This window comes from Protopterus annectens, chromosome 1.part0 (genome assembly GCF_019279795.1).
Source record: "Protopterus annectens isolate FY-2018-M chromosome 1.part0, PAN1.0, whole genome shotgun sequence".
NCBI classification, from domain to species: domain Eukaryota; kingdom Metazoa; phylum Chordata; order Ceratodontiformes; family Protopteridae; genus Protopterus; species Protopterus annectens.
Window position 1 is genome coordinate 393,334,563 of NC_056725.1, and position 144,179 is coordinate 393,478,741.

Here is a 144,179-nt window from a genome sequence, read left to right on the forward strand (position 1 = left end):
GTTAAAAATCCTTCTCAGAAAACAGGGGGGGTTGAAGATCTTGTCTCACATCAGCCTTTTTGTGGATTTATCCTTGTGTCTTACCTTATATATTGCTCATGAGTATAGGACACATAACTGAATAAAGTCTGCATTAAAATTTATTTGTATCAAAACATGTATTCTGCTTTGATAATAAGCAACCAAACTTAATATTCAAATTAATTTATGATAACATGTTTTAAGTCCATCACACTTGGATATACCTAGTACTGTACAATCAGCAGAAAGCCCATGCACCTTAAAATGATCTAAGGACTTTAATAATAAACAATAGTCATAGTAAATAATACCACTGACTCAGTAGCCTAGGAATTTCCTGTTGGCACAAGGCAGAAGTAGTTGCTCAGAACTGGCTAGAACTGGACAAAAATCAAATGAGCAGCACTAAAGAATATTTACTCAGTGATGATAACAAGCTATAATAACCATTTTATAGTGGGGTACTAAACATAGCTTATGTCTTAGAAGTGTTCACCTCCTTTGCATGGCACAACTAAAGCTTGAGCTAGGTTTTTGCTCTGAGACTCATTACTTTCAGTTATTCTCTTATTTTTAAGAGACAGCATCTCTGTTGTCACACATTAGATGAAGAAAGATAGACTGTGAATATTGCAGAAACACAGACCCATATATGATCACAAGCAACTGACCTAGCTCCAGTTACCTTAGCTCTAGTTTGTTTGTTGTCTTTTGGCTTTTTCCTGGTAAGGGGTCGCCACAGCAGAACTCCGGTCTGCTAATGATTGGCAGTAGATTTTTACGAAACGCCGAGGTACCAGCTCGATGCCCAACCATCAACGAAGGTACGCCCATTTACGCACCCATCTCTTTCGAACGCTACCCAACCGTGGGGAGGACATGTAGACTCCACACAGAAGACACTCCCAAGCCAAGCCGAGAATCGAACGGGAGAACCTCTTGCTGTGAGGTAACAACGCTACCGCCATACACTAGTCTATAGTGAAATTACTTAGTCACAGTGTTAAATAGCCAGCAGAATGTAGCCATTTGAGTTAATGATCTTGGTGTCAGCTTACATGTAGTATTTTGTCACTGTTTTCATGAACATTATGTCCCTTAAGAAACACATCTTATGAATGAATGCAACAGCAACATAAGCCACCAACTCTGCCAGTACACTGGGAATGAACTTCCTTGACATATCTTACAGAAATGTCTAACAAATTACACGAGTTATTATATAGACATCCACATGTTGCACTTTTTTGGAAATTCGCATTTTGGGGGGTATAATTATTGATCACAGAAGCCAGTTGATTTCATGAAAAAAATAAAAATGATTAATAAATATAAAGTTAAACCCGAATCATAGCTAAATATTAAAGCCATGATTTTATTTAAATGATAGTGTTTACAAAGATGTAAGGCTTTCTAGACAGCAGACCTTTATCCCATGGATGATTAACGACTGAGTTTAGATATATGGCAAATTAATGAACTGTATGAAGAAGGGATATGCATCAGAGTGCACAGTTTTTGTATTGTGAGGGACTTGCTTTAAACAGCTACGAGAAGTACTCATGACTATTTACTTTCTTGATGGTGGATTATTGCATGTAGCGCTGAAATATTACTGGGTTTACTGGATTTAGTAACTAATAGGATTAGACACTTTTTCCTGCATGATTTACTTTAAAACTTTGTTATACTGTTGTTAATCAGGAACTAGATTCAAAAGAGCTGGATGGCATTGCAGAGGGCCTGTGCTAACACATTCATCCTGTCTTTATTGCAGCAGCATTCCAAAATACCATAGGCACAGGGCATGTTTTGCTACACAAGTAATGGGTAATGTGATTCATAAGCATTCTATGCTACTGTATCATATTACCCATTCCTGACACAGTCTGACATATTCTGAGCCCACAATTTACTACATGCTGTATGTCTGTCAAACAGCACAGTAGTAGTAGTACAGGAGTATCACCTCTATGTTGGTAGTACAAATACAGGAATTATTGTTAAAATGCTAACATGCCTGTAGTATTAAGGCTGCCATTCCACAGGCTTAATGACACGTTAACAGCACTGGATAAAAATAAGATATTTAATAATTTATTTCCAATGTAGATTAATTTCAGCTTTTTCAAAGAAGAAGAAATGACACGAATTGCTTAATGGTTGGGATTAATATTAATGTATCAACAGTGACAAGTGCTCTCACAGTATGTCTCACATAGTACAAAGTTTGCGAAATTTGCATCTTGCCATTTCTTGCCAAAAAGCTACATCCCCTATGTAATATAAGGACATATCTTTAATTGTCTCCATAGCCACACATCCTTTTAACAAGCCAAATCAAGAAGAATCCATTTCAAATCCCATATATAATGAGTGTAGGCCTCCATCCTAGTCTACTCCCACCATCTAGATGCTTGTTTCCCTTATTTTCGCATGCATTATATTATACTTCAGTCTTTTCATCCATCCTTTCAGAACATTGTATATGGCTATAGCTACACTGTAATAAGTGCAGTGGAAAGAATTTAATTTACCTGGGGGGTCTGGGGTTCTAAGTTATAGGATTCTAGATGATGTGAGGTGAAATTTAAAGATATTTTCAACCTTCTAATGTAACTATGGCCTGAACAAAATCAAGTTTAAGAAAAAAAAAGTCCATTTGTTTGAGGAAATGTATGTCCAAGGCTTAATGTTTAAAACTGACAAAATAGTTACCGATAAGATGAGAAATAATCATAAATGAAGAAGTCAAATACTTGTTACGATACATAAGACATATCAGGGAAAAGTGTCTGCGTCTCTACCCAGTGAGGTGGAGTGGTCACCTTCTTTGTACCTCTCAGGTTTTAGACTGGGATGAAAGTCAAAGAATAAATGGCAAAAGATAAATATTTTAAGTTGCTGTTGTCATACATCTACACAGCATGCCTTCTCATCCATACCCCCAAAAGGCAGACATCTAATGTGTACTCCACAGACTGAGAAGAAAATCAAAGAAATAGAACACAGTAGCATAGCTGAACTTGTTACTGTTATTTGTATTTATCTATCTATCTATATATATATATATATATATATATATATATATATATATATATATATATATATATATATATATACACATACATATATCTATGTGTGTATGTATATATATATATATATATATATATATATATATATATATATATATACACACACACACACACACACACACACACACACACACACACACACACACACACACACACACACACATATATATATATATATATATATATATATATATATATATATACACACACACACACATATATATATATATATATATATATATATATATATATATATATATATATATATATATATATATATATATATATATATATATATATATATATATATATATATATATGGTTTACTATCAAAATGACGAACAGAGATGTTCTGCAGATAGAACATTGAAAGATGGATGTTCAATTCACCATGTTGCTGCACATCTCCGTGTTTGAAAGTTCATATCAGCGAATGCACAGTGCATTCGGTGATATGAACTCAAAGTACTGTACAGAGATTGCTGTATAGTGCGGTTTGGGAAATTCATCCCTTTCCTTAGTGTATGCAATCTTGGAGTTGGAATATATAATTAGCAGGGGGTGTGGGGGGCAGGGGGGCTTGCCCCTGCAAAAACATGATGTGAGGTATAGGAGTTTCATTTACCAGAGCTCCTATATGAACATCATATGATGTGTTCGGAGACAATGTCGAAGCTGCTGAATTCTTTCAGCAGATTCGACATTGTGCCGTGTTACATATTTTTACTCTCATTTTTTCCCCAGTGTAAACGGGAGTAATTTTTCCATTTGCCATTTTGATAGTAAATATATATATATATATATATATATATATATATATATGTATATATTTTTTTTAATTTAGTTCATAAGCATGAAAGTACAGAAGAAAGAACTTCAAAACTTTGAAATTAGAGTGACGAAATTTCATAATAATGAAAGTCGGAAACAATGAACTACAGAACATCGAATATCTACACAGCATACAGAGTGAACAAAAGTTCCTCCTGCATCCTTGATTTGGGAGGCAGTGCCCCCCCCACATACCTTGTACATTACATATACCAACACGGAGATTACACTACAGTTCGAATGGGCAAAACACCAAACCCAGCTGTACCACCGTCTTGTGCAATAACTCGGTTTTTGCTATTATGGCTTTTCAGCTTCCAGTCTCGATCTTTTGACATTCATTCTTCTGTACTCTTCTTGGTTATGAGGGTAAACTGTATGTATATATTGACATATATGTGTGTGCATATACATATATACATATGTACATTGCTACAGACACACAGACACATACACAGACACACAGACACACATACACATACACAGACACACAGACACACACAGACACACACACACACACACACACACACACACACACACACACACACACACACACACACACACACACACACACACCTAGCAAATTGGAGGAATGCCAAGTCACCTACTTTGTGGTATTGAAGGAAATTAGAGCACCTCTATAAAACCAATACAGAGAGAGAAGAATGCTATACAGACTCCATAAAGAAGATACAGCCAAGAACTCATCCAGAGAGACACCATCACGCAGTGTGAATGTGAGCACACTACACCACAATGTCAGTGATTGGAATGCGGTGCATCATTTCTTCTGACACACATCCTGCCAAGACCACTAAAGATAGATACTTATTGTTTACAATGCTGATGTCAGACTGTGAAGGAAAGTAAGACAAATTATGACCAAATTGTTGCTTTTAAATAGACTGCAACATCCGCCGCACACACATACAAGCACAAGCCAGAAGAATAATCATTTTACATTGATTTCAGCAAATACAATGTGCTATGTGATGCTGTTCTTACCATGCCAGCTAAGTGACTGTTTAGTAGTAATCAAATAGCAAAGATAATACAATTCTATCCACAGACAAGCTCTATACCCATCAGTTGCTTCCACTTCATTGACTGTGTACATCTCAGATGTCTGTGGTAGAAATCAAATGTATACTAGTCTTGCAAACTTCGATTAATAACTATTTAACTTGAGCATGGCAGTAAGCTCAGTTAATTTCTTATACAGACAGCCCCCATACTCATCAGTCACTGTGTATCTCTCAAATGTTCAAGTATAATAAAACAGATGGCATGTCCCATCTTGCTTGCAAAACCATCTAATGCCCACTGCCCATACATACATATGTAGCTTTGAACCTCTTAGGTCAGACGTAAAAAACAAATCCAAACAACAATGGGAAACTAATGCCCAAAATCAGGGATAGAGTTTAGAAATTACTCCTATATAATTACAAAATTGCTAAAATAAGCTTTGCATTCACATGCATTTTCAGAAGCATACAAAGTTTAAAACTCAAATTGCAATCAGTATTTAGTGACTATAGTCTTCAACAATTTGCCATCATGGACTTTACAAGGAACAGATCAAAAATATAAGGCAAAATCATTTGAACAACTCTAAGTGCTTCTCTGTTTCCTCAGGGTCAGCAGTGTTTGTATATGATGTCAGTGTTACAATGTGCCTTGGAGGAGTGCTGACATTTAATAAACATTGGTGACCTGACTGCACTTGTCTCATTGACAGTTTAGAGTTATGTGGTAAGACAGAGGTAACTGAGATGCAGGAGATCAAAATAGGGCAATTCTTAAATAATATTCAAATTCACTTAAAAAATCTAATAGAATGACAAGTTGTGCATCAACATGCATTTTCTGAACAATAAGAGCTATGAACCTCTAGTGCCTGACATTATTGACTGCTTATACTCTTCAGTGATTTACCAGAAAATAAAAAATATAAAATAAAATATATGTATCTATCATATACAAATCGAAAAAATAGGTAGAAGTGAGAAGTATGGTACCCATAGCTGGTTTACCTCCCTGCCATCAACAACAACATCAAAAAAACCTTACCTCATGCTAATGCTGATTACTCATCTGAAGAGAAATATACATCTTCCCCATCAATGAACTCTCCTTATCAAACATCATCTTCAACAAGCCACTGATCCCTTAATGAAAACATTTAAGGGCATGTTAAGATCCCTTGCATTTGTCTTTAAATTCTGCAGGTTTCTCCTCATTTTTCCTTCCTAATTGGTTACTTCATCTGTCTGATGTCTATCCTCCTAGATACTCAGCATCAGGGCGAGACAAGTGCAGTCAGGTCACCAATGTTTATTAAATGTCAGCACTCCTCCAAGGCACATTGTAACATTGACATCATATACAAACACTGTTGACCCTGAGGAAACAGAGAAGCACTTAGAGTTGTTCAAATGCTTAAAAATAGACCACACACCTGGACTACCTGAGAAGCAGATGAGGAGACTTAATTTCCAAATCATCTGAAAAAAATGGAAAGATGGAAACTCTGTATAGTACTGGAGTCAAAACAACATGCTGCACGTAATGCCTGTAGTTTTTTGGCTGACATACTAGTGGAGTTCTTAGCTATGCAAATGTTTCTATGGGGCTATCCCTTAGAGTACAGTGGGTGAACCCACTGAGGACAATGCATACATTGGAGTGTAACTCCAAATTATACTTACCCAAACTTTAGGATAGTGAGAAGAAAACCTATTCTGGAATGCGGTGCATCATTTCTTCTGGCCATGAGGACTTCTTTGCTTCTTCATTTGCAAAGTCTTACAGAACCACCTAGGTTTAGGCAAGCAACCAAAGCCTGGGATAATGTGCTACCCCATGCACAAAAGTTTTTACAAATCTGGACCCATAGTTCTCTCAGGAGCTAAAAATCTGAATATCAGCCCTTGTTATGTTTGTCCTAAGTCCAGTTCAGTATGAATAATTTAGCTACATATTTTATGAGACATTACTTCATATTATGAGTCTGCATTAACTACTTTTGTGTAAAAGTTAACTGAAACAGTTAACATAGACGATACATCGGCTTGGATTATTATACATTTCATTGATATGAATGTATTTCAGACATTACTGAGTTAAAAGTTAAGAAATGCTACAGAATGCTAGGAGGACCAAATAATTTCTATCTGCATGAAGTTTTTTCTAAAAACTTCTTTTATCACTGAGTACACTTTATGTTTCCATGGTCTTCTGATGTCACCGTGAAACAGCTCTCCAGGCTTCAAGTCTGTATTATCATTAAAGAATGAAGTCAGAGACAATGTTTCTTTATTGAAGTTTGACACTGCAGATTGTTACAAAAGTATTTTAGTTATTTAAATATCAAAGTTATCTTAATATCAAAGTTTCTCAAATTCTGTGCTACCTGCTAATTTGTGGTTCTCACTGAAGGGGCCTAATTTCTGTCTCTGCAGGTTTGCACCACAGGGCTCTCAACACAGGAATGAAATTTTATGGAGGAAGTAAGCTTCTGTCTGCACTTATCTCAGAAGCCACCTGACTAGTTTTTGATTTTATTTTTAAGGACTGTTTCTCTTTGATGTTCATTGTCCCCACCAGGGGACTGGTATAGAAATGTACTGGCCCTTTCCAATTTATTGAACAGCATGTACTATAAGACTATTATTAGTGCTGGGCATCCTCAAATATCAAGTGTTCTTGTGATAAATCTGACAGACTTGTACAATTTCTCATTACTATTTGCATAATCTGTGTTGCCAACTCTTAACTTCTTCTGTAATGTTTTATTTTCTCATTAAATGGCTTTAATAAGTTCCAAAAGAAGTTCCAAAAAAGTGATAAATTTTAATTGCCAAGCATTTTAACAAGCAATAATGCTGTTGTAAGTGCTACCAATCAGTGTCAGTATGACACAAGCTGTACGCTAATTTGTTTTCCCTGAGCAGCTTAAAATCACCAAATAGGTGATCAACATTAGAAGAGAGAGTTACTGAACATTAAAAGGAAGTAAAGTAAAGCAGGGAGAAGGATGTCAGTTGAGTCTGTAGTCAGTGACCATCATGGTCAACTTATTAAAAAAAAAGAAGCTTGTATTGTAAAGAGAAATGTTTTTTCCTTTTAACTTAATATTGTGATTAGGCTGTGGGTAGTTAGTGAAGGGTGCAGGTAAAAAAAAATATATATATATATATATATATTTATATATATATATATATATATATATATGTGTGTGTGTGTGTGTGTGTGTGTGTGTGTGTGTGTGTGTGTGTGTGTGTGTGTGTATAGATAGAGATAGAGAGCAAGAGAGAGATAAATGAGTAATAATAAATAAATATGAATGTGGGAATTTTCTTCTTGTCCAGTCATCTCTGCTAAAAGTGAAGCTGTAAAATGGTTTATCTATTAAGCAGTAGCGGCATGATTTTGTTATGCATTGTGCAGGAGTTACAGGAATAGCAGTAGGCAGGAAATAGCAAATGAGCATGTATGTGGTGGTCATATGCTTTCAGTGGCTGAGTCATAAACAAGGATGATATGTATGCATGTATATGGGTCCCTATCAGATTACTGAAGTTTCAAAACATTGAATATCATACAGCCGGGACACATATGATTGAAGTTTTGAAACTTCGAAACTAAAATATATATATATATATATATATTTTTTTTTTACGATTTTGCAGAGGTGCAAGCCCCTCTGCACCCCCCCATATCCCCTGCTAATTAAATCTACCAACTATGAGTTTGCATTACAGTGAGGAAAATGGTAAATTTCCCATTCCATGCTGTATGGCGAGCGCCATTCAAAATGTTCGAAGTTTCAAAAGTTTGATCATACGATCTCGGCCATATGATGTTCGAAGTTTTGAAACTTCTGTGATCCGAAAGGAACCCATATCTGTAACAATAATTAGTAGGGAGTTTATTAATACTGTCTTTTGGGGGGAGCTGTAGTGAGGAGGGCTAACTTTGACAATCTAAGGGGTTAAAAAAATAGTCCAAGGATGCAAAGCTATCCATAATTTAGTAGCTGTGTGGATTTAGTTGTTCACATCTGTGTGAAGCTAAGGTTCAGCATGTGACTGACTCAGGAATGGTTTTATACACTAATGCTGAGGTAGCAGGCACCAAAACACACAAGCAACCTGAGAAGGATAACAACATTGTCTGTTTTGTTGAATTAACCATGGCTGTAAACCCTTAACTAATAAAATAAACAGTAAATAAATAAAATAAGGGTAATATCTTTTTGGCAGCCACTACTGTTATTAGACACAGCAAGGCCTTACCATGACTAGGCAATTCCGATTCTGTATCACATCTCAGAAAAATCATCGGAAATGAAAATCTAAACCAACAATACTTGAGGCAGTGAATATAGCAAAAGAGATAAACAACTGGAATTGAGATTTTAGAAAAGGGTAGGAGCAAACTACATAGGAAAAAAATGAGAATTGCAGGAACAATACATTACAAGTGAGGAAAGAGGTTTAAAAGGTCGCAGGACTTAAATGAGCTCTGTAATGTTTGACTGAAAAAAGACTGGGTGGATTATAAGTGATGTATAATGTTTACAACTGGGAGTGTTTCAGTATAGTTTGCGATGTAAATGCTTGCAACTAGGATTGTGTCAGTGTGGTTTGTTTTCATTTGTATAAATGTATGATTTCCTATGTAGTAAGTCATGGTTTAATTAAGACATTTCTTGTTTAAAAAAGGCAGGAACTGAATACTTTATGTAATGTTGCTTAGACTATATGATACTTAGCAATATATGTGAAGGAAAATGTTTGTTATCTTACTTTTGCATGAATATAAATTTGACTATGTCACAAGTGATAATTCAGTAAATGTGTTTGGAAAAAATAAGAGTAATATTTTAATAAAGACTCAAAAATCATAAGAAGAGAGAACTTACTTTAATCACTGCATAACTCACAACCACACCATTTCAACAAACCTTCAAGTAGTGGCAAGTTGAACAGTCTAAACAGTTTAATGCAGGGCTGAAAGGCTTTAGTCATTATTTGCTTATCCATATCCTCTTCTGCAAGCGTTTTTGTCTAGTAGGCAGAAGAATAGTATGCAGAGCAAGTGCAACTTACACAAAATTGAAGAACATTATTTTCCACCCAGTAATAAGGAAGGCAAACATAAACCTAATGGCCAGGCAAAAGAAGTCATCGGTTCAGTTAAGGAGGAGAAATTAAGATAAAAGCATAAGGGTTGATTCAACAAACCCTACATGGTCCACTAAGACCGTGGGTCTGATACTGTTTTGCATTCAGTAAGCTGCTCTACATGTGTGTAGAGCTGTGCAAACATAGTAACGGATGTGGCATGCTAATTTCAGCATAGGCAGCTGAACTGTATGCTAATCAACCAATCCAAGATGGAAGAGCTATTCAACAAGCTATAGGTTCATAGGTAGGTACTAGGCTATCCGCCTTGGGGCCTATACAAGCCCAGCCAAAAGGTACCCTGGTTTTTGTTTTGCCACCCAAGAAAATTATTTTCCTGTGCCACTGTCTAGCAGAGCCACAGAGGTGATCCCCAGGGTGAATTTCCTATTTCCCATCCAATCATCAAGATTTTTCTTGAAGAGTGCTAATGAGGAGCTTTGTTTGATATAGATAGGTAGTTTATTCCAGAGTATGGGAAGTCTCTGGGACAGGAATCTATCCCTCCGGCATGTTCTGTTTATTGTGGTGACAAGGTATAAGTCCCTAGAGAGTGTAGCTCGGAGGGATTGGGATTTCTTTAAGTGGAGCATGTCCAGCAGCTCTGGGTTTGACATAGCTTTGTATGTTGGGCAGAGATCACCTCTGAGTAGGCGATATGCGACGGAGTAAAGCTGGAGTTTTTTGAGACGGTCTGCATAGGGCATCTGTTTGAGGCTGGTAATCCTCTTTGTGAGGTATTTCTGCGGACTTTCCAGTTGCTGTAGATGTCTTGTGAGGTACATACCAAAAAGGGTGTTGTACTCTATAATGGGTCTAATGAGTGATGAGTAGAGGGGAACAATGACCCCTTTTTTCTGGATGAGAAACCTTTTGTCATGAGGTGTGCCATGTAGAAGGATTTCCTGACTACTGTGGTGATGTGATTATCAAAGGAGAGACTACTGTCCACCTGTGTCTCAAGGTCTCTTATCACACTTTCGGTGTTAAGTATACTACCGCCTATGCTGTAGTTCATGGTTACAGAGTTTTTACCAAAGGGGATGACAATGCACTTTTTGGTACTGAGCTTGAGGCCATGGCTTTGACACCAAGCATCTGTCTCAGTGAGTCCCTTTTGTAGGATGTCCACATCGTTAGGAGTTTCGATTATGGCTCCTAGTTTGCAGTCATCTGTGAACTTTGTTAGCCAAAGTCCTTCTGTGTTAGTCTGCACTTTAGAGAAGTAGATACCAAACAGGAGAGGACCCAGGACTAAACCCTGTGATAATCCACTTGTCACTGGTCTGAAGTTGGATTTGGTATCTGCTACTTTCACAGTGTGGGTTCTGTCAGTGAGCCAGTTGACAACCCATCTTGTGATACAGGAATTTATACCTAGTTTAGTGAATTTATCTATAATTCCAGAGTGAGGGATGGTGTTGAAAGCCTTGTCTAGATCGCAATAGGCTGTGTGAACCACCTTACCCTTGTCTACGGCTTTGGTGACTGCTTCAAAGAAGTCTATCAAGTTTAGGAGACATGATCTGCCTTTTACAAACTCAAACTGGGTGGGGTCCAGAGTTTGGATATTACTAATGTCGTTGTTTATAAGTTCCATGATGATGCGTTCCATGGCCTTGCAGACCAGGCTCGTCAGGCTAATGGGTGGTAGTTCCTGGGGTCCATGGTGGCTCCCCCTTGTGGAATGGGATAACCGTCGCTGTGCACCATTCAGCAGGTACAAAGCCTGAGGTGAGGCTATGATTGAACATGGTACTTAGGTGGGGTGCCAGTTCATTCTGCAGTTTGTGTAGAATACAGCCTGGGATGTTGTCTGGTCCCATGGATGCTGTGTTCTTGGCTTTAGAGAGTGTGGTTTTTACCTGTGCAGCTGTGATTACAGGAACTTTGCATTCTTCTGGTTTAGAGATGGGCACTTTAGTGGGTGAGAGGGGGGTAAAGTTAGCACTGAACCTATTTGCCAGGATGTTGGCAATATCAGTTGGGCCTGTATATTTAGTGCCATTGTGCTGTAACTCAGAGCAGATCTGAGTGTTGCCATTGAGATTCTTGACATAGCTACAGAATGCTTTGTGGATGTCTTTAGAATCAGTGGTGATTTTGTTTTCATAACTAGCTTTGGAGGATTTTATCAGGGATCGCAGCTTCTTACTGAGGCTGACCAGGAAGGTCCTCCACTCATGGGATTTTACTCTCTTTTGCAACAGTTTCTTCCTTCTGTTGTACAGTTTGTTTATGGCAGGGGACCACCAGATTGGCTTCCTGTTTTTGGAGGATAGCGTCTTGGTTCTGTTTGGGATAGCACGATCCATGCACTCATGTAAGTGCTTATAAAGTGCAATTATGTAGGATTCAGTAGTCTTAACTGTATTGTCCATCTGCATGTGTGTCATGAAGTTCAGCACTTCTGCCTTAAGAAGCATGAAGTTGGCTTTGTAGAAATGTTTTACCATGGATTTCCTTAATGGGGGTTGGGGGCAGGATGTGGATATCTAGGATAATTAGCTTATGGTCAGATCGGACCAATGAGGCATTGACTTCAGGTGTGGAACACTGGTCACTCATGTTGGTAATGACTAGATCTAGGATATTGTTGCCCCTGGTGGGGGTGTGGATAAGTTGATCCAGGGCATTGGAGTTTATGAATTCCAGAAAGCATTGAGTGAAGGAGTTGGTACATGAGTAGTTTTCCCAGTTAATGGTGGGGCAGTTCAAATCACCCATTATTAGGGTGTTTGGTTGAACCCTAATATTTTCCAGTACATCAAGAAAAGAGGAGTGGGAATCCTGGGGCATGGTGGGTGATCTGTAGCAAGCTACAATTTGGATTGCATTTTTGTCCAGAGTTAGTTGCACTTGGATAACCTCGGCTGCATTATGCTGAGCAGCTAGCATGGAGGTGTGTATATCCTTAATGAATATGGACACACCTCCGCCTTTGGTGTTCCAGTCCAGGTTACATGGCCGAAAAGTGTGGTATGAGTTATAGCCTGGTAGTGCAGGGGTGCTCTCTGGAGCCTTGAACCAGGTCTCAGTCACTGCACAGATATCGATGTTCTCCATTTTAAGGAGTGCCTCCAGAGAGTGCATTTTGAGATTTAGACATCTAGCATTGAGTAGCATCACCCTCAGTTTTTGCTTGCCTATTCCTGTTACGGTGGTGAATTTGTCATTTGAACCTTGCCTAAAAAGGCACTATAGTAAATAGTGTGGGAATAAATAGACATGGAATTGTTATGGCTAGGCTTGTATAGGCCCTAAAGCTGATAGCCTAATACCAACCTATGAACCTATGAACCTTAGCCAGTATCCGGAATCCCAGGGTGACAGGTGCAGGCCATCTCTGGCAAAGCATCGTGGTCTGTTGACCATGTCATCCCAGGCAGACAAATACTGGATTCCTTTAGAATGGCATCAGAAGCTTAGCCAATTGTTGAAGTCAATCATTTTGTCCTTGTACTGCGGCATCATTCTGGGTGATGGCAGAATGCTACTCAGGGCTAGGGTCATACCTGCCTGGGCTACAAGATCGGAAAGCTCTTCCATGTCTCTTCTTGTAGTCCACGGAGGTACATCTCAGGTCGTTCACACCAACATGGACAATGACAGAGTCATATTTGTACTTGTTGTGGAGTGACCTGAGTACGTGGGTTATGTGGTGGATCCTGGCACCTGACAGGCAGCTGAAAGTAACCTTCTCCTTATTTAGCCTGGTGAGTGGGTATAGAGCAACATTGTAGATTTAGTTCTCTTTCTGCCTACAAATTCCAAAACCTATTGGAATACAGCCATTGAAAACAGTCTACCAAGAAAGAATGTTAGGAGCTGCTGTTGCTTTAATTCATGTGTATGTGCAACAGGCTGGCATCTATGCCACTGCTGCTAATAGACCACTGCTAAGAAAGAGAAGAGTTTTCAGACACTGTTTAACTTATCACAATCTGCATGAGGTAGAAATTGTAGAGCACTACAGGATGGATAGGAGACACACTACATGAACTCTGCATCCTCTGTCATCCTGAACTCAGACCTAGGGCAAATCTAGGGGAACCAATACCAGTGGAGATAAAGGTATGTGTAGCACTCAGAACGTTAGCTACAGGAATCTTATCATAGACAACATGGGACATGCTGGGGGGGGGGTGTCACAGGCATCAGCATCCATTTCCTGAATGCTATGCTCCAACATGCCAATGACCACATGTATTTTCTCCCTACTCCTGAGGAACAGGTCACAAATATGCATGAGTTCTACCCTGTAGCACACTACCCTGAAGTGCTGGATGCCATAGATTGTACGCCTATGGAAATGAATGCAGCTCACAGGGAACAGGGAAGGTTTGACATAAATAGAAAGGGGTTCCACTCCATTAACAGCCAAGTCATGTATGATGCTAAGGGACTCATCTTGAATGTGTGTGCTGGCAACCCAGTCAGGTACCATGACTCACTTGTCTGGCATACTTCCCAACTGTATCAGATGTTCACTAGGGGTGATATTTCTTAGGTCATTTACTGGGAGATGCAGGTATGACTGGAATCATGGCTGATGACACCCATCAGAAAAGTACATACACCTGCTATGCTATGAGACACACTCAAACCAGAAATATCATACAGTCTGTGTTTGGGCTGCTGAAGTTGTTGACCCAGTGCTTAGATTCATCTGGGGGAGCCTTGTTGTACAATCCATGTACATGTACTTGAATCTTCAATATCTATGCCATGCTTCACAACATTATCCTGATAAAACAGCTTCTGCAGGATCAGCAAGGCTAAGGGGCACACATCCCACCACCAATGGCAAGGTCACTACAGCCACATGTAGGTGAGGAGTCAGAGGGGGAATCAGCAGTTGCTGTGGGTATAGGTAGATATATGCATGCTCTATATGCCCTTGCATTGACTAAGAGTCAATGCATAGCACACTCACTCACCACCTAAAGTGCTAAAAAATCCATCCTACTCACATACATGTAGTAACACTGATGCCAGGCAATGTTCACAACTTTTACCTACCCATGTAATGGATGTGTACACCTAGCATCAGACAGACTCAGCCCTGAAATAAAACTGTAGCAACTGCTGGATTTACAAGGTAAGTGTTGAACTTGGAGTATTAAAACAAAATTGTAATAATACAAATGAATGGCATATTCTTGCATGTTGTTTCTTGGTAACATAAGTAAGCAGACGGTGAGTGATTTATACAGCAATGACTTCAACATGTGACAGCAGACTTATGTGAATACATGTGGCCTCTATAAGTAATAGGCCTCAGGCATCAAAGATTCACACACTCATACCTCTCAAAATTATTGATGGTCACCAAATGTCCTCAGTTTGGCCTCATACTTTTGTACTGGCAAATCATTAAAGAAAGAAGTTAGAAATGAATGAGACACATTTCAGTTTCAGACTTCATAACCCTTAGAAGATTCTTAAAAATACTGATGCAAAAACTGTTTTGATTCTATCAACTCTCTAAATTTGTAATTTGTAAGACCAACATATGTAAAAAGTCTCCCTATTGTTTGTTTATTGAAAACAGTACAATTAGCAAAACAACATCACAAAGACAGATATACTAAACACCAAGTCAGCTATGCACCATGAGCATCAGACATAAAGCTTATGCATCCCTGACTCCAAAAGACAGAAAACGTATATATGGCACAGTTATCATCACGTGCACATGGTGTTGTGGGGGAGGGGTAGGGAACCTAGGCTGGCACAAAAGGTAAATCAGTATGTGTGAGTAAGAAAGAGGAACAGGCAGACATTTGGATAAAGTAACGCATAGCTACTGAGACAGAATGAGTTGTAAGCTGCATAGCTGAACCATGCAACTGTTGTATGTGTGTCTCCATGCACCGTCCAGGTAAAACTGATGTGCGAGTATATGCAAGAACACAGCCAAGCTCTGTGCTAGCTCTATATCTTGGTATATCAAACAGGTGTGAGCCATGCATGGTAAAGGTCAAAGTTCATAGTTGTCATACATGACCATGAGAACTGCCCTGCCAAGAGTTACACTGGCACATCCATGCCCACAGTCAGATGCTCTGCTGCTACCTGAATGTGACTGGTGCCTGCTGTACGAGCTCTCCTCATGAAAATGTCCAGGACCATGACCCCATGGAGTGTCATATCTGGGTATGAACACCTCAAACACCGATGGAACAGTGGAAGTAGTGCCATTACGGCAGTGTGATCAGGCATGGCCATGTCAGCTAACATCAGATGATGTGGCTGACCTACATTCAAGTGAATACTGTCCCCCTCCCAGCAGATGTTCTATCACAGACACTGCCAGTTCCAACATGTCATTCATCCAATCCATTGAATTGGCAGCACAGTGGAGGCAGTCATGCATGTCTGCTTGTGCCACATCTACAACCTTAAGCATTTCTCTGGAGGACCTATTAGAATGAGACTGGACCTCCATGATGGCCCTCAACATATGCTGAGTTTAACAGGAAGAGACACCTGGCTCATGTGGAGTATGGACAGCAGGCCTCCTCCAAGCACCCTAAAGAACCATACTGCATAACACTTTGCCCACACTTTGACTATGGCCAGAGTCAACAAGCACTGAAGCCACAGTAACCAGACTATTCTGATCAAGTGCCTCACCCTGAACCTCTCTAATATTGAGGGGTCACTGGAATGGGTTGGTGTAGGCCTACTGGCTGAGTCCACTGAAATTGCAGGGGATGGCTGGATGCCAACCTCAGATTCAGATTCATGTTCTGCACCACCTGACTGTGCCTGTGTTTGGCCACCGTCATCATTAGAGTCTGCCAGTACACTGATATCAGGTGGTAATAGTCCTACACTTTCACTGCCAGGATCACCTGTGATAATAAGCAACAAACCCAGGAAAAAAAGTAATACCTACACTACTTTAGTCGAATATATGCTGACAAATTAACAGTGGTACCACTATTACAGACAGTACACCAATACACATAACAGTCCTGACACCCACATCACACATATGGATAAATTAAATATTATTTGAACTGTACATTAGTACTGACATAAACATGTTTGGCTTACCATGTGCAAATGACTCCAGAGTTCCTATTGAGGATGGCCTTGGAAGAAGTTAAGCAAAAGGTGAGGATTCCATCACCACAATTAACAGCAACACAGGGGGTTAAAACATTTTGCCCTTTATATGACCATTAATAATACTTTTAACAAAACCTTGGTTGCCACGTCCACCCCAAGCCCATGTGTGATCAACCAGAATGTGTTGTTAACTATATCAATCTACAACTATCAATTGAGATAGGTAAGTCTACCTGGAAGCTCCTCCTAGGACATACTTGTTCTCCTTGAAACAGCAACAACAACATCAATCACATGCTGTTATGCACTTTCCACTGAACTTTCTGGATCCCTGACAGTAAACAAGAACTCTTCATTTAGTGTCACTGGTATCTCTGTAGCAGGCCCCCTATAGCCTTTCATCCACAGGCCCCTGCAGCTGTTTTCTCTTGGCCAATGAAATAATGTCAGTGACCCTATGATGCACCTTATCATATGTTCTGCTAAGGTCACCCACAGGATTTATAATATCCACTATCTGTTGTCAAATCTGTATTCTTCCAGACATATCACCACATCCTCTCTCAAGCAGAAAGGCACCTTTTTGCCTGAATGCTTAGATAATTACTTCATTCTTAGGGTCAGTGAAGGGGGGTTGTGCAGATTGGGATGGCTGGGTGCATTTATACTAGGTGACATAAAACAAAAAAGGTTAATACACATAAGTATCACATAAATAAAAGTTCTGCTTAGATATAACACATAAAAGGAAGTTTTTCAATATTACCCACTGGAGAAACAAATGTCAAGATACTCAAATATAAAACAAAGGATTTATGGGGCTGCAACTTATTACAGTCACACACAAAGAAAGTCTGCATCCGAAACAAGGAGAGTAACAATAGCAAAGCAAACCTCTGTACAAGAAATTTTGTTTGTGGCAATGCAGAATTGGAACTTGGCTCTCCATTCCCAAAACAACAGACCGATGACACATTTTGCTGACAAATCAAAATGAATAAAATATCATTGAATGGCTAAAAGTGCTATCAAATAAACTGTCACAAAGACGTATACACATTTACCACAGAACATTCAGTTTTATGCAAATGCCAGTCACCTCTACCTGTGGTCAGCACTCCCTAGAAGGCTTAAACCCCTGTGTCATTGACAATATAGGACATTTACATTTCACTGAAATTACAATAGAAAAGTGGAAAGAGAAACAGCTGTAACATTAGCACTTGTGCTGAAAGTTAATAAGGCTGTATCTGTGAAGGTAAATTGCCCTGACAAAAATGCCTATGCCATCAGTAAACTTCTAAGAAGTGCATACAGAGAAAAAATAGCAAAGTAGCATTTGCTAATATATATATATATATATATATATATATATATATATATATGTGTGTGTATATAATATTTGTCTTACTAATATGAGCATATCCAGTATATAACTGAAAAATGCAATCATACCTTATCCAGATTATTAGAATTCTGAAAAGATAAATCCAAAGTAATTGCAATCTTCAATGTTATCCACATAAACACGTCTCCTCACCTTCAGGTTCTCTAGCTACACGGTTCCTTTTTATTAATGTAGTTTAGGGATGTGAGCATGGTGAAGATGCAAATGAGGTGTGAACTCATTAGAATTGCTGAATCCCAATTTATGGTCTCTTTGTAGTTGATGTAAACCTAGTGCAGGCAGACCCTTAATGTTTGCTGCAAATTCATTGCAACTGTAAATGATTACTGGTAGGGAGAAAGAAAACACAACAGCAACTCAGACTCCCTTAGCTCCAATTGGTGTGTCAACTTGATTAGACTTACAAAGTGTAGAAGTAATTGAATTAAGGTTTGAAATGTAAGCAAGCAGCACACATTTCACCATTTCTGTTCAGTAACATCCAACTTCCCCTACATTTGTTGGCAACTGTATATCATTGTCATTTACTATCCTCATACATTTTAAGCACATTGATACAAAATGCCTTACAAACTGCATGTCTCAGATTACTGCTCAGATAAGAAAAGAAGAATGAGCAACAAGCACAAAGAGATAAGACAGAAGCTGCATTTCTATAATCAATGGTCTTAAATGGTTGTGAGACTACTGATTGCACTACTGAAATTAATACATGCACAAACAACTCAAAAGTGTACTGTCATATGCTGTGTTAATACTATGGATGATGTTGCAGTTTCTTGCATGCTCAATGATTTTCATTCTCTGCTGCAAAGCTGTTTCTGTGGCAGTGAGAGATAAGACACACTTACTGTGCTTTGAAGGATAATTGGAATGAGAGTTCAAATTCAAACCTGTGCAAAAATATTTCATGTGTATGAACATATATTTTGCACTGTTGTTTACTTAATAGATTTCTTTTCTTCCTTCCTCTAAATTTCAATTTGTTTGTATGGCCAGTATTTGCAAGGTGTGTGGCTTAGCACAAACAGGGGAAAGGGAGAAACACTACAAATGCCATGTAATCACTGATCACAAGACTGAAAAAAGTTTAGCTTTGCTTATATCATTTGTGCAATGCTTGCCATCACACAAACCTTGACTACTGGCCTATACAGGAAACCTACAGAACACATGCAGGCAGGGATTAGACATTCTAAATGTCAAAAAAGATACATTGCTGCATTTCTGCTTTCCACAATGCAACACCACTTAGCGGCATTGTGCAGCAGTTAGCAAGTTTCCCCAACATCTGTAGCCATAGCACACCTGCAGAGAGGAAGAAGACAGGCAACATTTCAAAATGGATACATTGTATCACTTCTGTTGGTCACCACACAAACACTGTAAGTGGTGTTGGGTAGTGGTTAACACACAGAAGTTAATAATGAATAGGGAAATATACAATTGTTATTTAACTATTCTTGTGGCAGCTGGTGTAAGTGTAGGGCTGTAATGCAGATGATTCTGGATTATAATATAGAAAGTGCAACGTATTTTTACTGCTGTGACAGTTAAGTTTATAGTACTCAACAGAAACATCTCCAAGTGCTATTTTAATATTTCCATGGCAACAGGTGCAAGTGTAGAGCTGCCATACAGATGGTCCTGTGTTCTAATACAGGGCATTTCAGATATTTTTACTGTTGTTTCATTTCACATTATAATAAATATCACCTATAACAATTTATATAAAATTATAAATAACAACTATGCATAGTAGTGGAGCTGATATGAATTATATGCATTTGGGATAAGACATTCTTACTGTGTTTTGAAGATTCAGATGTATAACTGAGTGTATACTGTCTACTATGTTTATAAAAGTATAAGTCTGCTATATGGACTTGGATGGCCTTCACCCTTAAATAAAACACACACACACACACAAGTTGATGTATATACAAGGACCTTGTCAGATCACACACATACATAGTTAACACCTCACTCTGTTATCTGTAGTTATAAATAATTCATTACTATGCCTGAGAAGCACTTCTTCTGTGGCAAAGATATAAATTCCTGTGGGTGAGGACTAGATTCTTACTGCCCCCTTGTTTGATTGGCATGGGCTTGTGTTCTTCCCTCCTTCACCCCAATCATGGTGTCCCCAACCTCTTCTGTCCCTCACCATCCCTCTGTCTTGTCTTGTTTGTCCTGTTTGTTTGTATTTGCTTCCTTACATACCCAAATTACTTGACCCAGAAATACCAAAATCCTTTACCAAATAATCCTCTCTTACTGAAGTAAATATGAAAAAACAAAAAACAAAACAAAAAAAATATTGTCCCATACATAGCTCTCCACTTCACACATGTATTTTATTGACACACTTGATTCAGTTCAATTGGCTATACAACATGATTTCATTGTTGTCACCCCTCTTTGAGTAGTTGGGAGTCCAAATTTAGCTAATACTGTATATGTATTTTCATTTTACACTGTTGAAGAAATGGATAGCTATGGTTCTTCCTTCCTTCCTTCTGCACATTCCTATATTGTTTTCCCTTTGTTCTTCCCCCTGCTTGCCTTCCATTTCACCATGTTCCTACCTGCCCCATTTTAACACCTACAATCTGGTCAGAAAATAGAATCATGTACAACACAGATAAATAACAGAAAATGAATGGAGCCCTTCACTTTTTGATCTCTATGTTTGTGTGGAGTTTGGCATCATGCACCAATGCCAAATGACAATGGTGTGGTTACCTACATTTAAACATGCTGTGCTATGTTAACACACACTAACACACAGTGACTGTAGTATAAAGAATTATTTCATAGAATTATCACTACTTATTTAAAAGTATTACATACACCTGGATTTGAACTGTATATCATCTGAACTCCAAAAGAAATGTGTCAGTGCATTTATACCTGCTGTCACAGAGTCAGCTAAACAGCAAGTGTGCCTCACACACTCAGTACTGAGAAGTCTCATAAATTTATGAGGCTTGTGTTTGCACATTGCTTAACTATGCACAAACATGGAAAGCAGTAGTAATGTGTATCTTGCATGAGAAAACCCCTTGCCATTTATCATGCAATTCAAATGCTCTGTGGCATTCTATGCAAAGTGGGAAATAGCATGTATTATTTTTGTTTACTGACCCTGTTCTGTTCATGCCGTGAAACTACATGTGGAAACACAAATAAAATGAAGATACTATCTAAGAAAATAACACAAATTTACAGTGCAGCCATCTTTACCTTCCCCCATGCACTGCAACTTTTGTCCCTCACAGCTTCTTCATAGATATATCAACTGCTCTACAGAAATAAATAAATGTTGTCTTATACCATACACATCTTTATAATGGCAATACACATCCAGCTTTTCCTGTACTTGAAGTAATATGGATGAGTGTTTGCATATAGTTTGTAAAACTGTCTCTTAAAGTATACCTGCACATTGTAAACACAACCACCAAATACTACACATTGCACACTCATCAATCTGGTAACATGCAGAATTTTATTACCTCACATTTGGACATGGCTAGCTTTCCATTTCATGCAGGCCTCACAAAATCTTCTCTCCAAAATCCAGTACTGATGCCATCCACTAAACATTATCCTGAAGCCTTGTAAAAGTCACACTTGTGTCATGGCGCTTGCATAAAGTACCTAGTTCTTTAGCCGGTGCAGTTAGATAAGTAGGGGTTCTGTTGTCTCTGCAGTCAAATGGTCTGTGTGTGAGTGTGTGTGTGCATGTCTGTCTGTCTGTCTAGTCAGAAGAGTATAAATTTTGTATCCTGCAGTTACCACTCCAATCCCATGGATTGTGAATATTTTGACACTTGCACATGCCTGCACATCTATTTCATGCAGGCCTACCAAAATCTTCTCTCCAACATCCACTGCTGAAGTCATCCACTATAAGTTGTCCTGCTGCCTTGTAAAAGTCACACTTGTGGTATGGCGCTTGTATAAGATACTGTGTTCTCTAGTCTATGCACATAGGTAGGGGTTCTGATCTCACTGCAGTCAACTGGGAGGTGTGTGTGTGTGTGTGTGTGTGTGTGTGTGTGTGTGTGTGTGTGTGTGTGTGTGTGTGTGTGTGTGTATGTGTGTGTGTGTGTGTGTGTGTGCATGTGTGCATGTGTGTGAATCTAGTCAGTAGCGCATACGTGTGTCCTGCAGTTACCACTCCAATCCCATGGATTGCCAATATTTTGACACTTGTACATGCCTACACATCCATTTCATGCAGGCCTATGAAAATCTTCTTTCCAACATCAACAGCTGAAGTCATCCACTATAAGTTGTCCTGATGCCTTGTAAAAGTCACACTTGTGGTATGGCGCTTGTATAAGGTACTGTTCTCTAGTCTATGCATGTAGGTAGGGGTTCTGATCTCACTGCAGTCAACTGGGAGGTGTGTGTGTGTGTGTGTGTGTGTGTGTGTGTGTGTGTGTGTGTGTGTGTGTGTGTGTGTGTGTGTGTGTGTGTGTGCATCTAATCAAAAGTGCATACATGTGTGTTCTGCAGTTACCACTCCAATCCCATGGATTGCCAATATTTTGACACTTGTACGTGCCTACACATCCATTTCATGCAGGCCTCCAAACATCTTTTCTCCAGCATCCATTGCTGATGTCATCAGCTAGAAATTATCCTGCAGCCTTGTTAAAATATCACTTGTACTTTGGCACTTGAGTAAAATACTGAGTTCTTTAGTCAGTGTACTTAGATAGGTAGAGGTTCTGTTCTACCTGCAGTCAGCTAGTGTGTGTGTGTGTGTGTGTGTGTGTGTCTGTCTAGTCAGAAGAGTAAAATTGTGTATCCAGCAGTTAGCACTTCAATCCCATGGGCTGCCAATATTTTGACACTTGCACATGTCTACACATCCATTTTATGCAGACCTCCCGATCTCTTCTCTCCAACACCCACTGCTGATGTCCCCCAGTATACATTGTCCTGCAGCCTTGTAAAAGTCACACTTGTGGCATAGTGCTTAGTCTATGTACTTCAGGGTTCTGAGCTCACTGTACTCAACTGGGAGTTGTGTGTGCATGTGACTGTGTGTGTGTGTATGTGTGTGTGAGTGTGTGTGTGTGTGTGTGTGTGTGTGTGTGTGTGTGTGTGTGTGTGTGTGTGTGTGTGTGTGTGTGAGAGAGAGAGTATCTAGTCAAAAGTACATATGTGTGTATCCTGCAGTTACCACTCCAATCCCATGTATTGCCAATATTTTGACACTTACATGTGCCTACACATTCATTTCATGCAGGCCTCTCAATATCTGCTGTCCAACCTCCACTGCAGATGTCATCCACTAGAAATTGTCCTGTAGCCTTGTAAAAGTCACACTTGTGCCATAGCACTTGCATAAAATACTGAGTTCTCTAAATGTGTTGTTGGATAGGAAGGGGTTCTATTCTCACTGCAGTCAGCTGGGGGTGTCTGTGTGTTTGCACCCTTGCTTGACATTATATGGAGCATTTTACACCAGCATGTGGGACAATGCTATTACCATTTTCTCCTCACCAGACACTGCTGACGTCATCACTTATAAAGTGTTGTCCAACGCTCTCCAAGTAAGACTTGTGCTTGGGTTATATACAGAGTTCTCTTGTTGATGTACTTAGATAGATATGGGTTCAGTGCTCATTACAGTTAATTGGTGTGTGTGTGTGTGTGTGTGTGCATGTGTGTGTGTGTGTGTGTGTGTGTGTGTGTGTGTGTGTGTGTGTGTGTGTGTGTGTGTGTGTGTGCACTTGCTTGACATTAGAAAGAGCATTTTACACCAGCATGTGGGACAGTGCTTTGCCATCTACATCTAATCAGACTCTGCTGATGTGATCAGCAATACCTGATTTGTGGATGTGCAGTATTTCCATCAGGGCAGGATCAGAACATGGCCTGTAGGCCAGGTACAACTCACCTCATCCTATACGATACCAATTACAGTGACAGGGCTTTCAGTCTATCCACATATGTCATGGCATGGTTTGTAGACCCTGTATTTTATTGGTGAGAAACCCCTGTGTTCTTTCCACCTGCTGCGGGTATCTGGTGAGGTACATGCAAAAGTGAGCATTGTACTCTATTAATGTTCTGATGAGGGTTGAATACAGTGCTGTTATAACATCCTCATATCTGCATATGATGGCTTGACTTATAAGGTGCATGCTGTAGCCTTTCCATATCACTGTGGAAACTTGGTGGTTGAAGTTCAGATTGCTATCTATGTGTGTCACAAGGTCTTGCACCACTGGGTTTGAGCACTGAGGGGTTGTTGTCAATGCTGTAATTAACAGGGAATTCAACTTTGTAGATGGCAAAAATAATAACACATTTTTGCATTTATTTGTAAACTGTGTGGGTTTGGCACCAATCATTTGTCTATGTTATTCCCTTCTGTAATATGTTCACATCAGTGGTGGACTCAATGATTGTACCCAATATACAATAATCAGCAAACTTGGTAATTCAAAGGCCATATACTTTAGCGTGGACTGTCCCGAAATAGTTCCTAACAGTAAAGGACCCAGCACAGATCCTTGTGGAATGGCACTGGTGACAGCTCTATTGGTAGAGGTTGATTCATCAATTTTCACAGTATGTCTTCTGTCGCTGAGACAGTTGGTTAACCATCTAGTGACATAAGGGTTAATCCACAGCTGGGAGAGTTTCTCAATGATAACTGAGTAGGGGATTGTGTCAAAGCCTTAGGCCAGAACAAGGTAGGCATTATGTCCTGTCTTACCTTCATCAAGGCCTATCACAAAGAATCAATGTGCTATGACAACATCACAGATCACCTGTAGCATGACTCAGAACATACATCTACCTGACACAGTTGGATCCACACTGCAACACACCCTCCAGATGGAATATGTTCCTGTAAAAGGGTATACATCAACATGCATCCATCTCATTTGGGGGACAGCACCTGATGCATGCATGTATAGATGCATCCTGACTTCCTCATCTGTGAGGTAGCCCAACATGTAATCATGGACCTTTTCTATATGGACACTGGTAATATCCTGGCTGTGTGCAAAAGACATGTGTGAGCTGTTAATGCTATATCCATGTCTGTTACATCCATTAGATGTCCTCAAGAAGGTCATTGAGGGCATGCATAATGACAACACTATCATCTGGTGAAATCGACTAGACCAAGACATTTTACACAAATCCACACTGAGTTATCAACTCAACACTGTCAGAAGAGGCCATAAACACCTATGTCACCAAGTGGGTAGACCACTGGATCACATACGTGGCATCTAAATATGTTGAAATGTGTGAAGTGACCTATATCTTGAGACCAGTGATCAGGTCTGTGCATCAGGGCTGTCTGCTAGGCCCCTTTCTGTCCATTATTTAAGTCACAGACATCAAGAATGACATAAGCATCCTGTGTCCAAACAGCTGTTTGAAGTACTACAGATTTTCGGCAATCATTGACTCCAACTGCGATATTAGTATAATACAGACAGTATTGACACACATCAAAGATTGCTGCCACAGCAGTGACAACACATGAGATGAAACAAAAACACAGGGGGAGTGTTACATTATGAAAACAAACACACAACCCAATGATAATATAGACATCACACTCCTATGAGCAAACCAAATGGTATATGGTCTTTGTCCTGGGGAAGATGTTGTGTGGAATGTTCACCAGCATGTACCCACAGTGGTGACTTCTCCCTTGTAACACAATACCTGAGTATGTGCAGGACATCCACATCACCTCCTTAGTTAACAGCTTTCATTCCAACAATAACTGAGTACAACGCACACATCTTCATGTAATTCCCTACACAACTTTTGATGATGTGTAACTGAAGTGTACCACCTTTGTCACACTGAGCTCCCACACAGTTTACTGGCCATACCTAGGTATTCTTTTTGTTGCACAAACATTACTGTCTGATGATGCAGAACCCTCCATCAGGGAGTTATACCAGATGTATGTGTAATACCTGTTCTGGTGATGCACAGAGTACATACATACCTGCTTGACAACATCGATGGCATGGGTTACATTCATGACAATGTGGATTGTTCCATATATATGCCATACACACCAGCCAACTAGTTTGGATTTATCATAATGTCATATACAAGTATAACAATGTCCTTTGTTACACCTCCAGCAGATGTTGCAGTGTCAGGATGGTGTGCTTGATTGCCCTCATAGATTGCTGACATGTCATAACAGTTGTACAAGTGTGTTCTTGCAGAACCATCAGTGATCACTCAGTACCACATATATTTTGTCAGAGACATGGGATTACTGGTGGTTTTATTCTGATATTGTCCAAGACAAAGTGTGCTTCTGTTTACTGTTGTCCATGAGCCTGTAAATGTGCTCCACTTGTTGGAGACCTCTGCTGACATTACAGTCATATTCAGGCAAATCAGTTTGCACTGCTTCGTACTATGCATCTAGCTGTGATTGTATATAACATCCCTGATAGATGTCCTCTCTATTATTCATGTCAGGATGTTTATATCACAAATACATCTTCTCCATTGTTCTGTCACCTTGACTAACAGTCACATAATATACATTTTCACTGTGCAGTCCATACTATACCTTCTCAATATGTTATCAGTGTTCCTGCTACAACTGTCTTGGTTTTACATGCCCTCACCTGCTGTATATTATGTTTCACCTGTCCTCTTTCCCCGTGTTCATTCCTACAATTCATCTGTGTGTCCCTATTCAATAAACACACTTCCCCTGTCATTTTAAATGGCAGTCTATGTACCACTAAGAATCCTTTACAAGACTTTTGTTCAAAATGCATGAAATGGTATTGCACAATACTCTCTGCACTGTATATACTGTCCTGTAATGTGTTTGGACAATATATGTTGCTATATTATTAACCCATTTAATTATTGTTGCATAATGCACAATCCCACAGATCTAGTTTCCATGTAGGTAAACAGATCTACATGTCTGCTGACATCTCTGTTGCTTTACATGGTTTCCTGGCCAGCAACATTGCTGCTATTAATGAAACTGTGGTTGTTTATGTTTAAACACTGTGTGAGGCATGAATATGTAATTAGCTCTGCTGCTCACCGTGCAAACATATAAACTCCATTTATGCTTTGCACGTAGCCTACACTGAGTTCATTGAATCCCACTGATAGTTTTTAAAGGTGTAGCATTCCATTTGCAATTTAATATATGTATACAAATAAATAAATAAATAAACATATATAAAAATAAATCAGCATAAGTTAAGTGTGCTAGTGTTCTACCTGTTTGATTGAAAGTTGTCAGTATTTTATAGCTGAAGGTTAATCAGAATATTCAACTATTAACTTATTTGGAAATTCAGACTTACATGATTAAAACGACAATAAAGTTCAAAAAAGGCAAAAACAGCTGAATGTTCTGGAAAGGATACATCTTCAAATAAAATATATGCTGTGAGTGCCTTAGCACTATGTTAGCACACACTTGTGATAGTAAATAGAGCACATCATGTAAATATGGGCACAATTTCTCAAAACAGGAGGGTTGTGATAGCACTGAGATATGTTTTACATCACCTGAGTGTTTAGGGGATAATTAGACTGCAGTGTTAGGAAGTACTATGTCATATAGACAGTGTGCATACAGGAAACCAGTCAAAGCATTTATGTGTGTTGGAATCAACAGAAGGTCCCATGCCAAAAACGACATGCATTAATAATCAGGTTCACGGTATAACTTTGTTATAACTGTGAGTCTGAAAACATTTAAGCTATTATTACCAAGCAAATATCTCCAGTAAAATTCAATAACTAGTAACATCAAAGAGTGTGAAGATGACTTCTCCAAGTAAGAAATCCCAGAAATAAAAAAGCTGCTAAAATTTTGCAGAACACCACTGAATGTTAGAAATTAGGCTGGGCTTTCTGCATGCCTTTCTAGTGATTTATTCTTATCTGCAGACCAAATTTCAAATTCATGAAACTCATAGAAGGTCAATGTATGAGAGCAATGGTGGAATATAGTAAGCATTTGCAACATTATGGTGATGAGCACAAGGGAAATGAGCCAAATTGAGCATGCTCAGCATAAAATGTGCCAGTGAATGTAGTCTAAGATGTGTATGCTGACAATATTGCCAAGCAGACAGTCACAGCAAGTAAAGGAAGATGAGTGCATTGCCATTTTATAGTGATGTGGTAAACACATAAGCCTGCATAATTCATTAATGTACAGGAGTTTGTTGGTGCAAAGCCTATGGCAGTAATGGAGCCTAAGATCAAGATATACAGCTTACTACGACTAACCAGAAAATAATGGATAAGAACAGATATTAGAAGGATACGGTGACCACCATGAATGCAAATACAGGTTGCATGTGTTCCGATGGATGTTTATGGAAATGCCATAAGTCTGAAGACCAAGTTATCCAGTTATATGTATATTAGGCAATGGGATTTTCCAGACTCTTGGAGGTGAACTAATAAGCATACTGCAGTTATCATTTATTTATGTTTTCATTTTTTTTGACAGCTTGAATGATTTACCTGTTTTGTAGAGTGTTTTTTTTTTGTTGACTATGTGAAATGGAGAGCCTGTGAGTAGGGTAAGTGTGAGTTTTGGGTACTAAATCCAAAACATTCTGATATTTTGAAAGGCTTGGCATTAGGAAATGGAAGTGGTTGGGAGAGTGCTAGTGGGTTAAGATTCGAATAAGGGCTAATTAAGAGGGTAGATGTAGCAGTGTGCATGAGTGTTAATGCATCTATGTCTGTGGTTAGTGTTTTGGATTTTTTTTTTTTTTTTTAAGGAAAGGTGCAGAGTTTGAGCATGGGCATGGAGCAGGGTTAGGGATAGGGTTAGCAGTTAGCAGGCATTAGTAAGTTGGCACAGATGTGCAAAATCCATGACATTGGTGATACCATTAGTATAAAGGACTCTTATATAGCTAAGCAATCAATATTTTAATTGCATACAGAATTCCAAAAGTCTAGATGTGCTGGAAAAAGGTGATGCAATGAATGATACCACAGTGGAAAGAAAGATCAATGTGTCAAGCAGTTACACTGTAACCACTAGCTACTGTGAGGGAGACTGGTCCAGAAATTCAAGGCCAAGATAGCGAACAATAATTGTATAAATAAGGGAGGAAGTGGAACAAGAAAATAATGAAACAGAGAAAATGATTCAGTATGTCATTGCTAGTCAGTACTGCACTCATTGGCTCTAGGTGATACGGTTACACTGGCTGGTGTTGATGTGACACCTCAATCCCATGCAAAAATAGGGAAAAGGAGGTTGATGATGATGAAAAAATGATTCACAAACTAGATCATGGAAAGCAAAAGCAAGACAAACAAGTATAACTAAAGCAAAAATAAGAAAAATGGTAGTACGAAACACGGCTCCAAACAGCATATATTATAAAAACTTTTAATAGCAGGTTAGCACTTAAACCACAACTGTGGCTTCTTCAGACCATCAACATGAATAAATATAAAAGCAAACACAGTTTTTATACTTACAAAAAAATGTCCCTTTCTTTCAAATTTTCATTCATTAAACCAACCTTTTAGATCTCCGCCCTGATGTAAAATAAGTGACGTCAGTAATCCTATTTACTTACAATTTTAAAGACATAGTCGTGCAAACTTTACAAATCAATATGAAAACTCATATATATCATAGAACATTATTCAAATTTACTCTCAGTATAAACAAGAATGCTTCTATAAATGTGCACACTAACGTTTCTGCATTAAAACAATATAAGCAACATAACCTCTAAAAATATATACACCTCTAAACTTATTAGCGAGCTAGAATAGAGAGAACATTGTAAACAGTATAACTTCAAGGGAGCAAAATTAACTCCCTACTAGAAACAAATATTGGCCATACTCTATCCTTTTATAATAATAATCACAATACTTATTAATATAATGAATGAACAAATAAAAAATCACTAAAGGCAGTATGAACATCAAAGAAGCAAGTCACGCTGCCCTCCTAATAGGCAGATACTAACTGCTCGTTTGTCCAGATGTTTATATGCAGAGCAGGTAAAATCAGAAATCCAATCTACTAGGCTTTAAAGCATAATCATATAAATTATACAAATGTTTAGGTAATAAAACTACCCTTGTTGATAGCTAAAAAATGCAACTGCTTATAAACAAATCCTAACTGCTCGTTTATCCAAACGTTTATGTGCAGTGCAAGTGAAATCAGCAATCCGCAATACAACAACTAGGCTAAGGGCACAAACGGACATTTATATTAATCTTATAAGTTTACAATATTGCCATATATAAAATGATTTTATATCACTGGATTAATATGCTATGTTTAAATATGGCAATGAGTCCATTATGGTTTGGTTTATTCTCATTTACCTTTATATAAAAATGCATTGGGAAAATGAATACATCTTATGAAATTGGCTCATACATGGCAGTATAAGATGAGTTTAGTTTTATATGGAAGCATTAATATGCTGTGTATATAAATGTGGCTATGGGTCTATTGTGATTCAATTATAAGCATCCCTGTCTATATATAAATTCTAATGATTTATCTGTTAAAATAAGATTAATTTTGATGAGAGGCAGGCTATTGGTTTAGTATTTATTAGAATATGTATTATAATATGTTAGGAATATATAGATTTGGTAGTAGCAATACTTACATAGTTAATAGCCATAGTAATTATATTTTATTTATTGTATCACGACTTACAATCCACCCTCTTGTCTAGAGGTTTGTGGGGGTAAGCTGTATTTTCTATTAATCTGATCCTAGAGTAAATGTTATTGTAGCTGTTTTCCCATTAAAATAGATGGTTTAAAAGTTAATATTCTACATATATTTTCTAAATTACATTTATTTACTCATAGCTGTTAGTATCTGCCTTTTAATTAGGCTAGTTAAATCCACCTTTTGAGGTTATACTGCCCTTAGCAGTTTTTTTATCAGCTTACAACTTTATGTACCGTTTCATATATTTATAATATAAATGTTCGTTTGCGCCCTTAGCCTAGTTGTTGTATAAGCTCTGGACAAATTGGTATATCGATAAGTAGATGCAATTTTCAGCTACCAATATGGGTAGTTTCACTACATAAAAGGTTGCATAATTTATATGATTATACTTTAAAGTCTAATAGAATGGATTGCTGATTTCACTTCCTCTGCACATAAACATTTGGATAAATTAGCAGTTAGGATCTGTTTATAAGCAGATGCATTTTCTAGCTATCAACAAGGGTAGTTTTTATTACATAAAAGTTTGTATAATTTAAATGACTATGCTTTAAAGCCTAGTAGATTGGATTGCTGATTTTACCTGCTCTGCATATAAACATCTGGACAAACAAGCAGTTAGTATCTGCCTATTAGGAGGAAAGTGTAACTTGCTTCTTTGATGTTCATACTGCCTTTAGTGATTTTTTTTATTTGTTCATTCATTATATTAATAAGTATTGTGATTATTATAAAAGGATAGAGCATGGTCAATATTTGTTTATAGTAGGGAGTTAATTTTGCTCCCTTGATGTTATACTGTTTATAATGTTCTCTCTATTTTAGTTCGCTAATATGTTTAGTGGTGTATATATTTTTAGAGGTTATGTTGCTTATATTGTTTTAATGAAGAAACGTTAGTGTGCACATTTATAGAAGCATTCTTGTTTATACTGAGTGTACATTTGAATGATGGTCTATGATATATATGAGTTTTTATACTGATTTGTAAAGTTTGCATGACTATCTCTTTAAAATTGTAAGTAGATAGGATTACTGATGTCACTAACTTTACGTCAGAGTGGAGGTCTAACAGGTTGGTTTAATGAATGAAGATTTGAAAGAAAGGGATATTTCTTCCAAGTATAAAAATGGTGTTTGCATTTATATTTATTCATGTTGATGGTCTGAAGAAGCTACAGTCATGGTGAAAGCACTAACCTGCTATTAAACGTTTTTATAATATATGCTGTTTGGAGCCGTGCTTCGCACTACCATTTTTATTATTTTTGCTATTGCTTACCTGTTTCAATGGTGTTCGTTTGCTAGCTGGGTGTTTCTCTACATTTTGAAGTATAACTAAATCTGTATAAGAATTAGATCAAAATAATACATAAATTATACATTTTCAGAACAAGGGCATAGCATGACATACACCATGTGCACCACGGTGTATAGTTTTATTTTGTTATTTATTGTTATAGGTTTACCTTTCAGAATTTCTGTAATTGAAGCCAATAAAATGTGATTAATGTTGGACTTTGCTTGCTGTTGCAAGATGAAGCAGCAACTTTTCCCTAGAGTCTTTGCTGCCCCTTATGCTATTTGTAATGTGGATGGGTCATATCTATTACCCACCAGATTCACAAATCGGGTAGTTGCTCAGTTTGTGTTTATTATGCAAGTCAGAGTAAATTTCTGTGCATGTGTATGCATGTGCATGCATGTTTGCATGTTTGTGTGTGCTGTGCATGTGTGTGTGTGTATGTGGGGGGGTTCACTCAGGTGCAAGTGACTAGCTGCTGATGATTATGGATCCTTTTCTGTGAGACTGAGATAGCCGATTGCTAAGTGAATTGTGATTATTCCTAAATACTGTGCTATCTGGTGCAGCACATGTAAAATCTAGCTTATTCAGTAGCATATACACTGTCATCATTACAGTTCTCTCAGGCATGACCGTCTAAACTTATGTATGCTCAGTTTCATGTCCTGCATACAGGCTTACACTGTCTGTACTGGGAGGTTTAAGTATTTCTGTTTAGTTTTCATTTTTACAGTCAGGTGCCATAATGATATAATCTTTACCTGAGTGCTGTATTTTAGCTTTTTTTTTTTTGAGCTAAATGCTTGACTTTACTTACAGAGATGAAAGAAAAATATTTTGTTTTTGTTTTTTTAGATATAGATTGTCATATGTTGAAAGCAGGTCATATTTTACATTGCGTATGCTTAGTAAGTCTTTGAATTCTTTTGTTTTCCTGAAGTTTTTGCCTTCTGGATTCTGATATCAACTTGTATGTACATGCATCTGGGTTCTAGGTATACATCCAAGAATCCTAGTTTTTTTCCTTTCAGTATGATCTTGCTGAAACATATGAGGATGTATCCTTACACCTTGAAAAATGTGAAACAGAAAGCTGCATCAGCTGAGCAACAGGTACCCTGCAACATTTGAACTTTGTAGATGTTTATTTTAAGCATTAACACCAGTTATCATATATTGACAAAGCTCATTAATGGAAGATTATGTCTTTAGATGAGGTCATTTGCACTAACAGTATGGATTTTGTCCTAGCAGAATCATGTCCAATTCCATGCAGGTTATTGTAGACTCTCGGTTTAATAAGGCCAGATTAAACATGTTGTCATAAGATGCTTTTTGTGGGCTATTTACCTCTACTGTCTGTCAACCATCTGCCCTCTCCTGGCCAGTTGAGCCATTCATTCCCCTTCAGTAGGGTGAGGGTCGACCATTAAGTTCTATTATTTAGCTAACCAACAAGGTGGTTTGCTTTTTTTCTCATTTTCTCCTCAGCGTGGCACCGGCTGGCATGCAATCTCACCAGTGCTGCAGGTATCCCCCACACAGGTGAGGAGGTCTGTCATCACTATGATGAATTGAAGCATCAGAAGGGGGATCTCCTGGACACCTGAGTCTAGGAAGCTCATGCTGGGAATGCCCAATAAGTTTGTAAGAACTGTTGGTATTGTTTTACCACCAGGGATAGGCATGCAATGGACCATCAATAGGAGCTATCTCTTCACTTCTGCAAAGGGTCTTTACTCCAGATGGAGCTGCCCTTCTGATCAGAGCACAAAGAGTGGTCTTTCTGCTCTCTTTCAGGGAGATTACACTGCCCAGTGTGCCCACAAGTGCAAGGTAATTGCTTCCACCCCCAAGGAAAGACAAGCAGGCCCATCTTCATCACTCTTCCTCTTCCCTCCCTGGCTCTCCCAGTATCAAGACCACTAATCAGACTCCAGTTGCCTGGTTTGAAGTAAGGACTCTATCTCTCTGCTCCACAGAGCCAGGCTGTATAATACTTTTAAAGCATTTGATGTTATGTAGGAAGTTCATTTGTAGATGGTACATTATTATGTATTTATTCCCTAATCATTATATACCCTTGATGAATACATTTTTGAATTAAATATACAACTTTAGCAGTCAGCTGAAGACAATCTTCTTTACTGAAATAATCACAGCATCTCTTCTCTTTAATATTTTATAGAAGTACAGTGACTATTAGTTTATTACACAATTATGGGAAAGTCCTACTTCAAAGTGAGCACTGCTTTAACTTTGTCAATACATAAAATTTCAACTACTAATTCATATAGATTGTTAAGCATATAGTATAACAGAACCATGAGGAAGGCACAGGAGAATTATCAAATATGGACTGGGAGAATAAATATCCCCCAGGTTTAATAATATCTGTGTAGGCATAGTGTAGAGCCTACACAGAAGTTACCGTGTCTGTGTACGTAGTTCCCCCTTGGAAGTGTTCCGTGCATATTAATGATGGCATGCTGCTGAGGGAGACCTGTGGAACACAGTTATTGAATCAGTGTAGGGATTGTGTGACTAACTTTGTCCACACATGAGTAACACACCCCTGCACTGTTCAAGTGCATAATATCAATGTATTTAATTTTATTTATTTATTTATTCAGCTTTGCATGGCATGCTATAGAGCGCAGCAATTGACATGTGCCAGACATTTAAAAATAGGAACCAGATGCATTCTATTTGTGATTCAAAGGTCAAGTTTAAGCATAGCTAATTGGGTTTGCACGGTGTGGCACAGTGCTTAGCAGTGCTTAAAGTTAGCTCTAAGGTATATGTAAAAGTTTAGCAGCATTCCACATATCCACATAGCCAAGTGGTTAGAGTTATGACCTTATGTGCAGTCGGTGCAGGGCTTAAATACATGAAAGAGAAATTAAGCATTTATTTTCCAAAGACAAATTATTATAATTATTTTTCAGTCCTGAGCTGCTGCACTCAGTTAAGCTCTGTTAAGACCTGCACAGACCTGCTAAGCACTGCTTAAATAATCTCTGTTTAGGCAGTGCTTGGCAGTGCTTGGCATTGCTCGGCTGTGATTAGCTGGTTTGCACACTGCTAAGCATTGCCAGTTTAAACACTGCTCAGCACAGCTGGACTGGTTTGTGCATTGTCAGGTGAAGTGCCACATTTTTTAAAATTGTCCACTGGCATGTAAGGGTGGGAAAACAGGCTATATTAAGCTTAACAGCCAGGAATACAGGATAACCAGTTGGAGTTTGAACTGTACAGAAACTATGGCAGACATTGGAGAGAGTGCGCACTTCCGAGCACAGCGGTGGGGCATTCAGGCCCAGGGTCATGGTTGGACTCCTGGTGAAAGACCATAAAGACCAGCTGCTACAGGGGCAGTTCCAGGGCTCAGAGTGCAAAGCAGAGGCCTGGGACCAGCTGGCATGCAATCACACCAATGCTATAGGTATCCCCCACACAGGTAAGCAGGTCTATCATCACTATGATGACCTGAAGCATCAGAAGGGGGAGCTTATAGACACCTGGGTCTGGGAAGCTTATGCTGGGAATGCTCCACAAGTTTGTAAGTATTAACATTATTTTACCAATACCTAATCTGAATGTGTGATAGACAGGTATACATAATGGTGTGCATCTCTCCCTACAGCTGCAGAGGAAAGAACTCACAACCTACAGGAGAATGCTGTCCCTTGGCCGGTTGAACCATGAGTGTAATGAGTACAGATTAATTTGCAATCTATAGTCAAATAAGCAAGAAAGAGTAATGCATTAACTGCCAATAGGTATATACAGCAAATATTTGTGTATTGCAATGAATGTGGAAGTAGTCCTTTACTGCAATAAGTGACAACTGCAAACTATAGTGTAATAAACAGGAACAACTAAAGCATTAACCCTGATAATGCAAATGAATTAAAGGTTCTACTGCAATAATTGTGGAATTACAGCTGTATTGCCACACCTGCATTACATCAACTTTTGTGCAATAAAGACTCAAAACTAAAACAGTACCTGCATGAAGGTACCCCTAATAAAGATGTATTGTGCAACACGTGTGTAATTAGGGCAGTTTTGGATGAAACTGATTATGACAACTGCTATGAAATAAAAACAAAAAAGAATACCACTACCTGCCTCAATATATAGCTAATAAAGAGTGCTATGCAATAACTGTGATTCAGAGCTGTATTACAAGAAATGCGTTATGACTTCTGTTCTGCAATAACATCTGGAGAAATAGCATTAATGCCCAAGGTACGTGCTGTATATCAGGATTGTCTTGTGTTAACCATTGCATTTCAGCTATAGGCATTCATGCTTCGAGGTACAGTGCTGCAGGCAAGTGTGACAGAATAATAGCTGTAGATTGCAAATATACTATTTGCAACTGTATATGTGTGAGGTAGCCAATCCAATAATCTGATATGGTGTGTAGATGTCACAGATATTTCTACCCACTTACAGTATATTGTGCACACCTGCATTCTATGTAGTACTGTATAGTTTACTTAGTATCTTTGTCATGCATGATTCTCATGCATGTGTGTTCAACTGTCACTGCAGTCTAATATAAAACTGTAGTACTATTACCAGGTCATATTTTGTTACCAGGTGAGCTCTAGGCAAATATCAGTTGGTAATTAGCAGTGACTCAATAGCTCAGTTTGTTAAATGTTCTATGTGAAGTACATTTTGCCACACACAGACAAGGGTTCGAATCCAGTGCCATGTATTGATAAATATTTCTGAATCAGCTACATATTGATGACATATTTTCTCTCCACAGGAAATACAGGTAAATGGGTGAAGTAGCCCTTATTATGTATAAATAATTTGTGTGTTCAGATATAACAGATTGTTAACAGCATTGACCAGGAATGTGATAAGACTTCATAAAATAAAGCCAAAAACTACAACAATAGTAACATAAAATAAAGGGAATAAAATGTGTAATCTTAGTATGGCTGTATACCTGTAGTGTCCGTGAACATTTGCTGAAGTTCTATCCCCATAACTGCCATGGAAGACATGATAGTTGTTTACTCTCTGTACTATTCACAAACATATCTCTCAAGTATCACTCTGTCATGGAATGTAATTCCTATTGCATTATCCCTCTGTCACAGCTGTATCATTGACATGATTATGTCAATAGCGCAATCACACTACATCAGTCCACAGTAGACTTTGGTAGTTATATAGGTCCACCTGATGTGTAAGTGTTCTCTGTAGTTGTGTACCTGCTGGTGTTACTGCTTGGCTCATACTGTCCCATGTGTATAGCTTGAGAGGTATGTATGTGCTACAGCAGCTAAAGGGCACTGTTAAATGTAAAGAAAGGACAGATCTGTAGAGTATATAGCAGTACTGTTGTAAACTATATAGCCTATACCACTAATATTTATTATTGTTATTCATTGGTTATGATTTACTATTAGCATATGATGTTCTCTAAACTTTATTTTGGGGCATGTGTTTTATTGTTATGTACTACAATTGTTGCATATTAACATATATTGTTGAATTATCTATGCTGTTGGTCTTATGCCATAATTGTTACTAGCATGCTGTTAATATATAATATATATAATAACTGTAATGTTATTTATCATTGTGTTCCATATAAAATGCCTTGATATGTTAATGGGTTATTTCCAATGTTCTGGCATGCTGTTATAACTAGCAAAATGTTTTGTTCATAACTAACCTATACACATTGCTATGCGTCTATCACCACAGCATGACAGGGTAGGCTGGTTCCTGCTGATACACCTACCCTATCTCAGCTGGCCATGGCACCGGGCACCAGCACATGTGGGAAACAAGCCGATGATGTACCCTCTGCTGGCCCTGCACCATCCTGAGGTGGAACCGCTTCAGAGGACAGGGCCCATCCCCCCTGGGAGTGGTGTTGGAGGGGTGGTAGTCACTCAAGACCAACTACTGGCCATGGTGCACAGGACCGTGCATAGAAGCTAGGAACAACACCTGTGCTGGATTGAGGTCAGACTCAACAACCTGATGGGGCCTGATTGCCTATAGCACAGCCACCTTCAGGGCAGTGAAGGAGTAGTTTTGACTGCTGATGGGTGGGGAGCTTAGTCAAGCTGCTGCTGCTTGGAGCACATACATCTCTGATTCCACATCATCCGCCCTGTCCAAGGTGTTTACCCCCTTCATGTGTCACACACCACTCATGTATACTGTCTTGTCTGTTTGAAATGCAACCTCTCCTACCCAACTTACCTCCACACATGTACCTACAACCCTTCCCTAGCATTCCACTCTCTCAATAAAAAAATGGGCATCTGTCCCACAAAAAATGAACGCCCCCCATACACAGCTCTCCATTTTGCACATGTCCACTGGACACAACTAATTTGGTCCAATTGGCTTGACAACAGATTTATGTCATCCTCACCCCTCTTTCTGGTGTTTGAGGGTCCAAATTCATGTACAAAATCTTTACAAATGCACAGCTGTTGCTGTAAAAGAAATGGAAAGCTATGGCTTTTTCCTACACCTGTATTGCACATCCCTACCTGCCTTTCAGTATGATTTTCCCCCTGCTTGCCCCATTTCACTACTGTGCTATCACCCCCTTTGTCTTTTTTTTTCTTTTTAATTTTTTAGCGTGGGTTTGGGTGGAACTAAGCAGCATGCCACACAAACCAGTGCAAACCCACTTAAAAATGCTTTAATGTGCCTTAATGATCTTCTGTGTTTCTCACAGTGTTAGGCACATCTGCAAAATAATCACTCATGCTACATCTTGAACCCAGGCCCCTGTCAACTACAGAATAGTGCATTAGGCCACTAGGCCACTCAGCTCTTAATTAAAGCTGCTGTTTCCAGCAAAATAAACTGATTGCCACTGACAGACTGCAAGTACATCTACTGGGAACAATTGGAGTGTCCCTGGGACTCTGATGCAAAAAGTACACCAGTACACAGCAAAATAAATAATAATGGATACATGTGAGGTCTGTGATAGCAGGTAAATGTACCCTTTTATCTCAACATCTTTAAGCTCACCTGCTAAGGCAACAATGGCAAAGTACATGTGTATAACTGGGAACCTGCCGCAGAACAATTGCCTTTGACAGCCATGCACATAATGATGGATGCAGACATGTGTCACCGACTGTATGTATGCACATATATCTTGCAAATACACCTGCAGCAGCACCTCCTCAGTAGCTAAGTCTGTTCAATGCTTTGCATACAGCACATTTTGCCACTCAGAGTCCTGGGTTCAAATCCAGTGTGTTGCATTTCAATTACATTGTTGTGAATGCAGCAAGTAAAGACTGAGTCATACAATTTTAACTCACACAGGTTGGTACTACTGAATTAACTGCTACCCATGTTGCAAGTCAAAGGCCTGTAGATAGCAACACACTGCACATAGTCATATAGCCTAAGTATAAGTCACTTACTACTCTGTGATTGGCACTGTTACATAACAAATGTACCTTAAGCACATGCATTGACTGGAATGTAAAGGGTACTGTTACCCTGGCTGTGCTGTAATGACAGAGCTGACACTGCTGCCTTAGTTACGGATTGCTGTCCTCTAAAGTGTTCTCACTCTTTCCTATATGTCCTAGGCTATAGCAGCAGCTGCAGCCTGGAACATACTGCATGTTAAGCTAAGTGATACAGACCTACCATACCTCACAACCCTCTAGAACAAGGGTGGAGGGGCAATGTTCCAGTGACAGGGACATGTTTCACAGTTTGCCCTTACAAAGATAGTGCACTGATAGAATAGCAGCTACTGCATCATCATGATATATTCTGATGGGTATGATGTCTGACACTCATATGTCTCTCTCTCTCTCCTTACTGACCACAACCCACAACATTTACCACTAAACTGGCAGATAACCAGAATGTCATGGGACAATGGCTAAACATATCATACAAAACTGTGGACATACCTTATAAATCTCAACAGTGGACTGTATTTGTACCTACCCTCTGTGATGCTGTCGTCTTCACACCTCACTAATTTCCATCTCAAAGACTAAGAAAGGGGCCAAGGCTTACATGAAACCCTTAAATATTGCACTGTGGTACCTATTCATTGGCTAATGAGAGTGCAACCCAGCTGTTTTGGATGAAATTAGCAATTCTGAGCCACAGATTGGTGCACAGACAATTACCTGTTAATGAGCATTATCTACAAAAGGCAATCAACTGCTTATGTGGAACAGGACTGTATGTTGCTTTACTCAGACAGACAATGGTTTTGCAATCTGTTTGCAGACGTTCTGGTCAAAATAGGAGTACTTCACTCTATTAGGTATGTAATACATGCCTCCATATAATGAGATGCAGATGGAAGGATGGAGGTATGAGAATAGGGATTACAACAGTAGGCCTGTAGTACATCTGTGGTATTGAAATGTTGGTGATACTCTGCTGTCCAACAGCTACAGGCAGGCCTTTCAACTGTCCCTGCTTTGAATTAAATCACAGCTCTGCCCGTTACTACCTCCTACAATGGTCGGCTGTTGTAGGAAAGCTAGTGGTTTATGAGTTAGACATATTGACAGTAGGTAAGGATGTACACAGCTATAATGTGAAATGATGTACTGTAATTCACCTCTTCTCAGTCTGTCAATATCACACAGAAATAGTTCTGACATTGTAAAGGTATCCCTGACTGTCCTTGATATACTCTGACTAGGTCAGTGTTTTGTTGACATTCATACCTCATTGCATGAGAGCTATACCTAACATACCTGTCAACTCCTTACAGCAGGAATTCAGGTCATAGCCATAATTAGTAGGGGGACACAGGCCCCAACTCAGTGACAGAGTATACATATTGACCATACAAAGTAAGAGTATGAATAGACTAACATACATTAATGTAGCATAAGTGTTTTCTGAGGGGTCAGGCATGTGACAGCCAGATTCTCTATATTTTGACAACAACCATCAATAATTGGCCAACCATTTGTCAGGCATCCACATGTGTGTGCCAAAATGACCACATCTATGAGGCACACATTCACATTCCGGAAACATCTGTGTTGTGGAGAGGTATGATGCCTACAGGGAAGATATACTACAATAGGTTTGCACTGCTGTCTGTCACTGTGCCACACTGATGTTGCTGGATTGTCCCCATATAGTCATTGTAATAGCACACAGCTATTTGTCTGACAGTGACTGTATGATATAATAGTGGGATTTTCCCATAGGAGAGACATCACAGTAGACTGCAGTGATGGGTATAGAGACATAGAGCAGACTCTGTCATAGCACATAGAGACATAAGCAGTATTGCTACTGTCTTGCTGATAGCCATACATGTAGTGTGTTGATAGAATGCGGGGTATGATGTGTGAGGGAACAGTAGGTAGTGCAACCCATTTTGGATGTGCAGGGGCTATACATCATGGACATCCACATATCTGGTCCTGTAATGCATTCCCCTGTTATTGTCTTGTAGGTACTATGTACCGACAGAGACATCCTCCATTTTCATCTGCAGAAAATGATGCTATCATGGATGCCCTTAAACTCAACCATCACATTCTGCTGTCAAGGAGTTGCCACAATTAAAAGCAGTGTGCAGCATTGTGGGCTGACCTTGCAAGGGCTGTTAATGATATTGGCCAACAGGACAGGACCTACGAGCAAGTTCGACATTGGGCCACAGACATGGTTAATGCCGCACATCAAAGAGCAGCAGCTGTTGCCAGGGATCAAGCTGCCACCAGTGGAGGGCCTGTAACACAATAACCACACTCAGCAACAGAGGAATTCCTGGAAAACCTAGGATCAACCCACAGCTGCCAGCCAACCATCATGCTATACATCCTGGAGGTGGGTGACATAGAATCCACATTGGAGGAACGTCCAGGTAAGCTGACTCTGTTTACCTGTATAATACATTTGCAGTCACCGTGGCAGGCTCTACAGACCAGTACATGGGTGTTGGGTTTATCTGCATTGGAGGGGGGGGGGGCTGCTTTTTACCACACTTCTACACACATACTCAGAATGGCAGCAATATAGCCAGTATCACATTAGCTACTGTACATGTGGCTATCTGCACATATTACCTTGTAACACTGCAACATTTAGTTTTGCTGACAATAGTTATCCCTCGCCTTTTCATTGGTACGTCACGTGTGGGCAGAGTCCATGGTCCTGTATCTGGTAAGCATCATACTGTTGTTTTGCCTGATCAGATATACTATATAAATGTTAAGAGCTGCAATTCTGCCTTATGCACAAGTATTCTGCTTAGCTAGAGTAGAATAATTGTATGTTTCATTTTGGAGCAGTTAGCTAGAGTGCATAGCTTAGGGAATGACAGGTGTGTATTTGTACAAACATTAACATGTTTGCAGTTATAATTATGAGCAACTACACAGCCTGCTATATATGAGACAATTACTCCAAGATGCCCATTCAGACACAATAGGGGGAATATACACACCTGAGACAGTGGTACTACAACATACATAGCATTGTTAAGCTAGGTGTACTGGGTTTACTGTGTATTTCTGTCACATACACTGTCATATCGCATATCTCACAGGTGTATTGAACTGACAACATTACCCAGATGTAGCTGACGTACATGTTATAATGGGCCTGAGTTGTCTGTGTATGTTATTGTGGGTGTTTGTGTTGTGCATGGGATCAGAGATGAAAAGATGTGGAATGTGATGCAGTTGTGGATCCTTATCTGTATGAGTCTGTGTGGATTTCCATACATAATAGTGTAGGTGGTAATGTACTGCTTTTGTTTTGCTTCTCACAGGTGAAGAGGGGGGTTGGAGTCTGTCCCCCTCACAACCTGATATCAGTGTCTCATCGGACTCTAATGATGATGGTGGCCATAGTGAGACACAGGTGGGGTTGTTGGTGGCTGAATATGTCCCAGAGGTTGACATCCCTTTCCTGCCCCCACTGTCCCTGCACACAGTCAGTATGCACACATATACTCAGTCACCAAAGTCCACAGATACTGAACAGTCAGAGGGTGGCTACATAGTACAGGACAGTCTGAGAACTATGGCATCAGTGAGTGTAGACACTGGTCATAGCCAGACAGCTGATGATGTCCCACACAGGCAGATTGATGGGGTGCTCGAAGGAGAACTGCTGCCCATCCACTTCCTGTTGCAGGTGTCACATTGCGGGACACTCACTGCATGTTATGGGTTGCCATGGTGGCAGAGGCATGAGCTGAATGCAACACCAGATGGATGCTTAGGGTTATGGATGCAGCACAATTTGACATCTGTGACTGCCTCCACTGCACTGATGACGCCATGGAACATTTCATTGATGTAGTGGACAGAAGATGGGCTCAGACAGTGTCTGCCTATGAGTGCATGTTGTCTGTGCTGGAACATGTGGTTAGGGTTGGGCATTGGACACATGGTCATAGGCCATCAAGATCATCTGCTAGTAGTCCACGTGGCCATGCACACTCATGTTCCCATAGTGGCAGCACCTCTAGTGCTACAGAGGGTGGTGTGCTGTCCACACCATGATATTGCAGGCCATGGGCATGCGGCCCTGGGTGGTTCCATGGGGACACAGGCCCAGCAGACAGCAGTCACCATCAGGTACTAGCACTGCATCTGACCTTGGGCCTGGTGCAGCCTGTGCTACTCATGGAGAAGCCAGTTCCCATGTTCATGACCAGCGAAGGTGAACTGTCCACTCTACCATGTACGGTCCACAGCTGTCCATCATATGCACATGTTGGGCTAGCACTGAGCTTGATGGTGTACATGCACACATTCCAACACCACTGTCACATGCAATTCACCAACAGACACATACAGCACCACTCCATGACCCATGTCAACAACACCCCTTCTTGACTCACACACATGCTGTCAACTGTTTGGCAGAGCCTAGGCCTTCACCACCACCACACCATGCCCTGTGATGTGATGATACCTGAGTCACAACCCTGTCATCCATGCCAATGATGCAGGGACCTGCATATATGTGTCTGATGCAAAGAGTGACCACAAATCTTTACATGTGTTTGTGTAGTGCACTATTGTTATGCCATGGCAGTTGTTGTGGGTCATGACAGGTACTGTATGCAGGCATGTGTCAGGAGTACACATAAAAAGTTGTGTATCTTTGTTCCCTGATGGTACACTGGTGGCAGTGTTACAGAATGACAGGTGTGTCATGGAGCTGTGTATGTTTTTGTCCCAGGAGTCTGAGTGGTGCAACTACAGACACATGGTGGAAATAGAGTGGCACAGAATGGCAAGGCAGCACAGCAGAGATATGACATCAACAAGATATGTCAGTATATGTGCATGGCTCCCTAGGTACATATGTGAAGAACATTGTGTCAGGGACAATGGGGACAGTTAGCATCAACATGCTTTCATAACCTGTGACACACTCCACTACCCATGATACATGTCACCTGGGTAGTCTTCACATACAACTGTAGATGGTGACAGACATCAATTATGCTTATGTAGAGTTGGGCAATTTAGGGCCAGCAACTAGTCAGAGGGCCATACTATGCATAAGCAATGCACAGGGGTAGGCCACATGGGCATGTCTGTAGTTTTGTCAGGGAACATATTTACATACACACATGCCCCCCCCCACACACACACACACAAGTTACATACTATGAGAGTAGAACCTCTATCTAACTAGTATTACACACTGTAGCTTACAGTACTTATCACATGTGCCATGCTGCTCATCTGCTACTACACTAACAGCCAGTGCTCCTAAGGTGGCTGACATCAGCAGGCCTTGTAACAGAGGCCGCTGTTGAGGTCGTCATCTAGTAAGAGGGCAGAAAATGCATAACCACTGCACAGAGATAGCAGGATACATTCACACACATAGAGGTGGATATTGCATTATTAGATCCCATTCCTAACTAGAATTACACACTACAGCACGCAGTACTTATCGCATGTGCCACACTGTTTATCTACTACTATGTTCTTAGCCAGTGCACTTAAGGGGGATGACATCAGCAGGCCTTGAACAGTATGGAATTTAGAGGCCAGCAGCCAGTGAAAGGGACAAAAATGCATACCCCGGTGACAGCACATATGAGCATGTCTATAGTTCTGTGAGGGGATATATTGATACACACAGAGTTGGAGGATGTAAGATTAGAACTCCTCCCTAACTAATATTACACACTATAGCTCACAGAACCTATCGCATGTGCCATGGGTTATGTCTGCTGTATACGTTGATGCAGGCACAGTACTTGTGGAGTATGCTAAGTGGCCTTGTGTTAGACAGCATGTGTGGCCTGGATAGTGAAATTGCTTGATACTGTTATTGTATCTAGTGTTCCAGGAGTGGGCTACCTGTTAATACCCCTGCTATGTGTGTAAAGTTACCAGTATCACCATATCTGACTGGTTACAGTTTTGTGGGTGGACAATTAGACAGTTACAATATGGCCTGTCCAAGTCCTGCTTTGCAACTATTGCACATTACACCCCCCCTGATCACCATTGTCTGTCTACAGGGTGACATTCCTCAGGCACAGGGTTCTTGGTTGAGTTGATTATGTCATTTTGCGGCCTTGGTCTGTTACCCTTATACAACTGTTGAGATGTGCAGGTGCAGATAACTCCAGCATTCTGTGTATAAGAGGGGACATTTGTACATCCTCTCACACATATACACATGTGTGTATATATATATATATATATATATATATATATATATATATATATATATATATGTATATATGGGTATTATCTTAACTGTTGCTGTGTATGTATGTGTAACTGTGTTATGTAGATATATGTGGGGAGTCTATATCAGGCTAGACATTTATCTCTCTCTCTCTCTTAATATATATATATATATATATATATATATATATATATATATATATATATATATATATATATATATATATATATATATATATATATATATATATATATATATATATATATATATATATATATATATATATATATATATATATATATATATATATATATATATATATATATATATATATATATACACACACACACACACACACACACATATATATATATATATATATATATATATATATATATATATATATATATATATATATATATATATACATATATATATATATATATATATATATATATATATATATATATATAGTTATCCTATATATATATATATATATATATATATATATATATATATATATATATATATATGTATGTGTGTGTGTGTGTGTGTGTGTGTGTGCCACATACTGATAGTTACGGTGATCATATGTAAGGGAGACGGGGAGAGACAGACACGTATACATAGCTGTCTGTATGCACAGACATATTTTCACATAGCACTTTGTTGCACAGATGAGACAACAGACACGGGCTAAGTGTAGGAGTATGCCTAGTGTGACTGTCAGTAATTACAAGGTGACTCCAGGCCAGACCTACCTGTACTTAAGATTTTGTGTGCTGCAGCCAATTTGCTGCTGGACCTGTTTCCACGGTATAGCACTTCCCTAATATTTTGTCTAAGGCATTCCTCGGCTGTTTGCTGAACATAATATGTGACCCATATCTATCAACTGTACAGATTGTAATAGAATGTGTAGAGTACTGCGTCATATTTTTGGTACATTTTACATAGCATTGTGATTTTCTGGCACATTAGGGGCAAAACATTATAGACTGATGTTAGGAAATGCTGAGAGACATTTGTCTGGCCAATAGGTAATCCTTCTTCTTATGTTTGGGCCTTTGTCTAACTGATGTTCATGGCTTTGTCCAGATTTCCTGTTCTACGAGGTTGAGAAGTATGATGTGACTGGGGTACATGATGTAACATCACACACAGGGTGACAGTCTTCATACCTCTCACTGTACATGATTTTGCAGAATGTCCAGCATTCTGCCCCATATGTGTTCTCTGCTCTTCATACAGTTGTGGTTTTCTGCTAATATACAATAACATGCAGTCCAATGAATTGTTGTAAGTACTGACACAGTTAAGTGATGGCCTTTACATACTGCGACTAATCTAATCTGTTGTAACCTGTTGTTATACTAGTAACCTTCTAGGTTACTCAGAGCATGTATAATGTCTGTAGCTTTGGACTACTGTCCCCTAATTTTCTTTGGCTTTGTTCAACTTACTTGCAGTAAAAGATTACAGTGTTATGACAGTCTGTGGGACTCCTACCATATGAGTAACTCACATGCAAAATTTGTAGGTGAGGCCAGCTTCAAACCATCAACACCATCAATCATGCTAATGTCTTTAGCCCAGTGAGCCACACCAGCCTTCTGAAAATTAGGTTTAATTCCTCACATGATCAAAAGCATACAGACATACACTGTGACCCCTGCTGTGACCCCTGTGTTTTGTGGAAAATACAATATGTGGCCAGGTTCTTTGTGACAGCCCTGGAATTGGGTGGTCTGCTGATATATCCTTGCAATCATACTCTTACTGCAGTTGTATGGGAACACTGAAGTGCTGTGGGTAGGGAACTCTGGCATTGACAGTCATGCGTCTGTCCTATGACCTCACTGTTTGGCATTTCCCTTGCATAATGTATTGGGGTTTCCAGCCATGTGGCCTAATGCATATTATGGGGCACCCAGTACTGGACAGAGTACCTGTTGTCCCAAGTAGCTGTTAGTTCTCTGCAGGTAGCCCAGTAGCCCACTCTATTCTCCTACATACATGTAGCAGGTCCATACATATGCTACCATAGTATAGTACCCTGTATATTTGTTGTGTAGGGCAGTGACTTACAATGCAGCAGTTGAGAGACTTGTGTTTCAGTGCTGACTCTGTCTGATGCACACAGTACACAGCAAATACATGGTTAGCTACCAAATGTGTGGGTTGGCTGGCATTCTTTTTACTATGTATGCAAGTCAGAATAAAGTGTCAGTCTCTAGGACCCTAGGTTGGCAGTGCATGTGCTATTCACTGTCTCTTGGCCAAGGCCAGGGCATACTGGGCACACCTGCATCTGCCTACAGGGGCAGTTTGAGGGGGTTCTTCCTCTGAGTCACCTGTGGGTGTGGCTGTGATGACCTAGGCGCTGGTGGGGGGCTGTGTATCCCTTCCTTCTGATGATCCTGCCACAGCTGTTTCCACAGAAACATATTGTGCAACATGGCACATACTGTGACCATCTGTGTACATGTCGCTGGAGAGTACAGCAGGGCTCCACTAAATATATCTAGGCACCAGAACCATGACTTGAGCAGCCCAAACACATACACTATGATGTTCCTAGTCTATGCTTATGCCTCATTATGCCATTCTTTGGTAGGTAGTTGTGCATTTCTGATGGGTGTCATCATCCGCGGTTCCAGTGCGTAGCCAACTTCCCCCAGTAGATGGCTGTATGGGATATCCCCCCTGGCAAACATCTGGTACAGCTGTGATGAGTGCCAGATATGGGCTGCCAACACACACATTCATGATAATGCCCTAAGCATTGCGCATGACCTGGCAGTTGATGGTGTGATACCCAGTGCGGTTAACATATACTGTACCCTCCTCACTGGGTGGTGCTTTGATGTGTGCATGAGTGCGGTCTTTGGCAACCAGTACCTCAGGGTAGTATGCTACATAGTAGAAGAGTCACATGCTGCTAACCCTCTCCTCAGGGGTGCAGAGTAAATAAATGTGCTCACTGGCATGTGTTAGCATGGCATCCAGGAACTGGTGGAGTATCCTAGATGCTGATGCCTGTGAGACTCCCATCATGTCCCTAGCTGGTCTTTGGAAAGTACCTGTAGCTAGAACCCTAAGGACTACCCATACCTTTATTTCCACTGGGATGGGTTCCCCTCTGTTGGCTCTGGGTCTGAGTTGAGGGCAGCAGAGCTTGGTGAGTTCTTGTAGTATATCCCTGTCCACCCTATAGCACTCTACAATCTCCAGCTCATGTAGCTCCTGGAAGGTTACCCTGGGCCTGAATACTTTTCTCCTTCTCAGTCTAGGCCTATTGTCAGCAGCAGTATCAACAGCACTGACTTCAGAATGTAGCACATACAGATGTAGCAGAGTTTCAGCAGCCCCTAGCACTGCTTTGGTTAAAAATCCCATGTTTGTAGTCCACTGGTGCAGAGTATGGGGGTGAAATCAGATTTTAGAGTGTATGCAACTTTTCTGCTGCTCTGCTGTAGATACAGCCTGTGTGATTGGCTACCTATGATGTATTCCACCTGCCAAGTACATCATTATCAGTGTTTTAATGGCCCAGTTTAAATGGTACAGGGGTCATCAGTAATTTGTATATGATTGGCTTTCTTGAGAAATTTTCTTTTTTTTTTTTTTTTCTTTCTTTAAACAGCCTTCCCTGCTAAGTACTGCGGCACAATGCTCAAACCTGCTCTGCACATATAATCAATGCTAAGCACTCAGTTGACACACCTTCATAGACGGGCACACTCAGCACAGTGGCAAGCAATGCAAATGCACTCAAAGTAGCTAAAACATGCACTCCACAGGTAAACAAAGCTTAGCAGGAACTGGACACATCCCCCTAGTCATCTCACTGTTGCAGTGTGCAAACAGGTACCGCTGTGCTCCAATGTGCTTAAAGAAATACAGATACACCCCCTGTTGATGTTTGCTACCTCTTCTGTGGATACCGGCATGGTTCTGGAGCTATACGGATATGATCTGGAGGCACGCATACCCATTTTTGCTAATCAGTAACCCAGCTCATTTGCATATAAATCTGTGCACACATCCAGGAAACCACACTATTCGAGACCTTGACTCCCATTGTACGTACTCCATGCAAGGCCCTGTAATGCATTATTGTTACATTTTTTTTTTTCATTTTTACACTTTTGAATGTTTTCTTTTTGCATAACAACATGTTTGTGGGCTGCTGTGTGCTGCACAAACATAATATGAGTATTAAAAAAAAAATTATTTACATTTTTTACATTACTTTTTGGACACACAGGAAATAGGTTTGCACATATCTGTGTCTGCTATTCTATTTCTGTTCTTCTACCTGGGCTTTTACAGCCCCTGTTCACTTTTTTATCTCATGTACAGGGAATTTTTCCATGTACACTTCAGACACCAACACGGGGTCTGCAGTAATGCCTATCTGCTTGCTGGATCATTCCAACACCCTCATTTGCATGCAATTCACCTGTTTATGAGGTGATGTGTATGCCACGGACACTTCCAAGTTCACACACACATGCACACCCATCAGATCTGTTTACTGGATTGCACGGCTGCTTACTTCTATGTAAGCTCTGTGCCGCTATGCCTACATGGAAAATTAATCCATGTAGGCTTTATTGAATTCCCCCTATGTCTTTAAATAAACGTTGCATTAAACATGTCCATATTCCATCCTCTTATCTTTAGTGTCTATCAGATGTTACTTCCTTCTGTGATGTAATTAAATAAAGAAAATGGAGGATTAGTTAGTTAATTTTCATGGAGACTTACGTAGAATGCTGTGAAAGATACTGATTTTTGCCACACTGTGGTGGGGATTGCTTTACCCAACCCAGTGCAATAGAAAGAGTTTTCAAACTGGTGAAATTGTACAGAGAGAGAGAGAGATATACAAATGATTACTAAGCTAATTATCTCAGGGGGCCTTTATAAGCCTAGCCATGCTTCCAAAGATGAGAATCATGTGTCTATGAGGTAAACACATTTACTATTAAGCCAATCCCAAACAGATAGACCTTGTAGAATTTCACAGTTGCTGGTGACTTGCACGCATGTTTTGATATTGTTGACCAAGATTGCTAGCAACTGATTATTAAATGAAAGTCTGTATTATGTTTGAATCCACAAGAAATTTACCAGGCTCCATTTGTTTAGTAAATAAGCCAATATGTCAGGCAAAACACTTTAATTGGAAGAGTGGCGGTGTCTGTATGGATCATTTTGATTTTGAAGAATAGTAAACCCTATTAATTTGGAAGACATGCCTTATTTTTTCTTCCCACTTCTTGGTGATTGCTTTATTTCACCTCTTTCTCCCTTCTCTGTGTTGTTATAATTTAATGCAAAACTGGCATGTACTCTGAAGGAGTTTTGGTCACCACATATTTTATTAAAATAAAAATAAACATAACGATAAATGATAACATGAAACATATAGCATATTTTGCTTATTGAACCATGGCCAATGCATCTATCAATAAAATTAATTTGTTGTATAAAAACTGAATCATTGCCATGGTATGTGGTGGCCTATGCAGTTCCCAAACTAACTGGAAACTCCCTCATCTCAAAATTGAGGACCAAAAAAGAAGACAAAGAAGATTGTCTTGAAGTTGAAGAAGATAAAATAGGGCCATGAAAATACAGCAAGCTCCTTGATGCAATACAGTTTGGAAAATCACTACACTCCAAGTCACTCTGCACTGTAACCTCACATAGTGAGTGTTTCAGCACTGTGACCACAAATGTAGTACTGACATCCATTACAGGTACTGCACTTCCACATAATTAGCCCTTGCCAATAGTGGCTTCTAACATCAATGCCCCACCCTTCTTAAAGCTCCATATACTAGATTAAGTTTTATATATATATATATATATATATATATATATATATATATATATATATATATATATATATACATTAGCACAGAAAAAAAAAACTCTAGAGAAAAACAGATAGGCATTCAAGAAAGAAACAGTATCTCAGTGTCAGGAATAATTTTACTGAAGAAGAGCTCTAGTAGTAGTGGTAGTAGGCAGCCTATAGTTCACAACAGAGATGGAGCACTGAGAGCTAACATAGAGAAAGCAGTCACTACAGAGATAAGAACAGTTCAAAGCAAGCTAAATTACCAGGAGGAAGCGTAGACAAAGAGTGTTTGGAAGTAAAAAATATGTATGCAGTTAAAATTTTAAAGATAAAAAATTAGTCGGATGCTGATAAAATATAATGGGTGAAGAGCGTGATTTCTTTCCCCTCAAATGTCTGTCAACATACTGCCATTATGCCTAAATCTGATGCACTTGTATAGATTAGGTATGGTTTCCTGTAAAAAAGGGAACCTAAAACAGGTCCTAAACATACCTCTCAATCTCTTAGAAGCCATAAATAATGGGGGAACAAAGGCCCAAAAATAGGGACGATCTTTAAATATTGCTTTTACAAACACAGAAAGTTTATAGAATAACAGGTTTTGCATTACCATGCATTTTTTGAAGGGAATGAAGTCTGAAATTCAAATGCCTGTCATTAACTTCTGATTTCATTTCTCAATGCTTTGCCAGTGATTAACCAGAAAACCAAAATGTTGTGAAGACCATACAAAAAATATAAGGCAAAAATCTGGACATTCTGCAAAAATCTGTACAGTTGAGAGGCAAAAGAAAGTGTTTCTCTTAGCTGTTTATTTCCTGCATCTAATGTCTATTTTATTTTAATGGACACACTCCTCCCTTTGTCAAATCATGTGGCAAAGCTACAAATGCAAAATGGAGTAGAGATTTTTGACAGTAATTAACTAAACCCAAGAATGCCTTTACTGGCTTCTTAGTACATGGAATAGCCCACCTCTATACTGTTTCTTCCTTTTTTATGGAATCTGACAATTTTCCTTCCTATTAAATGTCCTAATATTTTATCTCTGCCATGTTTAACTTCTCATGGAGACATTGACTATCAGTTTTGCTTCTTTCAGAGATGTTAACAGACTCTACCTTATCTAGGTGGGAGTCAAAAACCTCAGACAGTATTATGACATCATCTTGGTAAACAGCAGCATATATGACATGGGGCTTTTGAACTCTGTCAATTAATCTTTGAAAAGTCACTGGGGCACCATGTCACCCAAAAGGAAGGACAGTGTGCTGGCAGTACATAAGTCCTTGAGGGTGCCTGCAATATAATAAAATGACTGAATCCTGTCAAGGTTTATGGTACTTGTCTAAACGCAAAAAGATGGAATGATATCAACTAGTCCTAATGTTTACCATCTTTCTGACTAACTTTTCTCAGCATGGATTTTAATGTTCCGTCAAAATGCTCCTCTAACCCATCTGCTCATAGGTTCATAGGTTCATAGGTAGGTACTAGGCTATCGAACCAAGGGCCTATGTAAGCCTAGCCAACAAAGTTCCCTGGCTTACGCCACCCAAGAAAGTTATTTTCCTGTGCCACTATCGAGCAGAGACACAGAAGTGATCCCCAGGGTGTATTTCCTATTTCCCATCCACTCATCAAGATTTTTCTTGAAGAGTGCTAATAAAGGACTTTGCTTGACATAGGTGGGTAGCCTGTTCCAGAGTATGGGAAGTTTCTGGGACAGGAATCTATCCCTCTAGCATGTCCTGTTTATTGTGGTGACAAGGTTTAGGTCCCTAGAGCGTGTAGCTCGAAGGGATTGGGATTTCTTTAGGTGTAGCATGTCCAACAGCTCTGGGTTTGACATAGCTTTATATATTAGGCAGAGATCACCTCAGATTATGCAATATGCTATGGAGTAAAGCTGGAGTTTTTTGAGGCGGTCAGTGTAGGGCATTTGTTTGAGGCCAGTAATCCTCTTTGTGAGGTACTTCTGTGGCCTTTCCAGCTGCTGCAGATGTCTTGTGAGGTACATTCCAAAAGGGGTGTTGTACTCTATAATGGGTCTAATGAGTGTTGGGTTGAGGGGAACAATGACCTCTTTTTTCCTGGATGAGAACTCTTTTATGATGAGGTGTGCCATGTAGAAGAACTTCATGCCTACTGTGGCAATGTGACTATAAAAGGAGAGATTACTGTCCACCTGGGTCCCAAGGTCTCTTATCACGCATTCAGTGTTATGTAGATTGCTGCCTATGTGGTAGTTTATGGATACAGAGTTTTTACCGAAGGGGATGACACTGCACTTTTTGGCACTGAGCTTGAGACCATGGCTCTGATACCAGGCATCTGTCTCAGTGAGGCCCTCCTGTAGGATGTCCACATCATTTGGGGACTTGACTATGGCTCCCAGTTTGCAGTCATCTGCAAACTTCTTTAGCCAGAGGCCTTCTGTGTTAGCCTGTACTTCAGAGAAGTAGATACCAAACAGCAGAGGTCCCAGGACGGAACCCTGTGGTACTCCACTTGTCACTGCTTTGAGGTCAGATTTGGAGTCTGCAACTTTTACAGTGTGGGTACTGTCAGTGAGCCAGTTGGCAGCCCATCTTGTGATGTAGGGATTTATACCTAGTTTAGTGAGTTTAGCTATAATTCCAGAATGGGGGATGGTGTTGAAAGCCTTGGCGAGGTCAAGATAGGCTGCGTGAACCACCTTACCCTCATCTACGGCTTTGGTGACTGCCTCAAAGAAGTCGATCAGGTTCAGCAGGCATGATCTGCCTTTTACAAGCCCGAACTGGGTGGGATCCAGAGTTTGGAGGTTACCAACGTCTTTGTTTATGAGTTCCATGATGATACGTTCCATGGCCTTGCAGACCAGGCTCATCAGGCTTGTAGGTTGATAGTTCCCAGGATCAGTGGTGGCTCCCCCTTTGTTACTTATATCTCTCAACTTCCAGATTGTTGCCACATATGTTTGGCCTAATCCTCATAAAATTTGTGTTTTTCTGGCAAATCAATGAGGATTGAAGTCCTAAATAGCATCATACATTTCAGTTTCAGACCTTTAGGGATTGCATGCTAATACAAATCCTGTTATTTCTACAACTTTATAAGCTTATAAGAGGAATATATAACATTTGTACCTATTATTAGGCCTTTGTCACACCATTATTTTAGGCTTTGTCAAGATTTCTTGTGCTAAGAGGTTGAGAGATATGCTGTTAGTGGATGACACTATGTTAGTTGCACAGTTAATTTGTAATTCTGGACATAAATGTAGTCCCCTAGTTTGTGAGTATTTTCTTAGGTCTCCCTCCTCTGGAAAATCCACTGTTTGAGTTTACCAATGGCATGACAATGACTATAGCAATATGTTCAAATGGTGCCATTAAGACAGACAGCGGAGTCATGGACTTTTTAAAGCCTGGATTAAGGTCTGTTTTCTGTCATAGAAAACATCCAACTCAGAAGTTCTCAATTTCTTTTATTATTCCTTGTCAGTAAAACCTGACTAGGATTGGTGTTTAGTCTTGTGCACTCCTAGGTTTCCTACTAGGTCATGACTATGTACAAACCTCAAGAATAGGTTTCTGAAAGGTTTGGGCACTAATAGTTGACATACTTCTTCCTCTCTGTACTTAATTACTCTGTGCAATAAATCATTTTGCTACTCAAAGTATGAGTAAAAAGTAAGATCATTTTTTTCTGCTTCTTCCCATATAACTCTGGCTATATTTTCACTTGCTGTGTCATCTTCCCATTGTGGCTTTTTAAAGTGTATCCACCTTATGTGGATGTCCACCAAATCTATCAATACTGGCACTGGGATCTCATTGCCTAAGTCTTCCCTTAGGAAATCCAACTCATACCAGTAGCCATTTTAGGTCAGTTGCTATCTTTCCTTTATTCATTTTATTGTGTTACTTGATATATAGAAACTTCTTCCTTATGTTCAGTATTCTTTTATTTTTGTTCAGCATGAATATCAATGGAGTTCTGTTCAAGGTTATTTTGTCTCTACACTGCATTCTGTTTTCCTTTTCTTTCCTTTCTCAGATTGTTCTTCCGTCGCAAAGGATCTAGCTTCCATTTTACTTTTTCCTTATTTACCCTAGGCTGAACTAATCCACCCCAGCATACTTTGACTATGTTCAGAAAGAAGGAATTAGTAAAATCTATTTCTTAGACAAAGGCCAAATATATTTTTGATGAGACTATATTATCTAGTTATCTCTGTTTCAGAGTGTTTGTTACCTCTGTTAACTGCATCTTGTGAATACTTCATTGACAATGTCCTATTTCTGCATGTTATATCTGTCCAAATAGGTTCATAGGTTCATAGGTTCATACTAGGCTATCTGCCTGAGGGCATTGACAAGCCTAGCCCATCGTTTTGTGGCTTACGCCACCCCTTTAGTATGGGGAACTATACCCATTATTTTGCTGTGCCTCTGTCGAGCAGTGACACTGAGGTAATCCCTGGGGTATATCTGCGATCTCCCATCCATTGGTCAAGATTTCTCTTGAACAAGGCCAGCGAGGTGCTCTGCCTCACATGTACCAGGATTTTGTTCCACAGCATAGGGAGTCTTTGGGTGAGGAATCTATCCCTCCAGCACGTCCTATTAATAGCCGTGTCGAGGTTTAAGTCTCCCGCCCTTGTGACTCTGATGGATCTAGATTTTTTGAGGTGAAGCATATTCATCAAATCTGGGTTTGACATGGCCTTGTATGTTAGGCAAAGGTCACCTCTGAGCAAGCGTGCGACTGAATAGAGCTGGAGTTCTTTCAGTCGGGCAGCATAGGACAGATTTTTGAGACCCTTTATCCTTTTGGTGAGGAACTTTTGTGGCCTCTCCAACTGCTGCAAGTGTCGGGTCAGATACATCCCGAATGGGGCATTGTACTCAATCATTGGTCTGATGAGTGATGAGTAAAGGGAGACTATGACCTCCCTTGATCTAGATGAGAATCCCTTCATGATAAGGTGGGCAATGTAGAAGGTCTTCCTAACTACTTTAGCTACATGGGTGTCGAATGACAGACTACTATCAACCTGGGTCCCCAGGTCCCTGATAACTTCTTCTGTGCTCAGTGGATTGCCACCTATTTGGTAGCTAGGGGTAACCTTGTTTTTCCCAAAGGGTATGACTATGCAATTTTTGGCATTTAACTTCAGGCCGTGGCTCTGGCACCAGTTATCCATTTCTGTGAGACCCTTCTGAAGGATATCTGTGTCAGATGTGTTTTCTACTATGGCGCCCAGTTTGCAGTCATCTGCAAACTTTGTCAGCCATAACCCTCCTGTGTTTGCTTGTACTTCGGAAAAGTAGATGCCAAACAAGAGTGGGCCCAGGACTGAGCCCTGTGGGACACCACTTGTGACAGGCTTTGAGTCTGACATGGCGCCAGCAACTCTGACCCTGTGGGTTCTGTCACTCAGCCAGTTTGCAACCCATCTTGTGATGTATGGGTTAACATTTAAGCTGATGAGTTTTTCAATGATACCCGAGTGGGGTATTGTATCGAAGGCCTTAGCCAGATCAAGGTAGGCTGTATGGACTGCCTTTCCCTCGTCAATGGCTTTGGTGACTGTTTCGAAGAAGTCAACCAAGTTTAAAAGGCATGATCTGCCTTTGACAAAGCCAAACTGGGTTGGATCCAAAGTCTGCAAATTCCCTATGTCTTTATTTATGAGGTCCATTATGATCCTCTCCATGGCTTTGCAGATAAGGCTTGTCAAGCTAATGGGCCGATAATTTCCAGGGTCGGTGGAGGCACTGCCTTTGTGAAGTGGGACCACAGTTGCAGTGCGCCACTCCCTGGGTACGTATCCAGAGGTAAGACTTTGATTAAACAGCTGTCCTAGCTGTGGATTTAATTCCTCATTGAGTTCGTGGAGCACACAGCCGGGGACACCATCAGGTCCCATGGATGCTGTGTTTTTTGCTTTGGAGAGAGCAGTTCTCACTTGGGCGCTGGAGATGTTTGGGGGGCTGCAATCGTTTGGTATAGGTATCTCTCCTTTTGGGGGAGGGCAGTTTGCACTGAACCTGTCAGCCAGTATGTTGGCAATGTCTGTAGGATCAGTAATCTTCACATCATTTTGAACTAGTTCTGAGCAAATCTGGGAGTTTCCTCCTAGGTTTCTAACATAGCTAAAGAAGGCCTTATGATTGTCTTTTGAGTCTTTAGCTATTTTTCTCTCGAAATTTGCTTTGGATGATTTTATGAGAGCTCTTAGTTTTTACTTATAGTGATCAAGGGTGTCTTACCTTTTAAGGATTTTGCTCTATCTTGTAGTAGCTTCCTCCTTTTATTGTAGAGTTTGTTTATGGCTGGGGTCCACCAGACTGGACGCTTGCCTTTGGTACTAAGAGTCTTTGTTTTGTTTGGGATTGCCTTATCCATGCAGTCCTGCAGGTGCTGGTAGAAGGTGTTTGTAAGTGATTCAGCGGCTTGAGTACTGTTTTCCGCGCTCGGGGCCTTAAAGGAGACCACACTAGTCTTTAGAAGTGTGAAGTCGGCTTTTGAGAAGTTCTTTACTGTGGTCTTTTTATTTCAGGTGGGGGTGGGATGAGGACCTCCAGCGAGATTAGTTTGTGATCTGATCTCACCAGTGAGGGGTATACTTCCGGTGTTGAACATTGTGCTCCCATGTTCGTGATGATGAGATCAAGTATGTTATCTCCTCTTGTGGGGATGGTGACTAGTTGTTCCATGGCATTTGAGTTTATGAATTCCAGGAACTTTTGGGCTAGGGTGTTTGGGCTTGAGTAGTGTTCCCAGTCTATATTAGGGTAATTGAAGTCACCTAGTATGATGGTGTTTGGTGATACATTTATCCCCTCTAGTGTTTTCAGGAAGGCCATGTGAGGTTCCTGAGTTTGTGAGGGTGGCCTGTAACACGCTACAATTTGCAGAGCAGTCTTGCCTATGGTTAATTGCACCTGGATGGTCTCCGATGCATCGTGCGTTGCCACCAGTCTTGAGGTGTTGGTGTCCTTGATGAATATGGATACCCCCCTCCTTTCTTGGTATTGTCCGGATTTTGGGGCCGGAACGCATGATATGAGGTAAAACCTGATAGCGCTGGGGTGCTCTCAGGAGCCTTGAACCAGGTTTCTGTCACAGCACAGACATCGATGTTCTCCATACTGAGAAGGGCCTCGAGTGCATGCATTTTGAGATTTAGACTTCTGGCATTGAGCAGCATTACCCTTAGTTTTTTTCCTTTTTTTTTGCACTATCTATGTGTAGGCTCACATAGTATAAAAGTAAGTTTAATTTTTACTTAGTTAATATGTCATTGTTCTGTATAAACTTTTCAATAACTTTATTTAACTCTATTATGTCAATGTGAATTTTTTCTCCCCGGGTATCCATCAAAATGGGATATTGTCCCAGACAGTCTATTCTCCTTAAACAAGCATCAAATTATAAATAAGTAAATACATTTATTTATTGACATTTGTTTACTATGAAAGTCCAATTGGGCTAAAACTACAGATGCAAAAATATTGCAGAGATACATTACATATTTACATTATTTAAGAGCAGTAAATGAGTGTACACAAAAGAGTAAATAAATTTGGAAATACAGAAATGCAGTGTATCTTTCTATATCTATATCTATATATAAGTTCAGGTTAGCAAGTTTCTGAAAATGTCAATTAAACAGTCATAAGTTTAAAATGAGGTGAAAAAGATGTAGGGAGGAGAAAGACAGTTAGCTTCAGGTTGATGGACTCTACAAGTCCGGAGACTGGACAGGGCACTGACTGACCTGGCTATGGCTCTTAGTAACAGTCCTCTTTTTACATATATGTTAGTTACATCTTTATACATGCAACCATAATATCAGTGAAGAGAAAACAAGTAGTTAATTTTACAATAGCAGAGTAGCAGAAATGTGACTCAGCAATTCTGGCAAAATATACTTTTCACTGGCTACAGTTTTTACAGGTAGAATAGCTTCACTGTTACTCGTGCAAAAGGTAGCTGTGTGAACCTTTTTCCCACATTAACCCACATTAAGTCTACAGCTGATACTTTTATTTTATTACCAGAAATTGTCACAGGTCTTGCTATCGTTTTACTTTTCAACGTAGTTTCATTGCATAACAATCTCTTTACCAGTACAACAAAATGGTCATCATTTATAGAGTCAGTTTGAAACACCAACTTCCTTAAAATAACAGGCAAAGCCCTCTTAAACTTATCAGTGTCTAGAATTTCTATCATTTTACTTTTAGTAACTTGACCTACAGGATCTAATCATAATTTAAGTGCTTGTTTTTAAGTTATATAATTGAGATATTTCTATTTTGATAGGAAAAAATATCCAGCTATAAAACCTTTGAGCATGTGCTTCAGAGGTATGCCAGATCAAACTAACAGTGATATTTTCACCATATCATAGCCCTGGTATTCAGTCCCATTCATGCCCATAAAGGCCTTTATTGCTTTTTAGTTAACTGGGCTGAGAAGATTCTAACCCATTCACTCTAGTCCCATCCCTCCTGGTAGGCATGCAGTCCGTGAGCTGTATCTGGTTTAGTTATTTATGAGGTGGAACTGCCTTCAGAATGGCCATTAATTTATCATCCATCACTATTCCCATGGCTGCTGGAACAGCAGTAGTAGTTTCCAGCAGTTGTTCTGTCATTGTTGTCATCTCGGCACAACAAGGATATACCCTACATACAAAACAAAGCTCCTAGCTCACATTATGATACTGTAGTTTCTTCAGCTGTTTAAACAACAGTTATTTGAGTTTCAGGCAGGGAAGTTAAACTCAGTATACTTGTTGCCATAGAAAGTTATGTGCTAAATTTGTTCATTGTATGCACGATTATGGTGTCCGAATAAGGCAACAGAGACATATATATATATATATATATATATATATATATATATATATATATATATATATATATATATATATATATATATGTATACAGCTAGTATAAACTATTATTTATGACAGGGAAAAACATAACACACATTCTGCAGTGTCTCATACCAGTTCAGGTCTAGTTCCAAAATAAATTCAGGGAGCTTCCTCCTGGAATGATTCTTAGCAGAATATCCCTAGATTATCTTAGGATCCTCCCAGAGCTGCTGTTCTTGGCATAAACTCCCTTTAGAGAAAGAACTGTCTGTTAAACTGTTCAGTAATTTTTTATTACTTTATATATTTTTTTATATATTTGATGTAAAATAGTTCCCTCTTTTAATGTTTCAAACTTGCTGTAGCTTTGTAATTACTGCTGTAGGAAGTATTTTACATCCAAAATGCCAGTCCTGTCCTACTGAGGCTGCTAGCTTCACTCACTGCTTACAATAGCTACATCCCATCCAACCCAGGTGTCTCACATTGTCTCCACTGTATCCTGGCTTCTAACCCAGAATGAACTGCCTAAGGGGACCCAGCAGTGCTTCCTGTAACCATTCTACCTCCCCTCAAGGACTTAAACAGTGTCTTGCAATAGCTACATCTCATCCAACCCAGGCGTCTCACACTGTCTCCACTGTATCCTGGCTTCTAACCCAGAACAAATTGCCTAAGGGGACCCAGCAGTGCTTCCTGTAATCATTCTACCTCCCCTCAAGGACTTAAACAGTGTGTATGTACACTATTGTGTAACTCATCTCTCTATGGTTAACTATTGTCTCAGCGCATGATAACTAGCAGCCCACCACGGACTTTAGGTTCCTTTCAAGCTCTCCAGGCTGTATCCCATCCCACTCCCTCCCCCACTAAGAGATAAGCCAGTAACGTAGCATTTACTCAATTTGGCCACTAGGTGGCAGCATTTTACCTCTTCCAGCCTCTCCTATCTCACTATAAGTTTCAAACTTTTTCTTTTGAGTTACATTAAACATCTGTGCTTTTGCTCCAAAGTCCTGTGAATTCTCTGCTTCTGTTTACCTGAACTACATAGCGACCCAGTCTTTATCCCCCTATGCCTCCTTACCTTGTGCTCTGCTCTCTGCTTTACTGATTGTTTCTGCTGGCTATGTTTTCTTCCTCCTCCTTGGCTCTATCTGTCTCCATATTTCCCTTTCCCACACCTCATTCCCCCTCCTTTCAGCATTCTCTTTCTCTCACCCTTCCCTCCCTTGTTCTTCCCTTTCCCCTTACTCCCCCTCCACTCTGTCACCTCCCTCTTCTCCAACATTGTCCCTCCCCCTTCTTAGTACCTAATTTCCACCCTTAAATCTATATAGTTACGCCAGCATTTGTGGCGCCCTTTTTAAACAAAATAATCTCTGGCCCCTTCCAGTCTTGTCCTGCTGAGGCTGCTAGCTTCACTCACTGGTGAGTGCCTCTGTTACGTATATCTACTGTTATCAACACGTGCCGTTGGTATGCTTGTAGGTGAATTGCAGTAACATAAGAATTGCTCACTAACATGTACTCTGCCTGAACATTATTAGACATGACTTCCATGTCTCTTCATACTGATGAAGTGCCTCTGTTATCAATATTAACTACCTTGGCTTATTTTGAAACTGTAGTCCTACCAGGACAGCATGTATGCTCTGTAAGGTCTCTTGTGTGCGTTTTTAGGCTCCGCTACAGATGAATCTTATTTCAAAGGCTTCATGCATTATACTTAGGTTGTGCATGACACTCAACATCAAATCTCTCTAAATTAACTGTATTGAGCGGGTTCTAGCCGCTTCTCTATTTTTCTGTTGAATCCAGCACTCTGCAATTGGTACCTTGTGAGTGTGTTTAGGCTCCGAGGCATTCATTTCTCAGCGGCTTTCTACATTTAAACTGCACACTACATAGAACATCCAATCACCCTATTTTCCATGTATTGAATGTTTTTTTTATGCTGTTTCTCAACTGTATTGTGAAATTGCACTCTGTAATTGGTTCATTGTAAGCGTGTTTAGGCTCTGCTACCAAGGCATTCATTACAGGGGCTATTACATTCAACTTGTTTATGCCATACAATAACTAACATCGAATGGGTTTTCAGTCGCTCCTTCACTTGTTCTGCTTTAAACCAGTGTTTTAAACCAGTGGTGATAGCACAGCTCAAAATAGCTGTCTGTACTCAGCATACCCTTTACTTAGCAAACAAACTCTTGGAATACGGCTCACTGTTGAATGCTGTGAACGGACTCCTTGTTTGCTTTATCTGTATGTAGGCTTATGCAATATCTATCTCCCAACTATGTATACATGCTGGCCTGTTTTTATGTCAATACTGTTAACAGCTGTAACATGTTAATGTTTGATTAGCATATGCTTGTTTCTGTGTGACTGTGTTTACTCAGATTTTGATCGCTGTCTCACTTTGGACTTTAGTCTTCAACAGCTGATATCATCGCATGTTTTATTATGCAATTTTAACTTGCAATTGCTGCCCTAGTCAGTGTTTAATTCATACAGTTGGCTGACTTGTAACATTCAGCTACCATTTTTTGCCTGTTTTTGATTGCTGCAGTACTGAATTTTGATACAATGTCTACTGTCCCTTTTCTATCTCTAGTGCCCTTACTTGCCTTTAAGTTGGTTAACCTACTACTCTTTTAGCTCTGTCTTCTTACATAGTCCTCCCTTTTTACTCTATGGTTCCTGCATTCAAACACCCACACTTCTCACCTACCCCTAGGCTACCTATCTACACTCACTTGACTCTAACTGAAGTTTTTCTCTCATTAGTGGCCGATATTGTTATACTCTTGTGTATAATTAATTATTATTCCATTTACAGCTTGCAATAGCTACATCTCATCCAACCCAGGAGTCTCATACTGTCTCCACTGTATCCTGGCTTCTACCCAGAACTTACTGCATAAGGGGACCCAGCAGTGCTTCCTGTAACCATTCTACCTCCCCTCCAGGACTTAAACAGTGTGTATGTACACTGTTGTGTAACTCATCTCTCTATGGTTAACTATTATCTCAGCGCAAGATAGCTAGCAGCCCACCATGGACTTTAGGTTCCCTTCAAGCTCTCCAGGCACTATCCCATCCCACCCCCCGCCCCACTAAGAGATAAGCCAGTAACCTAGCATTTACTCCATTTGGCCACTAGGTGGCAGCATTTTACCTCTACCAGCCTCTCCTATCTCACTACAAGGTTCAAACTTTTTTCTTTTGAGTTACATTAAACATCTCTGCTTTTGCTCCAAAGTCTTGTGAATTCTCTGCTACTGTTTACCTGAACTACATAGCGTCCCAGTCTCTATCCCCCTATGCCTCCTTACCTTGTGCTCTTCTCTCTGCTTTACTGATTTTTTTCTGCTAGCTATGTTTTCTTCCTCCTCCTTGGCTCTTCCCGCTCCATTCGCCCTTCGGGCTCACTCCGCTCCCCTACCCTGCACCCAAATCTCACCCGCCCCCAGCACCTGTACACTTATACTCACAAACCACACCTACTCCAATCAACTCATACCTTTCCCCATCCCTTATTTCCACACCCCACCCTCTTAGCATCTCTTTACAATACTAACCCTATCTTAAATCCCAGACCATAGTACACTTTATTCCACACCCCCCACTCTAAGTGTAAACAACCACAATGCTTTCAAACCCAACCCAGTTTATAACCCTAATATTACTTCTCCTCACCTTGTCTTATCTAAGTTACCTCACCAGGCCTCTCAATAACAACCACCCCCCCCTCTTCACACAACAAGTTCAATCACTATAAAACACATATATTTTACTATCCACATTAGTCCATATCTATACGCCTTCAATAACTGTCTGCTCTTCCCTTATAAACTCATCTCTACCCACAAACACACTACTCCAGTCTTAACTATGCCTATTCCTACAAAACAAATAACCTTCAAACTATATAACAATCAGGCTAAATACCTCTTTTACCACATTCATCAACTTATTACCACTCTTTTTTTCTGGAGATATGCACCTTAACTCTGGCCTCTCTCCTACCTACAGTCCAAATTCCCTCCTTCATACTCCCCCCTCATCAGGAAAATTCCTCTTTCTCTCAGCACTGAATGCTCAAAGTATATGTAACAAAATCCCCAACCTACATGCCTGGCTTCTCCATATCCAACCAGACATCCTGTCCATCTCCAAAACATGGCTGAAACCATCCATGAAAGACTCTGAGATAACATTCCCCAACTACAGTATTATTAGAAAAGACAGAACCCATAAAAATGTGGTGGTGTCGCTCTCTTGTACTCTTCCTCCCTGTCAGTTACTCCATATACTAAACCCATTCCCCAATTTGCTAACGCTGAACTAATCCTGGCCCTACTTCAAATAAATAGACATAAGTTCATTTGCATAGCCTCCCTCTATGTCCCTCCCAGGGACAATGTCCATATACTCGAAGATATACTCTCCTGGCTTTCCACCAACATAACCAATGAGACTATAATCCTTGGCGACACAAACATTAACTGGACCAGCATTCAATCTCCCATAAATCCCCTGAATATAAACCTCTACAACTTCAATCAGCTAATCAACACCACTACCAGACCTACCAAAGATCACTTCTCTGCTAGTACCCTTGATTGGATTCTGGTCTCTCACCCTCATTACATATCCAGTTGGGATAGCCTCCCTGAATCCCTCAGTGACCACTATCCCACTTTTGCTCATCGTCACTCCCCCTCCCTACAACTCTCTCCTACCTACATCTCCACACACTCCCTAAAACACCTCCACTTTCTCCAACACACTAAAACATTTCAACTGGAGCCACCTAAAAGCTCTCCCCCTAGAAGATACCATCACCTACTTCAGCACCACATTTATAAACCTTTTAGATACCATCAACCCACTAAAAACAAGAAGGATTAAAAATAACACTGTCCCTTGGCTAAGCAAAGATACCTTTGTTGTCATGCGCCTCCGAGACAAAGCCCTAAACCATCACCATAAACATAAAACTCCCATCACCCTAAATGAATACAGAATACTTCGTAACAGAGCTAAAAAACTTATTTCTTTAGACCGTAAATCCTACTTCTCCTCACTGGAAAACAACCATAAGACAAACCTCAAAAAAATCTGGGATGGTATCAACTCCCTCTTTAACCTTGGTAGAAAGGAAAACCCTAGCCCAGACCCCAATACCCCCGACAAAGACTTAGCCACCCAATTCAACTCTTTCTTCATTGACTCAATAACCAAACTAACATCATCCTTCACAAACAACCCTACATCCTCTCCTCTACCATCCCCTATCTCTTCCTACTCAAATACTCCCACCTCCCAACCTCCTCCCTTCTCTATAAAACCCATCCCCATATCAACTATAAAAGAACTCCTCCAGAACATAAAACCATGCTCCAATGCCCCTGACAACATTCCTTCCTACTTCCCAAAGACAGCTGCCGATGCCGTTGCCTTCCCCATCTGCATTCTTATAAATCGATCAATCCAAGAAGGCCATGTACCCCAACTCTGGAAAAAGGCCTTTATTATTCGGGGGTAATGACTATAATATCTCTAATTTCTGACCTATCGCTATCTTATTACCCATCTCAAAACTTCTTGAAAAGTGTATCCACCTACAACTTTTACCATATCTCATAGACAACCATATGCTAACTCCCACACAACATGGATTCAGACGTGGCCATAGCACCACTACCGCCCTCCTCTCCTTCCTTGAAACAGTCAATAAAGCCTGTGATTCTGGACACACTGTGTCTACCCTCCTTCTTGATCTTTCTAAGGCCTTTGATACTCTCTCATAACCTTCTCCTAACTAAACTCTCTAACCTAAATCTTTCTCCTTCCTCTATCAACTGGTTTACAGCTATCTCTCTAACAGGCAGCAAGCCGTGAAATGGAAAAAAGCCTTCTCCCCATTCCCCAACACTCCCACTGGTGTACCCCAGGGTTCAATATTAGGTCCTCTACTGTTCAATATTTTCATCAATGACTTTCACTGCACCATCCCTAATGCAAACATTATCCAATATGCTGATGACTCAACAATCATCTGCTCTGCCACCTCCACCTCCACTCTCATAAAACTAACACACAATGCCTTCTACTCCACTGAGCAATGGATGCTAGAGAACCATCTGGCACTCAATGCAACAAAAAACAAACTCATGATATTCACTCCCTCAAAAACCACAATAATTGACAAAACCTTATTCTCCATCATCAGTAAGAATAATACTCCTCTTGAAATAGTATCCAATGCAAAACTGCTTGGAGTACTTATTGATGATCAGCTCAGGTTTGATACCCACCTCCACACAAATATCAAAAACACACACCAGAAACTAGGCATGCTCTACCGCCACAATCACTACCTCATCCCCTCTACCAGGCTTGTTCTCTCTACCTCATATCTTATTCATTCTCTCCTTTATGGTGCCCCACTCCTAACTAACTTACAATCTTCCCTAAAGACAAAAATCTCTTGCTGTTACAACAAAATCTCCAAATTCGCCACTGGATACAGATATTCCACCCATCACTATACTGCCCTCCACAAACTAAATTGGCTAGAGTTGCCCAATTACCTTACCTACATTCAACTCATACATGCCCACAAACTCATCTTTAATCTCTCTCTTTGCCCCACCCTTGTCTCAACCTTTAAAATTCACCTTCCCAACAGACTCCTAAGAACCAGTACCCAAAATCTGATCGAACTGCATAAGCCTCCACGCCCACCTGTCAAATTTCTACTATCCATCTCCTTAGCATGTCTCTGGAACTCCCTGCCACCTCACCTTTGCACCACTAGCAGTCTCTCTACTTTCAAAACCTTGCTTCATTCTTACCTAACAACCCTCTGGGAATGCTCCTGTTCCCATCCCACATTAATTCCCCAGTAACACACCTATTTATACCCCCACTCTCTAACTTCTTCCCCATCCTTTCTCTATACTATCTTTCTCCCCACTTCCTTCCTTACGCCCCTTCTTCCCTAAACTCATCTCCTCCTTACCCCATATACCCAATTCTATCTCTTCCTCCTCCTTCATATCTTCCTCAGCAAAAATACTCATTCTGTAAATATCTCCTTATAGTTGTATGAATTTGCAATCATGGAATTACATATTTGTAAATATTGTAATATTCACTTAGAGAGCCTTTAATTCTGTTTTTGCATCTTACTAAATTGCACCTTCAGATAGCATTTTTATCTGTACTATTGTTATTCTATACTGATGAAATATTGTTGTTTTATTCATTGTATACTGTGGAGTTTTTCTACTCAGGACTCCATTGAAAATGGGCTCTTCTGGCCCAATGGAATATCTTGGAAAACAAACTTCAAATACATAAATAAAAAAATAAATATGTTATGTCAGTATTTTATATTTACACACACACATATATACACATACACACACACACACACACACACACACACACACACACACACACACACACACACACACACACACACACACACACACACACACACACACACACACACACACACACACACACACACACACACACATTCAGAAGCAGCAACTGACAGGTTCATTTTGCTAACTGTGTAATGTGTAATTGTTTTTATATAGGTAAAACTAATCAAAAGTTAAAAGACCAAATCTCATCACATCTGTCAGAGATTATGAGAAAAGTAGATACCAATGCTTTGTATAAACATATTGCACAGTTTAATGATGGGCATACATATAAATTTAGAGTCCTTCAACAGATATTCATAAATAAAAGAGGAAGTGATATTGTAAATAAAACTGAATGTGCAGAGAATAAATGGATAAATTATATTAGAGCAGACACCCCACCAGGTATTTATGTAACTGATAGCATTAAACCTATTTTGAAGTTGAAGCATAATCATATTTAACCATTACAACTGGGCTGTGAAACCAAATGTGATAGTAAAATGTAAAAGTAGAAACTAAGTGTTTTATATGTTTGTAATGTTTTATGTGGTTACTGAGTCTTTTATTCTATTTATATTTTTCTATAGATGTACGCTTTTAGTATCTGTTACTCACATTTGAATATGTGTGATAGACATTTTTAAATTAAAATCAATATTTCAATAGATGGTCAGCTAACCTTTAGTCTTAAATAATTAATTTATTGTAATTTATACGCTGGCTCATGGTATAAAAGAAACAATTAACTTTAACTGTTCTTTGACTTGCATTGATAGAGTCTGTGCAGCTTGAAATCTTTGCAGTTGGAATAAAGTTCTTTGACATTTGAGATGTTTGGACCTTTGATTTCATTTGGTGAAGGTGAGAATCCTCAATTAATTCTTTCAAAGCATAAATGTTACTGAGTGGTATCATTGCACGGTCACTGACAGATTACTGCAGAATTAAAGTACCTATAGTGTGTGCCATAGGCAAAAATTAGGCATCAGGGAAGTGTTCAAAATATGTTTATCTGTACAGATGGCAACTCATAAAACCTAGGCATTAATGGAAGAAGGCTGTCCAAGTCATATTTTTGTCTGCAGTATGGACTTATCAAATATACAGTAGCTATAGCTATGCAACGGAAAATATTGTTTACTAGGGACAGTCTACCTATCATTTTCCCTCACATCAAATATAAAGTAACTGTTTTGAATTACAAAATCACATTAAGAAATCTCATCAGATCTTCATATATTGAATCAAACAGTTAAATCCTGAAAAATGAAAGTAAAAAGAAAAATTATCATCTATTTTTATGGGTGGGAGTCCTTATTTACAGTAAACAATAAAGGCTGTCCTCCGTGAAAGTTCTTGAAACTCAATATAGTAATCAATCCACCAGCCAAAAATGGGTTGCAAACAACTCCAGTTAATTTATTTATTTAACATAAAAAAAATGAAAAAAGTCAGATTTAGCGCTTTCATCTCCACCACGAAGACTTCATCAGAATCATCTGTTTCCTGTTAAAAACCCTTTATATATCATTCCATTCATTCTAATTGGCTGGCCAATCAATGCTGAAATTGGTAAACTAACCAAACTTCATATCCAGTAATAAAAACATTTGGTTCATATTAAACCAATTCTATAAATAATTTATAAATACATATACAAGTATATAATATTAGATACAAATTATACACATTAGTAAATAATTGTTATTGCAAAAAGTTGTTGAAAAAATTATTAAAAAACTTTTAAAACAAAGTTTACATCAGAAAAAAAAATATATACACCCATACACATATATATCCCCCTAATTCTCAAAGGGACAGTATAAATGCAGCCCCATGTCATAGTACCTACTTAATATTTTAAACCATGCAGTTCTTTGTAACGAAAATGTCATTTCAATTGAAATGCTTAGTTCGTGCATATGACATCGTATACTCTAATATTTTTAACTGGGAATAAAAAGTGTTACTGATCTGTGTACACAGCCTAAAATAAACCACACCTTATTTTGCTTTCCACATACGGAGTAGACAAGTGTTGGAATATAAAATATAACACATTAACATTCTGGGTTGAGTCTCTTAGGGTACTCAGCAATAAGTTTCAGGGCTGGGCTAATAGAAATGTGGTCATTTAAACCTACACCACTACATGCATCTAGTCTAAGTTGCCAAATCATTTCTCTAAATTCTAACTTAGTCCCCTAGTCACCTCCTCTTTCGTTGTGTCCAACTTCTTCCAGTACCCAAAACTTAAAATCAGCTTCCTTACAGGTCAATGTGTGTCTAAAAAGGGCATTGTTTACATTATATATATATATATATATATATATATATATATATATATATATATATATATATCACGTAAGTGCTCATATATACATAGGTTACGTTCAGTTTTTCCTATATAGTACCCCCAACAGGCCTTACAGTATGCCAAATATACAACACCTTTGGAATAACAACTATTATATCTTTTTCCTTTTATGATCATATTTAAACTGGGAATATTTAGTTCTTTTGTTCCAGCTATAAATGGGCATTGTGCGCATCTCCCACATTTGAAGGTATCATATTTTGACCAAGTTCCACCTGTATACGTGTTCTTTCTCCTTTCCAAGATATTTTTCAAGTTTTTATTCCTTCTAAAACTGTATCTCAATGATTTTTGAAATACTCCTACTCTAGTTGGTATTCTACTAAACATCTCCCAGGTGTCATTGATACATTTCTTCAGCCATCCCATTCCATTGTGATATGTCAATGTTAAATATAGCAGTTGCACTATCCTTTGTTCACTATTGGCATTCCCAATTTTTGCTCCAATGGCTTCCCCACTGGTTAATAAGGGTACATAAGTGGTTCCCCATCTTTTTATAACAAATTCTTTAATGGGGTTGATTAACTCATCTGGGTACCCTCTCTCTTTGAACATCCTATGTAGGTTCCCCATTTCTTCCAAAAAATCAGCTTTATCAGATGTCATCCTCGCTGTTCTAATCATCATGCCCATTTAATATATTAATATACTTTAATATGATGTGGCATGCTTAATACACTATTTACACATCTGTGTTACATTACAGAATGTGAACGGGCTATTTTCTCTCAGGTTAGAATAGAGATATGATCGTGGATATAAAAGACTGTTGTCTACTACTACATTCATTCACTGATTCCCAGCTTAATGTAGTATAACTTCATAAGGGAAGCTGGAGTTTCTCTGAGTAGTTAATGAATACAAGCATAGAAATTTATATTCTACAGGACACCAAACCATCACAAGATGCATACACACATGGACACCTTTGCACACACACTCATACGTGTGCTTTCACACAGACACACACCCACACACACACACACACACACACACACACACACACACACATGCGTGCGTGCGTGCATGCACACACACACAGAGACACACACAGACACACGCACACACGCACACATTTACATTAACACAGATGCACACAGACACACACACACAGAGACACAGAAACAAACACGCACACACACACACACACACACACACATACAGACACACACACATTTGCATTAACACAGATGCACACACACACACACACACACACACACACACGCACACACATTTGCATTAACACAGATGCACACATACACACACAGACACACACACGCAGACACACACACAGACACACACACACACACACACACACACACACACACACACACACACACACAGACACACATACAGACACACACACATTTGCATTAACACAGATGCACACACACACACACACACACACACACACACACACACACACACACACACACACATTTGCATTAACACAGATGCACACAGACACACACACACGCGCACACGCACACACACAAACACATTTGCATTAACACAGATGCACACAGACACACACAGACACAAACAGACACACACACACACACACACACACACACACACACACACACACACACACACACACACACACACACACACACACACACACACACACACACACACGCAGACACACACGCAGACACACACACACACACACACACACACACACACACACACACACACACACACACACACATACACACAGACACTCTGTATCATACACCATGAATGTCTATGGACTATTCAGGAGATCAACAATTCACCTATGTCACATCTTTGGGATGTAGTGGGGAATAGAACTCTCAACAAAATTTTATATGAATGCAGGGATGATGGGCAGACTCTGCACAGCAGGTACCCCAAACAAAAACTGAAATGCAGACTCAAATACTGTGATGCAGCAGTAATAACTATGTCACTATGCTGCTCAATGTCCATTTTACACATGCAGACACTTCACAGGTGTACAGTGTACATATTTTTTAGCCTATGTGGTCTTAATGAATTTATGCTTTGGGCTGTTGCCCATGAGTATTTAATGAAGTTAAACATTTTCTCATACTATTTCATTCTTTTTTATAAATTGTAACTGTGCCTCATTACTGCTGTATACAAAACATAGTACAGCTACGGTGATGTGCAACTGCGCAGACAAACTGAGCTTATTATTTTGGATGGTATAACCTTTGAAGTATTTCAGAATGTGATGTAAATTACATCAGGAATTTTTGATTGTTTTTTTTGCTTAATGCTATCATGAGGCTAGCTATCAATATTGCTGTTCTTGTGGATTAGAACCATCCTCTTCTGTGCTGTTCTTATGGATTATAACCATATAAAATATTATAGGGCAGTTTATGAACTATTTGAATAGCACCAGTACTTTTTTGAAGTTTACATTTTCTAGTAGTATTGAGGGTATAGCCTATTTGGATACCTATATTTCTAACACCAAGAGTGGTTTCAAATCCCATATTTATAGAAAAAGTACCTTTTCTAACAGTTATTTGGAATATGCTAGCAACCATCCAAGGAATACGATGAAACATATTTTTAAAGGACAATGTATTAGAGCTGCCAGCATGACATCCACGCATATGGATATGATTGAGGAAGTTAATTACATAAAGTCCCTTTTTTACCTAAAGAGTATTCAACAGACATACTTGATGATGTTACGAATTATGTAAATGAATGGGGAAATAAATACCCTCCCTTACTTGGGAAAGAACTTATCAAAAATTCGGAAATTGCAGTAGATAGTAATGAAATTCAATATAGTAGAGCTTCTGTGTTGGAATATTCCCCATTTGTGAGCAGTATAAAAAACATATTAAAAAAGAACTGGAACATTCTAATGGTGGATAAAGAAATAAGGAAGATCATAGGTGACACACCAGTATTTGTTTACAAAATGGGTGCCAATATCAAGAGGAAATTGGAGAGTGAGCAAACATTGAAAGAAAGAAGTGATTCAAACAAACACACTAGGCGTTATGGCAACTGTGGGCAGTGTCATGCTATATTGGATGTAGAAGGAATAGTTTTAGAAAATGTTAATAGGACTAGAATAAGTTTTAAATATGGTAACTGTAATTCCAAATATATTATATATTTGGCCAAATGCATGAGATGCCCCAGCCACTATATAGGCAAGATGGAGAGACAATTTAAGAAAATAATTTATGACCATTTATATAGTATTAGGAGATATACAAATAATGCACTGTATAGACATGTAGCTAAATATGGTGAAACTCATACTTTCAAATTTGTCATACTTGATCAGATTAGTTTAGGGTCACGTGGGGGCAGTTATAAGGCACTTCTTGGCCAGGAAGAGATCAAATGGCAAATATTAACTGATGCGGCAAATGAGCCTGGACTTAATGAATTTATTACTATCAAACCTGTATTACATTTACGATAATAATTTAAGTATATTTATTAGTATTAGTATATTTAAAAAAAAAATTTAGTATTAGCATATTAAATTATTAAAATATTATTACATGATATGGATGCAGCACATATGATAGGTATGAATTTCAAATGATGTGTTAGCATACATATGGTTTCAATATTTTTGTATTATTAAGCATTATTATATATCATTTTTACACTATATTATTATTCTAATACTAGCCATGATGCCTAGTTTTTCTGTGTATCAATGAATGTGGACACTCATGATATGTATTGTATTTATATGGGATGATTGAATATGGAACAAAATTTTTTTTTTTATTTTTAATTTATATACTTATTTTACTATAAGGAATTTCAGACAATTTTGGATCACTAACTGTAGTGTGTGTATTCAACTGAGTTTGTAATGTGTAGTACTGTATGATTTTTTATATAAGTACATAGTACTAATAATGTTAAGCTATAAGCTTATTTTATGTAGTACCAGTTTAACTAATACTATAGTATGTTTGCTTTAAACTAAGCAGAAGTTTAAACAATTAATTATTTGTTTAATGAGGGGTTTTGGTGCCAAAATGGGGTATTTAAGATATTAATTAATGATGTTTTGTATTCTGATGAAGTCCACCTTAGTGTGGATGAAAGCGCTTAATGTGTACATTTCATTATTTTTTGCCAAACATTAAACTGTGAATGCTTTTAAGCTTTTTGGTAGCTGCATTTTTCCTACAGTGAATCCGTTATTTTACAGTATTTGTTTTTGATCTTGGTGTTATTTTGTGTCATCCTTACTCTGTTGTTGGATTTTTAGGAGTGAGATTACATTACTGCCATTCACACTGGAATGATATGTTTACTGTAAGCACAGGGCTTGGAAACAAACATTCACAATAGAATATACCACAGCTAGGAGAGCTCGTACACTTATTGAACTCATGTTTCCCAGCTGCTGACTACAGAGGCCAGAGATATCATAAAGAATTCGTCTGAAGACCATCAACTAAAGCATCATAAATAACATGGATGCTTTGTTTTACTATCTATATTTTAAAGAAAACTACTCAGTAGTAAAAAGTTGTAACACCCGGACAAAGGCTTAGCCCATGTCCCAGCTCTGAAATGCAGATGTTTTTAAGAAAATTCTTACTACAGCCTTCTAAAAATCTTTTCTTCCTCACAGAGCTACACTGTGATAATGACAGTTTTGTTTGCAGAGGGAACAGTAGACCGAAGCAATGAATTTGGAAGTAAAGTGCATAAAAAATACCTCTTAAATTCTTACCATTGTACTAATGGGGCTTTTATCCCCAGACCTCCACAGAAAAGGAGTCTCACACACACAGTTAGACTTTCCAATTCAACAAGTGCAATAAATAAATAATGCATGCATATTTTTATTGATTGTTTATTAAAATACATCCGTAAAGATAATTGGAATATTGGTTCAAAATTTGTTCTTTTTTCTTAGTCAGAACAGAAACTTTGTATAGATAACAGCAATTGTATAGCTCTGTGGTAGACTGTGTACATTGAAGAATTCTTTTTTAAACCAAATACTGCCTGAAAAGTATGATTTTATTGATAGAAAATGTTTACCCATTCAAGCTGTTTCCTATATGACATAAAATATATTTATCTGTTGTCTTTGGCATGCTAAGAGTAAAATGTTTTAGCATAATATTGGAAGACCATAGGCAGAAAGTACAATTGTGTATGTAAACATACCATATCAGTAGATGTTTGAGTGATCACTGCTGCAGTAGCCTAAGCAATGCAGGTTGTATCTGGAAAGGATATAACAGGTGGCCAGTTTCCCAAGCTTCAGGGCACCTTCTATGAGCCCAAACCATTAGGCAGTTTCAGCTGAGATGATTAAAAGAGAGGTTTGGGTGCCAAGAACTTCAGAGTTTTCAGGCCAGCAGAGAGAGATTAAGTACTGCAAGGATAATGAAATAAAAGTCTACACCATGGCAGAAACAATACGCTAAGAAACAAGGGGGTGGAGGGAGGCAGTGGCTATTGTAGCAGTGATCACTTGAAAATCTACTGTTATTATGGTTGGTTTACCTACACAACTGAACTATATTATTCATATCATTAACTGCTGCAGTAGCCTAAGCTATACGAGTAGATTACCATAGCTTACAAATTTTGTAACATGGAAGGAGAAGAGTCCAGCAGCCTCTGGAGAATGGTCATAGCAAAGCCTAATCTATACCTAGAGAAGGAATCAAGCTTATAGTGTTTTCTAAAAATATGTACAGAGGATCAAGTTGCTGCTTCTGGAATACTTCTATAATCCAACCCTTTCCAAAAAGTCATAGATGAAGCCACGGCCCTGGTAGAGTGACCTTGGCCTTGACGCTACATAGAATAGTTTTGGTGTAGTGAGTATAACAAAAAGTAATAGCCTTAGACAAACATCTGGAAATAGTCTGCTTTCTGTCAAGATAGTACTTGAGCTTTTTCTGGGCATACAAAGTATGGAGTATTCTTTCTGCCTTATGTTTAGATTCAGGGAAGAAAACAAGGAGCTTGAAAGCTTGGGTTAAAGTAAACTTTAGGTATAAAAGGTTTAGTTCTCAAAGAAATCCTGTTGAAAATGAAATAGGGTTAACTCACTATAGGAGCTTGCAACTCAGATATCCTTCTTGCAGAGGTCAGAGCAATCAGTAAATTATTTTTCATGTTATGAACCTTAATTCAAGCAGATTAGCTGGTTATGGAGCACGTTAGCTTCTCTAACAGAAAATTAAGATCCTAAGGAAGCCTATAGGTTTTCTTGGAGGCCTCTACTGAAAAAAATCTCTTTCAAAAACATTTTAATATGAGAATGCAATGAAAAAGGAGGATCCATGGATGAAATGGATGATAAATGAACCTTGACTGAGCAGTATGAAAGGCCATAGGATAGTCACTCACATAAATGTTGTAAAACCAGAGAACGACTAGTCCTGAATGCTGTTGGCACCAACTAGAAAACTTCTTCCCTTTGCTAATATATAATTTATTTAGTTTGACATTTGTTGACCAGGATAGTTAAAATGAGCTAAAGCCCTTTTTTCAGCAGGGCCCCAGGGCAAAAACCTCCTCAGAAGTACATGATATAGGTTATAAAAAATATTATTAATGAGAACAATATTAAAAAAGTAGAGTGAATTATTCAAGATGCTTACACAATTATAAAAGCTAAGGTAAATGCACACACAAAAAAGAAATAGAATATAAACAGTCTTTTGGAAAACAATTGCAGTACTTTACAGTGTAGTACACAAGTTGATAAAATAAAAATCTCAAGGTCAGGATAGGAAAAGAGTCAGAATTTAGGTTAAGTGAGGGAAGTGAGAGAGCAGTTCAAACAGGGTAAGTCAGTGACAGAGTATGGGTGAGACAGCCCGAGTGAGGAGAAGGTAAAGGTAGTTGTAGGAGATCTCTGAGAAAGGAGGAGAAAGGGGAGTTGTTTAGGCAGGAACTTTTGAACTGAGTTTTTTATAGTGACATGTTTAGGCATTTACCAGGCAGTGTTTAGTGCTTTTTTTAAATTCATGTGCAAGAGGTATGTTTCTAATGGGCAAAGTTAGTTTGCTCCATGCTAGGGCAGGAGTGTACCTATATATATTTTGTTCTACTGATCTTTTGGGCTTATATATTTCCAAGGGTTGTTGGCCTGACCTCCTAAGGGCTCTGGAGGGTGTATAAAGAGAGATAAGTGAGGAGATGGCTGGATAAGTGAATGTTTTTTTGAGGATGGAGTGAATGATAAGAAGTTGAGAGAGTAGTAGTTGGTGGGGGAACGCAAGCCAGTTTAGTAGTTTGAGTGAGTGACAGTGATGTGTGTTAGAGGTCAAGTCTGCTGCATACCTAGCTAGCTTGTTGTAAGTGGTTTCAAGTTAGAAGGGAGGATTGTAGGTTGGTTAAAATTTGTGACCTGTAGAGCAGACTAGAGAGAAGGTAGGCATAAATGAGACAGAGTCTGGAGTCTTCTGAGAGAATTTTTTTTTTATTTCTGTAGACAAGGCCAAGGTTTTGGTGTATTTTCTTTATGCAGTGGTGGACATGTAGGTCAATTGTCGATGGTGACTCCAAGACGTTTGGTGTGAGTTTCCACATTTATGACAGCATTGTTAAGTGCGGTAATGGAGAAGGTAGGTTTAAGATGAGAGAGAGATTCAGGGAGGAAGAAAGGAAGCTTGTTTTTTGGGGATTTAGGGTGAGTTTGTTTTTAGTGAGCCAGTTTTCAATAGAGTTGAGGGAATTTTGGGTAAGTGTGTGTAGGTCAAGAGGAAGTCAGAGGTGGAGATAATTGTTGAGTTGTCAGTGTATTGTATGAAAGAAGAGGAAGGACAGGACATGTAGAGGTTATTGGTAAATATGTTAAACAATAAGGGAATGAGAATTGACCCTTGAGGAACTCCCATCTTGACGGGGAGAAGGGGAGATGCTGAGGGCAGCCATTTAACTCATTGCTGTCTGTTGGAGAGATAGCCAGAAAACTGGGACATGGAAAGTGCTGAATAGATTAAGGTCAGAGAGTTTGGAAAAGAGCAAGGGATGTGAGACAGTGTTGAATGCTTTGGAGAAGACTAAAAAGAGACAGGAGATGAGTTTCTTATATTGAGCTAAAGAGATAGAATGGGTAAAAGAGATGAGGGCAGTAGTAGTGCTGTGATTAGAACGAAATCCATGTTGAGTGGTAGTGAGTAGGTTTCTTGTAGTAACTAGTCAATGAGTTGCTTGTGTATACATTTTTCAAGTATTTTGGAGAGGGAAGACAGTATTGCTATGGGACAGTAGTTGGATAGTTCTGTGGAGTTACCTCCTTTGTGGATAAGTATAGTAAAGAATTGTTTTGAGTGTAAGGGAGCAGCGGATTCATTTAACTGAACAATTTATAAGAATGGAAACACGGCAGGCTAAGGAGGTAGCAGCTAGATAGGTTGTCCACAGATGGAGAACATGATATTAGCTTAGGTAGGAGGGTTTATATGTAGCTCGTGGGAAGAAGTTTCAGAAAGAAAGTGTTATTTTTATTTGGGGTGGGGCTGGGGTCAGTTGAGATTGTGGTGTTAGAAAGCTGCATATGTTTATTGATCATTTCAATAAAGTTGGAATTAAATAAGGTGACAGTTTCTTGAGGGTTATATTGGGACAGGGTTTAGGTGCTGTAGGGTTGCCTTGGTGAAATTTTGTTTAATAGCATTCCACAAATTTTTGGGGTTACTAGGATGGGTTATTTGGGGTTGTAGGTAAAAGTATTTCTTGTCATTGACAAGGTTTTGGTAAGGTTACAGAATTCTTTGTAGGTTTGGAGGTGGCTGCAGGAGGTTTTCTTAGTGCAGAGTTTCCAGAGATTGTCTATTTTCTGCATAAGAGAGGAAATGGTTTGAGATAACCAGGGCCAGCAGCAAAATTTACCTCTTATTTTTCGTAAAGGAGTGAGAGAGTTAAATATGTTTAGAAAAATGCTTAAGTGTATGATGAGCTGGATAAGAAAAGACAAAAAGTAAAATGCTGAAAGCTAGGAAAAGAGAAGGGTAACAGGAGGGCAGGGTTAGGTTTAAGGGATTATTTTCTAGTATCAGACTTTCTTGGCTTCAGTAGGACCTGCTGCATGTCTTCAGTAACAGGTGCCTGAAGGGATTTAAGATGCTATCATCCAGACAGTCAGTTAATGTTGATTGGGGTTGGGGTATTTCAAAAACCTCTAAACTTTTTCCAGAAGATCCAGTCTGTGAGTAAGCTTCTGGTAATTCCCCCTGGCCATTTACAAAAGAAGGGGGAACCACTATTGCCTGGGCCAGAATGGAGTCACTACAATTAAATTGGGGGATTCCTTATGACTCTTCAGTAGTACCATGTATGTAGTAGAAAGTGTGGAAGCACGCAGGAGCATTCCTGTCCAAGGAAAATAAAAGGCATTTGTCTTCCAGGCCTTCTTGTACGGTGTTCTGGAGCAGAATCTTTCCAGTTGATTGTTCAAAGAGGAAACAAATAGGTCTACTTGAAGAACAACCCATAGATGCATGCAATCTTGCAAGATCCATTGATCTAGTTTTCAATTGTGATGGTGTAACCTTGTCCTGCTCAGTCTGAGACACAGTTTTGCTCTGTTGGAATGTAGGATGCCTGTAGAGTGAGATTGTGCTGTGAAGCTATATCTCAAGCTAACATGGCTATTTTGTAAAGAGGGAGTGACCTGGTTATCTTTGCTTCCTGATGTACCACATAACTGTAGCATTGTCTGTAACAACTTGAAGTGGTCCTGGAATGAGTGATGATTCAGATAGTTGAGTGTCTTGATCAGGAATGCTTGCATGCATCACTTCTTGGTGTCCCATGCACTTTGCACTTTTATCCCTCCTGAAATTGCTCTGCAAGTAAGGGCTGAGGTGTCTGTGGGGGACTGACAGCTTTGGAATAGGGAGGAGAAGGGCAGACCTGGACTTCCCTTTTAACAAACCCCAACACTGTGATTTGAATGGACAAGGGTTGTTGGTGCTGAGATCAAAGAGACACTTCAGATACCACTGTATCTTTCTCATATGGAGTCTTGCCAGGGGTATTATGAGAATCATAGATGCCATGAGACCCAAACTGCTGAGGTATTCCCTTGTTGTCATTGATGTCTGAGTGGAAAACTTTAGAAAATGATCTAGCTATAGATGTAATTTTACTGTTGAAGAAAATTCTTTGATCTGAGGTGTCTAGCTGACACTCCAGAAACACAATCCTGAGTGAAAGAGCCAAAATATAATTTAATGTTCTCTTGGAATCCCAGCCTGTTTAAGGCATCTCTCACCCAAGTGAGAGTTGGCTAACACTTTGAAAAAGACACTGCAAAGATAAACAAGCCTCTAAATATGAAAAAATTTTGATATCCTGTAACCTGTAATGAGCTATAAGTGGAGAAAGACACTTTGTGAACAACTCTTGGTGCAGTGAGTAATTCAAAGGATAAGGCAGAAAAGTAATAATGTTACACAAACCTTTAAGAATTGTCTATAGTCTGAATAAATAGGGATATGTTGATAAGCACCTTTCAAGTCTAAAGTTACTAAACTTGAATGAGAAAGACAAGGTAACAGATTGTGAAATTACATCATTTTAAACTTGAATACTATCATAAACAGGTTTAGGAAAGAAAGATCCAGAACTGGTATCCAAGCATTTTCTTTCTTTGGTACTAAAACATCATTGATTAAAAACCTTTTTCCATCTGTGAAGAAGGAACTGGTTCTGTTACTCATTTGGACAGCATATAATTATGGATAGTTGGAAATCAAAGAGTCTGGCCAATGGATGAGGGATTATCTCTGGAAAGATAGAATTTCATGTCATCTGTAACCTTGATGAACAACCTTCAGAACCTATTTGTCTGAAACTATCTTTGGCCAAAGAAAACATTGGAGATGCAGACTTTCTGGAAGGGAAAAGGGACTGCCAGGGTGGGGTGGGGGGACATAGTCCCTTAACATGTCATTCGGACTTGTTATAATGTCCTTTGTTTTGCAGGGGGGTGCCCTTATTCTTTTTGGAACCCAACTGCTATTTATTTTTAAATGTCAGTTTAATTGCATTTTGTTGAGACTATTTATTTATTTATTTGTTGCCAGAACTGGATGAGGGGTTAGAGAATCCCTTAGAAAATTTGGAGAAGGAGGGATGAAAAATCTTAGAGATTCCCTGTATCAGCTAACTCCTATCATCACATCTTTGGTTACTTCTGTGGTAGAGAGGCCAACAACTAATTCTCTCTCCAAAGGAGAATTTAAAATCTCATTTTTCAAATCTCATGTTTAACATCAGCTGGGAGGATGTGAGAATGCAGCTAGGCAAACCTCATCAAGATAGTACCAGTGGCCAACGTTCTTGAAGAAATATCAACTGAATCATATACACATTATAAACAGTGAGTAGTGAGTTGTTCAATCAAAGAAATTATATTTTTTGAAGCAGACTTTTCCTCAAATGAATAAACTGCAAACAAAACGTTCCTCATACTTTCACAATTAGTCAGAACAAACCTTAACATATGAGCCTCACAATTCATAATGCTTTCCTCCCATTACTTATCAATAATCTTCTCATCTTTATCAGAAAAAGTAGGATTTGATTAACAGAATGCTTAGTAGCAGTAGGATTAACTAAAGCTATATCTACTTTGTCAGGTTTTAGAAGAGTGTAGAAACTTAAAAGACTGAGGGACATTATGCATATTTTCTGCCTTTTTTGGGGCAGTTGACTATGAGGAAAATTGCAGGCAGGAACATACACATCTTGCAAAGCTGGCAGAACTGGAGGAACAAGTGAAGGTTCTGGAAATTCCTTCTGTAACAGCATTTTTTGAGAGACTGAAAAACCTCAGTTTTCTACTACTGAAAACACTCCCTGGGATTCATGAAAGCTCTGTGCAAGAATAGGTCTATTCTTGCATGGACTAGATCATGCCTGTGCAGTACAGCAATGAGCTTTGCATGTTCATGAAGGCATGCTGCAGTATAACCTGCATGGGAACGATCTGTGAATGAGTGCAGGGGGTGTGTCTGAGCAGTACTTGCACAGTAAACACACCCACTGCACTCAGGAAGTACTGTACAACACTTTGAAAACAAAAACAGTGTCTTCGGACACTGTTAGCATACTTCCCAACTGAACAGATATTCACAGAATGTCCAACCTTGTGCCTCATATGTTAGGTGTGTCCATCCTACTGTATTGGCAAAGAGCTGAGGCTTGAAGTAACTAAATACTGACAAACATTTGAGTGTAAGACTCCACAGCCTTCACATAAGTCATGCTACTGCAAAACCTATTATTCTATCAACTTTCTAAGTTTGTAAGTTTGTAAGAGCAATATTTAAAATCTGTCCTTCTTTGTCCCCCCATCATGTTAGGCTTTGTACAGATTTTATGCTCTAAGAGGTGAAGAGGTATGACTGTTAGCTATGTGCATATCCCTAAACTAAGAAAAATAAAACAAATATTTTTTTCCCATCCCCACTAAAGTTTAAGAGTAGCTGAGTGGGTGTATGCATCCTGCAGCTGTATGCAGTATAGCTTAAACATCCAAAGGAGCTAAATAGAATTATACAACCAAAATACCCAAAGTGAGTTAGTGTAGTGGATACAGCTTTCACCTCCCATGCAGTCATTCACTGTTTGAGCCCTAATACAGTCCATTCATTTTTATATGTGAAAGCAGCACTAAAAATTATTTTTTTTTATAAATAGATAGTAAATAATATACATTTGTTAACCAGGTTAGTGTAGCATGTCCAAATGTGAGGTGTCAGTGTACTAAAGATGTGAAACCCTTATAAACACAAGTGTCCCATACAGTATAGCCACACTAGAATATAATGTAAGGAAAGCACATAGGGGGATGTTATGGTAGGTAAACATGCATATCATAATATGTCATTAATGAGGAATTAACCTCACATCCCAATAAGCCATAAAATGAAAGCTGAACAATGCTAAATTGTGCTCAGCTATGCATAGCTGGTGTAGGCATTGATTAAATCTAAACACTTACCAGTAATTATTTATTAACATTTGTTGACTGGGAAAGTCCACTAGGTCAGAGACCCATTTTCAGTGGAGGCCTGGGGAGAAAAGCTCCACAATCAAAATACAAAGGAACCCAATAATTAAACACAATGTGACAATGTTACTAATATAACAGGAAGAAAAAACATAGAATATATACACACATTGAAGATATGGCAGGTGAAAAATAAAACAAGAATTTCAAAATTGAATAGTAGTGTTACATCATTTCCTTCTTTGGTGAGATTCCAGTCTCCCATATAGTAAGAATATACTGATAAATGTGAAGACTGAGTTTTTGCAAAGATTTTGTCATTGTAGTATTTAGTGAAGTATATTGTCTAAGGTGGTTTGCTTTTGAGGCAGGTGTAGGATGGGTTGTCTAGATAATGTGTTTTTAGGGCTGGTTTAAAAGTTTTTGGGTGATCAATTTGGGTTATTTCAGAAGGAAAGTTATTCCATAGCTTAGCGATGGTATGGGAGAACAGGCATTGTCCTGCTCTTTTGTTGGCTTTAGCTACTATAAGCATCAGTTTATAGGAAGATCTTAGTGTTCTAGTGGGGGTGTATGTAGGATTGAGTTAAGGGCAGGGCAATCATTTGGTTTAGGAATTAGTTTGTGGGCTAAGGTTAGTTGGGTGTATTGTAGATGGTTTGAAAACTCTAGCCATCTTAGTTCAGTGATGGCATGGCAGTGATGAGAATGGTAAGGTTTTCCAGATGCAAATTTGGCTATTTTGTTATATTTTGTTATAAAGTGATTATAATTTATTACTAAGGGTTGTGTGCAGGTTAGTGAAAATGGCACTACCAAATAAAAGGGAGGGAATGAGTAGGGTATTGGACAGTTTTATTTTGGTATATTTATCCAGGTAGAGTTTGTGGTGGTATAGTTTACCTAGTTTGAAAGGGGTTTTCTTGATTGCAGTTAGGATGTGTTGTTCGTATGTGAGTTTATCATATATTGTTATACCTAGCAATTTGGCTGTTTTTACTAGTTCAATTTCTGTGCCATCTTTAGCCAGGATTTTAAAGTCAGTGTTGGGCTGAGAAAAGCAACAGTTTAGTTTTTTGGGGATTTTGCATTAGTTGTAATAAGCTATGATTTGATAGAAGTAAAAGCCTGTTGTGTAAGTGTGAGGAGGTCTTAGAAAGTTTTAGAGGTGGATATAACTGTTGAATCATTGGCATATTGGATGATGTTCTGGATTAGGGGGGCTTTGTGCAGGTCACTGATGATATTGAACAGTAGTGGACCTAAATTGGATCCCTGTGGTACTCCTATATTGTTAGGTTAGTACTGAGATTGCACATTTAACCATTTTACAGATTGTTCCCTGTTCTGTAGGTAGAAGGTAAATCAGCTGAGGGATTTTGGGGAGCAACCTAGTGTTGATAGTTGGTTTACTAGATTAGTATGTGACACTGTGTCAAAGGTCTTAGATAGGTCTAGAAGGATTACTGAGGTAGGATGGTCTGCATCCAAGGCTTTGTTGACAGATTTGGTGAAGGATAATAGGGCAGTAATTGTGCTATGCCCTGGCCGGAAATCATGTTGGGTTGGTGATAGAAGAGCATTATTTGAGAGGTGTTTAAGTAGTTGTGAGTGAACAAATTTTTGTAAGATTTTTAGATAGAGGGAATATTTTAGATAGAGGGAAGAGTACAGAGATAGGGCGGTCGTTGTAAAAATCATGGGAGTTACCCCTTTGTGTAGTGGGGTAATGATGGATCCTTTCCATAGGAGAGGAACATAAGATTCAGTGAGAGAGTGATTTATAAGAATGGTAACTGGATATGCTATTGATATAGCTGCTATTTGCAGATATTCTGGGGGAAGGTTATCTGCAGAGAAAGAGCAAGGTTTAAGTTGTTTTAGGAATTTCAAAATCAGTGAGGTGGGTACAGGTTGAATAGTGAAGGAGTTGCCTGGTTGTGTAGTGGGGGTTTGTTCCGTTGGGGTTGGGATGTGCATGTTTGAGCTGGATGGGCAGTCTTTGAGTAGCATTTGGATGGTAGAGATGAAGTGGATATTAAAGGCTTGGGAGATTTCTTGTGGGCTTTTTTCTGGTGGAGAAGATGGGTTTTGGATGGTGCCTGGGTTAAACAGAGAAGAGACAGACTTCCAAAAATGCCTGAAATTGTTATATGAGGTGGATAGTTTATCAGAGAAATAATCTTTTTTATCGTAGCGATCATATAATTTTTTAGCATAGCTAAGTGGATTTGCACACTGTTAAGAAGTTCTTAGCATCTACCCCTTTAAACAATGCTTATCTTAGCTATGCAGGTTTGCCTGGTGCTTAACTGAACTTAGCATATTCAAAATTGGCCAATCACAGCAAAGAATGGGAATACAGGCCTATTTAAACACTGCAGGTGGAAATACAACCATAACCAGTTGTAGCTGATCACTGCATGCACTATGGCTGGCATTGGTGAGGGTGTGCACTTTTGGGCACAGCACTGGTACATTCAGCAGTCCAGGGTCATGGTTGGACTCCTCATAAAAGACCATAAAGGGAGACTGCTGCAGGACCAGTACCAGGACTCCTAACACAAAGCGGAGGCCTGGGACCATCTAGCACGTGACCTTACCAGTGCTAATGGTGTCCCTTGGACTGGTGAGCAGGTCCGGCATCATTATGCTAACCTGAAGCATAGGAAGAGGGACCTCTTGGACCAGTGGATCCAAGACGCTCATGCACAGAATGGCCCAGCAGTGTGTAAGTATCAATATCAATTATTGCGCAACAAAGTCCAGCCTAAGTATGAGATTGATAGGTATGTATAAATGTTTCTCTATCTCCTGTACAGCTGCAGATGAAAGGGCAGCAAACATGGACACCCATTCCAGCAGGCTGCTAAGGCTGCATCGTGAGGCTGGTTAGTACAAAGCTAGCTTGCAGTAGTCAGGGCAAATAAATAGAAAGGCTGCCAGTAGTTAGAAATGTGTATTGTTTGTACTGAATAAAAGAGACATTAGCAGAGTAATAGTGACATACAGAATATATATCAATAAAAGTATCAGTACTGGTTAATAAAGCTCAAAACCCCAGACTTTTGTGCTTACTTTGGCATGTGGTAGTATGAATCTAAATGTATACAGGTTCTGCACAGCAACTATAGCTCTGACAGCATTAATTAACTGAGGTTCATCTGACAAAGATTATGGAGTTGTAAAACAGATTAACTATGAGAAATGTTACATGCACCAAGATATGATTCCTGAATAGTAATGTTGTGTTAACCATTGTTTTCCATGCTGTAATATGTCAAGGTATGAATACACATTATAAGATCTATCTGCCATGCACGAATGTCAGAATTACAAGGGAGTTTGTCCAAACAAGAAAGTATTATGCAGAAAACAGTCAAAAAAGAAACAGCAGTCCTTCAATATCTCACTGTGATGAAACACAACCTTGTTGTACCTTTTTGCACAAGCAGGCATGGTTCGAATAACTGGAGAGGTATTAAGCTGTATGCGTAATCTCACCCAAGAATGTGTGAATATGGGTATAAACAGTCAGGTAGTGTTAACAGAAATTTCCTTCACAGGTCCACCAAGTAAGAAAAGGTATAAATGAGCTGTAAAAAGGCTGTAATTTTACACTGTGTACAATACCCACTGTCCAACCCAAAGGCTGCAGATGACAGCAAGATAAGTATATACACCAAGTAGTCCCCAAGAAATGTCTCTCAAGTGTCACGCTGTCACAGCTAGTGGTCACTGCTGCAAATACCCAGGGTGACCGATAGAAATCAAGGTGGAGTATGGCAGTAACACACACACGCACACATGGTGCACATATGTAACCTTGAATATGTGAATATGGGTAGAAACTGAAACTGCCAGGTACTGTTAACAGAAATTTCCTCCACAGGTCCATCAGGTAAGAAAAGGTATAAATGAGCTGTAAGAAGGATGTAAGTATACACTGCATTCAACAACCACTATCCAACCCCAAGGCTGCAGATGGCAGCAAGATAAGTACATACACCAAGTAGTCTCCTCCAAGAAATGCCCGTCAAGTGTCATGCTGTCACAGGTAGTGGTCACTGCTGCCAACACCCAGGGTGACCGATAGAAATCAAGACGGAGTATGGCAGTAGCACACACAAACACACACACACACACACATGCATGCACCCACGTGCACACACACACACACACACACACACACACACACACACACACACACACACACACACACACACACACACACACACACACACACACACAGCATGGGTGCACATATACAACATTGACTATGAATATGGGTAGAAACAGTCAGGTAGTGTTAACAGAAATTTCTTCCACAAGGTCGCCAGATAAGAAAAGGTATAAATGTGCTGTAAGAAGGCTGTAATTATACACTGTGTACAAACATACTACAGCCCAACCCAAGGCCATAGGTCAATGTAAAGTGAGGTAATACCTGGAGAGTAATGATTAGAGTAATGATCATTAACGTTGTGAGCAATTGAAGCCTATACAATTGTTCATTGATATCTCTCTCTCTCTCCCCACCCTATCTGCACCAATAATCTAAACACATAAATCCATGGGTATGTTTTTCACCAAACCTACTGTTGGGACATTTTTCCTATTCTACAAATATTTAACATTTGATTATTAATGTTCCCTGCTCAAATACTATCACTGGTGGCCTGTTGCTATCAATGTAATCTGCATGCTGTTATAATGCCTACTGTGGTTCCATATATGCATGCGTTCTGTTTGCTAAGCAACTGTTTCAAATCTGTTGTTTTGAGTTAATGGGAACACCCATGCATGCTGTTATAACTAATCCTGGAATGTGTTGTTCATGACTAACCAACACATGTTGTAAAACCTCAACAACATAGAACATCTGGGAAGGTTGATCCCAGTGAATCTGCCTGTCCTGCCTCAACTGGGCATGGTACCAGGCCCCAGCACATCTGGGATTCAACCTGGGACCTCCTCGTCCACTGATCCTGCACCACCTTTGAGTGGAACTACCTCAAGGGATGGGTCTCATCCCCTCCCTGGGAGCTGGTGTGGACAGGACACTGTCATCCATAGTCAGGTCCAGGAATTGGTGCGTAGCAAGATTCAAAGGAGGTTAGAGATCAGCTGCACCATCCTGAGGACTGTGTGGTGCATCTTAAGGGTTAGCCTGCCCTTCCTGCTGAGCCCCCAGCACAGCCACCTTTGGGGCTGTGAAGGTGCAGTTGTGACTGCTCATGGGTGGGGACCTCGTGGGTGTCCAATTCCCAAACACCCTCCCCGTCCAAGGTGTTTACCCCCCACATGTGTCATATACTGCCCCTGTCTGCTGTCTTGTCTGTCTTCCTACCAAATTTTCCTCCCCAACTATACCTACTATCAATCCCCAACATCCCACTCTCACCTTATTATGAAAAAAAAAAAAAAAATTAATCTGTTCACAAAAAAAAATGTTGTCCCATACATAGCTGTCCATTTTGCATACGTGTCCACTGGACACATGTAATCTGGTCTAATTGGCTTAACAACATATTACTGTTGTCCTCACCCCTCTCTCAGGGATTTGAGTGTCCTAATTCACCTCCAAATTCTGTACAAATGCACAGCTGTTGCTGTATCAGAAATGGACAGCTATGGACCTTCCCTACGCCCGTCCAGCACATCCCTAACTATCTTTCATATTGTTTCTCCCTGTGCGTGCCCCCTTTTTCACCGCTATCCTATCACCCCTTTTTTCTTTTCTTTTAATAAAATTAGCATGGGGGTAAGCGAGAGTAAGCTGCAGTAAGTGAGTTGGCGTGTTGCTATGTGATGCCTACACAAGTTAAGCAGTTTCCCATTTAACCGTGTTGGCATCACTTACCATCATGCAAACCCATTGAAACCCACTTACAACTGCTTAAAACTGCCTTAATCAGCCTGTCTCCATCAGTCACTGTTCTGCCCAGCAACAAAGTAACCGGCTCCGCCAAGTCTTGGACGCAGGACCCCATACATCATAATCAGAACAATGTAGCACTACACCATTTGAGCTGCAATAATGAATGCTGTTTTTTCAAATATATCATTCACTACAGGTATAGAATAGTAGGGAGCAAACACTGTGGAATCAGTCATGTTTAGTATATAAAAATATAACACATATAGATGTGTATAGTGATAGATAAATATAAAACAGTATATACATCAGATATATGGAGCTATACATATAAAACATATATATATATATATATATATATATATATATATATATATATATATATATATATATATATACTCATAACATGTAGTAGAGTTATACCCAGCACCATACCTCTTCCCCTCTTAGTGCAAGAATTCTGGACAAAGGCAGTCAAAATGGGAGGACAATGGACCAGCACCAGGGACATAATGTACATACTGCAGTTATAAATGCAGAATGTTGCTACAGTAACAGGGTTTGTGTCAGCATATATGTTCAGAAGGATGTGAGTTCTGAAACTGAAATGTATGTCATCATTTACTGACAGAAGTCCTTAAATCATCACAGTGATTTACTACAGAAATTAAAATAATGATTTTGTGGCACAGAACACAAATATGAGCAATAAACCTGGACAGTATGAAACAATCTGACCAGTTGAGAGGTATGGTCAGATCCCTTAGTCTAACAAGTCTGGACCAAGCCTGACAAAGGTGGGGAGGAGGGTAAAGCCATGAAACTGGGAACATATCCCAAATACTGGAGTAGATAAGGTGACACAGTTGATGCAATAACACCCTCCTGTCTGTTGTAACATATATTGACTGGAATAGCCGAAGTCCAAAACCAAATTACTCCCCACTAGTTACTGACATAAAGCTTCACATCATCCCAATGATGCGTCAGACATACACAACACGTATGGAGGCCTGGCAACAGTACATCTGATAAATATCTGGACATAACATCACGGTAGGGAAACTACACTGCACTGCTAGGCATGTCACTAAGTGCTGTCTAAACTACAGGCAGACTGACACAACACTAACCCAATTTTGCTATGGGGGAATACAAATGTAATTCCAAACATATCTGGCATTACAGGGATGTAGCAGCACTGACAATCAGACCCCATTGTGAAAGTGCATACCCATAACCAATCTCACCACATTCAAAGTGATATACTGGTAAGCCGCATGAGCAGTAGAGTATATGGACTGTGTGAACAAAATCATCACCATGTTTGCCACTCACACACTACCCCTACAAATACTGGTCCAATTCACAGTGTAGTTTGACACTTGACTATGGTATGGAACATGTGTCAGTCTGCCACTACAAATATATACAGCTGATAGAGCACCAGAAACTGGAGCAGCATGCAGAGTCAGATAAAAAAGGAACCATAACACTTACATCTACCCTCCTCCCTACACAGGCTAGATAAGGCATTCACAATATACTGCTACACAACCCTGACAGTCTGTCAACAATTGTCAGAAATACACAGTCCTTTCAACTGTATAGACTCTTACAGAATGTTTAGGCTTTGTCCTCATATATAAGGCCTCCTACACATAATATGTCTGGCAGTCTGATACATCACTAGGATGATATCAGGAATGAAGTCCCTATATAATGATATACTATACCTATCCACCTCTTACAGAATGACATCTGGACAAAGCCTGACATACTTGGGGGGGGGCAGAGGCCCAAACACAGGGGTATTATTAACATATTGCTGTTATAAACTGAGAATGTTGCTGGTGTAACAGGGTTGTTGTAACATATCTGTTCTGAGGGATATGACGTCAGAAACACACATTGATGTTACAATTTACTAACTGCAATCTTCAGAGTAAGCTACTGAATTTCCAAGGCCAAAAAATGTGTGGGTAACACACCAAATATAAGAGTCTAAACTCTGGCCAGTCTGTGGATAGCCCTACAGTTGAGAGTTATGTCAACCACATAACACTATCAGACTTAAATTCACACAGAACAGCCATATCCACACAAACCCTATCAAGTTAGCATTACTTCAGCTGTAGAACAGCAATACTTACATTCTGTCCTAATGTCTGGAACATACTCCCCCAATTTATTGGGCTGTCTCCACAGTGTTTGTTGTAAGAGGTATTAACATCTACCCACTGTGATGCTGTTTGTCACACACCTCCATGAAGTCCCCCTCACAGGCATGGAAAAGGGGCAATACCCAATTGAAGTACTCAGTTATAGGAGTGTGTTTCCATGCTATTTGGTATAGGACAGATACCACAGCTGTTTTACGTGCAATTAGCAAGTGGAGGACTCCAACTGGTGCACAGGCCATCAGCTGCTCATGAGCATTACCTACAAAAGGCAAGCTGCTGTCTGTACAAAACAGATGTATATCCTACATCTGTCTCAAAGAGAGAGAGAGAGAGAGAGAGAGAGAGAAACAGACAGACACACACACACTCAGTGAAAATGATGGATTATACCAAATTAATCGAAAAAAAAAACACTGGTATGTCAATTAAGCATGTAATGGAATGTAGTAGGGAGTATGTAAACATGGAAAATAGGAAGTTCAAGCAATATTATGTTTCAACAACACATGCTGTATTGATATATTGCTGAGCATAACCTATGGCCATAGCATCTATGTCTGTCTGCAACATAGAACACAGCTCAGGGTTCTGAGTCACCCCAGGAAAAGATGACTCACATATGACCACTACTGGAGTGTGTGTTGCACAGTACTGACTGTGACACTGCTACACCAGCTACTGGGATGTTGCAGATGTCCATAGGTTAATTGTCAATACAAATATGATATACATGTTTGTCTCAGACATGTGATGAACCTATACAAGGTATTTGCATACTGAAATACTGTTGCAGCTGTGTGTGTGTTGAACTGCATGTGATATACTGAGCTTATGCCATTCAACTGTCCAGTGTTATGCACACTGACCATATGTGTGCCTCATTTTTGTAGTTATATCATCAAGAGTTCTGTTATGTCCAGCAAATAATTGTAAACATGTGAATACTGACATTACAACATCACCTTCTCTTTCTTTTGGCTGTAACCGTTAGTGGTCACCACAGCAGATCGGGTCTATGTCAGAACAATGAAAATGCAAAGTCTCAAACTCTCACATGAGTGAATAATCAGAAATTCGAAATTGGTATTGTGGGGGGCTGCACCCCCCCACATCCCCCTCTAAATATATGTTCCTACTCTGAGATCACATTACAGTGAGGAAAGGGCAAATATTCCAAGCTTCACTGTACTGCAATCCCAAAATACCAGTTTTGAGTTTCTGATTATTCGCTCATATGAGCATTTGAGAGTTTTCTTTTTCATCATTCTGAAGTAGACCCAGCAGATCATCTGTCTCCATGTCTTCCAGTCCTCTGCATCTTGCTCTGTCACATCAACCACCTGCATGTCCACTATCATCACATACATACACCTTAGCTCAGGCCTTCTTTTCCTTTTACCTGGCAGCCACATCCTTTCCCAAATATACTCAGCATACCTCTTCATCACATGTCCAAACCAACATAATCCTGCCACTCTCTAGCTTTGTCCCCAAACTGTCCAACATGGGCTGAACCCCTAATATACATATTACTAATCCTGTCCACCCTTGTCACACCCAGTACAAATCTTAACATCATTAACTCTGCTATGTCCAGCTCTGAATCGTGCCTCTGTTTTCAATGCTCTAGCAGTCCTTTACAAAAATACGCTAACCATTAATAGAGAAACCATTCAACCTCCCCAATTCAATAACGCAAAACGCCTCATAACCAAGCTACAGATTAACCAAAACAAACACTTGAACATCGTTTGTGCATACATTTCACCAGGCAACAACCTGAATACCCTAGAAGATCTCCTTTACTGATTATCCACTACCTATCCCCAAGAAACCATAGTTCTTGGTGATTTTAACACTGACTGGCACCCCCTGCTCCTCCGACCCCCTCCCCTCACTCATATAAATGTATCTGGGCTTAAACAGACCATAACCTCTCCCACTAGGATAAACAAGCCAACCAACAAGGAAAGTATCCTAGACTGGATCCTAGTTAATAACCAACCCCGACTGTACACAGCTGGTACTCTCCCTGATGACCTCAGCAACCATTGTCTAAACTATATCATAAAACATAAGGCAGAAGATCCTCACCGGCCCAAATATAAAACATTTAGAAACAGGAAAAACTTTGATGCTGCTATATTTCAGAATGAATTAAAAGCAGTTGACTGGTCAAAACAAAAAAATCTAGCAATAGAGGAGGCTATAGATCTCTTCAACACTAAATTCCTAAGTATCCTTGATTCCCATGCTCCAGCACGTACAGTAAAAACTAGATCAAATACAGCACCATGGTTCACAAAAGATACCAAAGCAAAAATCAAAACTAGAAACAGGGCCTGGGCCAGCTGGAGAAAAAAACAAACTGGATTAAAAAAGCTTCTACCAAAATCTCCTACAAAAACACTACAACAACCCTCAAAAGTTCTGGACAGGCTTAAATCAACTACTTTGTCCAGGTCACTCCACCACCCAACCCCAGATAACTACACCCATAGTTCCCCAGAGACCATAGCTAGTGCCTTTAATAACTTTTTCACTGAAACAATCCAATCCCTAGCAAATCAACTAACCCCCCTCTAACTTAAACCACATGCTTAATCTACCTAATAATCACCTGGAATTTAGCTTCAAACCAATATCCACTAGTTTTATCAAAATACTTCTACAAAAACTAAAACCTACCACCCTAGCTGCTGACCTCCTCCCTGCAGACTACCTACAAATAGCTGCAGATGCCATTGGATATCCCATATCTATCCTCATCAACAGAACCTTATCCGAAAATGCTATCCCCTCTGGAAAATATCTCATGTCATCCCACTCCATAAAGGTGGTAGCTCCTCAGACATATCCAACTATAGACCCATTGCCATTGTTTTCCCACTAGCCAAAATAATGGAGAAATGTGTACACAAGTGACTAATGCAATACCTTTCACAGAATAACTTACTATCCCAGCATGGTTTCAGGCCATACCACAGCACCACCTCAGCCCTCCTTTCCTTTACTACTGCCATAAACCAAAACAGAAATGACAATAGGCTAACCTCTGCCCTCTTTCTTGACCTATCAAAAGCCTTTGACATGGTCAACCATGAACTTTTCATTCTTTCACTAAAATCTATTTCCCTCAACAAGCCTGCTATCCAGTGGTTCCAGTCCTATCTGACTGGTAGACAGCAGGCGGTACTAATCTCCAGCCAGTTACCTCTCACACTTGGTGTCCCTCAAGGGTCCATACTAGGTCCACTACTATTCTCTATTTTTATCAACAACCTCCACACTGCTATCCCTAAAGCCACCTGCATTCAATAAACAGATGATTCCATTCTCATCTGCTCAGCCACCCCCCATCTGACTTGCAAATCTTAACCCAAAATACATTTAACACTATCGAGAACTGACTCACCAACCAACGCCTACTTCTGAACCCTAATAAAGCTAAACTTCTACTCTTCTCTCCCACTAGTAGATCCACCACATTTTCATTCTCTGTCACATCTAATAATGGTACCACTATTTCCCCAGATAATCACACCAAACTGCTAGGGGTTATCATAGACAATAATCTCAAATTTGACCTACAGGTCAATAAAACCATACAGGCCATCAATAAGAAGCTTGGATCACTGTATAGAAACAAGACATTTTTAACCCCAATGGCTAGGACTGCAATCGCCCAATCACACCTACTCTCTACTCTTTTATATGCCTCGCCTGTACTCTCAAACCTCAACAAATCTGAACTAGGTAAGCTGTCCCATAGCTACAATCATATTGCCAGATTCACCACTGGCTCCACCTATAGAAACCACCACTGCCAGAACCTTAAACAACTAGAGTGTCTAGAACTGCCCAGCTTAATTCAATTCAATCAACTCTTAATAGCGCACAAAATTTTGTACCACCCTGAGGATTCCCCCTCACTTAAAAATATTATTAAGCCATATAGCAACCTAAGATCTCTAGGGTCAGCCAATAAACTACTGATCCAAACCCACACAGCTAATAGTTCTGCTGGTGAATCCATTTGCCAACTTCATTGGTAAAACCTGGAATTCGTTGCCACACTATATAACCCTACAATCCTCCAAAAAGTCTCTTCAAAAAAACCTCAAACAGTATCTCAAAGTGAATTGGCTATGCCCATGTACCAATCCTGATTAAGTTATAAACTAAAAGCATATTCTTCAATTAACATAACTTGTAACTACATCACCAAGCTCTGCTTCCAATCTGATGCCTCTTACTTTTAATTGTCGTTCCATGAGAATTGTGAGTCCCTACTAGGGAACACTACTAACCCATTGTATATAATCACTTTGTTTTTATAATTGTTTGCTAACTTCTGTGTAATCTACATAAGTTTGTCTATGTGGAGCTTTTCTCCCCGGTCCTCCACTGAAAATGGACATGTATCCAGTCAGACTATCCTGGTAAACAAATGTAAAATAAATAAATAAAATAAATAAAAAATAAACGCTAATGTCTCCAACCCATATAACATAGCTGGTCTCACTACCCTCTTGTAGACCTTCCCTGTCACTCTTATGGTACTCATCTGTCACAAATCACACCTGACACTCTTCTCCACCACCCACATCCTGCCTGTACTATCATCTTCACCTCTCCCCCAGACTTGCCATTACTCTGAACTGTTGTTCCCAAGTATTTCACCTATCCAGCTTTGCAAACTGTACTCCCTGCATCCTCAACATTGCTCTATCCTCCCTCCCATTCACACACATATATTCTGTCTTGATCCTGCTGATCATCATTCCTCCCCACTCTAGACCATACAGCCACCTCTCCAGGGTCTCCTGAATGTGTTCCTTACTTTCTTGCAGACCACAATGTCATCTGCAAACAGCACAGTCTACGGGGACTCCTGCCTGATCATGTCTGTCAACCTGTCCGCGCCACTGCTGCAAAAGAAAGGGCTCATAGCTGATCCCTGATGTACTCCTACCTCCACTTTAAACACACCTGTCACTCCCAAAGCAGAACTCACCTCTGTCACACTAGCCTTGTACATATCCTGTAGCATTCTTATGGATTCCTCTGACACTCCTGATCACCTCATACAATACCACATCTCCTCTCTGGGCATCCTGTCATATGCTGTCTCTAAGTCCTCAAAGACACAACACAGTTACTTCCGACCTTCTCTGTATGTCCCCATCAACACTCTCAGAGCAAACATTGCATTTGCACTGCTCTTTCTTGGCATGGAACCATGCTGCTGATCAAAAATCCTTACTTCCCTCCTTAACTTAGCTTCCACCACCCTTTACCATTACCTCATGCTGTGACTGATCAATGTTATCACTCTGTAGTTACTACAGCTCTGCATACCACCTTTATTCTCATAATCAGTACCCAAACACATGTTATCCACTCCTCATGCATCCTCTCACTTTCCAAAATTACAGTAAACAATCCGGATAAGAAGAACACTGCCATTTGTCCTAAACATCTCCATGCTTCCACAGGTATGTCATCTGGATGAATAGCCTTTCCATTCTTAAACCTCTTCATACCTATCCTTGCTTCCTCCTTGATAATCTGTTGCAAGTCCTGATTCACCAAACCCACATCATCCAACTTTCTCTCTCTCTCATTCTCTTCATTCAACAGCACATCAAAGTACTGTTTCCACCTGCTTGACACACTCACCTTGCTTGTCAGTACACTTCCACCAATATCCTTTATCAGCCTTATTTGCTGCACATCATTCCTGGCTATGTGCTTCTGTCCAGCCAGTTGGCACAGGTTCTCTTCTCCATCCTTGCTGTCCAACCTTACATACAACCCTTCAGATGCCCCATCCTCAGCCTTTGCCACCACTCTCTTTGCCAGGCACCCCATCTTCCTATACACCTGTCCACTTTCTTCATCTGTCTGACAATCCCACTTCTTGGCTAATCTCTTTCTCTGTATACTCCCCTGTACTTCTTCATGCCATAACCAGGTCTCCTTGTCCTCCTTCCTCTGCGCAGATTTCACACAAAACCCTGTTTGACTCATCTCCTTTACTAGCGCAGATGTAGTTACCCAGATATTTGCTAAGTCTTCACTGCCACCCACTGCCTGTCTTAACTCTTCCCTGAACTCAACCTCGCAATCATCCTTTCTCAGTGTCCACCATTTGATCCATGGTGCTGCCCTCACACTCCTCCCCATATTCTTGATCATCAACATCATCCCACAGACCAACATTCTATGTTGCCTAATTACACTTTCCCCTGTCACCATTTTACAGTTACCAATCCCCTTCAAACAGGCCCACCTGCATAGGAGATAATCCAGCTGTTTGCATCTTCCTCCACTCTTGAATATCACCCTATGCCCCTTGGTTTTGTAAAACTATATATTCACCACAGCCATGCTCAACCTCTGTTGCAAACTCCACCACCATCTCACCTTCTGCATTCCTTTGCTTAACACCATACCTACCCATCACTTCTGCATCCCCTCTGTTCCCTTCACCAACATGCCCATTGAAATCTTCTCCAATCACCACTCTCTTACCCTTGGGTACACTCATCACCACTTCATCCAACCACACTAAAGCACGTCTGTCTCATCCATCACACACGCAATTAGCAGAACTTATGCACTAACAACTGTCATCATTACACCATCAATTCCCAGCCTCCTAAACATCACTCTACCTGACACTCTTATCACCTCCACAAACACTCTTGGCATGATGTTCCTTCAGTTTACCCCTACACCAGTTCCCCTCCCATAAACACCATGATAGAACTATTTGTACCCAACTCCAATACATACAGCTGTGCACCCCTTCCATTTGGTCTTTGGCACACACAATATATCCACCTTTCCTCTGTCCAGCATATCTGCTAGCTCTGTTCCCATATCAGTCATACTGACAACATTAACAGCTCCTACCCTCACTACCACACCCCTAGCCTTTCTCCTCTCTGCCTGCCATATGAGTATCAGACGTCCTCCAGGGTATTTCTGTGAATGCAAGGGCTACTGCATTATCAAATGACATACATGTGCTACTGCAGTATGAAGAATGTGTCACTAATTGTGGCCCATAGCCCACCATGTATGTGCAGTGTCCTCCAGATGTCCTGCCCTAACAGGTTGACATGAATGACTGAGCAGCAAGACTGTAATTACAATGTGCCATACTGTCACAGAATATAAATGTATAGCAGGTATTACCTGTGCATATGTATGTATGAGTAGGTGTACCTGGCTGCATGATAACAACTGACACAGGATGCAAAATGTCAGGTAAATAGGTTAATAGGTTCATAGGTAAGTACTAGGCTAATGGCCCTGGAGCCATTGCAAGCCTAGCCCAATAGTGTTCCCAGTCATCTGGTTTACCAGACATTAGTTCCCTGTGCCCTATATAGCAGTGCAATTGAAGTGATCCCTGGGGTAAATTTCCTATTTCCCATCTAATCATCAAGATTTCTCTTGAAGAAGGCCATTGAGGTGCTCTGCTTGACGTGAATGGGGAGTTTATTCCAAAGAATTGGGATTCTCTGGGTTAGAAACCTGTCCATCCAGCAGGTTCTGTTTAATGTGGTGATAAGGTTGAGGTCTTTGGAGTGAGTAGCATGGAAGGATTGGGACTTTTTCAGATGAAGCATGTCAAGCAAAACTGGGTCAGACATGGCTCTGTATGTCAAGCAGAGATCGCCTCGAAGTAGGCGATATGAGAAGGAGTATAGTTTAAGTTTTTTAAGTTTATCTGCATAAGGCATATGTTTGAGTCCTAAGATCCTCTTAGTGAGGAATTTCTGTGGTCTCTCCAGCTGTTGGAGGGGCCTAGTGAGGTACATACCAAATGGGGCATTGTACTCTATAATGGGTCTGATAAGGGACGAGGAGAGAGAGATAGTGGCTTCTTTTTTCCTGGATGAGAAATCTTTGGTGATGAGATGTGCCACGTAGAAGGACTAACTACAGTGGCAACATGGTTGTCAAATGAGAGGTTGCTATCTACCTGTGTCACTAGATCCCTTCAAACTCCTTCAGAGTTAAGTGGGTTCCCTTTGATATAGTAGTTTATGGGCACCGTGTTTTTCCCGAAGGGAATGACTATGCATTTTTTGGTGTTTAGCCTAAGGCCATGGTTTTGGCACCAGTTGTTGGTCTCCGTAAGGCCTTTTTGTATGATGTCCATATCAGCTTGAGAATCAATAATAGCTCACAGTTTGCAGTCATCCATGAATTTGGTTAACCAGAGTCCCTTGGTGTTGGCTTGAACTTCAGAGAAGTAGATACCAAACAGAAGAGGCCCCAGAACTGATCCCTGTGAGACTCCACTTGTAACTGCCTGGTAATCAGATTTGGAGTCAGCTACTTTCACCGTGTGGGTTCTGTCAGTCAGCCAGTTTGCAATCCATCTAGTGATGTAAGGGCTAAAGCCCAGATTAGTGAGCTTGTCAATGATTCCAGAGTGGGGGAGGGTATCAAAGGCTTTGGCTAGACTGATGTAGGCTGTGTGGACAGCCTTACCTTCGTCCACTGCTCTGGTGACGGCTTTGAAGACGTTTATCAGACTTAGCAGACATGATCTGCCTTTCACAAACCCAAACTGCATGGGGTCCAGGGTTTGAAGGTCCCTTATATCCTTATTTATAAGATCCACAATAATATGTTCCATAACCTTGCAGATCAAGCTCATCAAGCTGATAGGGCGGTAGTTCCTAGAGTCAGTAGTCGCAACCTCTTTGTGGAGTGGGATGACTGCACCAGTGAACCATTCAGTGGGAACAAAGCCTGAACTGAGGCTGTAGATGAACAGAGCACTCAGGTGTGGTGCCAGCTCCTTTTGTAGTTCATGCAGGACACAACCTGGTATATTATCTGGTCCCATGAAAGCTGTGTTCTTAGCTTTGGTCAGTGTGGTTTTTACTTGTGCAATCATGATAATACTGATTTGAGATTCCATGGGTATGTAGATGGGCCCTTTAGGTGGTGAGGGAGGAGTAAAATTTGCACTGAACCTGTCTGCCAAGATATTGGCAATGTCAGTTGGTTCAGTATAAGTGGTGCCATTGTGTTGTAGCTTCGAGCAAATCTGTGTATTATTATGCAGATTCTTGACATAGCTAAAGAAAGCCTTGTCGTTGTCCTTAGTATGTGCAGCAATTTTGTTTTCATAACTAGCTTTGGTGGATTTGATGAGGGATCTCAGTTTTTTTTTACTGAGATTTCTGAGGGAATTTTTCTAGTCATCAGACTTTACCTTTCTCTGCAACAGTTTATTCCTTCTGTTGTAGAGTTTGTTAATGGCAGGGGTCCACCAGCCTGGATTCCTTTTCTTATAGGAGAATGTATTGGTTCTGTTTGGTATGGCCTTATCTACACAGTTGTGTAGGTGCTCATACAGTGACTTGGTGTAAGATTCAGTAGCCATACTTTCATTCCCCATTTCTATGGATGATGTGAAGCTTGCCACTTCTGTCCTTAGAAACTCAAAGTTAGCTTTGGAGAAGTTTTTCACCATGGTTTCTTTTTTTGGGGCTAGGGGCGGGATTTGGATATCAATGGTGGTTAACTTGTGGTCAGATCAAACCAGGGAGGGGTTTATCATAGGAGTAAAGCAGCCAACCCCATGTTTGTAATGACTAGGTCAAGAATGTTTTTTTCCCTTAGTGGGGGTGAGGATGAGTTGGTCTAAGGCACTGGAGATGATGAATTCTAGGAAGCATTGGGCAAAAGAGTTGGAGCAGGAGTAGTTGTTCCAACTAATGGAGGGGTAGTTAAAGTCTCCCAGTATAATGGTATGAGGCTGGACTTTGATGTTTTCCAGAGTGTCCAGGAATGCAGAGTGGCAGTCCTGGGACATTGTGGGGGATCTGTAGCAGGCTACGACATGGACTGCAGATTTGTACAGTATTAACTGTACCTGAAGTATTTCTGATGTGTTATGTTGGGCAACAAGTCTGGAGGTGTGTATATCTTTTATGAAGATGGATACACCTCTGCCTTTGGGGGTTTGGTCATCACATCCTTTATGGCTTTGGTTCAGATTAGGGGGCCAAAAGGTGTGATATGCATTGTAACTTGGTAGTGCAGGGGTGCTTTTAGGAGCCTTGAACCAGGTCTCTGTTACTGCACAGATGTCGATGTTCTCCAGTTTGAGGAGTGACTCGAGTGAGTGCATTTTGAGGTTTAGACTTCTAGCATTGAGTAGCATAACCCTTAGGATGCATTTATTGGCAGATGTTATAGTGGTAAATTTATCTTCAGGGCATTGCCTAAAAAAGGCACTATAGGGGTGGCAAGGGCCTTGGCCAGTATCCGGAATCCCAGGGGTGACAGATCCAGGCCATCTCTGGCAAAGCATCGAGGTCTGTCTATCATGTCATCCCAAGCATAAATAAGCTGTACATGTTATAGACGTGTGTAACCTTAGTTTCTGTGCATCCAACAGAGTTAAACTTCTACAGCTACTGGTTGTGGCATTGCCCTGACACAGACATGGGTAGTATAATAAGAATGAGAATCACGTTGAAATTGTAGAGGTGGCCATCTGTGTTCTGAGCCTCTGTCCATGCCTACTACAAACAGATATAAGACCACCCACATAGCTGTATGGACTCAGCAATACCTTACTTGTAAAAGCTGTCTCCACCAAAGTAGAGTAAACCCCTTTGCTGGACAGCAGCAACACACAAAGCACATAGTGTGATCCTATATTGGCTGTACAGGACAAAGTAGGAGCAGGCACTAACTGGGCAGCATGTCAACCTTTGTCTGAATGAGCATATTAGGTCACAGGTGGATTACTGTAAGGCTAACTATGAGTAGAAATTGGACACATCTACTAAGGGCAATCACAAGGCCATTTTCACATATGTCTGCAGTCTCAGAGGCAACAACCCAACCCACCCTGTAATGGTGGTCAATCACAGCTCATACACACACACACACACACACACACACACACACACACACACACACACACACACACACACACACACACACACACACACACACACCATAGCTACAGCCAACCTGCTGCAGACTGGTTTAGGACAAACATCACCACCCCGGGATCACCATCAGTAAAGGTGAATATGCACAGCACAATGCACCCTTCCCCTCATAATCATGGATCAGGTACAAACTGCCTAATCATAGCTAACAAAAGCAAGTCCCCTTGGGGCCTGATAACATTCCTGTCTGCATTCTACATGAACCCAGACATATGCTTCCAGCTCCATTACACACTGTAGGCAACCAAAGCCTGAGCACCACTGACATCCCATCTGCAAGGAACATGGCCACTGTCATCCCTCTACACAAATGTGAATGATGAATGGTGGTTTATGCAATGTACTGGCTCTCATTGGGGGGAACATGACACTTCAGGACCAGGAGTTCAATGCATGTTCATACAGTGCTGCCAGGTACAGGGGTATGATGTGTTTGTAAATGGTGTCTAATGATAGTCCATAGTCATGTGCTGGCTTTGTAAAGAATTCTTGGCAATGTCTGAGGTCCTGTGATGTGTTTCCCTGTTTATATCTTCCAGGTGCCATGCAACGGCAACCACCTTGCACCAATGCAAAGACAGCAGCCATCACAGAAGCTGTAATCTTATACTATGCCATCCTTTCTGGCCATAGCTGGCACAATCTGCAGGAGCGGAATAACCTGTGGGATGAGATCATCCACAGAGTGAACTTCTTGGGCCACCATAGATGCACATATGATTAGGTCAGGCATAGAGCAACTGACCTGATATGTCGTGCCTGGCAAAGGGCTGGTGCTGTAGTGAGGGACCATACTGCTACTGGTGGAGGGCCAGACACACAGGCCCCACTTACGGTGACAGAGGAGCTCCTTGCCAACCTTGGGGTACCCCCACACAAATTCAAACATGGGAAACAGCAGTCATGGAGGTGGGTGGCACCCAGGCAACAGGCGAGGAGCATCCAGGTAAGGCCAAAGTGCAAATCAATGTAATGAGGTAGCATTTAAATTGTCTTCTATAGTCTCTAGATGCATATGTCAGTGCACAATGGATTAGTGGGTGGGGTGTAGTAATGCACACAAGTGCACATCTATGGTGAAGGACAGCAAATTGTGTAACATCATAGTGTGTACTGTACCTGTGCAGAAATGTAGCATTCATCTTGTACCAATGTCTAATGGGAATCTGCTGACAATACCTCTCCCTTACAACTACATAGGTCCCTCTGGACTGCACATGGGATAGCAGCCTGAAGTCACTAAGTATGGGATTTTCCTGTTGTGGCTCACCAGTACCCCAAGCATGCTAAAGGTAATGCATGTGACCATGCACACAACAGTTACACTCAGCCATTTGGCAATATCTGCATGTTCACTTGTGGTGGTGTTTACTGCATTGCATCACGGTGGTCATCCCAGGGGCCTGTTTGCAGGAGATGTCACATATCTGTAGCATACCTCACAACCTGTCATTGCAGGACATCTGGACAAAGACTGACAAAATGGGGAGACAAAGGCCCATAACTAGGGTCAAATTACATAAATTAGTGGTATACAGTGCATATAAATGGTGAACACACCTGTTAGAATACCAGGTATTTCTGATATACAAAAATGAGAGCACAACAGGCAAGTTAAAAATACTGCCAACCTTTCATGTGACCTATAAACTGTACAATTCAATTCTAAAGCAAACAAATCTGTTAGGGGAACAATAATGACACATAATAGTACAACAACTTAGATGCATATGTGTGCACAGGCAGAAGCAAGTACTGTGTTGAGGCAGCTTTCGATATAACTACAGCAGTACATCTTATTGGGTACACACCTGCCATCAATTACAGAGACTCTTTGATTAACAGCAAATAAAGGTCGGCTGTCCTACCAGGATTATCCTAACATATACCCTGTTGCCTGCTACAGCAACAGCCATGGTTCACATAGAGCTGATGAAGCAGCTAATGGACCACATGTTTGAGATGTATCAGCCTGGAGAAGGGTACCAAAACATTTCCATAGCATTGCACATACCATGGAACACAGTGCAGCCAGTCATCAAAAGGTGATGAAAATATGAGGCTATAGTGACATTGCAAAGGAGTGGACATCCCACCAAAGTGTATGAGAAAACAAGATCAAAACTGGCCAGAGAGGCTGCCAGGAGCCCTACAGCAGCAGTGAAGGAGTAGCAGGAATCTCTGGCAAGTACTGGGTGTGTACTACGTGTCACAACAATCTTCCATGTTTTCCATATGTCCTGCCTATAGGGTAGGGTTGGAAGATGGCAGAAGTTCCTCACACCAAACAATATTCAGGCCTGGTGAAAGTCTGAAAACAATACATCAGGTCTCCAAAAAGCAAGTGGAAAAATGTGTTATGGTAATATGGGACCATAATTGAACTCTTTGGCCACAATTCTGACAGATGTGTTTGGTGCAATAACACCATTGAACTTCACCACAACAACACCACCCCAATGTGGAAGCATACCACCCAATGGTGAAGCATGGTGATGGCAGTGTCCTGATTTGGGGTTGCTGTTCACAGGCTGGAACTGGGGCTGTAGCCAAGTTAGAGGGGATTATGAACAATTCCAAAAATGGCCCCTTGTGGCTCCATTCCTTCTGGTGTCTGCCACATAGCTGTGGATGGTGAGGAATTCCACCTTTCCACACAACAATGACCCAAGCCATACATCAAAATCAACAAAAGGGTGGCTTCACCAGAACACATGCAACTTTCTGCACTGGCAGAGTCAGAGCCCACACCTATGCCCAATAGGATATATGCAGGGTTACCTGAAGAGGGCAGTGAACAGGGGATGCCCTTGCATTCTGACACAGTTGTTTTGCAAGGGAGAGTGTGAACATTGGGAAGTCAAGATGTGCATGCTGATAGATACCTTCCCAAGAGGACTGCATGCTGTGAATAAATCAAAAGGTGCTTTAACAGAGTATTACTTTAAGGGTTTGCACACTCATGCAACCAGCCTATTGAACTTATTTCATTTACCATATGGTACCTGTAACTGATGTGTATGTTCTTCAGTTGGATTGCACAGGTTATATGTCATATGAAATTATGGCAATGTTATAACTGATTTCTGAGGTCTCATGTGATATATCACAAAAACCTGGCATGTTAACAGGTGTGTGTGCACTTACTATAGCCACTGTAAGCTTGGGAAATTATTTGAGCAACCGGCTTTGTTTTAACATACATGTACTGCAGGTTATGCAGTCTGCATCTCAAATTAGGACATTAATTAGTGGCACCAATCCACAGGTCAATCCAGTGATGTATCCGGCAAACACAGGAGTTATGAGGAACAGACCAAACATGAGCCACACATGCTGACATTCAACAAAACCCTGTACAGTTGGGAGGTATGTTCTGTAGAAGTTATCACAGTGCTATACAGGTAAACAGCAATAATTTACATTGGTGCAATGTGTGGTAGGTGAAGGGCCATCACCTACTAACACCACTAATGTATCCCAGAGGTGTATATTAGTATTAACCATAATTGAAAAGGGCTGCACTGCATGATGCTGAGGGTCTGTCCAGAATGTGTGTGTTACTGTCTGACTGTGTGTCGTGAATGCCCCCACTCAGCTAATGTGAGGTCTATGTAATGCCTCTGAGGCACCTGATCTGTGTGTGTGTGTGTGTGTGTGTGTGTGTGTGTGTGTGTGTGTGTGTGTGTGTGTGTGTGTGTGTGTGTGTGTGTGTGTGTGTATCAACAAACCTTATAGTGCTGGTAGTAATTTACATATGTTGTTTTTCCCTCACAGATCGATATGTTGGCTGCAGTCCCTCCCGCTCTGATACTGATTTCAGTGTCTCTACAGTCTCTGACCATAATTATGCTCATATTGAGGCACAGGGGGATTGTCAGGGGATGAATCTGTGTCATCAGTTGGCATCCCACTATTGTCATCCCCATCTCCACACACAGTCACAATGCCCACACATACCCCATCACCAGTGGCCACAGATAATGGACAGTTGGCAGGTGGTGGCATGGAACAGGCTACTGTGGTGACTATGGCAAGTGAGGGTGCAGGCACTAGCCATAGCAAGAGTGCTGGCGAGGTCCCACACAGGGAGATGGGCAGGGGTGCTCAAGGGGGGATTGCAGCACATCATGACCCTGTTGCAAGTGCCACAGCAGCAGTCACCAGATGCATGTTTTGGGCTGTCATGGGGGCACAGGCACATAATGAACATAATACCAGACATATACACAGAGTTGTGGATGAGCACATCCCTGGTTTCCATGGCAATATTTGTGAACTCCCTGCAGCCATCCATGAGCATACTGAGGTCATGGATAGATGGTGGGGGTAGACTTTGGCACTCTTCAACTATGGAATATCTGTACTTGAGAATTTGGCAGATGATGGCCAGCAGCCATGTGGATGTAGGGCAGTACCATGATCGGTTGAGGGTCTATGTGGCCATGTATCATCATGTTTCCATACAGGCAGTACCATCGGCACTACTGAAAGGGTGTGCTGTCCATGCCACGACTCAGCAGGCCATGGGCACATTACCCTGGCTGTTCCCAATAGGGATGCAGATCCAGCAGGCAGCAGTCACCATCGGCGAGTAGTACTGCATCTGGACTCAGCCCTGGTGGTGCCAGTGATACCCTTGGCAGACCCAGTCCCCGTGTCCATGGCCAGAGATGGTTAACTGAACACCCTGCCATGTACATCCCACAGTTATCCAAAATACCCCAGTGTAGGGCGCCGACATGGCATGACTGTGTGCATTTAAACACACACACATCACCATCAGACAAGTCACCACCACACACACACACACACACACACACACACACACACACACACACACACACACACACACACATGATGTCAACTGTATGGCCCAGCCTAGACTTCTGGCAAAGCCAAACAAGACCCTGGGCATATGATGATACCTGTGGCACATCCATGCCATCCATGCCATCAATGCAGGGACATGCTAATATGGAATTGATGCACAGGCTGACTTTAGCAGAGTGTAGCTATTTAATGCTATGTAAGGTGCTGTATCTGGCATTTGTAGTGGGTACACATCAGAGTGTGTGTGTGTGCACCTTTTCAGCCATGATGCATTACTGGTGTTAGTAACACTTAGCGAATGTGTTCTTACATGCTGTATTTTGTTTGTGTTCCAGGTGTCAGGATGCGCCCCTGCAGACATCAACAACGAGGGGTACGGCAGTGTTGTAACACATCAACCATGTCATTGCCTCACAGCTTATAGGGCTGGGGGGTGTATCTCAGTCTATAGTGATTGACATCAGCTCTAGTATAGTGGACAATGGTAAGTGTGGTAGGTGGAACACACCTCAGATTGCTAATGCTGTCAACCCCAGAGGATATTGTGTCAACCAAACACACAGAGAATACTGTTCACACACACACACACACACACACACACACACACACACACACACACACACACACACACACACACACACACACACACACATTCATGCACAGGATCACAACTGCTAGTGTTGTATTTGGAAGCCCTACTCATCAAATTGTGATACCACACTATTATGCAGTTATTGCAGGTGGCACAGGACTACTAGTGTGATGAGTGTTACAAGGTACATGTAAGGTGAATAACATCAAGTGGCCTTGTGAGGTATGGCAATGGTGGCTGTACTGGGTGTGAGAGTGCTCATAATAGTGTCATGTACAAGTCTACACACTCACAACCACTGCTATACACACCAGGGCACAGACACACACACACACACACACACACACACACACACACACACACACACACACACACACACACACACACACACACACACACTTTGCAGTACTGACATTAGTAGACCAACCTATCTTATTATTCGTACCATAGTATTCCAGGGCTTATAAGGTGAAGAGTGTCTACAGATACCACTATGGTTGATGTGAACAGTGGACCTCATAAAGTAGACCTAGGAATGTGTACTGTTAGTACTATGTCATAAAATATGACACCATGCCCATCCAATGGATGTTGTTGTGACACAAACAAGATACTCTTCTCTCACACACATTTGCCAGGACTGAGATTAGAACCCCTACCTACCAATTTATTGTTACTACATTGTTACGCATTTCTCGCACATGCCACGGAGGTTATGGGGTGACACTTGTCCAAAGGTATTTCTAAGGTGAGGGACATCACCAGGCCTTGCAAATTATGACAATGGGTGATGTACTGGGTGTGAGAGGCCACGGAATACTGTAATCTACACATATACACACTTACAATAATACACACACACACACACACACACACACACACACACACACACACACACACACACACACACACACACACACACACAGACACACACATTTGCCAAGACTCTTATTAGAAACCCTAGCGATGTAGTTATTGGTATTATAGTGTTATAGTGTTATGCAGTTATCTCACACACCGGAGCTTATAGGTTAGGGAGTGTCCAAAGGTACGTATATAGTGAATAACATCTACAGCATTTGTCCTGGTAGTTATGCTGAGTGATACGAGCCACCAACTACTTTCACCCACATGTTTACACACTCACAGACACTTTTATACACACTAATGCACACACATACATTTGACAGTACTGAGATCGATAGGTTCAAAGATTCATAGGTGTGTATATGGCAAATAACCATGGAGGCTTTACAAGGCTAGCCTATGGGAATACACTGGCATCATGCCACCTGACGATATTCCCCAGTGTGTCTACTGAGTATAGTCATTGGAGTGATCCTCACAGTGGGTATTCTATTCCCCATCCACTCCTCCTAATTTCTCCTGAAGAGGGCCAGTGATGTGCTCTGCTTGACATGTATGTGACATCTATTCCATAGCATGGCCAGTCTCTGGGTTGTGAACCTGTTCCTCCAGCATGTCCTGTTGATTGTGAGGATGGGGTTGAGGTATCTGGGACATGTTGTGTGGACAGATTGATTTCTTTGGATGTAGCATTCCTGACAGGGTTGAGTCAGACATGGCTGTGTATATCAGGCAGAGATCGCACCTAAGTAGCCAATATGAGACAGGCATTCATGAAGTTGGAGTCTGTCCGTATTGGTCAAGTGTGTAGTATCTAAGAGCCTCTCCTTTTCTTGCTGGTGTCTAGTGGGGTACATGGCAAATGGGACATAGTACACTCTGATTGGCCTACTGAGGGGAGAGTACAGAGAAACACTGTCCTTGTACTTCCCGGATTCAACACCCTTAGCCAGGGGAAGTGACACATGGGAGGACTTTCAGAAGACAGTGACAGTGTGGTGGTCAACAGAGAGATCACTGTCAACTTGTGTTCTCAGTTCCGTTATACCAACATCAGTGTTCAGTGGACTACCATCAATGTATTACTTTATGGGAACCATGTCGTACCCAAAGGGGATGGCGGCACATCATCTGGCATTGAACTTATGTCCATGGCTCTGACAACAGTCATAGGTCTCAGAGAAGCCTTTGTGAAGGATGTCATCTTCATGTGGGGAGGGGTGATAGCCACCTTGTAGTCATTTGCAAACATTGTCAGCCAGGGTGCCTTCATATTGGGCTGGTCTTCGGAGGTGTGGATCCCAATCATGAGGGGATCCAGGTCCACAAGCTGTGAGACTCCACTCATGACTGTTCAGCAGTCTGACATGGAGTCTGCTACTTTCACACTGTGGGCTCTATCTGTGAGTCAGTTTGCAGGTTACCTACTGATTTAGGGGTTGCTGCCTACCTGAGTGTGTTTGTGTATGATTCCTGAGTGGGAAGTGATATCCAAGGATTAGATGGGCTGCCTATCTTGTTATCTATTCCATACTGCCACATAGTTATTGCATGTGGTACAATGTTTATAGGGCTGCAGAGTGTCTACAGGTCCCGCTACAGTGAATGACAACTATGGGTCTTGTAATGTGGACACTGGGGCATGTACTGGGTGGGCAACAGCATAAAAGCAGCAAAACCCACCCCACTGGATATGGTACTCACACAAACACCCCCCAATGGATATGGTTCTCACACAAACACAACAATCCCCCACAGACAGGATACTGTTCTTACACACACACACACACACACACACACACACACACACACACACACACACACACACACACACCCTTGCCAGGACTGAGATTAGACCCCCTACCTATTTATTTATTGCTGTTACAGTGTTATGCATTTATCACACATGCCACTGAGCTTAAAGGGTAAAGGCTGTCCAAAGGTACTTCTAAGGTGAGGATCATCATCAGCCCTTGTAAAGTATGGAAATGGGTAATGTACTGGTTGAGAGAGGCCACATAAATACTTTAAACTACACATATACACACTTACACACACACATTTGCCAGAACTGAGATGAGAACTCTTACTTAACTAGTTATTTGTACTACAGTGTTACACAGTTATTGCACAAGCCGCAGAGCTTATAGAGCTGAGGCCTGAAGAAAGGGTCTTCTAATGTGATTGTTATCTGCAGGACTGCTAAAGTAGGACAATGGGAAGTGTAGTGAGTTTGAGTGGACACAGAATCTTTAACTCATAAACACACACACACTTTTACATTTGTCAGGATTGAGATTAGAACTCCTACCTAACTAGTTATTTGTACTACAGTGTTACGCAGTTATTGCACACACCGCATAGCTTATATGGCTGAGGACTGATGAAAAGGACTTCTAAGGTGACTGATATCTGCAGGACTGCTAAAGTAGGGCGATGGGAAGTGCACTGGGTTTAACATAACCCAAAATCTTTAACTTATAAACACACACATGCACGTACACTTTTACATTTATCAGGACCGAGATCAGAACTCCTACCTAACTAGTTATTTGTACTATAGTGTTACGCAGTTATTGCATGCACCACAGAGCTTATAGGGTGGAGGGTTGAAGAAAGGGACTTCTATGGTGACAAACATCTTCAGGACTGCTAAAGTAAGGCAATGGGAAGTGCACTGGGTTGGAAAGGCCTGTTAATTCTTAGATTGTACTGACAAGTCTCTAAGTGTATGAGCTTGCCCAGTGTGACCTTCTATAGTAAATGTGGGAGTCCATTACAGGGATTGTTGTACTCCAGTCTGGTTTGGTTTGTGCTACAGCCATACCTCTCAACCTGTTGGTGCAGGATATCAAAATGGGAAGACAATGGGCCATAATGGTGACTGAGACTATTTCTTTCAGCAATGTATGGGTTGCTAGGATTACAGGGTTTGTTTTAGCAGACATCTGACATATTTGATGTTTGACACTTTCATGTATTGTTTCAGTACCTTGTGACATAACTCCTCAGATCATCACAGTGATTTACCAGAGGAATACAGAATGGATGATGCACACACCAATATTATGGACCAGATCCTATGCATTCTTGCACAATCCAGCCTGTTGAAAGGTGTGCCTACAACCAGTCGACTGGTGGAGCTGTGGAAACCGTCCAGCAACTTGGTGATATATTACAATGGTGGAATCTCTGTGCATTTCTGTTCTTGCATGGTCTGATTTCCAGTCCACGGTTGGGTAATATAAGTCAAGTAGGATCAGGGTGACAGACAGGCTCCAGATAGATTTGTAGTGGATAAGATATATGGGGGGGGGGAGCTGGGTCAGATATGTTGGCCTGTAGCTACCAGTACTTTGCATTGGGGTCTTCTCAAAGGTTGACTGCACTTGGAGGGTCTTGTGTGTGTCAGACTGTTTGACCAGCCTGGAGGTGTGTGTGTGTGTGTGTGTGTGTGTGTGTGTGTGTGTGTGTGTGTGTGTGTGTGTGTGTGTGTGTGTGTGTGTGTGTGTGTTTGTGTGTGTGTGTGTGTGTGTGTGTGTGTGTGTGTGTGTGTGTGTGTGTGTGTGTGTCTCACATATATGTACGGCCCACATTATTTTGCTTGGCTGGCCACATTTTTGTGGTCAGGATGTTGCATAGGATGAGTGATCAGGGAAGGATGTGTTACTCTCCATGGCTGTGGGCCAGGGTTCTGTGGGTGCAGACATGTCACCATCTTCCAGGGTTAGGACTGCCTGCAATGAGTGCATTCCCATGTTTAGACTCCTAGACCTGTCTGTCAACTGTACAGAGTATCACAGAATGTCCAGATTCATGACTCATATATGTGGTTAGTTACCCAGATGAGTGTGGTTTTCAAAGAAAAGTGTTTTGCAAGTCACTCAGTGTTGAAATCAGATATTACTGTCAGTTGACATTGCATGTTCAGACATCATACCCTTCAGACATTCCATGTAAATACAATCATTCCATCAACTTTCTAACATTATTAGAGCAGGATTTCAAATGCCTCCTTCTCTTTGGACCTTTATCACCCCATTATTCATGGCTTTGTCCAGATTTCTGGCTCTCTGAAGCTGGCAGGTTTGTTCCTAGCAGTTAGCAGCATGGCCTTTCTTTGCATTTTGTAGCCTGTGTTATGTTGGTGTTATGGATCCCATGACACTCCCTAACAGGGCACTGTGGGTGAGGCATGGGCATTTGCCAGAGGTCTTTAGGCCAGGTGTGACAGATGCAGGCCATCTGTAGCAAGGCAGTGCATTCTGATGATCATATGTTCCTAGGCTGCCAGCAGTGGACACCCCTGAGATTGCACCAGTAAGTTGAATTGGTGTTACTGACAATTGCTTTCTGTTCATGTTGAGCCATCACTCTAGTTGACAGCTGGATGCTGCTTAAGGCTAGGGACATGTTACTGCATTTCTATGGGACTATGGGCGGGGAGGGTGACACTTCTTTACACAATACACATTTGCAAAGACTGTGCTGATATTTGCTTAACATTTTGGTCCCATTTAGCATAGTGGTGTGCCCTATCTTTGAGACTACAGGCATAACAAGTATCGACCACAAGTCAGATTGTTCTGGCATAAGCATTTGTAGTTTCAGAGCCATACTGCCACTGCCAGACCTGCTGTGATATCATTGTATAAGTTTGTAGGTGGGAATTTCATGGATGTTGCCATGTGAGGGCCTTTGCCAGACATTTCTGTATGGCTTTCTATAGCTGATCTGCTGGGTGAGACTGGGGGTGAGTATAGGATGCCCACTTTGACATCCATGCATGTGACCTATGACCCCCCAATTATTTGGCTCACCACATATACTGCAGTGGTATTTGTCAACTAGGGTGGTACTGCATAATGTGAGTAAGCCAGCACTGGTTGTTGCCAGTTGTCTGCTGCTATCCCAGTAAGCCAGCCCATTCCCTTGCATCCTTGCATCAATACCATAGATATGCTATCAGAACATTCTACTCCAATCATTTATTGTTAAGAAGACTGACTTACCTTGTGCCTGAGGCAGTTGAGAAGATGGTGCTTGAGGGATGACTATATCAGATGCACGCAGTACACTGCCTATACATGGTAAGGTACAGGTGATGTGATGTTTGGCATCCATTTTACTGTGTGTGTGAGTCAGAGAGAGATATCAGTCCCTCAGGCCCTACAGTGTCAGTGTATGTGATATGCATAATGGGCACACCTCTGTCTGCCTGCAGGGGCAGGCTCAGAATGTTCCTCCTCTGAGTCCCTCTGTGCCTGTGGATATCTTGGCAATGGTGGGGGGCTGTGTGGCTCTTCCCCATTTTGTTCCTGGTGCAGCTGTTTCCACATGATCATACTGTGTAGCATGGCACATACTATGACCATGTGTACACATGTGCCTGGAGAGTACTGCAAGGCACCACCGGATATGTCAAGGCAGCAGAACCATGACTTGAGCATCCCAAACATGTGCTCTATAATGATCCTGGTTTGTGAATGTACCTCATTATGGCGTTTTGTGTGGGTGTGTGTGCATTTCTGATGGGTGTCATCAGCCATGGCTCCAGTGTGTAGCCAGCATCCCTCACCAGATGGCTATATGGGATGTCCCCACTGGCAAAGGTCTGGTACAGCTGTGAAGAATGCAGATGTGGTAGTTATGATAGCTTCCAGGGCTGCCAGCACACACATTCATGATAATGTCCTGGGCATCGCACACTACCTGGCAATTGATGGAGTGGAACCCCATGCAGTTTAGGTAGACCCTGCACTGGTCACCGGATGGTGCTTTGATGTGCATGTGTGTGCAGTCTATGGCACCCAGTACCTCCGGGTATTCTCCTACATGGTGGAAGAGACATATTGCTGGTCCTCTCCTCACGGGTGCTGGAGAAGTAAATGTGCTCAGCGGCATGTGGTCGCATGGCATCCAGGAATTTGGTGGAGTATCCTGCATGCAGATGCCTGTGAGACCCCATGATATCCCCAGTTGGTATTCAGAAAGTACCTGTAGCTAGTATTCTTAAGGCTACACATGCCTTGGTATCCACTGGGATGGGTTCCCCTCTGTTGGTTCTGGGTCTGAAGTGAGGCTGGCACAGCTCGAGTTGCTAAGTATGTCCCTGTCCTTCCAGTAGCACTCTACTATTTCCAGCTCATGTAACCCCTGGTAGGTTACCCTGGGTCTGAACACTCTTCTCCTCCTCCTCGGTCTGAGTTGGTTGTCAGCATTATCCTCCTCAGAGCCCTCTGCCTCTTGCACATATTGATAGATCAAAGTGACAGGAGCCCCTAACATTTTTTGCTAGTTTTGTCAGTTAAAATTCCCCCATATACGCACACCTATGGTGCAGAGTTTGTGGGAAAAAACAGGCTGGAAGGTGTTTGCATAGGTTATAGTGGTATGCTGAGATGCTGCCTGTGTGATTGGCTGACTTTGAGACATTCCACCTTCCAGCTATTTTACTTGCATTTGAGTGGCTCTATTTTGCTATTTCCATTTTTTTTCTTTTCCCCCTTCTCATCTCCGCCCTTTTTAAGTCTAGAAGTGCAGCACACAAACTTGCTGCCTAAATGTAAACAGTGCTGCTATTTCTGTTTTTTTTTTGTTTGTTTGTTTACATCCCAGTACATGCTGCACACCCATTTAGCTAAGGTAAGCACATTTTAGCAGAAATGACCCTCTCTGGATGTGAACAGGCTCTTCTTTTTATGATGTAAGACATTACAGCCTCAGACACCCCCCTTGCTTAGCTGTGCTTAGCTAAGTGTAACCTGGGCAAGAGAGCTGCAACGTGCTTATAACAAGCATGACACATCTCCTTTTCATGTTAGCTGCTCCTCCTGCCTACACTAACCTGTTCTAGCACCTAAATGGTTAAGTGCAGTGTGTGGACTTAGAATATTTTGTGGTTCAGTAAATTTTTCCTCATTTGCATACCCCACTGCTTTAGCCCATAGCTACTGCTCTGACACTGATCCTTTCCTCTTGACAACCAGTGTTCTCTGATAATGTTTTGATTCTGCATGCCATTGAATATAATGGAAAAATGCAGATTTCCCCTAAAATTGAGGTTTTACATTTTTTTTATTTTCGGCACAATCCTATTTGCTTGCTGCTGTCCTATGCTTGAACGGCCGAGATCAGCCAAAAAATACTTAGATTTTTTTATTAAATTAAACACTTTCCCATGCCAATGGCCATATATTTGGCCACTGGCATGCCTAAAATTTATAATATATGCTTTTATTTGAGCTGTCATGCCTCCATTTTGCTATTTGCAGAAATGTGTTCAGTTAGTAACTGAACACATTTCTGCCACTAGCACTGTTCCTGCACAGATGCCTGCCTGCTTCCTGAATCACTGATTCACCTCATTTGCATGTTTTTCACCAGAAAATGAGGTAGTTAGCATTCTGCATGGCTTTCCATGCAGGAACAGTATCGGCAGGCTCATGCACATTAGATCAGCTGTTTCCTGAATCGCTCAGCGGCCATATTCTGTGCAGGAGTGGCTACACTTTTCCTGCATGGAAACTTTAGTTTAATGAATCCCAGGGCCTGTCACATTCTACATAGGGAGAATCAGAAACTAAGTTCCTTTCTGAGTTTGAATCAGAAATCTGAGGAAAAAGACTGAATCTGTCCCTACATCTTAGTGCCCAGATTCAGAATCTTGAATCTCTTAAGGAAAAGAGGTATTCCTCTTTCTTTTACCAGAAACTATTTTATAAGAAGGATCAAAAGCCTGGATTAAAACTTACTCCTGTCCAATTAAGTTGAGAAGGAGTAGACAAATGTTTAGTTTCCTGTTTCTTTTTGAAAGGAAAAATGGATCCAACAGAGTTATTAATTGCAACAACAGCTTCTCCAGGGATCAGTAGAACATTCTGACAAAGCAGGGATGACTTTCCTGTTCCCTCACCCAGGGCCAATTACAGTGCCTCCCTCTTGCCCATTGAGGGTCCAAAATATCCTCAAAGGACATGGCTTAACCCCTGGCTCATAGTGGCTATAGGTGCTACAACAAAGGGAGTGGGAGTAAAAGATGAGTGGTCTGATGTACAGCTAATGGCCACAGTAGAATCATTCACCTGCAGCTGAGGCAAATTGTTTGCCTGCTATGGTGGAAAAGGCTCTTTGCTTACTTTTTCTTTTTTTGGCCGGAAGAAGGATTGATCATGGGAATGACAGTTTTTTATGGTTAATCCAAAAATGGTGCCTCTTTCCCATGGAAAACAAGCAGCAAAAACTGTTATATCCAAGCAGGATATAATCCACATTGCTTAGGCTACTGCAGCAGAGAACATTCAAACATCGATTCTTATGGAAAGTTTACTGTACTTTCTGTCTGTGGTCTACAAATAGAAAAAACTTCATGTTTTTAAAAGCAATTTTTTCACAGAAAAACACAGTAAAAGTATCCTTCTTCCCCCAACCCCCAAAAAGTTAAACAAACACAATTTCTCCACAGGAAAAAATACATTTTTTAAATACTTTGAACAACTTTTAAACTGACAGGAAAAGAGGTTGTTCCCATTTTAAAAGTAAAATACAATCTGATGACAGTCCATTAAAACACAAAATCTTAGCTTTAATATAATTTTACTGAACAGGAAAGTGTCATCAAACAAACATTTTTTTTCCCCAAGGGAACTTATCTGGCCAGAAAAGGAACAGCACAAGCCAACTGTTGGTCCTTGAAAGGATCAGAGGGGTGTGCTGTTCTGCAGCAGGAAAGGTCTGAAGGGCTTGGCACCCACACTTGTCTTTTTAATTAGTTTAGCTCACGCTAGCTAATTTTTGGGTACTTGGAAGATGCCGTGAATCTTTGGAAGCTGTCTGGCTATTATATCATTTAAGGAAATAATCCATACCGCTTAGGCTACTGCAACAATAATCAATATGAACATATACTCCTGGATTCAATAAACTCCATGTAGGTTTCACGTGAAGCCTACATGGAGTTTACATGTTACCATGATGAGCAGCAGTGCTAACCACATATTAATGATGCTTATCATGCTTACATGACTGCAGGCACAGCTTTGTGACCAACAACATTGTCACCAACCAGGAAACTGCACAGAACAGCACAAGCACAGAAAGAGATACATTCAAGTTTGCTTACGGGCAAAGTTGCTTGGAAAGATTGTGTGGACAGCCACAATGACCACATGGAGTGAAAATACTGCAATATCAGCAGTAATGACATAGTAAAGAAACGTGTACTCAGTGCAATGTGCACTAAAAAAATCATTTGAAGAATGAAATAATGGGGGGTGTTAAATGAAAAGGGCAAATACAAGAAAACATACACTGGGCAGGCAAAGTGTACTAGTGAAAATGGGCACAGACATAAATTATAGGAAATAATAAAGAGGAAGAAGGTGTGATACATATGGCAATGTCCCAACATAGGATATGTCAATGCATGTAGACTTCCAAGAAAAGTCAGTACATAAACATAAAAAAAAAAAAATTGATCTGCTTTTACTGTATTTGTGTTTCTTCCTACTTTATTTTGCTTTTGTGTCATCTTAAAAGTACTCAATTGTATTTATTACTGCTTGGTGTAACTCATTCTAAGCCTTTTAGTTTAAGCACTTGGCCTTCAGACCAGTTGATTTACATTAAGAAGGTTTGTGGTCTGCACTGTACTGGCAGAACAAGTAGCTTACATCATTCTAAGTTGGGAACTGCTGATTGAGGGCTCAGTGCCTGTTATTCTAAAAGTGTATTAGTTCTGGTTTAAGCACTTGGGCTTCACACCAGTTATTTTACATTAAGAGGGTTCATGGTCTGCACTCTTGTGGGAGGAGAGGCTGGACTCTGCCCTTCTGAGCTGGGAATTTCTGGTTAAAGGCTTATAGTGCCTGCATATTTGAACTGTTTCTTACTGAAATTGGTACACCTTGTTTGCTGTAGCATAGACTAGATCCAGGCCTGCTGAATCTAGCTTTGTTTGTATAACTTGAGCACTAATCCAGGCATTCTTTAAAGTATTCAATTGTATTTATTACTGCTTGGTGGTAACTTGATTAAAGTGTAGCTATCATTCTAAGTCTTTTGGTTTAAGCACTTGGGCTTCAGACCAGTTGTTTTACATTAGGAAGGTTTGTGGCCTGTACTGTGGTGGCAGGACAGGTAGCTTACATCCCCTTCTAAGTTGGGAACTGCTGATTGAGGGCTCAGTGTCTGTTATTCTAAAAGTGTATTAGTTCTGGTTTAAGCACTTGGGCTTCAGGCCAGTTATTTTACATTAAGAAGGTTGTGGGAAGAACTCTTGTGGGAGGAGAGGCTGGACTCTGCCCTTCTGAGCTGGAATTTCTGGTAAAAGGCTTATAGTGCCTGCATATTTGAAATGTTTCTTACTGAAATTGGTACACCTTGTTTGCTGTAGCATAGACTAGATCCAGGCCTCCTGAATCTAGCTTTGTTTGTATGCTTGTTGTTTGTTTGCTTGTTATTTCCCTGAAACACTAATTCCACCTAAAACGCAGCTTTTTAGTGCTTCTGTGGATCCCTAGCGATATCTGCATTGCTTACTGTACTTATTTCCTTGTTTCACTTGAAAGAAAGTTACTGTTTGTCATTTTTGCATTTAAGTTACCTGTAACACATTGCATTTAAGTTACCTGGCACTTGCTCACTAAGTCAGCACTAAAAAATTAAAAGCACTACACCCTCACAAACTCTCCTTGAGTACCTTGTTCCCCATTGGCCCTTTTTTCAATTATAAAGGAATTCCCAATACTATTCTAGCATGTCCAAAGGTCAGTTGTCAATCTCCTCTCCGGTCCAGCTGGTGAATCTGGGAATCTTGAGGCAATGTTATAACTGCCTCATGTACACAGACAACCCTCTCCTCCTCCCAACAAATTTCAACACATGTGAGAGATGGAACCATACAGCCAAACTGGAGGCTAAGCTCTCTCAAATCAGTACTGGCGTAACCAGTCAGGAGGATATTGGCAAAGGCTCTTGCTACCGCCATAGTGCCTTTTTTAGGCAAGGCTCAAAAGACAAACCCACCTCCATAGGTATCACAAGGGATAAGAAACTAAGAGTAATGCTACTCAATGCCAGAAGTCTAAACCTCAAGATGCACGCACTCAAAACTCTCCTTAGCATGGAGAACATCCATATCTGTGCAGTAACAGAAACCTGGTTCAAGGCTCCTGAGAGCACCCCAGCACTACCAGGTTATACCTCATACCATGCTTTTCGGCCCCAAAACTTGGACTGAACCACAAAAGGAGGGGGAGTATCAATATTCATCAAAGATACCCACACCTCCAGTTTGGTGGCACAGCACGAAGCATCAGAGACTATCCATGTGCAACTAACAGTGGGTAAAACTGCCTTCCAGTTCATAGCCTGCTACAGACCACCCTCCCAAACCCAGGAACCCCACTCGGCCTTTCTGAGAACACTGGAAAATATGAAGGTCTCTCCAAACACCATTATACTGGGTGACTTTAACTACCCAAACATAGACTGGGAGTATTACTCTAGCTCCAACACCCTAGCCCAAAGGTTCCTAGAATTTATAAACTCAAATGCTATGGAACAACTTGTTACCACTCCCACAAGAGGGGAAAACATACTGGACCTGATCATCACCAACATGGGGACTCTATGCTCCAGACCAGAAGTGTATCCCTCACTGGTAAGATCAGGCCATAAACTAATCTCACTGGATATTCACATCCCAACCCCACCCCCTGCCCAGAAAACCACAGTGAAAAGCTTCTCTAAAGCAAATTTCACACTCCTCAAATCTGAGGTGGAATTCTTCAAAGCCCCCGGGCCTGTGGAAAATACGGCCCAGACCACAGAATCCTTTATAAACGCATTCTATGAACACCTTCAGGAATGCATGGATCCTCCAATCACAAATAAAACCAAGACCCAATCCTCCAAAGGCAGACGTCCAGTCTGGTGGACCAAAGCCATAAACAAACTATACAATAGAAGGAGGAAGCTATTACATGATAGAGCAAAATCCCAAAAAGGGAAGGCATCTCTGATCAGTATTAGCAAAAAACTACGGGCACTCATGAAATCGTCTAAGGCCAGCTTCGAGAGACAAATTGCACAGGACACTAAGGATAATCACAAGGCTTTCTTTAGTTATATTAGGAACCTGGGTGGGAATTCCCAGATATGCTCAGAATTAGTCCAAAATTACAAAAAATACACCAAACCCACAGACATTGCCAACATCCTAGCTGACAGGTTCAGCGCAAACTTCTACCCCCCCCACCAAAAGGGCAAATATCTATCCCTGCAGAGTGCTGTCCCCCTGACATCTCAGAAGCTCAGGTAAGAGCCACCCTCTCCAAAGCAAAAAACACAGCATCAATGGGACCAGACGGTGTCCCGGGCTGCATCCTACATGAACTCCAAGAAGAGCTAAACCCAAACATAAAACTGCTGTTCAATCTCAGCTTTACTACAGGATATGTGCCCAAAGAGTGGCATACAGCAACAGTGGTCTTTCTCCACAAAGGTGGTGCCTCAACGGATCCTGGAAACTATCGCCCCATAAGCCTGACTAGCTTGGTCTGCAAAGCTATGGAAATGATCATCATGGACCTCATAAATAAAGATATTGGGGACCTGCAGACACTGGATCCTACCCAGTTCGGCTTTGTTAAGGGCAGATCCTGCCTCTTAAACCTGGTCGATTTCTTTGAAACAGTGACCAAGGCCATTGACGAGGGGAAGGTGGTCCACACAGCCTACCTGGACCTCATAAAAGCCTTCGATACAATACCCCACTCTGGTATTATAGATAAGCTCACCAGCTTAAATATAAACCCCTATGTCACTAGATGGGTTGCAAACTGGCTCAGGGACAGAACCCACATGGTTAGAATTGCTGGAGCCATGTCAGACTCCAAACCAGTTACAAGTGGCGTCCCACAAGGCTCAGTCTTGGGACTTCTCTTGTTCGGTATATATTTCTCGGAGGTACAGGCCAACACGGAAGGACTGTGGCTGACCAAGTTCGCACATGACTGCAAATTGGGCACCATAATCGACTCTTCAGCCGACACAAGCATCCTCCAAAAGGGCCTCATAGAAACAGACAACTGGTGCCAGAGCCATGGCCTCAAGCTAAATGCCAAAAAGTGTATAGTCATCCCCTTTGGCAAAAACAAAGTGCCCACAAATTACCACATAGGTGGTAATCCATTAAGTACAGAAGAAGTAATTAGGGACCTGGGGACCCAAGTTGATAACAATCTCTCATTTGACAACCACGTGGCCAAAGTGGTTAGAAAAACATTTTATATAGCCCACCTAATCATGAAGGGATTCATATCTAGTTCAGGGGAGGTCATTGTGCCTCTTTACTCATCCCTCATCAGGCCCATAATTGAGTACAATGCCCCTTTTGGGATGTACCTTACCAGACACCTGCAGCAACTGGAAAGACCACAAAAGTACCACACCAAGAGGATCAAAGGGCTCAAACAGAAGCCATATGCTGCCCGGTTAAAGAAACTCCAGCTCTATTCAGTGGCATACAACCTGCTCAGAGGCGATCTGTGCCTGACATATAAAGCCATGTCCAACCCGGAATTAATGGACATGCTGCACCTCAGAAAATCCAAATCCCATCGAGCTACATGCTCGAGAGACTTGGACCTCAGCACTGAAATAAATAGGACATGTTGGAGGGACAGATTCATAACCCAGAGGCTTCCTTCACTCTGGAATAAAATCCCAGTCCAGGTTAGGCAGAGCCCTCATTGACTCTCTTCAAGAGGAATCTTGATGAGTGGATGGGAGATCGTAGGTTTACCCCGGGTATCACTTCTGTGTCACTGTTAGACAGAGGCACAGTATACTAACCTCGAAAAAGGGCATAGCAAAATTAATTTAAAATGGGTGGTGAAAGCCAAACACACTCTGGCTAGGCTTATAAATGTCCTAGGGCAGATAGCCTAGTATGAACCTATGAACCTATGAACCTATAACATTCAGCACATATGTAGATAGCACAGTATGTACTGCTGTTGACACCTCTTGAACAAGCATATTATGATGTAAGCACACATTATAATATATATGCAATGGTCACACAAGGTTCCTTGTCAATAGAGGGAATCCTTGTGATGTAAACATCAATGACATGCTCAATGTAGAGGACATTTATAAAGCACGGTATATAAATTAAGGGTATGTGCATACTATGAAGATCTGCAAAATGACTTGTCTGAATATGACTGACATGTCACCATAACTCAACCAATCAAGGACACATAACTACAGAATCCTGCTCAAATGTAGACAGAAATAGGCACACTCACTGACACCTTTACAATATTGTGACCATTAGTCTGTGCCATTGACAGAATATATGTGTAACTTATTATACCTGTTCTTCAAGAATAGATGTCTATAACCGTACCAACCCTTTACAAAAAATGACCAATTTTTGGGGGGTTTAAGAAGGACATTGTTACAAGTGGAGTTGAAATCAGGACCAGTGATAGCAGTTTGATAGGTTTGCATGACACATAAGCCACAATCACCACCTGGATGTATCAAACACATGCCATTGATGTCATCACTGAGCTGTGTATTTACTGTGTAAACACAGAAAGATGTATCACACAAGCACCTTGTAGAACACCTTGAAGGGAAGTCTGTACTCTCGAATCCTAAAGGGTATACAATACATATCAAAGAATAGTTCTGTATGGCTTACCAGATGTGTGGGAGCTCACTGTGCAAAATGTGTTATGCTTGACTAAAACATCCATGGCTGATATAGGTATTGACCATATGGATAACAACACATACGAACGCCACATTATTATGAGTGGATTCCCTACATGCAACTGGGTATTGCATGCATCTGACATATGTAATACCAATGGATATTGTCTGAAACATCAGCAATTGATGTATGAATTAATAAGTGATTCATCTGAATGAATGGTACAGCAGAATGTGAGAATGATGGCAGTGCATCAACTATGCCCATGAGCACAGAAAGTACAGCAGTGCAAAGTCAAAAGTGTAAATGATTGAAGACGTTGCCACTGTAATGTTGTACACATACCAAACAATACATGGCGCTCCCTCTATAAGCACATGTCAAATCTCAAGACCACTGTCCCCATGACATTGCCAGTCAAAATGTTATGCTGCAATTAAATCATGACATACATCCATATGTGTTCATGTAAACTATCAAGTGGTGATACTGATGTGATGTACTAGTATGTCCGTGATGCAGTACATTCACACTATAGCAGTACCTAGCCTACAATTGCACTTTATACATTCATAGGTTCATCAGAGAGTATTAGCCTAATGGTCCAAGACATTACCAGCCTAACCAGATTTAACCCCAGTTTAACAATTTTCAATAGCTATGTGAATGACGTTCACAGAGGTATGACCCTATGCGATGGCATCTCATACCAACTGTCTCTATCCATGAGGGACATGGGTGACACCTCCAGAGTAATTTGTGATTATGCATCCATTGATCTAGCTTGCTTTTGAAGAGGGTCATTGAAAGCCTTTGCTGTATGTGAATGGAAATCTTGTTCCACAGAAGCTGTAGTTTTTGAGAGATGTATCTATCTCTCCAACATGATTTATTTATGTCAGAGGCAAGGTTAAGATCCTTGGAATTAGTGACCCTCGTACAGTTTGATTTACAAATAAGTTACATTTCCATTAGGGCCCAATCAGACACTGCCCTGTAGGCCAGACACAGAGCACCCCTTAGTAGTCTGTAGGAGACAGAATACCATGACAAGCCTTTCAATCATTCCACGCAGGACTTGCTTTTCATAACTTGTAACCTCCTGGTTAGAAAAATCTGTGTTTGCTCCAGTTGTTGCTGCTGTCTGGTGAGAAACATACAAAAAGGTGCATTGTACTCTATCACTGGTGTAGTGAGGGTTGAGTACAATGGAATTATAATGTTCTTTGATTTAGATGCTATACTCTTACAACATAGAAGGACTTTCTCACCACTTTGAACACAGGATGTTCAAAGTTCAGATTACTATCAAGCTGAGTACCCAGATTATATACCACTGGGTCTGCTCTTGGTGTGATGCTGTCTGTTGTAATTAGGTGGTGTATTTGCTTTCCAGAAGAGAATAATTATGAATTTGTTGCATTTGGTTTCCCTCCATGTCTCTGGCAACAATCATTTGCATGTGTTAATTGTTTCTGCAGTATATCAGTATTGCTTGTGGATTCCATGATTGCCCCAGATTTGCAGTCAGCCAAAAACGTGGTCAGACAATGGCCATCTACATTTGCACTGACTTCTGAGAAACAAATACTGAATAGAAAAGGGCCTAGTACAGAAACCTGTGGCACACCCGTATTCAATGGCCTCTTGTTAGAGGTGAATTCACCCACTTTTACAGTACATATCCTTTCCATGAGCCATTTGGTTACCTACCTGGTGATGTAGGGGTTTGTGCCCAGTTGCGAGAGTTTCTCTATAATACCTGAGTGGGAACTTGTGTCAAATGCCTTGGTCGGGTCAAGTTAGGTGGCATGCTCAGTCCTACCCTCATCCGTGGCCTTGGTGACCTTCTCAAAGAAGTCAGCCAGATTTGACATACATGATCTACCCGTAACAAATCCAAACCGGGTTGGTTTCAGAGTCAGGATATTACCTATGCCCTTGTTGATAAGGTCAATGATGATTTTTTTCCATGACCTTAATGATGGTGCTCTTCAGCCTTATCTTTCTTCCCTGGTATGTTGATGGTCCCCCCTCATGCCGAGGGATGATTGTTGCTGTCCACCACTCTGCCAGAACATAGCCTGTCTGGAGGCTGTGGTTATGTAGGGGTCCAAGTGGGACTGCTAGGTCAGGTTTTAGGTTATTTCAAAGGCAACCTGGGATGTTATCAGGGCCCATTGATGTCACACTTTTTGGCTTAGAGAGGACGGAAATTACTGCTCTTTTGAAATAATAGGTTGGGGAATGGTGGCAGGTATACTTTGGGACAGGGGTTTGAAGTTTGATCCAAATCTGTCAGCTAGAAGGTTGTCTATTTCTTGTGGTTTAGTATGGCTGGTGCCATCCACAACCAGCTCTGGTCATAGCTGTGTATTCCCCTTAAGATTTCAGATGTAATTGCAAAATGTATTGTGACATCACTTCCAAATACAATGTTGGGTATGAATCACATTCAATACAATGGAACTGTTGACATAGTTATACAACTCAACTTACTACATGTCATTACATCAGTTGTATATCATATGCCTATATGTTTATCAGTGGAAATGTATGGGTGTGGGACCTGATGCCATATATGGTCACATTACAACTGAAGTGAATACAGTCCATGCAGAACAGCTAATGACATAAATGCTGACAGCCCCAAAATGCTTCTGTTGTGAATAGCAACACAATTGTGCATTCAATGAATTCCCCAAGGTTGCAAGTGAATCTGAACATGTCATATGTTTGTCTATATAACTGTAGTACAACATGTGGATGAACCCAGGTGTATGTGCCCATGTAATCAGTATGACATAATATTGCTGTATATCAGATAACATTTCCAGATGCCTGGTATACACATGTACAACTGTGCCATATTGTAGCTGTCACTGTGAATATTGATATACTACACTACAAGAACATGCACCTTAGTAAAGCAGCAATATACATAACATCATTCCATGTCAACAGTCCTCAGGAGGCATATTACTGCAGCTGTTATGGAAGGAACATGTAACCAAATGGCAGCAGCAGCCATCAATATAGTAACTCAAATCACAGATTGGAATACAGTGTTGTAGGGCTACCGTACATCCACACCTCAACATAGCATGTGTGGGTGACAACAACTACTTTGATATGTGCAATCTTCAGAAGGTCATAAGGCATTAGTAGTTTAACTGTAAAGAGCATATCAAATGTTAGCCATTATTAAACCATTTATATCAAAATTGCTTTATCTGTATGATGGAACATACTAGGTGTACATGCATATATGTGTATGTTTGATTTTATTATATACTACCTCTGTCCATATGTGACATGTGCATCACCGCATGATAGAATTAGCTATCACACATCAAGTGGTCTGCAGATGGCTTGCACAGGGTAATGTAGGGGCTCTGCTTCACAATGTGTGAAGGCATCTTTCAGATGATGACATCCTCAGTGTTCCACAAAAAAGTATGTTATGTGTAAAGTGGAAATAGGGAACTTTGAATTCAGAGCCCCTACATTACCCTGTGCAAGCCATCTGCAGACCACTTGATGTGTGATAGCTGATTTAAGTATATTTTCTGCATTTTTTGTGGTTTTATAATTTGGACTGTGATTCCTCAGATCTAGCTCTGTTGAAACTGTCTTGCGTGTGTCTCTGAAGCTCTGCAGTAGTTGTCAGACTGCTTTGAAATTCCTTTAAGTGTTAATTAGCTTGGGGGGGTTCTGATAACATTAAAATCTGTGTTGGTTACATTTCTAGTAATAATTTTAAATCGAGTTGCTGACTACTGAGATTTGTCTGCATACATCAACTGGACATAAGCTGATTTAAGTATATTTTCTGCATTTTTTGTTGTTTTATAATTTGGACTGTGATTCCTCAGATCTAGCTCTGTCGAAACTGTCTTGTGTGTGTCTCTGAAGCTCTGCAGTAGTTGTTAGACTGCTTTGAAATTCCTTTAAGTGTTAATTAGCTTGGGGGGTTTCTGATAACATTAAAATCTGTGTTGGTTACATTTCTAGTAATCATTTTTAAATCGAGTTGCTGGCTACTGAGATTTGTCTGCATACATCAACTGGACATAAGCTGATTTAAGTATATTTTCTGCATTTGTTGTGGTTTTATAATTTGGACTGTGATTCCACAGATCTAGCTCTGTTGAAACTGTCTTGTGTGTGTCTTTGAAGCTCTGCAGTAGTTGTTAGACTGCTTTGAAATTCCTTTAAGTGTTAATTAGCTTGGGGGGTTTCTGATAACATTAAAATCTGTGTTGGTTACATTTCTAGTAATCATTTTAAATCGAGTTGCTGGCTACTGAGATTTGTCTGCATACATCAACTGGACATAAGCTGATTTAAGTATATTTTCTGCATTTTTTGTGGTCTTATAATTTGGACTGTGATTCCTCATATCTAGCTCTGTTGAAACTGTCTTGTGTGTGTCTCTGAAGCTCTGCAGTAGTTGTTAGACTGCTTTGAAATTCCTTTAAGTGTTAATTAGCTTGGGGGGTTTATGATAACATTAAAATCTGTGTTGGTTACATTTCTAGAAATCATTTTAAATCGAGTTGCTGGCTACTGAGATTTGTCTGCATACATCAACTGGACATAAGCCGATTTAAGTATATTTTCTGCATTTTTTGTGGTTTTATAATTTGGACTGTGATTCCTCAGATCTAGCTTTGTTGAAACTGTCTTGTGTGTGTCTCTGAAGCTCTGCAGTAGTTGTTAGACTGCTTTGAAATTCCTTTAAGTGTTAATTAGCTTGGGGGGTTTCTGATAACATTAAAACCTGTGTTGGTTACATTTCTAGTAATCATTTTAAATCGAGTTGCTGGCTACTGAGATTTGTCTGCATACATCAACTGGACATAAGCTGATTTAAGTATATTTTCTGCATTTTTTGTGGTTTTATAATTTGGACTGTGATTCCTCAGATCTAGCTCTGTTGAAACTGTCTTGTGTGTGTCTCTGAAGCTCTGCAGTAGTTGTTAGACTGCTTTGAAATTCCTTTAAGTGTTAATTAGCTTGGGGGGTTTCTGATAACATTAAAATCTGTGTTGGTTACATTTCTAGTAATCACTTTAAATCGAGTTGCTGGCTACTGAGATTTGTCTGCATACATCAACTGGACATAAGGTGATTTAAGTATATTTTCTGCATTTTTTGTGGTTTTATAATTTGGGCTGTGATTCCTCAGATCTAGCTCTGTTGAAACTGTATTCCCCACCACGCCTCCCTGTTCTTGGTTGTAGTTTAAATTTGGTGGCTTTTGCAGTGCCCACCCCACTGTAGATTTGATCTAGGACACTCCCCCAGTCCCATCTCTTTACCGCATTCTATCTAATAAACCCTTTCTGCACTTGCTTTTAGTCCTTTTTAATTTAATTACATTTTTTCAAACTGTGTGTGGACTAATATTGCTACATACTCAAGTGTGCCAGCTTGCACTGCATGTGAATTGTTTTTACTACTGTTTTTGCTACTTTTCTGAAAAAAAAAATTATCTGCTTTTACTGTATTTGTGTTTCTTCCTACTTTATTTTGCTTTTGCGTCATCTTAAAAGTACTCAGTTGTATTTATTACTTCTTGGTGTAACTCATTCTAAGCCTTTTAGTTTAAGCACTTGGGCTTCAGACCAGTTGTTTTACATTAGGAAGGTTTGTGGCCTGCACTGTGGTGGCAGGACAGGTAGCTTACATCCTTCTAAGTTGGGAACTGCTGATTGAGGGCTCAGTGCCTGTTATTCTAAAAGTGTATTAGTTATGGTTTAAGCACTTGGGCTTCAGGCCAGTTATTTTACATTAAGAAGGTTCATGGTCTGCACTCTTGTGGGAGGAGAGGCTGGACTCTGCCCTTCTGAGCTGGGAATTTCTGGTTAAAGGCTTATAGTGCCTGCATATTTCAACTGTTTCTTACTGAAATTGGTACACCTTGTTTGCTGTAGCATAGACTAGATCCAGGCCTGCTGAATCTAGCTCTGTCTGTATGCTTGTTGTTTGTTAGCTTGTTATTTCGCTGAAATGCTAATACCACCTAAACGCGGCTTTTCAGCTCTTCTGTGGATCCCTAGTGATATCTGCATTGCTTACTGTACTCATTTCCTTGTTTCACTTAAAGGAAAGTTACTGTTTGTCATTTTTGCATTTAAGTTACCTGTAACACATTGTATTTAAGTTACCTGGCACTTGCTCACTAAAGGCACTTGCTCACTAAAGCAATTATATAAGTCAGCACTAAAAAATTAAAATCACTACACTCTCACAAAGTCCTCTTGAGTACCTTGTTCCCCATTGGCCCTTTTTTTTTCAATTATAAAGGAATTCCCAATACTATTCTAGCATGTCCAAAGGTCAGTTGTCAATCTTCTCTCCGGTTCAGCTGGTAAATCTGGGAATCTTGAGGCAATGTTACAACTGCCTCATGTACACAGACAACCCTCTCCTCCTCCCAACAAATTCCAACACATGTGAGAGATGGATCCATATAGCCAAACTGGAGGCTAAGCTCTCTCAACTCAGTACTGGCGTAACCAGTCAGGAGGAGAAGAAAACCACACTCAGTACAATTCCAGTCTCACATAGACCTACCACAACAGCAAACCAAACACATAAACACACAAAAACATACTCGGAGGCTCTAAATAAAAATCTGCCTAAGCAGCAGAGACCTCCAAAGCAGACACCCAAGCAACCGCTACCCCAAAACAAAACACGTGCAACACATAGCTCACAAAGCCAGTGTGCCGAACAGTCACAGCCCTTAAGGCTAAACAACACACCTGATACACTTGTAATAGGTGAATCTATCGTCAGGCACACTGACGTCCCGCTAACCAGGCTGAACAAGGAGAACGTCACGGTGAGCTGCCTGTCAGGCGCTTGGATCCACCACATAACACAAGCAATCAGGTCACTCCAAGGCAAGTACAAATATGAATCAGTCATTGTCCATGCTGGTGTGAATGACCTGACAAGTACCTCCCTGGACTACATGAAAAGAGACATAGAGGAGCTCTCTGAGCATGTGGCCCAGGCCGGTATGACCCTGACCTTGAGTAGCATCTTACCCTCACCAAGAAAGATGCCACAATATGAAGACAAGATGATCAATTTCAACAATTGGCTTAAGTATTGGTGTCATTCAAAGGGGATCCAATGCCTGTCAGCCTGGGATGACATGCTTGACAAGCCACGATGCTTCGCTAGGGACGGCTTGCACCTGTCACCCCTTGGCTTTCGGATATTGGCAAAGGCTCTTGCTACCCCCATAGTGCCTTTTTTAGGCAAGGCTCAAAAGACAAACCCACCTCTATAGGTATCACAAGGGATAAGAAACTAAGAGTAATGCTACTCAACGCTAGAAGTCTAAACCTCAAGATGCACACACGTGAAACTCTCCTTAGCATGGAGAATATCGATATCTGTGCAGTAACAGAAACCTGGTTCAAGGCACCTGAGAGCACCCCAGCACTACCAGGTTATACCTCATACCATGCTTTTCGGCCCCAAAACTTGGACCGACCCACAAAAGGAGGGGGAGTATCAATATTCGTCAAATATACCCACACCTCCAGGTTGGTGGCACAGCACGAAGCATCAGAGACTATCCATGTGCAACTAACAGTGGGTAAAACTGCCTTCCAGTTTATAGCCTGCTACAGACCACCCTCCCTAACCCAGGAACCCCACTCGGCCTTCCTGAGAACACTGAACACTGAACACTGAACACATATGAAGGTCTCTCCAAACACCATTATATTGGGAGACTTCAACTACCCAAACATAGACTGGGAGCATTACTCTAGCTCCAACACCCTAGCCCAAAGGTTCCTAGAATTTATAAACTCAAATGCTATGGAACAACTTGTTACCATTCCCACAAGAGGGGAAAACATACTGGACCTGATCATCACCAACATGGGGACTCTATGCTCCAGACCAGAAGTGTATCCCTCACTGGTAAGATCAGACCATAAACTAATCTCACTGGATATTCACATCCCGACACCACCCCCTGCTCAGAAAACCACAGTGAAAAACTTCTCTAAAGCAAATTTCACACTCCTCAAAACCGAGGTGGAATCCTTCAAAGCCCCCGGGCCTGTGGAAAATACGGGCCAGACCACAGAATCCTTTATAAACGCATTCTATGAGCACCTTCATACGATCCCAAATAAAACCAAGACCTAATCCTCCAAAGGCAGACGTCCTGTCTGGTGGACCCCAGCCATAAACCAACTATACAATAGGAGAAAGCTACTAAATGATAGAGCAAAATTCCAAAAAGGGAAGGCATCTCTGATCAGTATTAGTAAAAAACTACGGACACTCATAAAATCGTCTAAGGCCAGCTTCGAGAGAAAAATTACACAGGATACTAAGGATAATCACAAGGCTTTCTTTAGTTATGTTAGGAACCTGGGTGGTAATTCCCAGATAAGCTCAGAATTAGTCCAAAATTACAAAAAATACACCGAACACACAGACATTGCCAACATCCTAGCTGACAGGTTCAGCACAAACTCCCCCCCCCACCAAAAGGGCAAATATCTATCCCAGCAGAGTGCTGCCCCCTGACATCTCAGATGCTCAGGTAAGAGCCGCCCTCTCCAAAGCAAAAAACAAAGCATCAATGGGACCAGGCGGTGTCCCGGGCTGCGTCCTACATGAACTCCAAGAAGAGCTAAACCCAAACATAAAACTACTGTTCAATCTCAGCCTTACTACAGGATATGTACCCAAAGAGTGGCGTACATCAACTGTGGTCCCTCTCCGCAAAGGTGGTGCCTCAACGGATCCTGGAAACTATCGCCCCATAAGCCTGACTAGCTTGGTCTGCAAAGCTATGGAAAGGATCATCATGGACCTCATAAATAAAGATATTGGGGAACTACAGACACTGGATCCTACCCAGTTCGGCTTTGTTAAGGGCAGATCCTGCCTCTTAAGCCTGGTTGATTTCTTTGAAATAGTTACCAAGGCCATTGACGAGGGGAAGGTGGTCCACACAGCCTACCTGGACCTCGCAAAAGCCTTTGATACAATACCCCACTCGGGCATTATAGATAAGCTCACCAGTTTAAATATAAACCCCTATGTCACTAGGTGGGTTGCAAACTGGCTCAAGGACAGAACCCACATGGTTAGAATTGCTGGAGCCATGTCAGACTCCAAACCAGTTACAAGTGGCGTCCCACAAGGCTCAGTCCTGGGACCTCTCTTGTTTGGTATATATTTCTCGGAGGTACAGGCCAACATAGAAGGACTGTGGCTGACCAAGTTCACAGATGACTGCAAATTGGGCACCATTATCGACTCTCTAGCCGACACAAGCATCCTCCAAAAGGGCCTCATAGAAACAGACAACTGGTGCCAGTGCCATGGCCTCAAGCTAAATGCCAAAAAGTGTATAGTCATCCCCTTTGGCAAAAACAAAGTGCCCACAAATTACCACATAGGTGGTAATCCATTAAGTACAGAAGAAGTAATTAGGGACCTGGGGACCCAAGTTGATAGCAATCTCTCATTTGACAACTATGTGGCCAAAGTGGTTAGAAAAACATTTTATATAGCCCACCTAATCATGAAGGGATTCACATCTAGATCAGGGGAGGTCATCATGCCTCTTTACTCATCCCTCATCAGGCCCATAATTGAGTACAATGCCCCTTTTGGGATGTACCTTAGCAGACACCTGCAGCAACTGGAAAGACCCCAAAAGTACCTCACCAAGAGGATCAAAGGGCTGAAACAGATGCCATATGCTGCCTGGTTAAAGAAACTCCAGCTCTACTCAGTGGCATACTGCCTGTTCAGAGGCGATCTGTGCCTGACGTATAAAGCCATGTCCAACCCGGAATTAATGGACATGCTGCACCTCAGAAAATCCAAATCCTATCGAGCTACACGCTTGAGAGACTTGAACCTCAGCACTGAAATAAATAGGACATGCTGGAGGGACAGATTCATAACCCAGAGGCTCCCTTCACTCTGGAATAAAATCCCAGTCCAGGTTAGGCAGAATCCCTCATTGACTCTCTTCAAAATGAATCTTGATGAGTGGATGGGAGATCGTAGGTTTTCCCTGGGTATCACTTCTGTGTCACTGTTAGACAGAGGCACAGTATACTAACCTCAAAAAAGGGCATAGCAAAATTAATTTAAAATGGATTGCGAAAGTCAAACACATTCTGGCTAGGCTTATAAATGCCCTAGGGCAGATAGCCTAGTATGAACCTATGAACCTATATGGCTATGTAAAATGTTCTCCTGAGTGGGTGTCAAATGAAAAGGGATTTAAAACATCATACAATGACCATAATATCTCGCCAACCACACACACACGTTGATGAAGGTCAGAATAAAACACAATAGCTATGTAATTATAGAAGCTAGATTCCATACAACGTAAGACTAGCACCACCACAAATGTCTGACTTTGCCAATGTCAGAACACACTTTACACAGGATGACATCATTAGTGTATACTAAGAAGGTGATGTTGGGAGGATTGTGTGACACAGATGTTGACTCAAATCCTGCTATAAAATTGTCTCCAGAATGATAACTGAAATTAATATACACACACGGGTTGACTGCTGCAATATTAGAACCCCTATATATCTAGTTATACAAGCTAAAAGAAACAGTACTTAACAGTGACACCAACACAGACACCTGAGTTTGGCATTGCCAAAGTGCACTTTATAGGGGATGACATAATCACTGTTTGGTGAAAAAACAATGTTGGGAGGATTGTGTGACACAGATGTGGACTCAATGTTTAAAATCGTTTCCAACTGTCTCCAGACTGATAGTTTAATGAACATACACTCAAGCTGAGATTAGAACTATTACCTACCTAGATTGGCAAGCTGGAGAATACAGTACTTAATGTTAGCACCATGGCAAAAGTCTGAATTTAACAGTGTCACAGAGCACTTTATAAAGGATGACATTATCAGTGTATGTTAAGAAGATGAAGTTGGGATGGTTGTACGAAAGAGCTGTGGAGTCATGTAGCACTGCAAAAGTATTTTTTGAATGATACTTCAGTGAGGGCAGAAAGACCTGAAGTCAAGCTTTTCTGACTACACACACACACACACACACACACACACACACACACACACACACACACACACACACACACACACACTCTCTCAAAGAGACACACGCAAGTTAATTGCTGAGAGATTCGATCCCATACCTAACTAGTTAAATAAGTTGGAGAACATACTAAATGCCTGTGTCATCACAGACATCTGAATCTGCCAGTGTCACAGTGCTCTATATAAAGGATGACATTATCATACTGTTACAGGTAATATATATTTTTATGAGATTTGTGGGGAAAGCCAGGAGTTGTAATGTGATTGTGTATTTGCAATTTGCAAAAATATATTTAAATACATCCTGGTAACCTAGGTAAAAAAAGCTGTCATTAATGTATATTGCAGAACTGAGCCATACATGGGCCTTTTTCTCAGGATGCTATTTACATAACACAGTCACAAACATATACAGATACACACACTTTGGAAACACTAGTACTGCAAGGAGGGAGATATGTGTCTTCATATACAGATGAAGTGATGTCCGCATTAATAGAATTTACTGACAATATAAATGTGATATGATCATGGTGACCAATGTACAGTTCTAATATAAACTCATACCAAATGTAACAATGCAGTTATGCTCTGTATTCTTGTGGTCTGCTTGGCAATGGTCCATGTACTGATATATCATGTTCAAGTGCATTGATGCAGGGCACACATGAATAGCAGAAAGTATGTGTTCATTCAAGCACACATGCCACTGTCCTTCTCTTGTGTTTATGAATGCCTTTCTATGTAATTGAAGATAATAGCCAAGTAACCAGTGTAAGACATGCTAAGCACATCTTCACAAAATGCATCGCCGACAAACTGATTTACATGGATGATGGTAAACTGTTAGGGCATAAACTGTTAGGGCATATGCAATTTACATTTCATGAATTCAACTTGGACTTGAGAAGTAGCTTGCAAGATATGTTATGAGAGAAATTGCTGGCAGCTGCTGTGATGGTCATGCTGTAGTTAGTCTTCGAAATGTTGGGTCCAAAGTTTTATTACATAAATAAATTTTGCCATTGCCTTCCCCATTTGTGCAATGTTAATCTCCCAGCAAACACTAGTTTTTGTTTAAGAAAAATGCTGAAAATTTTAATGTGGTATGCCTTCCTTCACACAAACAGGTGAAGCAACAATACATGGCTTTCAGCACTCTGGACAGTACTGAGTGTGAAAAACATATGGACTGTCTAGCTTTCTCTGTGGCACAGTGTGGAAGAGCTATGACTTATGTTTAAAACACAGGTGAGACAGGGTTCAACACCCTTATTCACTTTTTTTATATACAAATGTTGTGAGGATGGTATTAGCTAAGTAAATTATCAGGATCGCAAATGTGACTATTGATGACTACACTAAAGTATGTGTCTTCATGAAATTTTACCAGTAAAGCCTACCTCAGTACAGTTGTACAACTAATAGCTATTTTGCAATCCTCACTGCAAATCATGAGTTTATTGTGTGTACAGATTTCTAGAAATTACAAGGTGTGGTACAGCTTTTAAAATTTTTGTAATGAGTCAGCAGATATGCTATTTGTGTAGGGCCAGATATCCTGAAAAGTGTGCATGGCGTGCTTCTTCACAGAAAGGACAGTTTCCACATTACATTACATGAACATTTCATCCACCATCACCTGAACATGACAGAAATGGAGTCCTACAGGAGATTTTGGAACCTTGCACAGTGCATTAGCACTGATAACCTACTGAATTAAGGTAACATATCTGCATTATCTGTCAGCAGAGTCATGTCATTATGACCTGTACATCCATCAGGTTACTAGATACACACATACCTCTCAACTGTACAGATTTTTGCTTCATATTTTTTGCCCATTTCTTATAAAATTTGTGGTTTTCTGACAAATCATTGAGGACTGAAGTCAGAAAATAATGACAGACATTTGAGTTTCAGACTTTACACCCTTCAGAAAATTAATGCTAATGCAGAATGTATTATTCTGTCAACTTTCAAAGTTTGAAAGAGGAATATTTAAAAAGTGCTCCTATTTTTGGACTTTTGCCCCCCTCCCTGTTACTTATGGCTTTGTCCAGATTTCTTGCTCCAACAGATTGAGAGGTATGCACACAAGTAAAGTGATGTGGGACTGAAGAGGTGAATATAAGGACAGATGGACATACACATGATAATGTTTGTTGAAATGGAGCACTCATTGACTTCTTTTTGGTCTGTTCTCATTATTACCCTGCCATATTTTGTAGCATAAAATGACTGATATAGGGGTAAAGAAGGGTTAGGAAAGGGACACCAGGGTTATGACAAACAGAACAGTGTTGGATAAATATGTGGTAGTTGTGAGGATGGATGTCACCTCAAATACTCTTTTTTGGCCATCATTCAATATATGTCTATGGGAATTCTGAATAGTGGCAGATGCTAAGATGTGGGTGATTAAATATATTGTAAACATGTTACATTACAATAAGAAATTATGTGAGATGCATCTAGAATCAAACCCTGGATACTATGGGAAAACAAAAATCTTGGCAACACTCCAGTTGCACTTCATTGCATTTATCAGTCAAATACTGTTAGAGTAACTGTTTTAAAGTAATTCCTTCAATCTGCTTTAACTCTGTGTTCCTCTAGCACAGTGAATTTAAATAGCATTGCATGGGGATAACCAGACTGCTCTAGCTAATGGCAAAAACTCACCAGGTTTTGCTGTAGCACGTATAGAGCCATTCACCATTGCTTGGTATTGGTGCACAATGCAAAGCTCCAAGCAAATGTAGAGGACAAAAAGTGAAGGCTTTTTTATGGGCCATTTCTGGCCATGTGTGTTGTGTGTGATTCTATTTTTTGACCAGATTAAATGTGTGAACATGGGGTTGATACAAAAATGGTGAAATGAGGAGACAAGCAGAGGGAAGAACAAACAGGAAGCTATAAAGGAATTTGCAGGATGGAATTAGGAAAGAACCATAGATCTCCACTTCTTCAACACAATAATGTGAAAATTTATGAATGTGGACTGTCACTGCAATGCAGATGGGTGACAACAATGCAATAATGTTGTATAGCCAATTGGACCAAATCAAGTGTGTCAAGAAGACACATATTTGAAGTGGAGAGCTATGTATGGGACAATTTTCTTTTGTTGGAAAGGTGCCCATTTTTTGGGGGACAGATTTTCTAGAAGAGAAGATTTTTGAGGAAAGGACATAGGGATGTGAGGGTCATGAAAGTAGGGTAGGTGAGGAAGCAGGTGCAGGCAAACAGGACATACAAGACAGACATAATGATGGTGATGGACACAAAATGTTGGGGGACACCATGACTGGAGATAGGTAGGGAACATCAAAGGCACATGCTTGTCAAGAGTGGAAGCAATTAAAATCTAGTCCTCACCCTCACAACTGTCATCACTGTCTCGTTCTTCAGTTCCCTGTTAGACTGTGTGATGTAGGAGTTTCTTTCTATTTTAATTAGAAACCTCTCCAGGCTACTGATGCAGGCACCAAGGCCAGTCTCTTTTACATTCGGCACTGTCCCTGGCAGCTTCTGAAAGGTGACATAATCACCACTACCACCAATACCCCTGGAGAGTACCAGTGCACCAACAGGCTGGGAAATGTTACCTGATGTGGCCAAGTAGTGCAGGGGTTGTGGAGGCAGTACTACCAGGATGTATCACAGAGGTATTGGATGTTGGTGCAACAGCCAGTTGAAGGTTGGCAGGCTGAACAGAAGAATTTGGCTTACCTCCCTGTTCTGAAAGGCATGTATTTTTTGTCGGAAAGGTATAACATCAGAATGGTGTGATTCCATGTAACCACCCCCCAAAATAAATTAATATAATGGGTGGGGTGAGACAAAAAAGAAAAGCAATGATTAGAACTATTATATGTCATATTCATGCTTTATTACATTAAATATACATTTATTATTACATTACCTATAAAGCTATAGAGCTTTCCCAGTCCCAAAAATGATTGTGAATTGTTACAAGCAAACATTGGATATGCACATGATCCATATATGCTTTTAAAGATACTACAGATTAACTTAACAACATGGCATTAAAGACAATATTGCTGCAATTAAAATTTGAAAGTGATAGTTATTGAATGTAAATAAATACGTCACTTGTGAGAAACAAACCCACCTAATCTGAATATAGCATTACACTTGCCCAATACAATTGCCAACAGCTACAGAAGAAAGCATGCATACTTTCTACTACAGTTAAGATCTGCATTCTTAAGTTGTTACAGAGCTGTAGAATCTTAATATATTTACTACAGTCATGTTTAGTTGTAGCTCATATATACCCATTGCCTCTCTGAGTCTCTCCAATCTCTCAGCATGGGCCTCCCTGTTTGCTATGATTTCCTGTGCAGTTGTAAAATAAGAAATGAGAGAAAAAAAGACATAAAAGCATTATGCATGTCAGTCTTGAGTATCTACACCATTTCCTATAATTTTAAGTTGCTTTGTTGTATGCTTACACAACTGTGAGATGTCAGCAGTTCTAAACTCATCCAGCCACTGGTTGAGTTCTGCCTGCTTTTGTCATTTCAGGTCATGGTAATTGTGCCTGCAGTGTTCCCTAGTGCATGGTATGCCAGTTGCACTGGAGGCAGCCTTGACTAGGCTTTTCCAAGACTTAGCCTTATACTGAGATCTGGTATAGTCCCCCTGGAGCAGCCTATGGCTGTAGTGTTTCAAGAGGAGTGCAACAAATACTCCACATCCCAAGTATGTACCATGAATTTGGCACCATCCCTCCCATCTCCTACCATGTCTGCAAAGGTCTTCCAACAAAAGTACAAGCATTTTTCCATCAGTTTGTGATATCATGTTTTACAGACAGTGCAGAAACGTGCACAACCTTGCTAACTGCATTTGTGTGATTGTAAGCAAAGAGAAACATTCCAAACAATGAGTAAGGGAGTTGATGAACAACAATGATGATGTGACATTTGGCATTGATTTATGGCATGTGTGCTGCTATACCTGGTAACACTTTGTCCAGTGGTCAACAATGAAATGTTAAATTACTTGGCTTTTAAGTCAAGACTTTGGCTGGATCAATGGGATGAATTGACACATATTCTATCTAGACTTACACACTGTTAAAAGTAATCTGTACAATGCAGGATTAAATAAAACCTATGTAAAAAAGAGAATGCATACATTTACACATGGGTGATTATTCCTCATCGCAGCAGACGAAGTATTTGCCAAACATTGTCATCACAGATATACAGTTTAAAGAGTGACCCATGTTTTACTTCAGTTAAGCCTGTATGTGTTTGACATTACAAGGCCCTGGATTATGCATTCTCAGGTATGATGCAGAACTAATATCTGACAATATACTGGAAATGGATAGACTCACATGACTTTAGTAATAGAGTTTGGAGCTATGATATATACCTCACAATACATTCTGCTTTAAAGTTATACTTGGGTTATGGGAGGGATGTAGATGATTGTCAGTAAACTATTGTGTCCATCAGAGATATGGAACTTCATTTTTATTACATAATCATCATTGTCATGATAAACCAATTATATGCATAATACATACGATACCTATGAAAGTATGTGAATGCTCAAGCAACCTGCTATAGTCTTATCTTATATAATCACTGTTTTATGAAAAACTACACTGGGACACCCTTACTAAAAAGTGGAGTTTGCTGGATTAGAACATTGGCTTATCAGTGTACTGACCAAGAACTTGTACTTATACCTGGCACCACAGGGAAAGGAAGGCAGTAGGTATATTTAAAACACACAGCACTGTCCAGAGGGCTGACAGTCATGCCTCACCACTGAGCTGTTTGTGCGAAGGAAGGCAACCCATTTTAATTTTTCACCTTTTTCCATATGTACACAAGTAGGCACTATGCAAATGGAAAAGGCAATAGCTCACATGTTTTCCTTGTGTGAATACTTGTTATGACCCTTCCTCAGTAAAGATAACAACTGTAGGACTCTAATCCCAGTTTACCCATGTTCTCTCTTTATTAGCTCAATGTATTTACACATCATGCTCAGCGACAGGTGACTGGTGGAATTGCTACAGTCATTACCATCCATGTTCTTGACGCTTGCACAATGTCATTGTGTGTTTGCACTTAATAAATCAACTGGCGTTAAATGTAGGTAGTTAACTATGTTTGCCATGTGCTGCGCAAATGGTAATGCCAAAGAGAAAAGAAAAGAAAAAAAAGAAAACTTACAAATGTTAAACAAAGGTTAAACAATTAGACAACTCTTGATTTGAACCATAAGACTAGTGCACTTTCACAACACATTTGTAGTGTTTTATTTCTTTTTGCAACACCAGTCAAATTAGGTGCATACAAATAATTCATATTTCATTCCCAATATTAACACTTCATAAAGTTGGATATTCTCAGTTGGCTGTACAAGTGTGGCTAGCACATTTAGTATAATGAGTGATCACAGAAGTATTTATGAATATGTTTGTAGAAATGCAGCTCTGTCTTCTTTTTGTATTCTGGTCAATCTTCCCTTATTGTTGCTTTATTGTTAGATGTTCAGTCTGTAGTGCATTTTCTATCATTTTGCTGTCAAGGTGTGATAAAAATACACAATAGTGAGCAAAAGTTTTTATCAAAGGCAGGACACTTGTGCTGTTATGGGTAAATCTATACATGTGATTTTTTGTTTTATTTAAAAGCTCACTGAAGTTAATCACACACTTTCTAAGTGTGTGTTCACTGATACACACAATACAAGGAAGGATGTCTGAACTGCTGTTGTATTTTCCTTCAGTTAAAGTAAACATTCCCTTTGCAAGCCATTAACACCTAACAATGGTGTAGAGGCAACACTGTGCATCTGCAACACAAAGTCAAAATTTTGGTATTCAGCAATTCTAATGAGTTCACACCTCATCTGCATCTTCACATTGCTTAGAGGGCTGAATCCACACTATAAAAGGGCAAACATGTAGGTAGAGAACTTGAAAGTGAGGAGAACTGTGTATTCAGACAAAACAGAAGACTGGAATTTCTTTGAAGGTTATTTCTCTGAAGAGAAGCACTTATTTTGCTAAGGTATGCTTCTATTACTCTATTATATTGTAGATTTTGTAAACATTTAGACAAGTATTTATGTAGCCAATAGAAAAATGAAGGTCGATCTCTATGCACCTCTTGTTGGCATAGGCAGTTTTGGCAGGCTTTTACATTTGTGAGCTAGACAGGTTTGGTTCTACTTTCAGCACAACCATGTACTTACCATTTGCTTTTGCATTTTCACATGGGATTGGAGAGAAATGTAATGTATCCCCTGGATTTACTAATCTGCCATGCAGAACTAAACTAGTCATGCACATAAGCTTCAGTTTAAGAGAAGGTTGGCAGCGCGCCATGCATATTAATGAAGGCATGCTGCCTGAGCTCCAAATCCTACACTGAGTGTGGACGAGTGCAGGGGGCATGTCTTAGAGCAGAGCTCTCAGAATAAACACGCCCCTGCAAAGTAGAACAGAAGAAAGTGTAAATAAATTAGCAAAACCGCTCATAGGTGTCCGCATATCTCCACCAACAGTCCCCATGTGTTCAACAGCAACAGTACATTGAAATAAAATGAAGAAACCCTTGCATTTCTTTTTTTTAAACCCCGAGTACAGCTAACTGTAGGTGCGCGGGTTTGCCCATTGCTTAGCTATGGTTAAAGCAGCTGAAAAAGCTGAAGTGGATAACAAGGAATATATATGCAAATGAAGCAGCACAGCAATAGTGTAGTGGTTAGAGCATCCACGTAACGAACAGGCATTCCCGGTTCGAGTCCCACTGCAGCACATCATTTTCCATATGAAAACTGTATATGAACATATATTTACATCTTTTTGCCGTATAACCTACATAATAACATTTAAATGTGAACTGGAGTACTGCATGAAATGCACATGTGAAGTGTCAGTGTCATAATGAATAAGGCACAAGTAAACAGGTTTAAGCACAAATAAGCAGTAGTAAGCGTGTCCAAGTGCTTTTGCGTGGGGGTAAGCATTGCCTACACAGATTAAGCAAAATGGAAGCTACCTGAGTGTAAGAAACTGCAACCGGAGATTAGTAGTGCTTACCGTCACGCAAACCCGCGCATACCAGCTTACAACTGCTTTAAAGTGCCTTAATCACTCTGGATCCAATGGCCCATGTTCTGCCCAGCAACAAAATAAACTGCCACTGTAAGGCTCAAACTCAGGACCGTGTACACTATAGTCACAGTAGTTAACCACTAAGCCATCATAGCAATAGATATGCATGAGGTATCAGCAAACTAATTCTCACCACAGGAAAATCAAATCAAAGATGTGAACTGAATCTATTTACAGTGTGAAGTGGTATAACCTGCTACATAACATACATATGTGAACTGGAGGACTGCAGTAAACCCAGATGTGAGGTGTTATTGCAATAAAGTGTTGAAGTTCCCAGGACCCCATACAACATACGTACACATGAATCAAGGATACAAGACACATATATAACATGTAATGAAGAAGACAGTAATGCCATAAGGCAAATATCATGCAAATCAAATATTAAGCACCACTAAACATTGCTCAGCACTGCAACCCAGACTACTGGCAGGATACTACCAGTGGAAGAAACAGTGTCAACCTGCAAAGTCTAATCTTAAACAAATGCATGTTTGTCCCTACTGGGATGACCCCAAAAATTCTGCTAAAAAGAGTCCAATGGGTAACACACCATGCCTTACACGTGAGAAAAGAAGGATATGTATGTTCGCGGACTGAATGTGTGGGAACCCTGAAGATCCATTGGGTGAGACAACGTACATGAGGGGTCCCGAGAAGTGGAAAGTGGGCAATGTGTAGTGGTGTGGTGAGATGTGGATGGAATCTGTAGGAAGCATGATTGATGTGGAGGAGGGAGGGGGTGGAGGGAATGATGGGTAAGACATTATGGGCCGAGGCGTGCTGGGGTTGGATGGACCTGTTCTAATGGGACCGCCCCTTGGATATAAGCGAGAAAGGAGGGGAGAACAGGAAGGT